At 37.2% G+C, this 140213-nt stretch overlaps 15 protein-coding genes and 9 pseudogenes across 23 annotated transcripts; 8 read left to right on the forward strand and 16 right to left on the reverse strand.

The window, feature by feature from the left end:
• Positions 1 to 8210: 8210 nt before the first annotated feature.
• LOC104780377 (zinc finger protein BALDIBIS) lies at positions 8211 to 11023 on the reverse strand. Its single transcript, XM_010504871.3, has 4 exons — positions 10320 to 11023; positions 9717 to 10116; positions 8689 to 9500; positions 8211 to 8592 (listed from the first exon to the last, which is right to left on the reverse strand). The coding sequence occupies exons 1-3, from the start codon at positions 10465 to 10467 to the stop codon at positions 8693 to 8695; spliced, it is 1356 nt and encodes a 451-aa protein (XP_010503173.2). The 5' UTR covers positions 10468 to 11023; the 3' UTR covers positions 8211 to 8592; positions 8689 to 8692.
• A 14582-nt stretch (positions 11024 to 25605) lies between these two features.
• On the reverse strand, positions 25606 to 26265 carry LOC147945868 (uncharacterized). The gene has a single exon (XM_087509394.1). The coding sequence runs from the start codon at positions 26263 to 26265 to the stop codon at positions 25606 to 25608; it is 660 nt and encodes a 219-aa protein (XP_087365520.1).
• Positions 26266 to 32990: 6725 nt separating this feature from the next.
• Positions 32991 to 39721, forward strand: LOC147945869 (uncharacterized; annotated as a pseudogene).
• Positions 39722 to 40675: 954 nt separating this feature from the next.
• Positions 40676 to 41625, forward strand: LOC147945870 (uncharacterized; annotated as a pseudogene).
• A 396-nt stretch (positions 41626 to 42021) lies between these two features.
• On the forward strand, positions 42022 to 43785 carry LOC147945871 (uncharacterized; annotated as a pseudogene).
• A 1774-nt stretch (positions 43786 to 45559) lies between these two features.
• Positions 45560 to 48079, reverse strand: LOC147945872 (uncharacterized). The gene is made up of 6 exons (XM_087509395.1): positions 47702 to 48079; positions 47487 to 47596; positions 46900 to 47029; positions 46524 to 46814; positions 46175 to 46411; positions 45560 to 45976 (listed from the first exon to the last, which is right to left on the reverse strand). Exons 1-6 carry the CDS (start codon positions 48077 to 48079, stop codon positions 45560 to 45562), a joined length of 1563 nt encoding a protein of 520 aa, XP_087365521.1.
• Positions 48080 to 52706: 4627 nt separating this feature from the next.
• On the reverse strand, positions 52707 to 54842 carry LOC104790782 (syntaxin-72). The gene is made up of 9 exons (XM_010516566.3): positions 54631 to 54842; positions 54281 to 54406; positions 54022 to 54190; positions 53829 to 53914; positions 53675 to 53743; positions 53555 to 53599; positions 53147 to 53209; positions 52980 to 53056; positions 52707 to 52904 (listed from the first exon to the last, which is right to left on the reverse strand). Exons 1-9 carry the CDS (start codon positions 54784 to 54786, stop codon positions 52892 to 52894), a joined length of 804 nt encoding a protein of 267 aa, XP_010514868.2. The 5' UTR covers positions 54787 to 54842; the 3' UTR covers positions 52707 to 52891.
• A 1944-nt stretch (positions 54843 to 56786) lies between these two features.
• On the forward strand, positions 56787 to 62204 carry LOC147945873 (MLO-like protein 3). Of its 3 annotated transcripts, none has more exons than XM_087510248.1 (15): positions 56787 to 57043; positions 57296 to 57353; positions 57533 to 57726; positions 59565 to 59681; positions 59928 to 59988; positions 60130 to 60218; positions 60316 to 60390; positions 60476 to 60564; positions 60660 to 60709; positions 60810 to 60850; positions 60935 to 61108; positions 61219 to 61254; positions 61345 to 61412; positions 61534 to 61596; positions 61725 to 62204. In XM_087510248.1, exons 1-15 carry the CDS (start codon positions 56894 to 56896, stop codon positions 61972 to 61974), a joined length of 1515 nt encoding a protein of 504 aa, XP_087366374.1. In that variant the 5' UTR covers positions 56787 to 56893; the 3' UTR covers positions 61975 to 62204. The 3 variants fall into 3 exon arrangements, with proteins under 3 accessions (XP_087366374.1, XP_087366372.1, XP_087366373.1); XM_087510246.1 differs by having other exon boundaries at positions 61534 to 61594; positions 61722 to 62204; XM_087510247.1 differs by lacking the exons at positions 56787 to 57043; positions 57296 to 57353; positions 57533 to 57726 and adding an exon at positions 58334 to 59344 and having other exon boundaries at positions 61534 to 61594; positions 61722 to 62204.
• Positions 62205 to 62285: 81 nt separating this feature from the next.
• Positions 62286 to 65856, reverse strand: LOC104790784 (isovaleryl-CoA dehydrogenase, mitochondrial). The gene is made up of 15 exons (XM_010516568.3): positions 65528 to 65856; positions 65162 to 65245; positions 65011 to 65068; positions 64790 to 64914; positions 64659 to 64703; positions 64382 to 64430; positions 64148 to 64257; positions 63965 to 64041; positions 63802 to 63852; positions 63656 to 63720; positions 63296 to 63450; positions 63175 to 63215; positions 63027 to 63081; positions 62789 to 62845; positions 62286 to 62537 (listed from the first exon to the last, which is right to left on the reverse strand). Exons 1-15 carry the CDS (start codon positions 65636 to 65638, stop codon positions 62391 to 62393), a joined length of 1230 nt encoding a protein of 409 aa, XP_010514870.2. The 5' UTR covers positions 65639 to 65856; the 3' UTR covers positions 62286 to 62390.
• A 356-nt stretch (positions 65857 to 66212) lies between these two features.
• On the reverse strand, positions 66213 to 72444 carry LOC104790786 (E3 SUMO-protein ligase SIZ1). 2 transcript variants are annotated; one of them, XM_087510252.1, is made up of 18 exons: positions 72145 to 72444; positions 71945 to 72041; positions 71502 to 71582; positions 71319 to 71361; positions 71145 to 71217; positions 70914 to 71076; positions 70657 to 70787; positions 70483 to 70551; positions 69965 to 70052; positions 69806 to 69881; positions 69578 to 69651; positions 69349 to 69456; positions 68555 to 68716; positions 68309 to 68413; positions 68144 to 68224; positions 66987 to 68055; positions 66605 to 66781; positions 66213 to 66513 (listed from the first exon to the last, which is right to left on the reverse strand). In XM_087510252.1, exons 2-17 carry the CDS (start codon positions 71966 to 71968, stop codon positions 66639 to 66641), a joined length of 2490 nt encoding a protein of 829 aa, XP_087366378.1. In that variant the 5' UTR covers positions 71969 to 72041; positions 72145 to 72444; the 3' UTR covers positions 66213 to 66513; positions 66605 to 66638. The 2 variants fall into 2 exon arrangements, with proteins under 2 accessions (XP_087366378.1, XP_087366377.1); XM_087510251.1 differs by having other exon boundaries at positions 69965 to 70058; positions 72145 to 72302.
• Positions 72445 to 74959: 2515 nt separating this feature from the next.
• Positions 74960 to 75675, reverse strand: LOC147945874 (uncharacterized). Its single transcript, XM_087509396.1, has 2 exons — positions 75449 to 75675; positions 74960 to 75284 (listed from the first exon to the last, which is right to left on the reverse strand). Exons 1-2 carry the CDS (start codon positions 75673 to 75675, stop codon positions 74960 to 74962), a joined length of 552 nt encoding a protein of 183 aa, XP_087365522.1.
• A 4694-nt stretch (positions 75676 to 80369) lies between these two features.
• LOC147945875 (thiol protease aleurain-like) lies at positions 80370 to 81601 on the reverse strand. 2 transcript variants are annotated; one of them, XM_087510254.1, is made up of 5 exons: positions 81326 to 81597; positions 81096 to 81217; positions 80825 to 80940; positions 80666 to 80739; positions 80370 to 80590 (listed from the first exon to the last, which is right to left on the reverse strand). In XM_087510254.1, exons 2-5 carry the CDS (start codon positions 81193 to 81195, stop codon positions 80512 to 80514), a joined length of 369 nt encoding a protein of 122 aa, XP_087366380.1. In that variant the 5' UTR covers positions 81196 to 81217; positions 81326 to 81597; the 3' UTR covers positions 80370 to 80511. The 2 variants fall into 2 exon arrangements, with proteins under 2 accessions (XP_087366380.1, XP_087366379.1); XM_087510253.1 differs by having other exon boundaries at positions 81096 to 81601.
• A 4280-nt stretch (positions 81602 to 85881) lies between these two features.
• Positions 85882 to 86494, forward strand: LOC147945876 (uncharacterized). Its single transcript, XM_087510255.1, has one exon. The coding sequence runs from the start codon at positions 85902 to 85904 to the stop codon at positions 86406 to 86408; it is 507 nt and encodes a 168-aa protein (XP_087366381.1). The 5' UTR covers positions 85882 to 85901; the 3' UTR covers positions 86409 to 86494.
• A 67-nt stretch (positions 86495 to 86561) lies between these two features.
• LOC104710998 (putative L-type lectin-domain containing receptor kinase I.1) lies at positions 86562 to 88881 on the reverse strand. Its single transcript, XM_010427663.3, has one exon. The coding sequence runs from the start codon at positions 88853 to 88855 to the stop codon at positions 86747 to 86749; it is 2109 nt and encodes a 702-aa protein (XP_010425965.2). The 5' UTR covers positions 88856 to 88881; the 3' UTR covers positions 86562 to 86746.
• A 5898-nt stretch (positions 88882 to 94779) lies between these two features.
• Positions 94780 to 97136, reverse strand: LOC104790790 (putative L-type lectin-domain containing receptor kinase I.1 pseudogene; annotated as a pseudogene). Its single transcript, XR_015596791.1, has one exon. The product of XR_015596791.1 is annotated as a putative L-type lectin-domain containing receptor kinase I.1 pseudogene (transcript).
• A 2109-nt stretch (positions 97137 to 99245) lies between these two features.
• Positions 99246 to 101378, forward strand: LOC104790793 (putative arabinosyltransferase ARAD1). Of its 2 annotated transcripts, XM_087510256.1 has the most exons (3): positions 99246 to 99545; positions 99634 to 100487; positions 100606 to 101378. In XM_087510256.1, the coding sequence occupies exons 1-3, from the start codon at positions 99542 to 99544 to the stop codon at positions 101161 to 101163; spliced, it is 1416 nt and encodes a 471-aa protein (XP_087366382.1). In that variant the 5' UTR covers positions 99246 to 99541; the 3' UTR covers positions 101164 to 101378. The 2 variants fall into 2 exon arrangements, with proteins under 2 accessions (XP_087366382.1, XP_010514879.2); XM_010516577.3 differs by having other exon boundaries at positions 99456 to 100487.
• A 193-nt stretch (positions 101379 to 101571) lies between these two features.
• On the reverse strand, positions 101572 to 103850 carry LOC104711000 (L-type lectin-domain containing receptor kinase I.3 pseudogene; annotated as a pseudogene). The gene has a single exon (XR_015596792.1). The product of XR_015596792.1 is annotated as an L-type lectin-domain containing receptor kinase I.3 pseudogene (transcript).
• A 4866-nt stretch (positions 103851 to 108716) lies between these two features.
• Positions 108717 to 109774, reverse strand: LOC147945877 (putative L-type lectin-domain containing receptor kinase I.5 pseudogene; annotated as a pseudogene).
• Positions 109775 to 111317: 1543 nt separating this feature from the next.
• On the forward strand, positions 111318 to 111856 carry LOC147945878 (putative F-box protein At1g58090 pseudogene; annotated as a pseudogene).
• A 1938-nt stretch (positions 111857 to 113794) lies between these two features.
• Positions 113795 to 116983, reverse strand: LOC104790796 (putative L-type lectin-domain containing receptor kinase I.6). Its single transcript, XM_087510249.1, has 2 exons — positions 116637 to 116983; positions 113795 to 116140 (listed from the first exon to the last, which is right to left on the reverse strand). Exon 2 carries the CDS (start codon positions 116061 to 116063, stop codon positions 114048 to 114050), a length of 2016 nt encoding a protein of 671 aa, XP_087366375.1. The 5' UTR covers positions 116064 to 116140; positions 116637 to 116983; the 3' UTR covers positions 113795 to 114047.
• A 3144-nt stretch (positions 116984 to 120127) lies between these two features.
• LOC147945879 (uncharacterized) lies at positions 120128 to 121845 on the reverse strand (annotated as a pseudogene). Its single transcript, XR_015596790.1, has 2 exons — positions 121005 to 121845; positions 120128 to 120603 (listed from the first exon to the last, which is right to left on the reverse strand). The product of XR_015596790.1 is annotated as an uncharacterized LOC147945879 (transcript).
• Positions 121846 to 122492: 647 nt separating this feature from the next.
• Positions 122493 to 132272, reverse strand: LOC147945880 (E3 ubiquitin-protein ligase RSL1-like). Its single transcript, XM_087509397.1, has 5 exons — positions 131948 to 132272; positions 129346 to 129670; positions 128798 to 129246; positions 122738 to 122986; positions 122493 to 122643 (listed from the first exon to the last, which is right to left on the reverse strand). Exons 1-5 carry the CDS (start codon positions 132034 to 132036, stop codon positions 122493 to 122495), a joined length of 1263 nt encoding a protein of 420 aa, XP_087365523.1. The 5' UTR covers positions 132037 to 132272.
• Positions 132273 to 136442: 4170 nt separating this feature from the next.
• LOC104780378 (uncharacterized) lies at positions 136443 to 139292 on the forward strand. The gene has a single exon (XM_087510250.1). It carries the CDS (start codon positions 136499 to 136501, stop codon positions 138932 to 138934), a length of 2436 nt encoding a protein of 811 aa, XP_087366376.1. The 5' UTR covers positions 136443 to 136498; the 3' UTR covers positions 138935 to 139292.
• Positions 139293 to 139841: 549 nt separating this feature from the next.
• LOC104783794 (E3 ubiquitin-protein ligase RSL1 pseudogene) overlaps positions 139842 to 140213 on the reverse strand; it is a 1067-nt pseudogene continuing 695 nt past the window's right edge.

The following is a 140213-nucleotide window of genomic DNA, read 5'->3' on the forward strand; positions in this document are numbered from 1 at the left end:
CTAATGGTTATCTGTAGAAGCGTAACTGAATTTTATTTTTGTTATGGAATTGTTTTCAATAATCCATTAAATATTTTTTATAGAATATACGTATAATGCTCATCTTTGATTTGGTTAAGATTTTGAAAATATTAATTTGAAATTCAAATTTATTTAAATTAGAAAATAAATAAGAACAATTAAAATTAACTTCGATATAATTAGTTTAATCCATTGACATAAAATATAGATTACTTAAACTAGATCTTAACAATAACTATACAAATAAATGAATATTGGATAATCTCATAAATTTCGTTAGGAATTTATCTTTTAAAGATTTTCTTAGACAATATAAAAACATTATTAAACAAATTTCTAAACAAGGTAAATAATAGAAACAAATTTAAAGGCAAAAAATAATTTTTTTTTGTCTTAAAAGGTCAATATCCTCACTCGCTCAATAAATTACCACTAGGTAACAACCCGCACTATATGCGGGATAAATCGATCTAAAAAAAGTTATTATAAGTAAAATTATTATCCTATAACCAATATTTGTTTGTGTCAAACATAATATGTAACTAAAGTTTTTTATTTATTTATTTAAATCTGTGTTGTTTCGTGTAAAAAATACGTTTAACCCGTGAAATCTTTGAATGTGTAAGAGGTTTTATGATAGAGAAAATATCGATAAAATGTTACTATTTATTGCAACATGCCTTTTGTGTGGTTTAAAAATCAAATTCATATCTCTTATTCTTTATTTTGTAATCATAACAATTTTGCATATTTCTTATGTAACCATAACAACATATACTAAATTACTCGGTAGTTTAATTATTTTATTTTATTATATGTTAGTAATAATCAGATTCTAAACTAAATTTTCTGAAGATAATCTAATTTATTGATTCAATATTTGTGATTAGGCTATTTAAATCTTTTGAATTGTCGGTTTGTTAATATTTTCTACAAATGACGGATTATTACCAAAAAAACCATTATGAAAAAAATTAATAAAATTCCAAAATCAATGTATCCGTGTAAGTATACATTTCACCCGTAAAATATGTGAAAGTGGTAAAGAAAATATTTATAAAATGTGACAATTTATGGCAATATATATTTTTTTGTGCTTTAAAAATTAAATTTATATTTATGGTTAATCGAGTAACTATAACAATTTTGCATAATCTAATAATCACTCATTTTAAATATATTATGATTTTTTTAGTACTAAGTTTATTTATAATGATAAGGGTTATTGTCTTGTTCCTTTTTAATATCACATAGATCATTGTACAATTAGAATGTATATTCCTATTCGGTTATCAATATTTCCATTTTTAATGAATAATCACACTAAATGTTGAGATTAATTAGTTTACATACTTAGATATATATAAATAATCACACATGATATCCCCTAATTTGTTGTCAATTTTATATTTATTTATGAATATATATAAATCTATATTTATTGGGAATTAAGTTTCTTTTAATGAGTTGCAGATAATTCAGGGATGATATATTTCTTTTTATAATCAATTATAATAACTATTGAAAGCTTGTTATTTAAATTATTATGGTAATAATCCTAACATAAAAAATAACATTTTGTTTTTATATGATTTTGTTAATAAGTTATATGTTCTTTATTTTTATTAACTTTATATTAATAATAAAAATGTATGTTAGATAGTTTTGTTTTCTGTTTTTTTTTCTTTCTCATCAATATATAGTTTGTTCCATTATTTTGTTTCATAAATAAAAATAGTTATTTTGGCCTTTAAAGTTTATATAGCCTTCCTTATACAGTAGTAAGTATTGGGGTGGTGGATGGCTTCGTCTAACTTTTTCGTTTGGCTGAAATAAACCTCTCTAACGACTATCGCCGAAGTCAACATGTATGTTGAACACGTCAAATCGATCGACGAAAAACCTAAGATCTGGTTTACGTGATATGATCAATTCAGTTTCCTAAACCTTATTTGGGTTTTGGAGAATTAACCAAGGTATACAATTCCTTTAGAAGACCCTACCTTTAAAAGATCATGCTTTAAAGAAAGTTTATATTTTAAAAATTAATTCAAGTCATACTTTATATTAATTTCCAAAAATTAATGACAATAAATCTAAAAAAGTTAGTATTACATAAATAAGAAAATGTTATTATATAAAGTTGGATTTTGAAAGTTAGCCATTAACAAAATTTTGACATGTGTCAAGTTATCAATCTCAGATTTTGACATATGTAAAAATTAATATTTAATAGGAATTAAAAAAAATAATTCAAAAACACTGCTTTCAACTTTTTTTAATTGGAAATTTTTTTATAATGGGAAGGTATTTTTTTATTTTTTAAACCAAAATTTTCTCCTACTTTCTCCTTTTTCAGTTGGGAATAGATAAGATTAATATGTTGACTAAAAAAAAAGATTAATATATGCGTCTTCTTTTCCTAATACTGTATTTTAAAATTTATTGTAGTATTTTTAGATTGTTTTATTTAGTTTATATTTTCATATTTGAATTATTTGGGACTCATATATTACCATGCTTATAATTTTCTATTGTTTCTTTAATTATGTCAAATTAATTTTCTTCTAATTTATCAACCTTGATTGGTTGGTCATAAAACCTTCTTTTTTTTGCAAACATAATTGTTACCATTATTCATTCAATCTGAAAGGAAGATAACGAGTAAAAGCTCATCAATCTAATGAATAGATAAAATAGGCTAATCAAACACAAGTCTACAACAAACATAGATAGATAGATTGGAAAAAAATAAATTGTTGTTGATAGATCCATAGAAGCTCAAAGACTCTGACACCCTGGTTTGCGGAAAGGTTTAAAAGAATTGATTTGACCGCATACGTCACCAAAATGCACTTACTTTTTTGTTCAAGGGTCCAGAGAGAACTTCATGATGAGTGAACTTCCTGGAAGTGATCGTCGAAACTGTGTGAGTGAGGACAAAACACAGGAAAATATTATTTGTTGATTTGTAATGTTGGTAAACAAGTTTTTAAAGCCTTCCAGACGTAACAAACCGGCCATCAAATATGGATGGATCCACGAGCCGGAAATAGATGTAGGGCCCACTTAGGAAGTTGGGCCCATGGATTGAGAGTGGACATGGGCTCACTAAGCAAGGTGGTGGTTGAGGCGTTATAGAGACAGAGGTTGCATCAAGGTGTGTCAAAGACACTTCCACAAATACATTGGGAAATTTAACATTAGTTACTATCAAAAAATTTTGTGACATTAGAAAAGGTTAATACTTTTATTAGTTGTGGGAGCAAGCCATTTTGAGATAGCAAAAAGACGTGAACATTTTCTCTCCATACAGGAGGAGGGCAGAGCCGAGGTTCTCTCTATGGTGGAGAAGACTGGACACAACGTTATCTACCTAAGGGAGAAAGGTGGAGGAAGTTGGACGCAAGGTTATCTTTCCAAAGGAGGAAGGCGGAGCCAAAGTTTTCTCCATTGTGGAGGAGGTTGGACGCAAGGTTCTCTCCATAAGGCATAAGGGCGGAGCTGAGGTTTTTTCCATGGCGGTCATACATTATTGTGATGATGCATCATTGAGTAGTATATTATGTAATATATACACACATTAAGCCAACTATTTTACTTTCACTTTGGCATAGTTACTATCACAAGTACATTGAGAAATTTAACATTAGTTACTATAAAAAGATTTTGTGACGTTAGAAAAAGGTTTTTACTTTCATTTGTTGTCGGAGCAAGCTATTTTGAGGTAGAAAATAGACGTTCTCTCTATGGTAAAGCCGAGGTTCTCTCTATGGTAAAGCCGAGGTTCTCTCTATGGTGGAGAAGGTTAGACAAAAGGTTATCTCCTCAAGGGAGGAAGGTTGAGGAGGTTGGACGCAAGGTTCTCTCCATAAGGGATTAGCGTAGAGCCTAGGTTTTCTCCGTGGTGGTCATACATTATTGTGATGATACATCATTGATTAGTATATTATGTAATATATTTTTTATTCAAAATATTTTTCGAGCCAACAATTTTAGTAATTAAAAAACTGTGCAGAAGTGAAAGTACAATAGTTGGCTTAATGTGTTTATATAGACATTTTCTATGTGGTGATAAAGAATATAATTGTAACATAGAGTATGTTTAGGTGTAAAAAATACACTTTTAATAGTAACATACATAAAAGATTTGTAAATGGATATAATCAGTGTATTATAACAAAAATAAAAATTTATAAATAACATACAACAAATTTTAATATATTTTTGTTAAATTTAATTTAATTTATAAAACTCTAAACCCGCACATCGGACGGGTCCTCATATAGTGGTCTTTTATAGTTGCAAAGATAGAAATTCCAGAGTGAGTTTTGAGATTTTTGATTTTATAAAAATTATAATTTATTGTTAAGATACCATCATTATTTAGTTTATAATTATTTGATTTTAAATAAATGTTCTAAAAATTGTAAATGATATTTATTTTGTAAAGATTCATTGCCATAATAAAATTTGTAATTACAATTGTTAAGATTGTGATCTTAATATAAGGAAATCAATTAAAGATTGTGGATTAAATTTTGGAGTAAATAACAAATTTATAAGATTACAGTTTGAACTAAAGTAACTAATTAAAAGTATAAGATCATAATCTTGGCGAATGTTACTAAGCGAAAGTTGCAATATTATTTGGCTTGATCAGAAAGTTTAGCAATAAATTTGCATTCTTATTTTTGGAAACAAAGAATTCTAGAAATGAATTCTAATATTTATGTGATTAATATTACCGCATATCAATTTTTTATTTTTTATTTATAAATTCAATTTTGTCACAAATATAAATATGGTTATCTAAATTTTTCGTATAACCACATAAATTAAATTATTACATAACTATCTAATGATTATAACACATGATTTTAGTTTGGATTTCTAAATCCATTAAAACCATAGAACCAATAACCCTGTGTGTGGGTGTATAAATTTCTTATTAAGAATTTTCAATCTCAAGTTTTGAAACTTTGAAGAGGTTACAATATAAGGCATCAGAAAATAGAGGGGCTCAAAACAAAATACAAAATTTCTCGAATTGATTCGGTTTTTGAAGTTTGAACTTTCGAGTTCCTTCCTCTCCGTTTTTCGTACATTAACTGAAAAAAAAAAAACTCAAATTCCTTTCTACACTTGTCTTCCTCTGCTATGGCGAACGAAGACGAGTTTCAATCCTCCGTTTTGGGAAGAGAAAGATGGAGAATTCTTAAATGTGTTGACTAATTACCGCAGTGAGAAGCGGCCTGAATCTTTGCGTGGAGGTGTGTTTGCTGATGATATGGGCTTAGGTAAGACCCTTACTTTGCTTTCACTCATAGCTTTTGATAGATATGGTAATGATGCCACCACCAGTACGCAGACTGAAGAACCTGTGGAAGTAGTAGAAGGAGACAAGAAGGGTAAAAAGAGGGGAAGAGGTAAGAGCAGTGAAAGCGGAACGAAGAAGAAGCAGCGTAAATCTGATGATGTTAATGTAGTCTCAGAAGAAGACAACGTTGATTGTTTGTCCACCTTCTGTGTTTTCAGCATGGATTACACAGCTAGAGGAGCATACTGTACAGGGAAGCTTGAGAGTGTATATGTATCACGGTGGGGAAAGAACAGACGATGTTAACGAGCTTATGAAGTGCGATATAGTGCTGACCACTTACGGTACTTTGGCTGTTGAAGAATCGTGGGAAGACTCTCTTGTCAAGAAGATGGAATGGCTGAGGATCATTCTTGACGAGGCACATACCATTAAGAATGCAAATGCTCAACAGAGCCGAGCGGTTAGTAATTTGAAAGCTTCCCGCAGATGGGCTGTGACAGGAACTCCCATTCAGAACGGTTCTTTCGATCTGTACTCTCTGATGGCGTTTCTTCGGTTTGAGCCTACCAAATATAAGTTATCTTACAAATGTGTTATCTTACAAATTTTTCTACAATGAATTTGATAGGTTATATTTCCTACCAAATAACTACCATTTTTTTACGAAAACAGCTAGCATAGGAAATGGGAAAAAAATATTCCTACAAAAACGGATCGTGAGTTACTGGTATAATATATCTTATGAAACTCCTACTAACATTAAAGTCATAGGAAACTTTGTAGGATATAGGATTTCTTTAGAACTATAATATAATATATTCCTATGTGAAAATTAAAGTATATTTGGATGAGAAATTAATATTAAAAATTGGACAAATAGAAAAATATCTCACATTGGAACTGTGAAACATGGAGAAAAATTATTACGTATGTGAGAGGAAATATATGTGTTGACACAAGTGTTCATGAAAGCGGTCTAGGCGGCCGTCTAGGTACCGTTTAGGTGTTAAGCGCTCAACAAATGCGTAAACGACCATCTAAACCGCCTAAAATCACATAAATATTATTTTATTAAATATTTAATTTTTGACTACATATATTTAAAATTTGAAAATTTATATTCATATACATAATTATAAACGTTCATATGTTATTATTCTAAATTAATAGGGGTGGGCAATTCGATTTAAGTTCGGGTTCAGTTTGGGTTCGGTTCAGTCCGGTTTGTTCGGTTTTGTTAAAACTCTAACCAAACTCAACCGAAGTTAGTTTGGTTTGGTTTGTGTTCGGTTCGGTTTGGTTTGGTTTCAGTTGGTTCAGTTTTAATTCGGTTTAAGAATCAATTAATATAACATAATAAAATTGATTATGGTTTTATAATAGTTAATTAATCAAATAAATTAGAAAAGATAGAAAATTAAAATGAAAACCTAATATTAAATATAATATAATTTATATTTATATTTAGTTGATTTTATTAGTAAAGTTAAAATAATGTAAAATAGAAATAAAATGCAAGTTATAATAGATAAGATCACATATTTATAATTTTAATAATATTATTAATTAATTTAAGAAACACATTAAAACTGAACCGAACCATTTGGGTTAAGAATAAACATAACCGAATGGTTGGTGTGTAGGATTGGGTTTGGTTTGGGTCGGTTTGAGTTCGGTTGGTTCGGTTCAGTTTGGTTCGATTCGGTTTAAATGCCCACCCCTATAAATTAAATAAATACATTTTTCTAATTTTTGTTTATGATTTATTATTTAGTATATTGTCTAACATCTATTTTTAGATAAATTCATATATAATATCATATATATAATGTTTTATGTTGTAAATACTTAAATCGTCTTAAAACGACTAAACTCCGATTAGGCGTTCTAGGGGCTAGACGCTGAGTCACTCAAAGTATTAAGACCAAATTATGGTGTAACAATTTCTCTGGTGGCAAAGAGCTTCCTGAGGCCATGAAAGAACAACATGAAATTTTTGTTTCTTATTGCCAGAAATTTACACTAATTTCACTAAAAAAAGTGTGCCCATACTAATTTCACTAAGAAAGCATGCCTATACTAATTAATAAGGGAATGATAGTTAACAAAAAAAAAAAGGGAATTATAGTCATAAGCAGGTTCAGCTAGCTTTGACATAAAGCTCTGCGAGTTGGTGCTTTAGGCAGCATAAATATGTTACCAATTTCAGGGAAGGAATTTTGATATTAAGTCTAGTGGTCGACACTCGAGTGGTTCATGTTACAAGTGTTGGGTTTCAATCTTAGAAAACTGATATCTTTAACATTTTTTTTCTTTGTTTTTGTAAACAGATTTCAGCCTTTTAGGCATTAAATGATCTTGGGCCGGCCATACTTACAAAAATCTCATGTCATTGGCTTGCCAAGCTAGGCCGACAAGAGTAACCACTTATTCAATAATTTCCACACAACTCTGCAAACTTGTTATTTAAGATAAACTACGCCATAATATGTAAAAGTGCGATTAAATAAGAACAAGCATCTGGATGGAGCTTGCTTCTTTTTTTTTACCATATGAAAACTAGCGGTTACAAAAGACTTAATGAGAAGATCGAGGTGCATACAGGATAGAGAAAGACAATAGAGTTAATTATGCATCATTCCAGGCAACATCCCACCCTAGATGGGTTCTCTTCGACAAAATCACAACCTTTTACCTTCACCTAGATGCAAAATTCTTACGAGTGGTTTGATAGTTTGATAAGCTCACTTTTAGCTGGTTGATGATTTGGTTCAATTATTAGCTTTCCACTCAATTGTTGGCTACCTAGCAAATTGTGCGAAATGGACTTCCGTAATTTTATTTCTCATTTTAAATCGAAAACACATTCTAGAAATTGAAGTTTTTCAATAACAAGAATTAAAAAGGTTCACCTTTTACAAGGAAAAAAACAAAAAGTAACAACTACTTAAAGTTTACATAACCTACGTACAAACATTTTCCTTGTTTCTTTTAGGTTCTTTCCAACTTAAAGCATGAAAATAATTACAAGGAAAAAACAAAATGAAGAATAAGAAAAGACATAGCGTATGCTTTGCTCTGCTGTGCATGCATGCAGAAGTGGACCCGAATAGCTTCCCATCTCCGTCAACCTAGTGGACCCACTACGCAGCACCGAATTGACTCAGAGATTCTCTCCGAGTCAAAAACTCATCTTTCACGGTGTTAATTCGCCGTGCTTAAACTGTCCTCTCGTCACTTGGGTTTACCTAGTTTACGTTGAAAAAAAAAATCATAAACAGAGGAATCCTACCTTTTCTTCAAATTCATTCACACAAATATACTTAAACGACGACGTGCGTTACCAAACTACTGGTTCCTGTCGGAGGTTGGTGTACCGTCGGTAGTGGCCGGAGGGGACGAGTCGAGAAGATTACGGTTTACCATTAATAATGGCCAAGTACGGTGTTGACTTCCCACACCAAGAAAGTCTCTCGTGAAGCCTCCTTCATCAACTTCCGTAGTTTTCATATTCTCCGTTTGCTTGTTGTTGAAGATGGAGGTGTTCCTCATTAGACCAAAAGCCTTGCTATTGTTTAAGCTTGATGATGATCTCTTTGATCCCATTTGAGCCGCCTTTTGTAACAATGCCGTGGCTGACATGGATGCTATTTGTCCACCGTTTTGGCTGTAATTATTAGCGTTGTTGTGTGCTTCCGAAGAGAACAAAGAACCATTAGTTGCAACCTTTTTGATCTCATGTTCCTCTTCATTCTTGGAGATTCCCCTTTGGAGAATGTTGTTATTGTTGTTTTCGTTGAGAAGCCATTGATGAGATGATTGTCCTTGTAAATGCCATAGATTTTGAAGCGAGTCAGATGCGCTACGAGTTGATGGGGAGACAAAAACATTGGGTTGTATGGGGAGATGGTTGGTGAAGGTTTGTCCCAAAAAGGTTTGGCGCTGGTTATTGAAACCCGGTTGATCCAATTGGGAAGATGTAGTATGTCCATGTTGATGATTTTGATTGATGTTTCCAAGGTTTACTTCAGCGTCCGGGGCATTGTGTAGATATGCGGGTGTGGCTGAAGCTGCAGCTGGTGGAACTGAGACGAATCTTGCACTCTCTTCAGCTAAGGCGTCACAGAATGCTCTATGTGTGATGAAACTATCTTTCCTGTTCCATTTCAATCATCCAATATACTAATTTAATAACGTTTACATATATATATATATATATATATATATAATCTGTTAAATGACGATGATAGTTAAAAGCAGCATATGTTTTTAATCTGATGTTTGTATAAACATTGTCGTTCATTAATTTAATTTTGCTCTTTAACAAATATAAAATAAATAAATAAACTTACAAAATGGTGTTGTAATATACCTGGAAAAGAGGGTACCACAGTCACATCTGTATTCCCTAGTACCACAAATCTTGCTATGAGCTTTCCAATCGGACATGACAGCATACTTCTTGGAACACTTGTCACATTTCCACTTCTTCTCACCGTGTTTCCTGCTGAAATGCTTCTTGATTCCAGTTAAGTCGCCGAGAGCTCGGCCCGGGTCGTGGTGTACGCAAGTCTTCTCAGGACAGATGTACACTTTTTTCTTAATTTGGTCCTTGTTCGTCCTTTGCTTTAGCTTCCATGGAAGGTTATGGCCTCTCCGGTGAAGCTGAAGGTTCTGGTCTCTCTTAAACCCTTTGTTGCAAATCTCGCAGATGAACCGGTTAGTCGCCATGAGGGAGTTTGGCGATAGAGCGATAACTTCTGCATCTGGATCTGGTTTATAAATTTAATTTACCAAATTAAAACCAGTGAATTAATATATACGGAAACATGACAAGAGGAAAGAAAAAAAGAGATCCAAAGTTGGAAAAATATTGTTCTTGATCGAAACATGACGAAAAAAAAAAGTTATCAAGAAATATAACTATCCTATAATCAAAACTCTTTAGATTTAGATTAAGTGTTTATAGACATGCCTGGATTTCCCGGTAGATTTCGCTTCCTCTTGGCTGAGTTTGAGGAGGAAGGATTAGGGTTAGGGTTAGGATTTGGGGTGATGTGTTCTTGGTGAAGGACATAGCTGGGAAATGAGAGTTGATGATGATGATCATCTGGCATCATCATGTTAATGTGGGTTTAGTTGAGAGAGAGAGAGAGAGAGAGAGAGAGAGAGAGAGAGAGAGAGAGAGAGAGAGAGAGAGAGAGAGAGAGAGTTTCAAAGTAAGAAGACAAAACAGGTGGACAAAGAGATATACAGGAACACTCTTTAATTTGTCATACAGTTCTCTACTAAATCAAGTAAAATTCTGAGAGCAAGAAGACAGAGAGGGTTATGAAGAAGAAAACAAGTAAGAATGTAACTAATTTTATATTTCCATTATATTATATATAGAGAGTATATTAAAAAGAATACACCTAATTTACAGAAATATATACTACAAGAAATATTTATGTTTCTTTTCTTTTATTGTGAACCTCAAAAAGTTAAATATTTAATTATGTAAGCTGACTGGATTGTTTGCTTACGGCTATTAGCGTACAAGAAGTTCAACTATTGCTTTGAAAATTAAGCATATGAGAATTTTGACTTTAGATAGATAATAGTCATCGGTTTATAATTATATATACATATCATGTACTTTTATTTCAATTAAGTTGATGAATGTTTTTACACTAGTATTCTTAATATAAATCCCACAAGACTTAGAGAAGTAAGCGCTAGATATTTCTAGGTTCGATGACTTGAAAAAATGGGATATGTCCTATTTTTTCCAAGAAAGCTTCAATTTTTTTTTTGGGGGTCGTCGGTACAAATTTAATATAATAAATAAATTTGTTTTATTATTTGTGATAGTAAGCTTTTGGACACTTGCAAAGAGTCCTGTAGCATAAAACCAAAAAGAAAGCTGGCGAAGAGGGAATCTCTCTCTCTTCACACACGACTGTTCCTCTTACAAGTCGGTCAGCGATAGACTCAAACTGGACCACTGTCTATATACTCTCACCTACGTAAGTAACGTAACGTAAGTATATATACGTACGTACTCAAGTCAAATATACGAACAATCTAGAAATGTAGAAATGCATATACAGTTCTGTGGATCTTTAAACTTCATGTCAGTTCTAACCGTATGTTTTATCCCATATACAGTGAATTCATTCACATAAATTACAAATTATAATAATCCTAATTATGCCTTACAAAAAAACTAATAGCTAAGTTGAACCAAGGTTAGGTACCACTACAAAACAAGATAATGAGTTTCTTCACACCTTTTGCAAAACAATATGGCTCGTAAAATCAAATAAGAAAAAAAAAATCTTTGTCGTAACTAAAAGTTAAATAAAAATTAAGTTGGATGGTTTACTTTCTTATACGTTTGTATTGTAAATTAAAATTACTACTCAGGAGAACCATTTTAGTTACAAGTTTAAGATCCTAACTGATGATTAATTACGAGGAGATTATGATATTCAATTTAGATCCATTACTTCTTGATTAATCAAATAGAAAAATTCTTATAAATTATATGTTGACTTCTTTTTAAGTAAATTATATGAGATCAATTTCATGATTCTTTATTTTATCTGGAATCTCTAAGAAGTAAGAACCTAGGTAAGTTGCTGATCTTAAATCCTAACAACTTCTTGGGTAAGAAAGAATAAAATCCAAAGAAGTGATGTAGAGTTCTAAAATAGACACAAGGGTCGACAAGGTATGGATGGGGTCCCCATAGATAAAGGAGATAGATATCATCTGATTGTTTAGACAAAGAATTGACTGTTCCCTCTTTGCTTCTCCCTATCCAAAAATTTCTCTGAATTTTTCTTTACTGTAGTTTTTTTTTCCTTTATGGAATCAGAAATGATTTGAGCATTTTGAATAGAGGTAATCTTGTGCTAGCAAGAAAAACAAAAATGAATTCGTATATGTAAACATGTTAGTGATCATGCAAGTATTCTCAGTCTGCAAGTTGATTATAATATTTAAGACACAGTCCATTGATTCTGCCAACCAAAATAATTTTTAGATTTTGTTTGTCTTATTGGGGGAAAAAATAAGACAGATCTTTAAACTTATGTCTACTTTATTTATGTAAATGTTTTTCCCGTGTTTTTTTTATTGATTTTGGCGATAAATAAAATTGTTACTTCACTAATAAGTAAGTTTTACTGTTTTTTTTTGAGTAAATATTTGTTGGGTCTACAACATACCGTAATCGGGTAATGTGATTGAAGTCGAACTCCAGTATAAAAACCACAAAACTAAACATTAAACAATTTAACTAAAAAAATATATGATCTAATCGGTAACGTACCTAAAACTGTACAAAAAAACTGTAAAATAGAATTATAAACCAGGCTGAGTAAAGTTATTAGTAAAGCTTTGTAAAGCTTTTTGATTGATAAATTTTAAAGTTGTATATTTGTACAATTCTATAAAGTGATTACCATTCGATACCATATACTTTCCTTATCATGTTCATGGTACTGTATTTCTTTGTAATATATGTTTTAATTTAATTTATATGGCTATCAATGTTGGAAATATTATTTGGATGGCATTCACTGTAGTGGGCTTAATATGATTGGTATGTGGCCCATTAGAAGGTTGAATATGAATTCGAGATATGTAGGAATCTGGATCTTTGGGGTTTTTGAAAGTATTTAGATCGTGATCTGTTATATCAAATTTAGATCTGAATCTCAGATATCCGTGAAAACATCTGGATATCCGTGAAAACATCTGTTTTTATACGTATGTAAACTTTAATTATCTTATTTGTAAATTCAAACCAACATATAATTTTGTTTTAACTGTAAAATCTAAATTTGAACCACTTTATTTGTAAATCCAAATCGATATATAATTTTGTTGTAGTTGTGTAACATTCGCGAACAAAACTTTGAGTTTTGGGGATGGGTGTCGATCAACACCAGCAATTTTTGATTTGATGAAATTGTTTTAAATCGTCGTTTTGGCACAGTTTGGTTTAAGTGGGATCCCAAATCGAGGTTGAGAAATCGATATCAGGGTTTTGAGAATAACACTTTTAGCCGTTCCAGAGAAAAATTAGAGAGAAAAGAGAGAAGAGAGAGTGTTCTTGGGAGATTTGGGAGATTCAAGGCTGTTCTTGAGAGATCTGAAGCTTGTTAGGAGGGTTGGATTCATCGTGGTGGGTCAGAAACTTCCTGCAAAGAGGTGAGGTCATGACCATGGCTGATCTATGCCTGAGATTTCCTTTTGTCTTGCTTGTTTTGTGATGTTGTTGTGTTTTCCTTGCTTGTTATAGGTTTCCTACGGATCCATATGGCTTTGGGAATGAGTTTTGGATGGTTTGGAGGTGATGAGAAGCGAGATTCGACTCTCGGCTTCGAGCAGATTGCGTCCGTTGAGTCAGTGTCAATCGATACCAGGTGGATGTCAGTCGACATCATGGGGCAGCATCGAACGACACTGTGGGGTAGTGTCGGTCGATACCAATGCCAGTGTCGGTCGACATTTGGCTTGTGTCGGTCGACGCCTCCTTTCCAGTGAAGACGATTTGTTTCCTGGTTTGTATGTCTTGTTTGTTGATTGTGTTTGACATTGATATCTCAATTGCTTGTGTGTATAGCCCAGTAGATAGGAGGATTGCCTCACTGAGTGTTTATCAAATACTCATGCATCTCAATTTGTGTTTGTGGTGCAGGTAAATGCATAGTGTGATCGTGGAATCAAGGCAATGAAGAGGAAGATATTCTAGTGACTCGATTGGTTGTTGTCTGGCTTCTGTTAGGTTGCTAGAGTTGAGTCCTAGAATGTTGTTTAGGATTGCTGGTTATTTGATTCCTGATGTTTGGAGTATTGGTTAATTGTTATGAATTAATTTGGTTATTGGATTATTGGTTAATTGGTATTGTTATGTTATCCGCTATTGTGTGATTGTGGTTAGGTGGTTAGTGGGTATGAGACCACTAGCTTAGATTATTATTATTATTATTATTTTTATTATTATTATTTATTATTTATTAAAAAAAAAACAGGTCGGGTCGTTTCAAATTGTAAAATCTAAACCCTAATAATCTCATTTGTAAACCCAAACTGACATATAATTTTGTTCTAATTATAAAATATAAATCCGAACCACCTCATTTGTAAATCCAAACAGACATAATTTTGTTTTAATTGTAAAATCTAAACCCTAATCACTTTATTTGTAATCCCAAGCCGCCAAATATTTTTGTTCTAATTGTAAAATCTAAACCCTAATTCTCATTTATAAACCCAAATCGATCTATAACCTCGTTTAATTGTAAAATCTAAACCAAACTAATATTTAATTTTCTTTAATTTAACTTTCTTTAATTAAACCCTAATGCTTTTTAATTTAATATTGGCTTGGTTTAGATTTTATAATTAAATGAGGTTATATATCGTTTGAATTTATAAATGAGAATTAGGGTTTAGATTTTACAATTAGAACAAAAATATTTGTTGGTTTGGGTTTACAAATAAGGTGATTAGGGTCTGGATTTTACAATTAAAACAAAATTATGTTGGTTTGGGTTTATAAATGAGGTGGTTAGAATTTATATTTTAAAATTAAAACGAAATTATATGTCAGTTTGGGTTACAAATGAGGTTATTAGGGTTTAGATTTTACAATTTAAACGAAATTATATATCGGTCTGGGTTTACAAATAAAGTGGTTAGGATCTCATCCTCCAAATCCCTAGATGCATCGACCGATAAAATTCCTCGCATCTCCGTCAAATCTTCATTGCATCGACCGATGCACATCTTGCATCGATCGATACGTACAATCGTGTGAAGCATCGCCGAACACGATCTCATCTGACTCCTCTTGTCTCCGTGGAGCCGAAAACGACCACAAAACTCACGATAAATACTCATACACAAGCACATAATCATTCATCACCCAAAATCACATTAAATAAACATCTAATTGCTTCGCTCACCATTGTCATGCACTCACCTTTGAGAATGACGAATCTGATTCTACAACCCACAAAAATAGCCTCCTAGCAAGCTCCTCTCACGTCCTCAGTCTCAGATCTCCACTCCCAAGGATAGATCTCATAGAAAAAGGTAAGGAACTTCAGCGGAATTCACAGGAAAACTCTTTAGAAATTTTAAGGCTGTAGGGACGACAAGTTGTTAAAACCCTACAAGGACGTCAACTTTCCACTTAGATACGCGAGCCCTAAGGTTCCCAAAACCCAAAATGCATCAACCCGTGCGTTTCACTTACGTTGTCCCGTAAAAGTATACCTTGCGTCACATCCCAAAACCGGGATTCTGGTTCAAGAGCATTACAATTCTCCCCCACAAACATAGATTCATCCTCGAATCTCGAGTAACCATCAGCCAAGGAGTCCCATGCAACCGTCTCCATAGCCCGCACTTTCTTCGACCAATCTATGGATGTTACCTCCAGGAGATAGACTCACATTTCATGCATTATTTCCTCTCGATTTATGGACTTTCCTTACTCATAGGTCTCAACCTTGAATTTTTATTGGCTCTTCATCAGGCCTTAGCCTGCATGCCTTAATGTTTGGCTCATCATCGGGCCTAAGCCCGCATGCCATAATATATAAAAGAAGTTCAATATTCGTCTCTCGGGTTGCCACCCTACAACGCGCCGTCGGATCGTCATCTGACGGTACTAGGAAAACTAAAACTTTTCAAAGAGTCGTTCAGGACTAACTGTCTTTAGAGCAAACAATTCTGAACACGTCTGAGTCCTATCCCTAACCAGGTCTCCCTCTCGTGGCTAGCATAAAACATCACATGTCCTAACAACCACATATTCCCTCACTGGAAAACCTCAAGATCACACAGGATCATCCAAGTGCCACAAGGACTGCCACTAAGCCCAACAATTTTCCTACACAGGACCACCACCAAGGCCAAACCATTTTCTGAAGAGACCGCCACCAAGGCCAAAAAAATGTCCTAAAGAGGACCGCCACCAAGGTCAAACAATTTTCCTATCAAGGACCACCACCAAGACCAAACAATTGTCCTAACAAGGACCACCGCCAAGGCCACACATCACGAAGGACCATCACAAATACCACATATCTCGAAGGATGGTCACAAAGACTACAAATCCCGAATAATCGTCATAAAGACCACACTTCCCGAAGGACCGCCTGAACAGGCAACACTGGCTAAACAGCCTGCCACAAAGACCATACAATGTGCTAAAATGCATGCCACAAAGGCCACATAATGTCTCAAAAGACTGCCCCAAGGGCAACACTCTGACTCTAAGGTCCGCTACAAATACCATGCACTCGCCACCAAGGCCCACAACCACTAAAAATGGACAAATTATAGCTCACATAAAACTTTCCATTTTTAGAACTTATACTTTTTGAAACTTTTCACTTTTAGAAACTTTTCACTTCTAGGAAAACAAGATTCACGGAATCATGTATCCCCAACGCCACCTCATCTTGATACTTAGTCTCACAACCAACCACCCTAAGCGACGTGGTATCAAGAGAAATGGGTTGGAATACTCCATTCCGCTCCAACCACAGACTTCACCGCACCAACATCCACAACAACAATTAAGACCAAGCTCAAGCCTCGACTTGCTTCTCGAACCAATTCTGGAACCTTGCCTTCATCTTTTCCTCTAGCTTCCAAGTATGCTCCTCAACACCATCACGTATCCTCAAGACTCTCATCAAAGTTCCTTGACTCTCCCCTCGAGCACTCTCACTGGTCTCACCTCCAAAGTCATGTTGGGCTTAAGATCCTCAGGAATCTTAACCCACAACTAATCATCCTTCTGATGACACTTCCGCAGCATCAACACATGGAAGACCTTGTAGAATGCACGCATAACATCAGGCAACTCCAGCCTATATGCAATCGGTCCCACCCGTTCAACCACTCTGAACAGAACCATGTACCTCAGACTCAGCTTAGTCTTTGATAATGAACTGTTCGGACCCTGCAACATGGCTATCTTTAGGTACACTCTATCTCTAACCTGAAACTCAAGATCCTTCCTCCTCTTATCAGCGTAACTCTTCTGCCGATCTTGTGCCTCCTACATGTTCAGTTTCGGAAGCCGAATCTTCTCTGAGGTCTCCTGAACAAAACTTGCACCAAATATGCTCCTCTCGCCTATCTAAGTCCAACATAACGGTGTACGACATGGCCTCCCATACAACGCCTCATAAGTAGCCATCCCAATCCTAGCCTGGTAACTGTTGTTGTAAGCACCCTCAACCAAGTTCAGATGATCCGCCCAGCGACCACCCCAATCCAGCAAACACATCCTCTGCAAATCCTCCAACGTTTGAATCGTCCTCTCTGACTGTTTATCTGACTGAGGATTGTAGTATGTACTCATATGCACCTTATTGCCCATCTCTTCCTGAAATGCCCTCCAAAACTCTGAAGTGAACTTGGAATCTCTATCGGACACGATGCTCGTCGGCACCCTGTGCAATCTGACTATCTTCTTCACATACTTTTTAGCCAAGGACACTTGGGCTTGATGTGCCCAGGCTCTCTGCAGTGGTACAACACTCGAGCTGTCGTCTGAGGTGCCATCGGGCCACTCCTCTATGGCCTCTACGTAGCCTCCCAGTTCATCTTGGTTCCTTGCACAGGCTTGCCGCCCTTGCCATAACCTCCATGATGTTGAGCCCAGCTCGGCTGAACCACTGGACTAACCGTCACGACAAGCTCCTTGATCTCGGATATCTTCCTTGATCTCAGCTGCGATCTCATCCAACTCCACCCTCTATAATGGACCCTTAAGTCATCACGAAATGTCCTCATAAACCTACTGACCTAAGAATCCTTAGACTCCATCACACGACCCCTATATACCAAAAGGCAACTTAACTCCACATCGAGCTCACGAACTGAACGAGTCCCCTGAAAAAATTGCAGAAACTGTAAATCCTCCACGAAATTAACCCAAGTCATCTCACTCTGCACCCTTGTGGTAGCCACCGACCTCCACCACAAGTGAGCATCACCTGCAAGGTGGTAATCCCCTATTTCCACCTAATACTCCTCAGGATACCTGAGAAATTAGAAGTTGTGTTCCAGCCTCGTCCTCCACGCATCAACCACAGTAGGGTCGGTACCACCCGAGAAACGTCCAACCCAATCCTACCCATCTCCTTCAGCATGCTGACATACTGAGAATAAGCTCATGCACCTACATCCACTGGTTGCTGCATCTCTACCGCAATAGGCGGCACCACCTGTAACAACCCGTCCCGTGGATCCCACTAGCCTCACTGCAAGCCGCCCAAATGGACCCCAAGTTGGCCCTACAGGGCATCAATCATAACCCCTCACCGTGGCAAATGGAACTATTCATCCAAATCCACAGTTGGTTATTTGTGCGTCAGGCGTTCCTCGAACCCTGGTCCCCACCCTTTAACAACCTTCCCACAGGACAAGCTGTCACCAATTGATCTGCAGGTCAATTGGTGACAACTTGTCTTGTGGGAAGGTTGTTAAAGGGTGGGGACCAGGGTTCGAGGAACGCCTGACGCACAAATAACCAACTGTGGATTTGGATGAATAGTTCCATTTGCCACGGTGAGGGGTTATGATTGATGCCCTGTAGGGCCAACTTGGGGTCCATTTAGGCGGCTTGCAGTGAGGCTAGTGGGATCCACGAGACGGGTTGTCACACCACCAGAGCCTGCGCCGGTACAATCCCGGCAACCGTTCCAACAACTGCGTCAACAAGCCCGCTAGGTTAACATCTCCACTAGGGGTTCCACCTTCTGCCTGCCCTGCACCCGGAAGCCCAGCACCACCGGCCACCCGACACCAACACCACCCACACCAACTCCATTAGTGCCTACGGCTCCATCGGCACCACCATCGGCTACACTTACGGACCCTTCCTGGAATGCCTGCGACTCACCGACGCCCTCTGCCGTCACACTCTCATCCAAAGTGTCACTAAAATTTGGACGTCTGCCCCTACCACGACCATGTCCGTGTCCATAACCAGCAACAACACCACCTCTAACCATCTGGACTATCACAAACAGAAGGCTAAACAAACAAATATTAGCACATACCACAAAGAACACAACATACCATGAAATATCATTGAAGGTTCGAAGAGGATTTTCTAGGACTCCATGCCACACACAATTGACTAACTCACACAATCAACAAGGCATGCAATCCAAACATTAAACAACGAAAACACAATGAACCCATACCTAGAACCGGAAGGGGTCTGATACCAAACTAAAACGATCCGACCCATTTTTTTAATATCTTATTAAACTAGTGATCCCATACTCACTAACAATCTAACCCCAAGCAAACAACAGTGGATAACATAAAACAATACCATTAATCTAATAACCAATAATAGATTTATCATAAGCAGTAATATACCATCCAACAAAGTCATTTAACATTAAACCAGCAACCTAGCAACTTTCTAACGACCCTACTCTAGCAACCTAACAGAAGCCAGACAACAAATCAATGACCCACTAGAACATCCTCCTCTTCGTCGCCTTGATTCCACGATTACACTTTGCTTTTATATGTATCACAAACACAAATGAGATGCGTGAGTATAATCAGAAATACTATGTGAGGCTATCCTCCCATCTACTAATATATATACACAAGCAAAAAGACAAACACACAATACACAAGGAAACAAGCAAACCAGACAACTTTGATCCCATGCATCGACCGATACAACGTCCTTGCATCGACCGAAGCAATTCATCGCATCTCCGTCAAATCCCTAACCGCGTCGACCAATACACACCTTGCATCGATCACTGCATTCGTGCGAAGCATAGCCGAACATGTTCTACTTCGACTCCTCTTGGTTCCGTGGAGCCAAAAACTCACGACAAACACTCACACATGAGCACATAATCATTCATCACCCAAAATCACATATACAAATATCTAATCGCTTAGATCAGCCATGGTCACTCACTCACCTTTGAAATGACGAATCTGATTGTAAAACCCACAAAAATAGCCTCATAACAGGCTCCTCTCACGTCTTCAGCCTCAGATCTTCACTCCCATGGACATATCTCACAGAAACAGGCAAGGAACTTCAGCGAAACTCACAAGAAAACTCTCATAAAATTTTAAGGCTATAGGGACAAAAAGTGGCTGAAACCCTATAAGGACGTCGAGTTTCCACTAAATACCCGAGCCCTCAGGTTCCCAAAACCCAAAATGCATCAACCCGTGTGTTTCACTAATTTTCCCGCAAAAGTATAACTTGCGTCGACCGATGCACATTCCAAAACTGGAATTCTAGTTGATATGCGTTACAGAAACACACAAACATCCAAAGAAATCAATCAAACAACTCACAAAATTATAGGAAAAAAAGATCTTAGCTAAGATAAGCATGGTAATGCAGTCACCTTTCAAACAGGAAGATTCTGACCAATGACGAAGACAAGCATCCTAGCAAGCTCCTACCACTTCCTCAGCCTCTCCACTCATGGGGAAATATCTCTCCAAAGATGGCTTAGAAATATTCAGCAACACTCACATGGACTTTCCACAAAGATTTCTCTTTCTATTTACCTTCAGAAACGACAAACGGCTTTAACAACATTCTAGGGCGTTGAGCTTCTGTTTTATATGTGAGCCCTAGGTTTCTCCCATCAAACTGTATCGAACCAAATAAATATAAATAAGTCGGGCACAAACCGATAAGTGATGTCGACTGACACCTTTCCTCGGTCGAACAACATCCAAACCAATAAATGGGTTTGCGGGCATTACAACCTTCACCTTCTCCTTCTCTTTCATTTTCTTCATCTCTACCAAATTAATATAAGCCAAAACACATCAATTAAGAGCCATCACAGGAAGAATCAAGCAGCATCAAAGATCGCAGCTATTACTATGGCTTTGAATTCACGATCGTTGAGCCGCCGTCGAAGAAAATTAAGTTAAAGAAGGATAGTTGGCCAATTGTTTTCTTGGTTTGTAACGCCTACAATAGTTTCGTTCCAAGTTAAAGAAGGATAGTTTGCCAATTTAATTAAAATAGTAATCAAACTCTACAAACTGGAATAACTGAGTTCAAACCGAACTGAACCAAAATCTTATTCGGTTAATTTTTGTAGAATTTTCAGTTTCCATTTAAACCAAATAACCAAAAAACTGAAATTGAATTATACGAACAAATCGAAATCGGAGGCCTAGACTTTAACAGTGCTGTAAACTATTAATGTGCTGTGAGAGCTAGATTTGATAAGAGATTAAATTTTAGAAACTACGATAAAATGTCATCTAATCGAAAATATTGAGTAGGAACTTAAGAGAAATGAGGAATATATATTCACCAACAACGATCCAACAGCTTTCTTCCAAATGTGGTTATTGGATATCAAAACAATAAAAAGTTTTAATGTGTGTCAGTCTATGTATATGCATTAACACAAATCATTGTCTTTATGTGCATGGAACTTATAATTGGTAGACGAGAGTACTAGACTTTGTTTGTTCTTTAATCTAGGTTTTGTTATAAACGAATCTCCTTGTAGCTTAATGAAGCTGATATATATTCTCATTTACTATAAAAGCAACCCTTTAATTACATCTTTTAGGCAAACTGTGTCACTTTTAAATATTCCAGGACAAACTAAAATATTAGAATGTATAAGAAAAGAATAACTTTGAAACATTATAAGAACAAGGCCATTGATATATTAGAATGAGTGTCTTTTTAATAAAGAATAAGAAAAAAATTAAAAAGCTGAGGAGAGAGGGAGATTTCGTGTGTTGGAGTAGACAAAGTAAGACACTCATAAACCCTTTCTTGTTTCTCTCTTACTTATTTATCAATATTTCATTGCTCAATTTTAAAACAAAAATAATTGATTAATTGAAATAATAGTATTATATTAAAATATTAATAAAATTAATATAGTATCTCAATTTTGAAAGGGTCACCGATGGTGATGCCCTAAGTCAACTAGTTTAGTCTAAAATATAATATGGAAAAGACATTGTTAATAATATACGGTAATTAATCTATTTAATATATAATTATATCTAAATTTAATACATACATACAGATTAGGAATGATTAATATATTAAAATTGATTCGGACCAAATCCAAATTTTTCAAACATTTAAAATAAAAATGCTTGAATCTGAATAAAAATAAAGATATTTTATATTTTATATTTAAAATGGATCTTGAATAATGATTATTTAAACACTTTATGGAGTAGGTATTGTGAGGGTGCATTTCGGTTTCGTCAAATTTGCGTCGGCGTGGTATTGCTTATGATTTGGGTTGTGTTCGTTGCAGTGTCGATGAGAAAACAGTCAATCATGCCTTGTTTCTTTGTCCACCGACTCGTCATATTTGGGCGTTATCACAGGTACCGGTGGGACCACACTCCTTTCCGATAGAGTCCGTGTATGCCATTGTAGATCATTTTTTGGACACTAAGAGTCCGGCTTCCCACATGTCGGTCTTTCCGTGGATTTTGTGGTATATATGGAAAGCGAGAAATGCACTAGTTTTCGAAAATGAAGATGAGCGGCCAAAGGAGGTGATTTGGGTAGCGGAAGGCAAGGCGTTGATATGGCAGCAGGCTCAGGAGGAGGGTGAGGATGAGGCTTCCACAACCCACCCAATTGACCCCAACTCTCGGATGAGGGTGGCTGCAGCTTCACTTCCCACTTGTTTTTTAGGCTACTGCTGTTTCGTTGATGGATCTTGGAAAGCTGGTGATTCGTTTGAAGGCGCAGGATAGTTCTATACCTAGTTTCATGATCTGACGCCGCGCCTTTTCCCTTTACATGCCGAAGTTGAAGCTTTCATTGGGGCTATGCGGTGTATGATCGGACATGACTACCGTGACGTGGCGTTCTACTTAGACTGCTCAGACTTGGTGAAGATGGTGTCTTCGCCACATGACTGGATAGCGTTCTTGACATACCTCGAGGATATCAAAATGGACAGAGAGAAATTTTCTTCTTTGCTTTTGTTTTTTATTCCTAAAAATGCAAATGTAAAAGCAGATTGTTTGGCACATCATGCGCACATCTCCGCATAATGTTATGTATGTAAAGAATTTTCTCTCTCATTGACTCGTTTGAACTAATTTTGTGTAGACAAAATATATATATATATATATATATATATATATTTAACCACAATATATTTTACAATTTACTTGTGGTAATTAATGAAATCTTAAGTATGGTACATTTTAAAACAAATACTCAACGGATAATTAGTCGTGCTTATGACGTAATCATTAAATTACTGGCTAACAAACCACAAAAATAACAATAGTCTTTTTATAATTACAAATATAAATAGTATGAGTTACGGTTAATATAAAACAGTAATTAAATGACGCTTGTTCATCTGTATGTATAATAAGAAAAGTGAAACACATATAGAAAATTAAATGTCAATCATGAATTTCTGGTAAAATAATGTAACTTTTTCTTTGATATTTTCAAATGAAATTACTTCAAAAATATTTTACACTTATATCCAGTAAGACCGTAATTGGCATCAACCATTTCTCCAACATTAGACCAAGTGTTTTTCTTTTTTTTGTTGTTAAAGAAAGTGCACCAATCATTATTAGTTTCTTTCGTATTTTGGGAAATTGATGCACACAGGGTGCATCGAAACGGAAACAGATACGCAGAAGCGAATGTTTAGAAAATAGGATTTTTTTTTTCTAAAATTAGGATATGTAAACGTTTTGGAAACATATAAATATATATACACATATATATACATACATTGTATATATATATGATAAAACACCATACATAGAAACAATATCAAATAGAATATTTGAAACAACAAATATTCAAACATAAATATTAAATAGTTGAATTAAAACACCAATAATATTATATATTTCTATGTACAATAAATTTTTATATTTTTAAAACTATTTAATTATTGATTTTTCTGTTACATCCCGGTTTGCAGAGAGGTTTAAAAGATTTGATTTGGCCACCTATATCACTAAAGTACACTTATCTTTTCGATCAAGGGTCTTGAGAGAACTCCAGAGTGAATTTAATTATTAATTTTTCTGTTACATCTCGGTTTGCAGAGAGGTTTAAAAGATTTAATTTGGCCACCTATACACTAAAGTGCACTTATTTTTTCGATCAAGGGTCTTGAAAGAACTCTAGATGAAGCGTTTTTATGCTGGAGTAGTTTCACGATGAGTGATCTTCCACTAATTGATTGTCGAAACCGTGTGAATGAGGACAAAACACATGAAAATATCATGAGGTGATTTGTAGGATCGGTAAACAAGTATTTAAAGCCTCTCGGACGTAACAAACCGGCCGTGGGATATGGGTGGGCCCACAAATCGAGAGGGGACGTGAGGTCTATTTAGGAAAGTGGTCATATGTACTAGGAGTGGACATTGGGCTCACTAAGAGATGACAGTCAGGGCGTTATATTTCCAAACTAAAAAAGAAGTTTCCGTCGTGATTCCAAAATAGAAATAGAGTTTCCATCGTGTTTCCAAACATAAATTTCTAGAAATCATGTTACCTATTTTGTTTCCATGTTTCCACGAATTCCGAAACGCTTCTAAAACGAGAAACAAATCTCAAAAAGAGTTTTCATGCAACATAGGATACACACTTTTTTTCTTGTTCTCACTCATTGTTTAGGGTATGCACAATTTTTTTTTTGTTTTGTGGTCATTACTATTACTATGATATTGTTTCTAATATTTAAAAATTGTACAAAGTTATTTGGTAGACAATCTATATTGTTTTTTTTCATTGATTGTATATATATATATATATATATATATATATATATATATATATCTTATTATATAAAGCTTGGTTCTTAAAGTTAGTAACTCACCAGATCGTGACAAGTGTTAGTTTTAACGATCATAGATCAAAGTTAAAAACTCACCAGATCGTGACATGTGTCAGTTTTAACGATTAAATATCCAAGTTAGTAACTTATCAGATAGTAATACGTATCCATTTTAACGATCAGAAATCACATATCAAAGTTAGTAACTCATCAGATTGTGACAAGGGGTCAATTTTAACAATTAGAAATCATAGCTTTCAAGCTTGATGAAACGATGCATAAGATAATTGTAATCTTATTATATTAAAAAAAAACTTTGTTTCACCAAACAAAATAATTTCGACTAGCTTTGTTTTTCTTGGTAAAATTTTCTCCTTTGTTTTTTTTTTTGTTCACCAAAGATTTCATTCACTAAATAATGGTAACCGCGTACAAGCTTAGGCATCGTTTTGCGAGAGTGTCAGCTAAACCATTTGCTGCTCTCGGAATAAATTTACACGAGAAAGTAGTAAACATTGCCGCACCAATAAAGATATCGGACAAAATACCATGTAACTCCAAAAGAATCGATCGAGAGTTGATTACTCCAACCAATTGTAGACAATCTGATTCCAAGTAGAAGTGCTCCACTCCGATTCTGATTGCATCCTGAATTGCAGCTCTACACGCCAGTCCTTCTGCAATTAGAGCTGAAGAAACATTTTCGCAAATAGCCGAATGCTGAGTAAGAATCCCAGACGAAGAGACATAACAAGTCCAGCCAAGCCCCGCGACCCGTAAATCCGCACGCCAAGCAGCATCCGATGTACAAGACATCATCCTCCCAACAACTCTACTTACTCTATCCCCACTCTTTAAACTTTGGAGAGGTGGGGCATAGGAAGGAGCTCTTTGTGCTGCCACCCATTCTTTCGCATCCACTATTGATTTCAGCATAATCTCCCGTGCACTGAAATTGCAGTCGTCATATACCCATTTTTTTCTTGCTTTCCAGAGGTTCCAGCAGACCCAAGGACCAAGAGGGCTCGTGGCTAAACCAATAGGTGGGAGACGAGGTAAGTTGTTGACCATGATCAAGCCCACTCTTACCTATCCCACTAAGTTACAGGGAAGTACCTGTTTGAGTGGAGCATGAATCCAGACCTCCTGTGCATACGGGTAGAGAAACGGTAGGTGGAGGATAGACTCCACTGCCCCACACTTGTTACAAGAAACATCGACATCTATATGTCTTTCAGCAAGGCGTTGTTTGACTGCCAAAGCCCCATGTAGCACTCTCCAGAGGAACAGTTTAATCTTAGGGGCTGTACGCACGGACCACACCTCTGCATTCCAGTCAACTGAATCCAAGTGGTTTCCTAGTAATACCACTTCCGCTTCCCTTGCCACAAAATAACCTGATTTGGTTGAATAGCTGCCTGATGGAGTCCCCAATCAAACTCGTTTATCCTTTGCTCCTAGTTGACTCGGTTTGATACAGAGGATCAGATCTTTCCAAGCAGGGAGAAGTATCCCAATTTTTGAACTATCCCACTCCCACGAATCTTGTTCAAACAAATATTTGACCAATAAATCCTTTGATTCCAGTGTGGCGGGTCCAACAAGCCTGGTGTGTCGTGAATTCGAGAGCCATGACTCATCCCAAACTCTAATAGAGGCACCATCACCAACTACCCATCCCAGATTTTTCTTCAAGAGATCTCTACCCACCAACACACTCCTCCAACCATGCGAGGTTGATGCTTGGCAAGTAACATCTAAGAAATTTTGCTCAATGCAATACTTACCTAGCAATGTTCTGGCCAAAAGACTTGATGGGTTCTCGAAGATCCACCAACTCAGTTTGCCCAAGAGGGCTGCCTTGAAGCTCTGCATATGACGGAACCCTAGACCACCCTCTTTCTTATTACAGGTCATCTTCTCCCAGGATATCCACGACATCCCTTTTTTCTCAGCTTTACTATCCCACCAGAACCGTGTCAAAACTGACTGAATTCGATTACACAGGGACACCGGGAGTTGGAAACATGATATTGAATAGGTTGGCATCGCAACTAACACACTCTTCAGCATTGTGAGCTTTCCGGCTTCAGAGAGTAGTTTTGACGACCAAGAGATAGCTCTTTGATGAATTCTATCCACAATTGAGGAGAAAATGTCTTTCTTTTTCCTTCCAAAATGCTCGGGTAGTCCCAGATACTTACCGACTCCTCCCTCTTTTGTTATCCCCAAGATACTCATCGCCTTTTGATTTTGCTCCTCAGAGGTTCGTTTGGAGAACGAGATAGAAGACTTGGCTTCATTTATCTTTTGACCAGAGGCAGTTTCATACGTCTTGAGTAACCTCTTCAAGTTGTTGCAGGATTTCTCACTAGCCTTGCAGAAAAACATGGTATCATCCGCGAAAAGGAGATGATTAATTCTGGGACATCCTTTGGCCACACAGATTCCTTTCATCTGACCGTTCGCTTGAGCTTTTCTACATAACCCTGATAGCACCTCACTGCACAATATGAAAATATACGGTGATAAAGGATCGCCTTGTCTAATCCCTCTGACTGGAAGTACACAACCTTTGGGAGAATCATTAACGAGAAAAACATAGGATACAGTGGAAATACACTGCATAATCCAGCCCACCCACTTTGGATGGATGCCTAACCTCTGGAAAACTGCTTCTACGAAACTCCACTCAACCCTATCGTAGGCCTTGCTCATATCAGTCTTCACCGCCATAGAAACATACTTCCTTGCCTCCGAGTTCTTCAGGAAATGGAGGATCTCATGGGTTATTAGAACATTATCAGAGATCGCTCTTCCTGGTACAAAAGCTGACTGATTCTCAGAAATAAGAATATCCAGCAGGGGTTGTAGTCACTTTGCCAGTACTTTGGAGATGACCTTGTAATACACATTACACAATGCGATTGGTCTATAATCTGCAACAGTTCTTGGACCTTGTCTTTTCGGTATGAGTCGGATGTGAGTTTCGTTTCACTTTCTTGGCATAACTCCTGACCGGAAGAAACCTTGAATCTCCTTGACAATGGCAGAACCTATAGCTTGCCATTTAGACTGGAATAAACAAGCCGAGAACCCATCAAGGCCTGGGACTTTATCGGATGTATGTCAAACACTGCTGCCTTTATTTCCTTCGGAGTTGGCTCTACAATCAGTTTTTGATTTACATCCTCAGATATACAGGGAGATAAGGCTTCATCAACTATCTCCTTCATCCCCAACCTATCTTCACCCAAATTCCCAAACAGATTGTTAAAATAGGAGGAGATAACTTCCACAATCTGATCTTCCTCAAAGAAGACTTCTCCTGCATCATTTTCGATAACCGAGAACTTGTTAATGGCTTTATTTCCTTTTGTTACCGCATGAAAATACCCTGAGTTTCGATCTCCAAGGCAAATCCAAAGCTGTCTACTTCGCTGCTTCCAGAAACTCTCCTCCGCCCTATATGCTTCATCCAGCTCAGTGTTAATCTTTGCTAAGCGAACTGCATCATTAACAGGGCTTACCATAGCCTGCTCGAGACCCTTTTGAAGCTGCTCGATAGCCAGTTGACTATTCCGATAATTCTCTTTATTCCATCGTACCAGGGCCTGTCTAACTTTTGAGATCCGGGTCTGGACCGAACAAGCTTCATCTTCTAACCAGACCTTTGCAATCAGTGTCTTGACATCCTCATTAGTCTTCAACCTCCTGTCATATCAGAACTAGCATGTGTTTCTCTTCTTTTCCAGCTCAAAATAGATAACCAATGGTCTATGATCAGAAACTTCAAAAGGCAAGTATTTGTAGCTTCCTTTTGGGAAGCATTCAGCCAATTCACTATTCCCCAGCGCTCAATCTAATCGGCATCTTACTACATGGTCTCCTCTTACACCTCTCCAAGAGAGAGGATCACCAAAATGGCGAATATCATACAGGTCACATTCCGATAGAAAAGACCTAAACTCCATAAAAGACCATTCAGACCTGGGTGGTCCACCCTCCTTCTCTGAATTATCCACCACATCATTAAAATCTCCCGAGAGGAACCATGGTCCAACCCTCGTCGTCACAACCTCCTTTAAACTTGACCATACCCGCCAACGAAAAACACCTTACCCGCCAACGTCACCTTGGTGTCGATAAAATTATTACAAGAACCTAAAATTTCCACCTTCTGCTCTTGATTCCAGAAGAGTGCCAAACCCCCTCCACCTTGACCATGGGGGGGGGGGGGGGGGTGTAATGACCCTCACCAAGGGGTAAAATTCAAAATAAAAACCCCTGGCCAAAGGACTGGAAAGGACATAAAGGGAAGGCAAGGAAGGAAGGTAGAAGAATTACAGATCGAGAGATGGCCGATGGTACCATGTACCATGTACCGTACCGGACGTACGTGCACCGGACGTACCAGACGAACGCCGAAGGGAATTCGAGAAAATTTGAGCGGACCGAGAGATGGCCGTGTTGTCCGAGACGTACTGCCCTAGTCGACCGAGACGTATTAAGCGGATAGTACCCGAGGAGCCGAGAGAAATTGCCGAAAGGACCGATAGTACCCGAGGAGCCGAGAGAACTGTCCGAGTATTGCCGAGAGAGCCGATGGTGTCCGAGCGAGACCGAGAAATATCGAGAACTGTCGAGAGCGTCGGACGAAGGGACAAGTTTTGCCAGAGAAAGCAAGAAATCGTGTGCCTTTGTAAAACTGACCAATCAGATTACATGCACACATGCAAAAAGAATTTTGGTGTTTTAAATGGAATGTCGCGAGGGGATTGGGCGGTGTAATCCACGCGCCACATGCAAAAGAACTTTTGCCAAGTGTTGAATCGCACTAGGGAGGAAGAAGAGGGGGAGCTCGCCTATAAATACCCCTTTGAGACATTTTTCTCTCATTTTCGCAAAACCTAAACACTCAAAGAATTCGATTTTCTCTCTAAGTAAAGAAAAGAGAGAGTGGTGCGAGAGGGTTGTTGTTGAGCCAAGGAGGAGGCTTTGTTGCGGTCGAAGGGAGTCGACGAAGTGTAGCTGTGAAGAGGCGTTGTGGTCGCAAGAAGAAAAGTGTCTAATCCGCGGTGCAGTGAAGTCTATCCATCATCCGTTGCCCCAAGGTGAGTTCTGCGGTAATTGTGTGCGGTGCTGCATAGATCTTTAGATCCTTGCGGTCACCATTTGCGTGTTGCATGTAGACTAGATTCATGTTAGAATCGGTTTAATTTGATGCATGCGAAATATGGTAGGATTCATGCTAGATTCATGTTTAAATGCACATAGAATTTGAGCTAGGAATCACCATAAGAAAATGAACTTGGGTGCATGTTAAGTAATTGGAGTACATAAAATTTGGATAAAAAGGTTGCATGCATGGTTAAATTGTGAAGATTTTACTTGCAATAGCATAAAATCGATTGCATGCATGAAGTAAATTGGTAAAATTTACTTGCAATTTTTTTATTGCATAATTTGGTTGAGGTTAGTTGCATGCTTAATTGTACTTAAAGGATTTAAATAGGTTAAATCGCTTAAAATGGATTGCATGCGTAAAAGAACTTGTTGCATTAATTTGCTTAAATTGGATAAATCGGTTGCATGCATGTAGAATGATCATAAGTTGCTTGACTTATCATCCTCGTTGCTTGTTGATTGTTGCATGTTATCTTGCTTGAAATTTCTTGCTTGTTTTGCTTGATTTCTTGCTTGAGTTGTTGTAAGTATTTTAACGAAGTCTCTTGAATTTGTTTCTCGAGTCCTAGCTAGAATAGAGTGTCGATCTTCTGTTCCAAATATGGTTCTGTCTCGCGAGAGTTCCCGATGACCACTCGCGCGGGAAAATGTCACGGCTAGCTAGCTACTAGCGTGAACGTTACATGACGATGTAACCTTTGGGGGCTCATGCTGGTTACCTTTGTGGTTTCAGCATGGGGAGTGTTGTGGAATGGTACAGATTATCGAGGGCCCATAGGTGAAGGAGTCTAGGGTATTTCAAGCGCCTATAAGCAGTCCTTGTACCTCTAGTCGTCTTTCTCTGTGTTTAGCGAGTATAGTTCGTCCGAGTAGAGTCGTGTCGTTCTAATTTCTCTCGCCTGTTTGTGTTGCTTCCGCTTTGTTTCTGTTGCGTTGTTTTGATTACTTGCTTGCTAGTTTGCCTTGCTTGTTTTATTTGCTTGCTGGGGTAGTCGGGTTGGGAAGTAGAATCCTGTTTAGGAAAGGGGTGCCCAGGCTCACTGAGTAATATTAGATTACTCATGATATTTTTTTCTTTTGCAGGAAGCCTAAGTGAGTCTAGAGCTGGAGCAAACATTAGGGTACCGGATAGGGTTTTCTTGTGTTCTTTGTAAAACCCTATATTTTCATAAGCGATTTATGACAAGTTATCCGACTATCTTTATATATTGCTGTAATGATTTATTTTCAATGTTATAAACTATTGAAGTAATATATTCGGTTTTCGGGAAAAGCATGGCAAGTTTGCAAATGGTACTCGGCCTTGTCCGGGTCAACACAACGCACCAGGCCGCAAGGGTTGCAAAGCCTAAGTAGTCTCGGTTGCGGGTGGAATTGTGCTAGGGAGGACCGGTCGGGAAGTCTGCAGCTTCCATCCCTCGACTGGATCACCTTGGTACAGTTCCCATACTGGCGTTCCGTGGCTGTCCGATGGCCTGCGTGATCATAGAACGGTTCAGGGGCATTACAATGGTGGTATCAGAGCGGTGTTTTCGAACCCGCGAGCACTTGTGCATTTCAAAATTTTATCGAGTAAATGTGTCACAAAAACACAAAATTTTATCCGGTTGTTTGCTTGTCTAGTTTTAAGTTGAACCTTAGAATGGACTAAGCATCTCACCTTGTTTCTTGTGGGTTTAAATGTCTTCAGGTGATTCAGGTTGCGGGGATGGTTCAGGAGATTAGGGGCCAAGACATGAGGGTTGTAATCATCACAATGGATATTTGTCGACGGAGTCAGAGAGTAGTCATGAACCAATAGATCGAAACACTTGGAGTGTGGATTGGCGATTGATCGGAGAAGGGGACAGTATGTCCATTGAGACCGATCCATCTGAGTGTCTAGACGAAACGGAGGAGGTAGAAGTGGATCAGGATGAGCAGACGGTTGTATTGGAGGTTGGTGAGCCGAGTCGTATCCAAGTTAGGATGGACGCACAAGGAAATTTTTAGACCAATCCAGTTGGAGATCATGGAGAGGCGGAGGTGGAGCTCGCCGATAAGTTACAGAAGTTGCTCTTAGAACTTGTGGAGGATCATTATGAAGAGGTTAATCCAGAGGACTATATGAGAGAGTACCCGGAGGCAGTCGAGAAGATTCTGAACTTCTTGACGGAAATGCATTCACCAGGAGAAGAAGTTGCTGCTAGTGGGAACGGAGTGACACCCGAGATCGGAGGTACCAGAACGGGACAACCAGTGGAGGAAAAAGCAGAGACGATCGCAGAAATTCTTCGAAGGTTGAACGAGTTACACTCACCGGAGAGAGTGGATGGAGTTGAGGGTGAACCTATAGTACCGGAGGCCGAGAGGCAAAGGAATCCAGATGACGGAGACTCTAAGTCGGAGGAGTCGACGATGAGAAGGGAAATGTTTGTGGAGGTCATCAAAATTTTGTCAAGTGATGACGAGGGGATACCAGCTTTGGTGGTGGAATCAAGAAGTGACCAAGACATAATGCCAAGAGATCAAGACCAAGAAGCTGTCGCGAGTGTGGAGCCTAGAGAAGATGTGAGACAAGGGCTAGTTCAAGCCGAGATGTGAGAAACCAAGGTGGACCAGATCGAGTAATGCCAGACCAAGTAGTACCAGACCAAATTGTGCCGAGACACAACAGTCCTATACGAGCCATACCGTTGGAGATGGTGTTAGATGATCAAGAGGAAGAACCAAGAGACTTAGAATGGGAGAGGATGTCTGAGTTAAGAAGATTAAACCGAAGTCATGTAAGGTTTGAGGAAGGAGAGAGCAGTTCAAAGAGGCCAAGGACGTCTTATAAGGAGATGCAGCAGGAAGCACAGTCTGTGACTACGCAACCAAGAGGCAGGATAAGAATAAGAGCCACTGCCCGGAAGAGAATTGTGTATCCGAACCAAGTCCACATGAGGAATCAACCTTATTGTGAGCTGTGCGAGGGATTTGGACACTAGACCAGAAACTGTTGGAGGACGTCACTTAGACACATGCTGTCACCCGAGAATGCAGAATGTGATTCGTGTGGAATGCGAGGGCATTTTACCTATCGCTGTCCGAATCCAGAATATATGAGGCATTGGAGGCCTTGTGATACTTGTGGGATGCCGGGGCACTTAAACAATCATTGTTAGAGAGTGAGACCAGATCGTCCATTGTTTTGAGAACCTAGCCGTTGTACCGAGTGTGGAAGAAGTGCGCATTTCCCTCCTAGCTGTCCGGACCGAGTTGTGCAAGAAGGATTGAACCCATCAAGCCAACTTGTGCATACGGGGAACCCGTTAGACCGAGCTATTCGAGATGAAGAAGACCCGATGAATCAAGCTGGAACCTCATTGTCTGTCGCCTCTACCTCAACCGAGTCTCCCGCTGAACCGTTACCTGATGAACCGGCTAGGGCGTGTGTGTGCACTTGTGAAGAGTGTACTAGGCGCAGGAACCAATAGATGGTTGGGAGTAAGGGAAGTGTTCCTTTTGAATCTGTGTGTAAGGGTTGGATAGTTTTTCCTTGTGTTGTAGGTTTCTAGACCTAACCTTCTGTTGTGTTTGTCTAGGATCCAAACCCTTGAAGTACCGGCCGTGTTGTTGTGTTGTTAAAACTGCTTGCTAACCTTTGCTTGTTTAAAATGCTTGCTTTGATTGTTGCTTGAGTTTTATAGGTTGCATAGTTAATTGCATAATTAGCTTGCATTGCTTCAACACGATTGATGAGGATTCACGTAAGTCACCACAAAGCGCGATCAGACAAAAAGAGAAGAAGATCAAGAAAAGTTCAAGAGAGTTCAACCAGGAAAGGGCAACCAATTCAGTTAAAAAGCAAAAAGAAGGAGAAGAGAAAAATGATGGAGGAGGATGAGGCAGATTCAAAGAAATCAAAAGAGCAAAAGAGCGACGCAAATCGATCGAAATGGCAAAACAACTTGAGAAGGTCAAACCAAGTATAATCAAGGGAGTAATGTGTGATCCAAGAATTAAGTGCAAAAGAGGATGCAAGAAGATAACGCGGAGAAGACGAAACTGTCTATAAATAGACTAGAGGGTGCAAGAAAATAATTAACGGCGGAGAAGAAGCATTATTATGCTAAGCGGCAAGAGATGGGTGAAGTTATTAAACCGAACCTCATAAGTAACAGACTTAGAAGAAGTTGGGCGAGATAAAAAGTTGACCAAGGAAGGATAAGATGCAGACCATGTTTTGAAGCCAGTAAAGTTTTATTAAATCAAGTGTGGCGAGGAGTTGGTGGTAATATGGGAGTTGAAGAAGAAAAATTCGCAAATGGAGACAAACAATGAAGTTGAAGTAGTTGAAATCCTAAGGAGCGCGAAGCTAAAGGAATCGGAGAAGTAAAAAAAAAAAAAAAAAAAAAAAAAAAAAAAAAAAAGAGCAAGTCGTATGATGAGCATATCAAGATGGTGGAGTGAACCAGGCTATAAGTTAAAGGAAAAGAGAAGAGTCAAGAAAAAGCTGAAGAAATAGAAGCATTGAGCTAAGGAGTCTAAAGGAGTAGACATGTCGTAGTACATCAAGGAAGCAACCTTAGTACCAAAAGAAGTTCAAGTGTGGAGAACTAGACGGATGTTGGAGATGATGAAGCTTTTCCAAAAGTATCAGCCGATGGTGTAAGTGGAGCGAGTGTCGAATGGAGTAGACCATGTCACCGAAAAAGCCAAGGAGAAATGTAAGGAGTGTAACCATACAGAAGTATTTCGATAAAAGTGTCAATGTGATGGTAACCACAAGACGAGGACGTAGATGTCATGAAGTATCGACATCACAAGAAGAGACGGAGAAGGCTTGAGAATTCGGGGACGAATTCTTATAAGGGGGGGGAGAATGTAATGACCCTCACCAAGGGGTAAAATTCAAAATAAAAACCCCTAGCCAAAAGACTGGAAAGGACATAAAGGGAAGACAAGGAAGGAAGGTAGAAGAATTACGGAAGGAATGTCCGAGAAATTCTGGACAGATCGAGAGATGGCCGATGGTACCATGTACCATGTACCGTACCGGACGTACATGCACCGGACGTACGTGCACCGAACGTACCAGACGAACGCCGAAGGGAATTCGAGAAAATTTGAGCGGACCGAGAGATGGTCGTGTTGTCCGAGACGTACTGCCCGAGTCGACCGAGACATATTAAGCAGATAGTACCCGAGGAGCCAAGAGAAATTGCCGAAAGGACCGATAGTACCCGAGGAGCCGAGAGAACTGTCCGAGTATTGCCAAGAGAGCCAATGGTGTCCAACCGAGACCGAGAAATATCGAGAACTGTCGAGAGCGTCGGACGAAGGGACGAGTTTTGCCGGAGAAAGCAAAAAATCGTGTTCCTTTGTAAAACTGACCAATCAGATTACATGAACACATGCAGAAAAAATTTTGGTGTTTTAAATGGAATGTCGCGAGGGGATTGGGCGGTGTAATCCAAGCGCCACATGCAAAATAATTTTTGCCAAGTGTTGAATCGCACTAAGGAGGAAGAAGAGGGGGAGCTCGCCTATAAATACCCCTTTGAGACATTTTTCTCTCATTTTCGCAAAACCTAAACACTCAAAGAATTCGATTTTCTCTCTAAGTAAAGAAAAGAGAGAGTGGTACGAGAGGGTTGTTGTTGAGCCAAGGAGGAGGCTTTGTTGTGGTCGAAGGGAGTCGACGAAGTGTAGCTGTGAAGAGGCGCTGTGGTCGCAAGAAGAAAAGTGTCTGATCCGCGGTACAGTGAAGTCCATCCATCATCCGTTGCCCCAAGGTGAGTTCTGCGGTAATTGTGTGCGGTGCTGCATGGATCTTTAGATCCTTGCGGTCACCATTTGTGTGTTGCATGTAGACTAGATTCATGTTAGAATCAGTTTAATTTGATGCATGCGAAATATGGTAGGATTCATGCTAGATTCATGTTTAAATGCACATAGAATTTGAGGTAGGAATCACCATAAGAAAATGAACTTGGGTGCATGTTAAGTAATTGGAATACTTAAAATTTGGATAAAAAGGTTGCATGCATGGTTAAATTGTGAAGATTTTACTTGCAATATTTCTTGCATAAAATCGATTGCATGCATGAAGTAAATTGGTAAAATTTACTTGCAATTTTTTTATTGCATAATTTGGTTGAGGTTAGTTGCATGCTTAATTGGACTTAAAGCATTTAAATGGGTTAATCGCTTAAAATGGATTGCATGCGTAAAAGAACTTGTTGCATTAATTTTCTTAAGTTGGATAAATCGGTTGCATGCATGTAGAATGATCATAAGTTGCTTGACTTATCATCCTCGTTGCTTGTTGATTGTTGCATGTTATCTTTCTTGAAATTTCTTGCTTGTTTTGCTTGATTTTTTGCTTGAGTTGTTGTAAGTATTTTAGCGAAGTCTCTTGAATTTGTTTCTCGAGTCCTAGCTAGAATAGAGTGTCGATCTTCTGTTCCAAATATGGTTCTGTCTCGCGAGAGTTCCCGATGACCACTCGCGCGGGACAATGTCACGACTAGCTAGCTACTATCGTGACCGTTACATGACAATGTAACCTTTGGGGGCTCATGCTGGTTACCTTTGTGGTTTCAGCATGGGAAGTGTTGTGGAATGGAACAGATTATCGAGGGCCCATAGGTGAAGGAGTCTAGGGTATTTCAAGCGTCTCTTGTTTTAATCTAGTCGTCTTTGCGAGTCGTGTAAGAGTTAAGAGTCTATTGTGTCCAAGTGAGCATGCCTATAAGCAGTCCTTGTACCTCTAATCGTCTTTCTCTGTGTTTAGTGAGTATAGTTCGTCCGAGTAGAGTCGTGTCGTTCTAATTTCTCTTGCCTGGTTGTTATTGTTGCTTCCGCTTTGTTTCTGTTGCGTTACTTTGATTACTTGCTTGCTAGTTTGCCTTGCTTGTTTTATTTGCTTGCTGGGGTAGTCGGGTTGGGAAGTAGAATCCTGTTTAGGAAAGGGGTGCCCAGGCTCACTGAGTAATATTAGATTACTCATGATATTTTTTTGTTTTGCAGGAAGCCTAAGTGAGTCTAGAGCTGGAGCAAACATTAGGGTACCGGATAGGGTTTTCTTATGTTCTTTGTAAAACCCTATATTTTCATAAGCGATTTATGACAAGTTATCCGACTATCTTTATATATTGCTGTAATGATTTATTTTCAATGTAATAAACTATTGAAGTAATATATTCGGTTTTCGGGAAAAGCATGGCAAGTTTGCAAATGGTACTCGGCCTTGTCCGGGTCAACACAACGCACCAGGCCGCAAGGGTTGCAAAGCATAAGTAGTCTCGATTGCGGGTGGAATTGTTCTAGGGAGGACCGGTCGGGAAGTCTGCAGCTTTCGTCCCTTGACTGGATCACCTTGGTACAGTTCCCATAGTGGCGTTCCGTGGCTGTCTGATGGCCTGCGTGGTCATAGAACGGTTCAGGGGCGTTACAGGAGGGGCACCACAAAGCTCTTAGTAAAACTTAACCCCTGAACCGCCTTCAAAACAACCGCATCCGCATTCTTAGTCTCCATGAGGAAAAGAAAATCAGGCAATATCTGACGATGAATTGCCTTTACACGACGAACTGTCTTGGGATTCCTGGGGTATTTAATAAATGTTTTGCTTGTCATTCATTTGTAGACTTGATCCTGCTAATGAGAGAGGTGCATGGAATTTTGTTCGGGCTGCGGGTGCAGATAATGATGACAATCAGTTGATAATTTGCCCTTGCAAAGATTGCCGCAATGTAGATCGTCACATAGGGGTTGATGTTGTTGATCATCTAGTAACCAGGGGTATGGATGAGGTCTACAAGTGCCGTAAGGATTGGTACCATCATGGAGAAGTTTACTCAGTTTCTGAATGTGATATCAAAGTAAATCAGTGTAATGAAGAGATTGTTGGGTTGTATAGAGCTGCTGAGTATTTAGATAAGGAGTTGGCTGGATTGGATGAGTTCTCTGAAATTGCAGAGGGAGAGGACAAGAAACAAGATGCGTTCCTGGCAAAGTTAGCAGACGCAGAAACACCTTTATATCAAAATTGTGCAAACCATAGTAAGCTATCAGCGATTGTCTCATTATTTTGACTTAAGACAAAATGGGTGGTCTGACAGGAGCTTCAATGAGCTACTTGAGACACTGCCAGAGATGTTACCTGATGACAACGTGCTACATACTTCATTGTACGATGTGAAGAAATTTTTGAAGTCTTTTGATATGGGTTATCAAAAGATACATGCTCGTATCAATGATTGCTGCCTATTCAGAAAGAAGTTGAAGAAGCTTGATAGGTGTCTACATTGCAATGCTTTAAGGTGGAAGGTTAACAAGGAAACTGGTGAAGTAAAGAAAGGTGTCCCACAGAAAGTTTTAAGATACTTTCCAATAATTCCAAGGTTGAAGAGGATGTTTAGGTCTGAGGAAATGGCCAAAAACTTAAGGTGGCATTCTACTAACAAGAGCAAGGATGGGAAACTCAGACACCCTGTAGACTCTGTCACTTGGGTTCAAATGAGTGACAAATATCCTCTATTTGCTGCTGAGGAAAGGAACCTGCGGCTTAGGTTATCCACAGATGGGTTTAATCCCTTTAACATGAAGAATAGTCAGTATAGTTGTTGGCCTATCTTGTTGGTAAACTACAATCTGCCTCCACACCTAGGTATGAAGAAGGAGAATATTATGCTCACCTTGCTCATTCCTGGTCCACATCAGCTTGGTAACGGTATTGACGTCTATTTAGAACCCCTTATAGAGGATCTAAACTATTTGTGGAACAAAGGAGAGCCAACATATGAAGCATTTAGTAGATCTGTGTTTATGCTAAAAGCAATGCTTCTGTGGACCATTAGTGATTTTCCTACCTATGGGAATCTTGCTGGATGCAAAGTGAAGGGAAAAATGGGTTGTCCCTTGTGCGGTAAACACACAGATAATATGTAGCTTAAGTTTGGTAGGAAGCATGTTTACATGCGTCATAGAAAGGGTCTTCCACCAGCACATAGGTATCAGGTTAAAAAGGCTTGGTTTGATGGACACGCAGAACATGGGAGAAAGTCTAGGATTTTATCTGGTCAAGACATTTCCCATATCTTGAGAAACTACAAAAATAGTTTCGGGAATTTTGAAGAATCTGTGAGAAAGAGAAAAAGAACTCCATGTGTTGAAGAAGAACATGACAGTGAGGGTTTATCTAGTGATTCTGAGGAAGAAGAGGATGTAGACGAAGAAGAGTTGTCCAGATGGAAGAAAATGTCAATATTCTTCAATCTACCGTATTGGGAGGTATGTTATTTGCACCCTATTATATTAAGTACTTTTCATAATCAATTTGAAGTAATTTTCTTAAGTATTGGTTTTGACTGAATTGTTTTTATGATTCAGGAACTGCCTATAAGGCACAATTTGGATGTCATGCATATAGAGCGAAATGTGGCTGCCAGTATTGTCTCAACATTATTGCATTGTGGGAAATAAAAGGATGGTTTACATACTCGTAAAGATCTGGAACATCTTGGTATTAGGAAAGATTTGCACCCTAGTACCAAAGGTAAAAGAACTTATCTTCCAGCAGCTCCATGGTCTTTATCTAAGACAGAGAAAAATATATTCTGCAAACGACTATCTGACTTCAAGGGGCCTGATGGGTATTGTTCAAATATATCAAGGGCTATATCATTAGAAGAGTGTAAGGTAACATGTCTCAAGTCACATGATTATCATGTGTTGATGCAACAGCTCCTCCCAATTGCACTTAGAGGTTTACTACCAAAAGGTTCTAGGATTGCAATCTTTCGTTTGTGTTCATTCTTCAACCACTTGTGTCAGCGAGTTATTGATAGAGAGCAGATTTCAGTAATGGAAACTGAAGTTGTCGAAACTCTGTGTATGTTTGAAAGATATTTTCCACCAAACTTCTTTGATATCATGGTTCATTTGGTCATACATCTCGGAAGGGAGGCTAGACTAGGTGGCCTAGTTCATTTTCGTTGGATGTACCCTTTTGAGAGGTATTGCGTTTTAGTATTCTATATTTTAGACTATGTTTATCTTTTAAACATCTTTATTTTAACTTGGTTGTCACTACATGATGCATGCAGGTATATGAAAGTGCTAAAAGACTTTGTTAGAAACCCATCAAGACCAGAGGGTTGTATCGCTGAGTCCTATCTAGCTGTAGAATGTGTGAGGTTCTATAGTGATTTTCTTAAGAAGACAATAAGTGTAGAAGAAAAACAAGATAGGAATACTGAGTATGAGAGTAACTCTATCCTGGAGGGGCGTCCAATATCAACAGCCACATCATTTACTCTATCTGATATGGAGAAGAAAATAGCACATTTTGCTATCATTCAAAATACGGCTGTCGTGGACAAATATGTCGAGTAAGTTGTGAAATTATAACTGATTTGGTCATTTGTATAACATACTTGTTAAAAATTTCAACTGATTCCTTTACTTATTTTAAAATAGCTTCCACCTACAATATCTACAAAACTCAAATGCAAGATGCAGACGCGATGCAACAATTTTATGGCGTACTCATACTCAGAATTTTGCAACTTGGCTAAAAGAACAGGCAAATATTTCTTAATCTTTCTTAATATTATGTACTGATCATGGGATTTATTAAGAATATATTATTCATTTAATTTATATTATGTAGATACCTGTTGACTCAGAAAACCATGACGAAAGACTCAAATGGTTGGCATATGGTTCCCGGGTAAGTGCTAGGTCATATACAAGTTACATAGTGAATGGACAACGGTTTCACACTGCTTCAGTTTCTAGGCAGTGTCAAAACAGTGGGGTTTTCTATGAAGCAACAGCAATGTGTAGAGCGAGTGCGAAGGATACTTCACAAGGTGTCGATTTCATACTATGGGAGAGTAGTAGACATTATACTGTTGGATTATAATGTCTTCTATGTTCCTTTATTCCGGTGTCAATGGGCAGTGAGAGGTAACGGAGTAAAAGTAGAAGATGGATTCACACTAGCTAACTTGAATCAGAATCAAGTTTCTTTTATGAGGGATCCATACATATTGGCTTCTCAGGCTAAGCAAGTATTTTACTAAAAGGAGAGTGATGAATCTGGTTGGTGTGTTGTCTTAAGAGGTCCTTCACGGAGATACAGTGAGGAAGATGAAGAAGATGGGGACGCGCATATTGGACCATTGCCATCAACTATTCAAATGGATGTTCAGTTAGATGAAGAAGAAGATTCTCAAAATGCTCGGCCTGAATGTGATGGCATATATGTGTGATATGATTTTGTGCTGTGATATGAATCTGGTTGCTTTTTGTCTGATTGGTTTCGTCTTTGTGTGTATTTTTGTCTTGTTCTGTGTATGTATCTTGTCTGATTAGTTTTGTCTTTGTGTGTACTTTTGTCTTGTCCTTAGTGAGATATTAGTAATGTTTATGTTATTTTTTTCAGGTGAATTAAGATGGGTAAGAGAAAGACAAAGAATACGAAGAAGTCGCAGAAGAAAGACCTTGAAGAGCCAGAATATCTGGGTACGGTGCATCCTCAGACAGTTGGAGGTGATGAAGAAAGAGTGGCTGCTGAGGAGAATGTGGTCCAGAATGAGGCTGCAGATCCACCTAACAAGGTCCAGAATGAGGTTACAGATCCACCTAACGAGGGTGTTGAAGAGGAAGAGCCTGTTGGTGAGGTTCAACAGTCACAAGAGAATGAGATTGCAGATCAACCTAAGCGTAAAAAATATAGAGGTCCAACTAAGATGAAGAACATAGCCAAAGATCCAAATGTTCGTGAAAGAGTTGACTTTAATGACATGGGAGAGCCTGTTGGTCCGTGATCAGTAAAGTTGTCATCTTATCTAGGTCCATTAGTACGGGAACATGTTCCTGTCACCGTTGATGACTGGAGGAAAACCAGTGACGAAGTCAAAACTGTTCTGTGGAAATCTGTTCAAGTCACCTTCTTCTTTACACTCTCATATGTCAATATTTTATATATGTTATGTTTTGATTATTAACTCTGACAATTATATGTAATGTAGGCAAGGTTTGAGGTTGATGAAGAGTTTCAGAAGAATGTTGTGATGGGGCAGATGGGATGTCTTTGGAGGGCCTCCAAATCACGACTTCTCTCATTGATAAGGAGTAAATCTACTAATCAAGAGAGGATGAATCTGCGACCAAAGAATGTTTCACCAACATAATGGCGTAAATTTGTTAAGATCAAAACCATCTCAGCCTTTGCAGTTGTTAGTGAATCCTACAAGGAGAGAAGGCGACAACAAATACCTCACACTTGTAGCCGCAGAGGAATGGTCAGGACGGCTGAAGATATGGTATGAAAACCCATCCCGTGGACCCCACTAGCCCCCCTCCCCGCTAGCTGCCCCAACGGACCGTCCGTGGACCCTGCTAGCCCCCCGCTAGCTGCCCAAACGGACCCCAAGCTGGCCCTGGTCCGCGGGACGGGTTGTCATATATGGTAACATCTATTACCTTTATTATGATAAGAACTCTATACAAGTCCACCATGTTAATTCACCTGAGTTATTTATTTACCAGAAACAAGAGAGTTCAGAACCATCACAAGTGACTAGGCTTAAGGCCTGGGTAAAGTCACGTACCAAAAAGGACGGAACCCCAGTGAACACCCAAGCAGATGAGAAATTTGTAAGTTATTGAATTTCCCTCACATGAGTTTTCGTTTAGTATTTGTTCTCAATTACCTTCTCTACATATGTATGTTTCCTAAATGACGCAGAAGAAGGCAGCTCAACTGGTTGATCATGATGCTTCGTCAAATTCAACAAACCCATTAGAAGACAACCTAGCACAACTATTAGGACCTGATAATCCAGGTCGTCTGAGGGCAATGGGTAGAAGCATGAGTAAGACCAAGTTAGCTTGTTTTCAAGTTAAGAAAAAGTTTATGGCTGAGATGGAAGAGAAACAGTATCAGTTAGTTCACAAAGTACATGAATTGGAAGACGAGATTGCTAGAATTAGACAGGTTAGTTAAACTCACATAGTTGTAAATATCTTCATACAATGTTTTATTATATGTTATTCTAACTTTGTTTTATTTGTGACAGAGGCAAGAACCTGAAGTTTGTGAAAACTCAGCTCCTGCAAGAGCCAGAGTAAGCTAATTTGAGATTAGTTATTTGTGTTCATACGAATTCTCACATTTGTCAATAAAATTATTGTAGAGTGTTAACATGCAAGCACGTCATCACTGTGTGTTGGTTGACTGGTCTGGCACTGATGAAAATGTGGCTGAGGGACTTCTTTTATCATCTGATCCGGAGGACTTCGTGAATGACATCCCCTTGGGCCCTCTTGCTGTTAAAGTTTTGGTTGAGAAAGAAATAAACACAGAAGCCTTTCTTTGGAGACCTTCAGTAGAAAGTTTAATGTTGAGCAAGCTGTTGGTGAAATGATTGCATGGCCTGAAAGTAAATGTGTTCTTATAGACCAGATGGGATTTTATGCTGAAGAGATTCCTCTTAGGGTAAAGTTTCTTATACAAAACCATACTTCTTATTCTAAATATGTTGGCGAAATGATTTCTGAATTTATTATTTTCTGCATTTGATAGAGCCCAACAACAGTGTTGGACTCGTCTGGTAGAACTGATGGAGTTGTGGCTGAAGGTCGTTGGCAGTGTAATGAACCAAAAGCGTTGGTTAATGATATCCCTCTTGGACCAAATGCAGTCAAAGTCTTTGTCGATGTGGTACATGGAGGAGATACATTCCTGTGGAGGCCTACGCCACAAATTAGATACCTTGGTGACTCTGTGAAGTCATTCGTAGCATGGCCTGCCAATAAGTGTGTTTTAGAAGATGCATCAGAATCAACTTTCCAAAGGTCTCCTACATCATCTATAAAAGCACCAAGTCCTAAAATTGCATCAAATGGTAAAAATTCTGCATCTCCAGATTCTAACACTCCAAAAGCGCCTGTAAAGATAAATCCACCACTTCCTCAGTCCCCACTCCAAAATTCTCAGGTACTTTTTCATATGGTATAAATTGGCTCTTATTTTTCTGTTATTCGAACTGTAATATAATGGTTTTTTTGTAAATATTGTAGAATGATGTTTTCAAGGAAAATCAGAAGTGCAAGTTAATAGAGATTAGCAGAAAGAACTAGGTGGTTGCTGAAGGACGTTGGGCTTCAGACAACCCAGACCAGACTGTTCATTTTTTTCCCTTAGGGCCTAATGCAATTAAGGTTTGGGTTGACATAGTGAAGGTGAATGCTGCCGCAGTTTGGAGGCAGTCGGCTGAAATTGAATGTATGGGAGATGCAATTGGGACATCCATTGCATGGCCAAAGGATAAAGTAATATTGTGTTAAAACTTATCAGGTTTACTCTATTACTGTTTCTGTTTGATCTAAGACTTGATTGATGAATTTGAATTCTGTAATGAATTGTTGGGTTGGTAATGTAGTGTTGGTTTGAGACATGTTTGCTAAATCAGGTTTCAGGGTCGTATTCATACAATTGAAAGCTACTAACAAGCCATATATCATAGCATTAATGAAATATATTGTAAAATACTACAACAAAAGAAAATGCTGCAACAAACCAATTAGTAACACTTTCCCAACGCTATAATGAAACAAATATAGCATATACACTACAAGAAAACAAGCGTTTAGCGACTCCAACAATCGTCGCAAAAACCTACTTTGCGACTACTATGCGACTACTTCAGATAGTCGCTAAAAAGTGGTCGCAAAATTTAGGTGTCTCAAAATGGTCGCAATTTTACGACGGAATTATGACTGCTCTTATATAGTCGCTAATAAGTGACTCTTTACAGACTCTTTATTTTAGGAAGCTTCGGTCGTAAAGGTAGTTACAAGTCAGTCGCAAGTTAGTGATTAAATTGTTTGACCATTTTCAGACTCCTTTCTTTCGTCGCAAAATAGTCCTCGTTCATTAGTAACCATTTTGCCACTAGTCTGATAATTTCATAGAAATAATTTTGGTCGCAATTTGGTGACATTTTAGCATATAATAAACCTGTTTTATCTATCAAATTTGGAATGAATCACAATAAATTAAAATTGAAAACCAAATTACCACAAAAGATATCATAATCATTCATTAAACATAAAGATTAGCATAATCATTGTATTAACCAAAAAGATCATCCTAAAGCAAAAACAAGTAAAAAGTCTCAAACAAGCAATTCATGTTTTTTAGCAAAGACAATGTTTAGAACTTAGTAAGTGGATAAAGGGGATGTGGTGGCTGGTGTTGTGTCTAACTTGGTGGCTGGTGAGTACCTGACACGGTGGCTGTGGTATGTTGTCTTCAGGTGTGGTTGCTGGTGTTGTTGCTGGTGTTGTTGCTGGTACTCTTGGTCGCAAGGAAGCAATAATAGTATCATATGTTGGATCTTTCTCTTTCACGTAGATGAGAAGCTCTTGATGCTCCTGCTCACGTCGGGCATTCTCAGCATCCAGATGAGCTATCTTCTTGCGAAGTTGTTCATGAAGCTCGTGAAGTGATGGTGGAGAAGATTCTGCATAGCTCTCCTTCCTTTTCCCTTTCCTTAGTGTCTCAACAAGAGATCCAAGACCAAAAAGGTTTCCCTTCTCATCTGTTTGAGTACACTAAAACAAAGAAAAACATCAAGGTTAGAAACAAGTCTTAAGAAATCAAAATGCTCAGCAAATAAAGAAACCATGCGGATTAAGAAAACTAAAATATGGATTAAGAAAGGAAAATACTCATTCCTTTCATCAAAATAAAGAAAGTTGCCATTAAGAATAATCATACACACTCATCAAAATAAAGAAACTAAGAGTTACCTTAAGAAAGATATCATTCTTTTCATCAATGCTGAGATTACGATGAGTTGAACGTTCAGAAGAATTCCCTGAATTTTCTGGACCATCATCGTCCACTTCACACAGTCTCTCCTCTAATGTTTTCTCATAAGTCTCAGCTACTTGTTTAGCTTTTTGATCAACAAACGATCCGTCAGCTCGAGTATGTGTCTTCATGAACACTTCAGCAAATGATACCGGACGGCCCAATTCTTCTTCCTACAAAGAAATTGTGAAATGTTAAAATCATGGAAACAAGGTGTTTAGAGTGTTATAATCATGGAAGCAAGGTGTTTAGGGTGTTAAAATCATGGAAGCAATGTTAAATTACCATTTCTTGATGAACTTGCACATATGATTTCTGACCGGCAAGGTGTTTGTGGACTCCAAGACCACCACGATCGGAGTTTCTGCACTGCAAGGCATTTGAGCTCCTCTCCATTACATCAGGTTCGTTCCAATGATCACACATCTCAGCCCACAGTTCTGCACTGGTGATCCAAACAGGTTGTTTACCACTGCTTTTAGCTTGACTAACAATGCCTTTCATTCGCTTCTTGGCTATCTTTAAGAACCCCTCTCTAACAAGCTCAGTAATCCCAGTATCCCAATAGAACTTCCGCTACATATTACAATTGAGTTAAGTTAGTGATGATACTAAGTCAGTTATGAGAGATAATAAAACTTTGAAAGCTATAAGACATTACCGCAAATGTCCTGAAATATCTCTCTTGAATGGGTCTAGGAGTAACCTTCCAGCTGTAGTAAGGACCATCAAATTTCCTTCTAAATATTCCAGAGATCACCCGAGAAATTTTTCCTTTGTGTCTGTTAAACCTGTCACAAAACAAACACAATCAGTCTTAACCAATACAAAGTAACACAATCAGTCTTATCGAAACAATCAAACACAACCTCTAACTTAATCAACAAAACAATCAATCTCAACCTTCCACTAAGAGCAAAGAGAACAATCTCAATCTCAATCTCAAAACAAAACAAACAATCTCAATCTCAATCTTAACTTAATCAACAAAACAAACAATCTCAAAACAAAACAATCAATCGCAACCTACCAAACAATAAAACACAACCTCTAACTTAATCAAACGAAACAATCAATCTCAACTTAATCAACAAAACAAACAATCTCAATCTCAAAACAAACAGTCAATCGCAACCTACCAAACAATAAAACACAACCTCTAACTTAATCAAACAAAGCAGTCTTTCATTAAACCTAATCAAACAAAAACAAAGTCTCAACCTAACTCTAAGAGCAAAAAGAAATTACCATAGAGTCTCAACGCCGGGGATGGGATCGACAGACAGGACTGGGAGATGTTGTCGGCCTGGAAGAGCTAGCAGAACATCTAACAAAGCTTGGTAGTCTTGTTCGGCCGGCTTAGGAATAGGGTTTTCTTCTTCGGCAGGATTGGGATTAGGGTTTTCTTCTTCGTAATCCTCTTCCATGTTTAGGTCTGGTTGTTCTTGTATGATTGGAGGAACAGGAGGCGGTGGTTGAGGAGCAAGAACTGGTACTTGAGAACCAACCCGCGGTGGTTGAGAAGCAGGAGGCGATTGTTGTGTCCTCGGCGGAAACTGGGACGGCATAGTTCTATATGAATTAGTCACGGACTGAGAGCCTGATGGATTCGAGGAGTGAGACGACGTTCCGACACCACTTCGACCTCCGCGTGAAGTCGCACCATTCGAGGCGTGATTAACCGCGGCAGAACTGGGTTCCCTCGCACCATTGGAGGCCTGATTAACTGCGGCAGAACTGGGTTCCCTCGCACCATTGTAAACCCTAACACCTCCAGCGGATCTGCCTCCGCGACCCCTAACACCTCCAGCGGATTTGCCTCCGCGACCCCTACCAGCCATTAGAGAGAGTTGAGAAAGAGGAGAGATTTGAGAGAAGAAGAGGAGAGATTTGATCGATTGAGAGGACAAGAGGAGAGATTCGAGAGGAGAAAGAAGAGAGAGTTGAAAGGTTTTCGACACTTAGTGAAAATAGAAAGAGAGAAAGAAGAGAGCTTGTTGTGTTCTTTGCCTAGTAATTAACAAAGAGGAGTCGCAAAGTGGTCGCAAAAGAGACACATACTAAAAAAAAGGGGGGAATATTACGCGCCTAAAACTTGGCAAAAAATAATAAAGTGGTCAAATAGAGTAACACAATGGTCACAGAAGGGTAGCGACATCGTCGCAAAATTAGTAGCAAGATAGTCGCAAAAAACAAGAGTCGCAAATAGAGTAACAAGTTAGTCGCAACTTGTTACTCTATTGTGACTCTCCGACTTTAGTCACAATACAAATTTTTGGAATCTATCATTTTTGCACAATTCTATTGATATCAATCAACAATATGGACTCATGATTGTCTTATAGAGTATATGGAATAGTTTATGACCTTTAAATATTGTTTTCATATCTTTGTTTTGCAATTTTCATAAAATTAAACCTTCTTATGAAATAACATGTATACTCTTTACAATGATTTAGATATTATGAATTTTTTGTGTCTAAATACTAAAATGGAAAGCTTTGACAAAGTTTATATGACTGATATTGATCAATTCAAAGTGGAAATGTGTATAGAAACATGTTAACATTTCTCTAATGTGAAATTTCAAATTCAACAAATCGAGAGTTGCTAAGGAGTCGCAAACCAGTATCTAATTCAGGTGTTAGACGCTAAACAGTCGCAAAAGAGTATCTAGTTCAGGTGTTAGACGCTAAACAGTCGCAAAAGTAGTTGCGAAATCGTCGCAAATTTAGTAGCAAGGTAGTCGCAAAAACCAAGAGTCGCAAATTGAGTAACAAGTTAGTCGCAACTTGTTACTCTACTGTGACTCTCCGACTTTAGTCACAATACAAATTTTTGGAATCTATCATTTTTGCACAATTCTATTGATATCAATCAACAATATGGACTCATAATTGTCTTATAGAGTATATGGAATAGTTTATGACCTTTAAATATTGTTTTCATATCTTTGTTTTGCAATTTTCATAAAATTACAAACCTTCTTATGAAATAACATGTATACTCTTTACAATGATTTAGATATTATGAAATTTTTGTGTCTAAATACTAAAATGGAAAGCTTTGACAAAGTTTATATGACTGATATTGATCAATTCAAAGTGGAAATGTGTATAGAAACATGTTAACATTTCTCTAATGTGAAATTTCAAATTCAACAAATCGAGAGTTGCTAAGGAGTCGCAAACCAGTATCTAATTCAGGTGTTAGACGCTAAACAGTCGCAAAAGAGTATCTAGTTCAGGTGTTAGACGCTAAACAGTCGCAAAAGTAGTGACGACATCGTCGCAAATTTAGTAGCAAGGTAGTCACAAAAAACAAGAGTCGCAAATTGAGTAACAAGTTAGTCGCAACTTGTTACTCTACTGTGACTCTCCGACTTTAGTCACAACACAAATTTTTGGAATCTATCATTTTTGCACAATTCTATTGATATCAATCAACAATATGGACTCATAACTGTCTTATAGAGTATATGGAATAGTTTATGACCTTTAAATATTGTTTTCATATCTTTGTTTTGCAATTTTCATAAAATTACAAACCTTCTTATGAAAGAACATGTATACTCTTTACAATGATTTAGATATTATGAAATTTTTGTGTCTAAATACTAAAATGGAAAGCTTTGACAAAGTTTATATGACTGATATTGATCAATTCAAAGTGGAAATGTGTATAGAAATATGTTAACATTTCTCTAATGTGAAATTTCAAATTCAACAAATCGAGAGTTGCTAAGGAGTCGCAAACCCGTATCTAATTCAGGTGTTAGACGCTAAACAGTCGCAAAAGAGTATCTAGTTCAGGTGTTAGACGCTAAACAGTCGCAAAAGTAGTTGCGAAATCGTCGCAAATTTAGTAGCAAGGTAGTCGCAAAAACCAAGAGTCGCAAATTGAGTAACAAGTTAGTCGCAACTTGTTACTCTACTGTGACTCTCCGACTTTAGTCACAATACAAATTTTTGGAATCTATCATTTTTGCACAATTCTATTGATATCAATCAACAATATGGACTCATAATTGTTTTATAGAGTATATGGAATAGTTTATGACCTTTAAATATTGTTTTCATATCTTTGTTTTGCAATTTTCATAAAATTACAAACCTTCTTATGAAAGAACATGTATACTCTTTACAATGATTTAGATATTATGAAATTTTTGTGTCTAAATACTAAAATGGAAAGCTTTGACAAAGTTTATATGACTGATATTGATCAATTCAAAGTGTAAATGTGTATAGAAACATGTTAACATTTCTCTAATGTGAAATTTCAAATTCAACAAATCGAGAGTTGCTAAGGAGTCGCAAACCAGTATCTAATTCAGGTGTTAGACGCTAAACAGTCGCAAAAGAGTATCTAGTTCAGGTGTTAGACGCTAAACAGTCGCAAAAGTAGTTGCGACATCGTCGCAAATTTAGTAGCAAGGTAGTCGCAAAAAACAAGAGTCGCAAATTGAGTAACAAGTTAGTCGCAACTTGTTACTCTATTGTGACTCTCCGACTTTAGTCACAATACAAATTTTTGGAATCTATCATTTTTGCACAATTCTATTGATATCAATCAACAATATGGACTCATGATTGTCTTATAGAGTATATGGAATAGTTTATGACCTTTAAATATTGTTTTCATATATTTGTTTTGCAATTTTCATAAAATTAAACCTTCTTATGAAATAACATGTATACTCTTTACAATGATTTAGATATTATGAATTTTTTGTGTCTAAATACTAAAATGGAAAGCTTTGACAAAGTTTATATGACTGATATTGATCAATTCAAAGTGGAAATGTGTATAGAAACATGTTAACATTTCTCTAATGTGAAATTTCAAATTCAACAAATCGAGAGTTGCTAAGGAGTCGCAAACCAGTATCTAATTCAGGTGTTAGACGCTAAACAGTCGCAAAAGTGGTTGCAAATAAGTCGCACATGTCGTAGCACCTTCGTCGCAAAAAATAGGAGTTAGCAACTTATCGATAAATAAACTTGTGACCGGAGTATAAGTTGCAAAATCGATGCTAATTTGTGACTCTTTGTTTTTTATAAATTACTGTCACTGAACAGTCTCAAATTGCGATTGTGTTGCGACTATAATGTTTCCGTCGTAAAAGTGCGACTGTTTTGCTTCTTCTGTAAAGTTCGTCGGGAAACAGTCGTAAATGAATCGCTAAGTGGTCATTATTTTTTACGACTGAATTAAGAGTCACAATTGGTAGTCGCTAAACGCAGGTTTTCTTGTAGTGATATACCGAAAGCTATCACAAGATAGCATAATCAATAGCAAATACAAACCGCTATTATATAACAAATATCGCGTCAAAACGAAAAGCTATCATAAGATAGGCCATCCATAGCAAATTGAAAAAACGTTATTGTATAGAACTTACAATGTTAATAAAAGAAGCTATCATAAGGAAGACTAATTAATAGCAAGTCAAAATCAACGCTATCATATATTTGAAATACGATAGCAAACCCAAAAACGCTATAATATGTGTGCGACCTATTATAGCTGCCGCTGACATAGCGTTTGATAATTCACTATTAATGACATATAATAGCATTTCTCTATTGCTAACAAAACCTATATTTCTTGTAGTGTTAGTTTCAATGGTTGCTGGAGTAAGCTACTTTGAGATAGCTAAAAGCCGTGAACATGTCCTCTCCACACAGGAAGAGGGCATTGCCGATGTTCTCTCTATGGTGGAGGAGGTTGGACGCAAGGTTATCTCCCCAAGGGAGGAAGGTGAGAGAGGTTGGACGCAAGGTTATCTCCCCAAGGGAAGAAGGTGAAGCGAAGATTCTCTCTATGGTGAAGGAGGTTAGACGCAAGGTTCTCTCCATAATGGAGGAGGGCAGAACCGAGGTTCTTTCCATATGTGTATTGTGATGTAATTTATTTTTTATTTAAAATATTTTTTGAGCCAACAATTTTATTGATTAAAGAAGCTATGCAAAAATGAATATAAAAATACATATAATAGTTGACTTAATTTATTCATATAGACATTTCCTAAATGATGGTAAATAATTTATTTGTAATATACAGTATACTTAGGTGTAAAAAATACACTTTTAATGATAACATAAAAAAAAAAAAAAATATAAATAAAAGATTTGTATATGGATATAAATCAGTGTATTATAGCAAAAAATATATATAAATAATATACGATAAATTTTATTAAATTTTATTTTATTTATAAAACTTTAAACCTGCAGTGCGGGTCGTTATCTAATATATATATAACATTGTACTTCCCGGAGAAAAATTATTTGCATTATCCATTTTTTGTTGGGTCAAAATATTATATTACCATTTTTACATTTATAATAAGCTTTTATATTAAAAGAAACTAATCGATCAACTTCTTTTCTTTCAGACGTAAGTTTTCATTTTACTATAATTATTTGAGTGGCAGTAAATCTCAGTTACAACAGGGCCGGTCAGTTGTGCAATTATATTCTCTTTATTATTTTTTTTTACCAAGAATAATCGTTAAAAAATCTGTATACATATTGCCATATTGGTCAAAGATGAAGGAACTATCTTGCTTACTTGGAGAGCTTTAGTAGAGAACTTACCATAATGTTTCACAACAGCGAGAGAGAATATAAGGGTCGTCATCTCCAACTTTACTTTAGAGCACTGCAATTGAGAAACAAACACAAGTTAGAGCTCTATTGAACGAGATATAGAGTGACACCGAGAGATCAGGCTTACTTGTAGATGTAAGAAACGATTCCAAGGATCACACAGAGAAGAACAATGTCGATGCAGAAGTTGCGGCTGGATCTCATCTGAAATCCCCACCCGATTTTAGCACATAGAGTTGAAATGAGACAATAATAATAATTGATCAAGAGACCGGTCTCTCTTTTAATTTTTACCTGCACAAGCTGTTTCTTAAGTCGAACATTGGTGTTCTTCAAATCAGAAGTTGCTCCATCGACCTAGAACAATCATGCAGATCTATTATATGTCTAGTGTTTTGATAGAGCAACAACGTAACATAAACGGCCAATAGATTGATTTCGAGTCCTGTACTCTATTCAAATCAATAAATCCCATAAGTTTATAACACCACCTAACGATAAAATCAAATCTAAAACTCTTTTTATCCCATGCTAATCCTTTCAGAAGAAATAAACAACAACAATTAAAAACAAAATAAGCTAATAACCAAAACGGATCAAAGTTCAAAAACACCAACGTTAAAGCCCAAGATAAGCTGCATTACGGTTTTTTTTTTAATACTGACTAAGGAGGAAGAATCATCAAAGGAGAAAGAATCTCACCTTTGTTTCCATTTCTTCCATTAATGGGACTTGCTTGTCAAGTTCCTAAAAATCCAAAAATCGTAAATCTCCATGGGTTAGTAAACTCTGCTACATGGGGCATATGAGTAAACAACATACCTCGTTCATGTCACGCGCTAAGTTCTTGAGTGCATCCAAACCTTCTGATATGACATCAAGACCCTCGTCCTAAAGAAAAGCATAAGCTAATTCAGAATTCTCACCATGAAAAGAAAAATGAAAAAAGCTGATCCATATATGAAAATTCACGTACTTGTTTCTTTTTTCTCATCTCATATTCTTGTCGAAACTGGCTAGATTCTTCACTTTCCTGGAAAAAACCATCATCCATGTCTTCCTCTAATAGTAACCACAGAAAAATAGAAAAAAAAAACTCATAATTATATTTATAGTCTTGTGATGAGACAAAAAAAAAACAAGAAAACGAAAGAAACATTATACACTACCAGACATATCAAACTTGATGTTCTTGTTAGGTGCAGAAGCACCTCCCCAGTCATTATTAGCTTGCTTTGCTGCATGCTCATTTCCATCAGGTACATCTTGAATCCTATCGGCTAATGCGATAACTAGATCACAACGGGATTCTCGTTCCTCTCTCGTAAGCCCTTTGACCTTCAAAAGTTTGAACACAACCATTTATATATTCCTTATCTTGACTCATTATTTTAAATAATAAATCAACCATAAGTAATTAAGTTAAACCTTCTTAACAGCGAGTTTCTGTAGTTTAACAACATCTTCAGCTAGACGAGCTTTTGTCCTTCGAACCTCAGCATTCATAGCCACCGCTGCAGCTCTATTCGTCTCCGTTGACGCCAACTCCGCTTTCTACATATATTTGATACAAATTTATACTATAAGAGCACTCACTGAAAATGTAAGCAAATTAATATATATAGATTCTATTAGTTACAAGTTGTAAACAATTGCAACAAGAAATATCTCATATTCTACCAATCCTGATCACTTTTTTTGCTTGGATCTCAAACAAATAATACAAAACATATCAAAATAGGAATCTATGGTTTTAAAAGAGAGAGAGAGAGACGAACACGAAGAACAGCTTCAATATCGGAATCAATGGAGGTGAAAAGACGAGAGAAGGCATCGTCCCCGGAAGCTCCGAGCTCACGGTGCTTGTCAACGTCGTACTTGTCGTATTTTTTACAAATCTCGTCGACTCTGAAGATAATATCAATGACCGGCATTTTCACGTTCACGTGCTTTCTTCTTCTTTTTCTTTTCTCCAATGTCTCCGATTTGGTTCCCTGCTTCTTCGTGCACCATCGCTCTCCATTTTTGGAATTTCTCGCTCTTCGCAAACGAGGCGCGGAGCGTAAACGTCGGAGTTGAAAAGTATTAATAATACAAGTTGGAATTGTGTTTTTTTTTTCTTAAACATTTTTAATTAGTAAATCGAAATTTAAATGTAGTTATATTCAGCGTAAACTTTTAAGGCCCAATTATTAATTAGCTTATGTGTTTAGGGTTTTCATTAAGATACAATTAGTAATTATACAACTCGATGTGAGTTTCCTATTTGTACGTACAAGTGTACAACTCGATCTCTTCCCCATCGTATATGAAATTAAATTAAGAATCCATTGAGCTCTCGGTGACAAAACATAAATTTATTTTCCTCTTTATGTTTCTTGCAAATATAGCTCTAATAAGCTATACCATTTTCAGTTTTAGATTTCTGTGTCAATATATTAAGCTGATTTGAACATGAATATATCTCTGTCTTGAAACTAGTCCCAAGTCACATAGCCAATATTGTTAATGGTTCATATGGGCTTAGGTTAGCTTATAATATAATTGAGTAATTCTTCTCAATTAAATACTGTACGTATTATATAATAATTGAATTGTATCCAGAATAATTTACGATGTTTGAATAGATAGATTCATGCTCAAATCTACTTCATTAACTTTTGTATTCAAAAAAAAAAAAATTTAATAGGTTAATGAAGTGGTTGTCAAACCGAAAAAGAAGGTGAATTTAGGAGATCGCAATATTGTTGATGAAATTAAGATACAGCAATGATGTGATTAATTGTCATTAAATTGTATATTATTAATTAATTTTGTTTTTAATAATTTTCAGCCTATTTGAATTTGGAAACATATACTATTATTTTTGTAACATACAAGTTTGTTGGGTGAATATCTAATTTTATCAAAATGAACCTCTAACAAAACTATGTTCTAATATGAACTTTGGTTAGTTCGGTTTTGTGAAAGTTCTAGCCAAATTTAAACCAAAGTTAGTCTATTTGGTTTAATTTCACTTTGTGTACTTCGGTTTGGTTTCAATTCGGGTTAGTTTAGTTTGGTTTAATTTATCATTAATTAATTATATTTAGATGTCCACTTCTAAGTAAAAAACCGATAAAATTCTCTACAATACTTTCGTTTATATTTTTTTTTAAACGAAAAAAACTATCTTTTCGATCGTTAGTTTTTTTTTTATGATCTCATTTCATTATCTTAAACCAGAAAATACATTGTTATTCATAAACATACATATACAACCAATAGTTAGGTAAAGCAAAATAATCGAAAAAGTAAAATTAAACGCTACTTCCTTTACTAGATTAGACTTATACGCTAATAGAGTAATAAATCTGTTATATTTCTTCTTCGTCTTCGTCTTCGTCTTCGATTTTTTTTTCGTGATTATCTCTGTCATTTTATAAGTAAATATTTTAAAAAATAAACCTGTTTTTTCATATATTCTTTTTTCCGCTTCTTTATATATTGTCGAAAGGAAAGATGAAAACTCATATTAAAAACAGTTTTTTCCCCTCCAACTAATGGTTACTTCTTTCATTTTTAATTAGTTGTCGTTTTACTTTTATGTTTCCAATATAGTTTTTTTTACATTTTTTTAAATTTTATTCCTATTTTCTTTAACTTATTAATTGATGATATGAAATAAAACAATATATTAATTAGGGATAAACCAGAAAAATTAAATATTTTCTTAATAATATGAAGAAACCTTAAACGTTACTTGAAGCAGAGGGTGTAATTTACAATAACACGTAAATTTGTAATGATACTAAGAATCTTTCAAGTTTTAACCATTATAGTATACGAAGTAAGACTAATATTATGTCTTACTAAGTCAAACTGGGCGGACAAAGTGGGATTTGGGATTCAATGTCACATTTAAAGCTTCACGTCAGTGGTTACCAGAAACTTTGAAAAGTTCTTTACTGCAACAATGATTGCAAAACACTATTAATATAAACTTAACAACATATCTTCATCTTCTCAACTGCACACATCAGTCACCAGAAAATATAAGAGATGACGGAAAAAGAAGAAAGCAACCACTCTGCGGAGGTTGGCACCGTCCGATCCCTCCAAGAAACTCCCACTTGGGCTCTGGCCACCGTTTGTTTCTTCTTCGTCGCTGTTTCCATGTTCCTTGAGCGTCTCATCAATCTTCTCTCAATTGTAAGTACAAAAATGTATATATGTGTATACAATTCTGAATTATAAAACTTCTTGCTTCTTTTTATAAAATTCTGTTTTAATTTTCTCTAAGTTTTTGGAATTTTTTTGTCATTTTTTCTTGCAAGAGTAAACTTCAATATTCAAATATCTATACAAAACAGATATATAAGTTGAAAGGAGTAAACTCTGGCCAATTATACAATTAATAGTTTATTATATTATTGTCACTTTTTTCTTATTTATTGCTTGCAGAGACTTCAGAAAAATAGAAAAACATCTTTACTTGAAGCATTAGAGAAGCTCAAATCAGGTAAAACTCTGCCCCGTTAATTCGTAGTAAAATCATTTCATTAATAAAAGCTCACACATAGTTGTTTTCTGTTTCGTTTTTTTTCTTTGAAAATACAACCTATTTTGTTTATGACACTTAATTGTAATATCTTTACCAGTTTTGTTAATCTCTGAACTTATAATGTTCTGTAAGGGCAGTTCTAATGGTGCTAGGATTCATGTCACTAATGCTAAATGTGACTGAAGGTGAAGTTTCGAATATATGCATTCCCATAAAGTATGCCAATCGAATGTTGCCTTGCCGTAAAACCATTTCATTACATGATAATGACAATGATGAAGATGATGAGGATGATGATCATCATGACAACTTTTTTCATCATTGTTCCAAGGTTCTTCTTGATCTTTTGATCCTTGCCAACATTTTTCAATGTTTGAAGTTTTATTTGTATTTTTAATCCGAAGTGGAGATTATATATAACGTATATAAGGGTATATACAAAGATTTTAAGCTCGATCGACAAACTAAAATTTAAATCAAACAATTTATTTTTTGGAATAAAAAAATGGAGATACTCCGAGATAGGAAAGAAAGATCCTAAATGTCAGACAATTTACTTTGACGTTGACTTTGAGTCTTTGGAGTTTGGACACACATACATATCGTCGTTAGCGAGAGTCAACGAAATAAAATGCTAATTTATATTAATATTACATTATTACTGTACTAATAAAATGCTAATTTATATTAATATTACTACTAATAATCAGTTTATTTAACTCCAAATTATATTATGGATATATTCACGTAATAAAAATTAGTCTTTTTTTTTTTTTTTGACAGCAGAGTACAGGATTGGCTCAAATGAGCCAATACGAAGGAACATTGTTTACATAGGTAATTAGGTGCGGAACTGTACGAATACGTCGCGCTAGATTATCCGTTTTACCATTCTGAGAGCGGGGGACATAGACTAGGGGGAAGGAGACAAACTCCTCTCTATCCGACTGAATGTCCTCCAAGTAAGGTGTAAAAGCTGGCCACTCGGAAGGCGAAGACACCATCTTCACTAAGTCAGAGCAGTCGGTGAGGAAGACGACGGATTGATTATCCGCCCCAATCATGCATCGCATAGTCCAGATAAGGGCTTCAACCTCGGCACGAAGAGGAGAGAGACTGCGGCGAAGGTTGGCAGCACCCATAGTGGGGACATCGCCCCAAGGCGACGTGCAAAACCATCCTCTACCCGCAAAAATATTCGTTGCTTTCCACGAACCATCAACATAACAAGCATAACTTGAGAAAGACCTAGAAACCCCAAAACTCACCCTCCCACAGGGGGAGCCGTACCGGCAATAGATGGTGTTAAGACCACATCATCCGTCTGAGCCAGAGCCCATGCTTTTGCCTCATCCTCCGCTAACCGCAAGATGGCTAGGGGATTGGAGTCCAGGTTACTAAAAAGTTTATCATTTCGGGCCTTCCAGATATACCATAAAATCCAAGGAAAATATTCCTGATTCTGAACATTTGGGAATCTCCAAAAAAGAAAATCCATATTTGTGAAAATCGATTCCGAGGGGAAGACACCCTGAGCCGTCAGAAACTGCGACAAGGCCCAAACCTGGCAAGCTTGCGGACATTCAAAGAGGGTATGATTAATCGTCTCCTTCCCAATACCACAAAGCCCACATGTAGCATCACAACTCAAACCACGTTTCCGTAGATTAGCTGTAACTGCCACACAACCCGAAAGTACTTGCCACATGAAGTGCCGAAGTTTTGGAGGACACCGAATTTTCCACACAAAAGCTTGAAGGGGCACCAAGGTCGGTCCAAAAAACGCCGGACCGGCAGGAGCTATCATGTTAGAGCGAAGAGTGTGGTACCCTGATTTAACCGAGTATTTACCAGACTTAGTAAAATGCCATCCCAGCAAATCCAGTTTATCTGGTTGTCGTATTGATAAAGCAGAAATTATAGCCACATATTCCAGCACAAACGCAGCCGTAAGCTGGACCATATCCCAGGAATTGAAACTCCTGTCAATAAGATTTGTAACGCGGAGCATAGGATCAAAATTAGTCTCGTCACTCAAATGTTTATAATTTTTTTTTTTTTAATTAAGTCATAATGAAAAAGAAATGTGGACTCTTTCTAGTAAGCGTAAAGAAGCATTTACTGATTGCGAGCTAAACTAATCCGACTTGGTCATATTGAAATTTGCAGGGGAAAACGTCACTAATATCACAAGAGGGTTTGACTCAGTTGAGTTTCTTCATCTTTGTGTTGGCATGTATGCATATTCTCTACAATCTTGCCGTTCTTCTCCTTGGAATGGCCAAGGTACGTACTTATATATATTGAATGATGCAATCAAATATTATAACATCATATCTATATTAAAAAAAAAACATAAAATGTTTTACTTCATTTATAAATGTTGTGAGACTGCCTTCGCTAAAACAACTGTAAAATTCATATATATATATAGCAAATAAAACATGTATTATAACATATTTTTTTTATATATTCTTTATCATATTGAGTCTATCGTTTACATATAAACTTTTATATATGTAATACATATAGATGAGAAAATGGAAATCGTGGGAGAAAGAGACTCAAACAGTGGAGTATCTAACATCAAACGGTGAGATTTTGTATTTTCTATTACTATATTACATACCTTTTTTTTTGGGTGGACAAATACTACCATATTACAAACAATATCACTAATTTTTTTTTCCAAGAAAGTTCATGTAAACTAAATAATTTTCTATGTAATTTAAAGATCCGAATAGGTTTAGAATGACAAGAGATACAACATTTGCTCGACGACACTTGAGTTCTTGGACTGAAACATCAATACAACTTTGGATTGTAAGTTAGTACACGTTCTTCATCTTCTAATCACTTTATTAATTAGCATATGTCTCAAATACAAAGATGAGTAATTACAATTATTTTTCTTTCTTAGAAATGTTTCTTCAGGCAATTTTTTAACTTGGTGGCAAAAATAGATTACCTCACACTCCGTCATGGTTTTATCTTTGTTAGTATCTCATTTGTTTATCAATGAATAATTATTCTAGAAAATAAAATTTTATATTAATATGTTCTTTTGAATATTGATGCAGGCTCATTTATCATCAAATAATGCTTTTAACTTCCAAAAGTATATACAAAGATCTTTACATGAAGATTTTAAAACTATAGTTGGTATCAGGTATTTAAAAATGGATTTGTACAATGTTTTATATTCTCATTTGAATGTCACTTAAAGTGAAAATATCAAATTAATTTTTCTATAAATTATTACAGTCCTTTGATGTGGCTAACTGTGGTGATCTTTATGCTTCTCGACGTTTACGGTAACTTCACTTAAATTTCTATTAGCTTAAAGTAAAATATAAAGTAGTGATTATTAATTTTCATCTTACCTTTTTGCTTTTTCCCTATAATCATCATCAGGTTGGAGAGTATATTTTTATATGTCATTTGTGCCACTAATTGTAAGATTTTACTTAAATATGACCAATACTTAGTATTAGTTTTTGTGTAACTAGAAAAATTGATGGATTAATATTGTGATGTAGGTAGTTCTAGTGATCGGGACAAAACTAGAGATGATAGTAGCGAAAATGGCGGTCACGATTAAGGAGCATAACAATGTGATTAGAGGAAGCCCTCTCGTTGAGCCAAACGACAAGCATTTTTGGTTCTCCAATCCTCGTTTCCTCTTAAGCATTCTTCACTACACGCTTTTTCTGGTAATCTTGTCTAAACTACATGTCGTCTTTTATAATGCTTCATCATATGATTTTGCAACATTTTTGGCACATATTAATAAAAATGGAATTTTGGTTTGACAATGATACAGAACACCTTCGAGATGGCCTTTTTTGTGTGGATCACTGTAAGTTTAATTATTGAGTTTCCACTGAAAAAAAAAGGAAAAAAAAATTGATATATCTTATGTAATTTTGAATTTTAATTATGAAATTAGTGGCAATTTGGGATTAACTCTTGCTACCATGATAACCGAGAGATCATCATCACACGAATTGTATTAGCGTAAGCACTACAATTTATTTATCTTATTCCAACAGTTACATTACATTTTCTTTCAAGCTCTAAGAAACGAAATTATGTTTTTGTACTATAAATTATATCGTTAATTGTATATGATTTATAGGGTGACAGTCCAAGTCTTGAGCAGCTACATTACCTTGCCTCTTTACGCACTTGTAACTCAGGTAATTAACTCCCTAAATATAACTCTTACTGCTTTTAATGAATGGTGTTGCATTTATATACAAATTATTATTCTTAGTGTAACATAGTGCTCTGAATTTCATTTGGATGCATGTCATGTATGTATAGATGGGGTCAACGCTACAAGAGAGTAATCTTGGAAGAACAAATAGCAAATGTGTTCAGGCAGTGGCATGGTAGGTTTAGAGTCAAGAGGAAGACAGAAAAAACTCCGGAAACAAACAACGATAACGATAATAATGGTGATATCGATTTAGGTGAGAGTCCAACTCAGCCAGAAGTTGCTAATGATTTGGGATCTTTGGGTAGACAACCACAGATTTTACAAGAGATACCGGTACACAACCAAACTGAAAGGTGATAAAGATTAATACAGTATAGAGTTTATCTTTACTATGACGTATCAAATGACTAAACACTAGGTTAGCCATATGTTTTAGTTATAGACTTACATAATAAAAATAAGGGTGGTGTTGGTGCTATGTGAAGTATGATGGATTGATGATGGTATCTTGATAACTTATCACACATAATGTGACTATGGATGCTGAATTTTCACTTAAATAGTATATTGGTATAGGTATTTGGATACTTAAAGTCCCTAACATCAAATTTTAGTCGGTTTGATATGGTTTCTGGTGAAAATAACAAAAGTTCTGAAACATAAAAGTATGGTTGGAAGTTATATTTTTTATTGCGAGGTTACTGTGGACATTGTAAACTATATATACTTGTACAGAGTGAAAATGTCGCATTGGCAAGAAAACATACTTTTCTCTATTGTTCTTTGAAAAGCCCGCGACCGATGACAATCCTTCTTATCTCGCTTGTTCCCGCACCGATTTCATATAGCTTTGCATCTCTCAGAAGGCGTCCTGTTGCATATTCGTTTATATATCCATTTCCGCCTAAGCATTGTATCGCCTGAAACATCAAACCAAAACCTCTTAGTCTCAAAGGACAGGTAAGCAATATACCCAATATGTGTAGTTATGTGCCCTTCCAAGTTTTGTTTTGCTGGTAATTATTAGAAAGACAGAATACAACTCTTAAAACTGGTTTTCCGGTTCAATTTAGTTTTACTCGCTTGTGTGACAGAAATTTTAAGGTAATGACTACATATAGAAATGGACTAAGATATTTGAGATATATGTAGGAGAGTAAGGATAATTGACCTGTAAAGCGACTTGAGTTGCTCTTTCGGCTGCACAGAGAATAGTTCCGGCGCAGTCCTAGAAGGTAAGCATATACACAAGAAGGCTGGTGTTATTAGGTTACGGTGGCAGTGTTATTGGTACAGACAATGGGAACAATGGGACGTGTGACCTCTTCCTATACCTGATCATTTTCTGTACCAATACCTATTGTCCATAACAGAAAATGAGAAGGAGGGATTATTTATTATCAAATTACCTTTGGGTCAATGTCCCCATTGTCACAGTCCCTAGCAACAGAGTAGACGTATGACCTGAGATGCCAAAGAAACATTTTTTTTGCTTGAGCTACATTTCTGCTGTATGGGAAAAATAAATTCCACACTACTGAGAGAAGTTTTCTTTACCTTGAAGACTGTAATGCAGTGTACATGTCAGCAACTTTGCCCTGAAATTATTCAACCAACTTTTTATGATCAAAGTTGAGATATAATGGAGAAGTTTAGGTGAAGGATGATCGAGATCAACCTGTATAAACTGTAATTCTCCAATTGGACGACCAAACTGTTCTCTCTGACGAATATAAGGAAGTACAGTGTCAAGGCATGCCTGCATGATCCCTAATGGCCCAGCTGCCAAAACAAGTCTCTCCAAATCCAGACCAGACATCAGAACATACACTCCTGCACGTGCAAACCCTATGGTCATCAGACAAGTATAGAGAGGGGACTTGTAGCCTCGACTCAAAAAATGTACAAGTAGCAAAACATGTGTTGGTGATTACTAGATCATCATATACTAGAAAAAACAGACCATACAATGTAAATTATCCATTAACCTAGAGAATAAGAGTTATAAACAAACCAATGAAGTTGCGTTAGTAACAACCTTTTCCTTCCTTGTCAAGAATGTTTTCTTCAGGAACAAAGCAATTCTCAAAAACAAGCTCGCACCTGCTCAGAAGAGACAGATGTCAGAGGAAAAGAGCGATTCAGTTTACACAGATATTGTCATCTTGAGAGAATTGGGATTACGTATCGCTTCCCCGCATTCCCAGTTTGTCCAACTTCTGAGCAGTACTGAATCTGCAAAGCCACCACAATCATAATCTGATTTAAGGAACTCACTCTCTAAATTTTGTTCCATTTACTAAAGATTATAGAAAGTCAGTTCCATCAAGTTTGAGAATATACATACCCAGCCATACCCTTCTCTATAATGAAAGCCGTGATTCCTTTAGAACCTGCTTTTGTATCAGTTTTCGCGTAAACAATCTGATCCAACCAAAACAAGATGGTTAAAAAAATGTTAAAACTAAACCAAAAAATGTATCAAACAAAATCAATCTGAGAAGGTAACATATAAGCTAATCTATATTACCAGTGTTTCAGCAGACGGACCATTAGTGCACCACATCTTGTTGCCATTTATTATATAACCACCATCTACCTTATCAGCCTTGCATTTCATGCTGACAACATCTGAACCAGCTGTGAAGAATTCAAAAAACTAGAATCAGTATCCATCAGACTAAAGCGGTCACTATATGTATGTATGAGTGTGTGTCCTCAGTCCACACACTCTCAAACTTCATCCAAACGGTATGTATCTTACCATTGGGTTCACTCATTGCTAGAGCACCAACATGCTCCCCACTGATCAGCTTCATAACAGTAAGTCATTAGTTAGCTAAACTCTAACGAGATTTCAAAAACAAAAGTCAGGGGAAACATAAAAAAGTTCACAAATGAAGAAAACTAAACTAATCAAAATGAAATAATGGTCTTTCTTCCATTCATAATAAGATGAGATTTCTAATACTGGTTTTATTTGCTGATAAAACCATTAGCATAGCAGTGACAATACTAAAAAAGCTCAGATGAAACAATACCTTTGGCAAATATTTCTGCTTTTGGGCTGTAGTTCCATTCCTCACCTGTAAAGTAGTAATAAATCTTCTATCTTGGCTTTAAAAAACTCAGATATTGCAAAAGAGAACTAGTGAGCCATACATATGTTTACCAATTGATTGATGCAAAGGTTGGAATGGGCACCATAAGACAGAGCAACTGACCCTGAGGCCCGACTGATTTCCTCCATTGCTATACAATGATACAAGTAACCAAGACCTAAACCTCCATATTCCTCTGCAGGTAAAGGATTATACGATTAAGTTCCCGTTCTAAACATTAAACATAAAAAAGGATTGAAACGTATTAATCTATGCTAGGACAAAGATCTACCAGGTGCAGTGATTCCATGGAGATTGAACTCACCCATCTGCTTCCATAAGTTAACATCCTAGTTTAAAAAAAAAAAAAAGTATGAAAGATTAGATTTTGGTGAGATACATAAAGCAACAAAGACATAAGCAACAAAAGTCTCAAGACAGACCTTTGGAAATGAATTAGTTTTATCGATTCTTTCGGCATGAGGAGCGATAACATCTTGCGCAAACTTGGATACACTTTCTTTAAACTTCAGTTGCAATGCAGCCAAGGGGAACAACAACAACAACGGCAAAACAATGTCACAAAAACCATCAATTTCACAACACACATAAACCATCAATCAAATTCACTGAATTAAACACAAACTCTTCTTCTCTTATATGTCTTTAAACTACTACTTCACAAGGGGCACATGCCACAACGATATGATTCTTATGTAAAAACGACACCATTTTGTCATCACCACCAACCAAAAAAAAAAGTTCTGACTCCTAGAAATCAAGAATAATAGAAAGAAGATATAAAGAACCTGTAACTGAGTATCGTCGAAGAGGAGGGAAGAGGAAAGAGAAGAGAAGGACCTCCTCCGAGACTTGACGGCGTTGCCCAGAATCGATCTCGCTGCGAAAAACCTCTGCATCTTTCGATGATATACACGCGGAACAAGAATGTGTTGGTATAAATTGCCAAAATCGGCTTTTTAATTTAACAAAGTGGTAATTTGAGTTTTTAATAATAATTGTGACAAACTGACAATAAGTGATGAGGATGGGATATGAGCAATGAGTCATGATGATGGTCTAATCTTAGTTCCGTATACCACTTTGTTATTATTTACTTCTACTACTACTCTCCCATACCATCTTTGTCATCTTTAACAGCCATACTATACATTATGGATTCGAATTCAGGTCGGGGTTTTTCAGGCCAGGTCATCTTTCCTCGGATCCGAGTATTATGGCCTATATGATATCTATGAATAACATTGAGGTGGCCATGCCTAGTATTATGAATAAACATTAAGGTACCACTACATCACATTTGCATTTCTTACTGCAATATATCACTGTCACTGTTCTATGAAAAACATTTTCAACTTCGGGTCGATTTTGGTTACTATTTCCGAATTCAGGAAGTTTAAAAAAATGGTAATAAATACCTCAATGGCTATGCTAAATATACTTCCTATATAAAGTTGTCCCAAAAAAAAAAAATTAAAAAAAACTTCATATATTATATAATGTTGTTTCCTAAAAATAAGTTTGTAAACAAAAAGAAGAAGAAGAAAAGAGCTGATTTTTTTTACTATTCAACAAAACAAAGAAAAAAGTAAAACCCACATTTACAAAATGCTTGTTTCCTCTCCTTGCCCATATCTGTAGTAACCAACTTTGAAGTTTCCTCTTCAACAACCAAAAAAAAGTCCTATCGAAAATAACAATTACTGACCAAAAGCTTTCCAGTCCTTCATTAACTTTGTATAATAAACCTATTTACTCCTTTGCAAATAGCATCCTGCAATGAGACAGAGAAACTTCAGATTCACAGTGATGCTATTAGCTTCAGAGTTGTTGATCAAGAATTAGATTAGCTTTTTTTTTTTTACCTTCCATGAATAAACAAACAAGTTGAGGTACATGTCATTCTGAATCTGAGTCAGTGGTGAGAAACAGTCGGGGTCTAACGGAACGCTTCTTCCTAGGAAATGAAAACGGGCTATCTGATCTCTGTCTTCTTGCCTTCTCTTCTTTACTACTGTCATTCATGCCAAGAAGCAACGACGCTGCAAACAAGTTAGATAATAGTCAGTAACACATACTTGTTAATTCAGACCGCTCCTATTCGTCTGTACACCACCAAACAACCCAGACAAGTAAGGACATCTTAATGCGAATTAGTCATAAGTATAGACAGTCGGTATTCAATATCCCTTGATGTTTCAGGAAATTTAGAAAAGCAAAAATCATTTTCGGTCAGGAGAAACTAACCTGTTTCTGACAAAGTATCCAAAGCACCCTCTCTTGTCGACGCATTGACTTTGTTTACACCTTTTGTCTCTCCCTGATTACCAAGCCTTAGAGAGATCCAATCATCACTAGGGTTTCCGTTTGACATCTCCGCCTGATTTCCTAAATCAGACTGAGCTGAGGTATCTGGTCTTGTTGGCAGAAGTATTTGAAGTGATCCATTGTTTGCATTTGCTTCGCGTCGTCCAACCGATTCTGAAAACATAGGAATAGATGGCATTGATGTCTCTGGAGCTTTTGTGTAACCACTACTTACTGCAGGAGCACAGTTCGATGGACCACGCTCCAAACTAACGAAACCCTCTGATACATCAGCGTCAATGTTGGTAAAAAGACCCAAGCCCGAACTGCCCCCAGCCATGGCGTGAGGGTTTTCACTATATGAGTTAATACCAGGTAGATGCAATGAAAAATTTACCCCGCCATCAGTTTGATTCTCATTGAAGGCAGAACACCCAGTGATTGCAACATCATTTTCTTCATCAGAATCACTCAAAACGATGGGTTCATTATTACTTGCTACTGCTGGTTGATGATTCCTGTCACTAAAGTTGTAGCTTGGATTTACATTCATGGATAGAGAACCAAGCTTCATCCCATTGTTTCCAAACTCAAAGGTCCCAAGAGCGTCCTGGTTTACGCTCTGGTCATCGCTATCCCTACCACTTCCAGTTGAGCTACTACTCATTGGTATAACATTTTGCTCCTGATACTCAACCTTATCTTCCCTATTACTGGAAGACAAACCATTAGTATTAGGTTTGCTAACTTCGCAATTGCCATTGCAACTCTTCCTTATTCCATCTTTCAAAGGGGTTGGACCATCTGAGCAACCTTCTTGTTTAACTGATGTTAATATTTCCATCTTGGGTTTCATCTCATCAACCGTGGGGATGATACTACCATTAGGTAGTCGCCAGGGTGGGAGTTCCCCCATTTTTCTGCGCTTGCTGTCACTTTCGAGCTTCACACGCCAAGAACCATCAGGCTTAATTTCAATCTCCGCCAACTCGTCATCACAATGTCTCATCTACATGCAGCAAGACAATCATTATAAACGTACTTAATTGAATAAAACATTGAAATCATCAAGAATTACAACATCTACAAAAGTTTACCATTGATGTAATACGGTTAAAATAAGGATCTACAATTATATGCTCCAGAGAGTAGTTCTTCAGACAAATAGGACACTGCCACTGTAGTTAAACAAACCACAGAACATATAAATTAGTCAAACAATAGGAACAACCCAATTAACCAGACTATAATAGGATACCTGCCTTTCTAGAACGTTGATTCAACTCTACAAACACCTCAAGGTCAAAACATCCCATGTGCACACAGGGTTTAAATCTCCCAGCAACTTTCATCCTAGAGCCGCTCATCTAGTGACACCAACAGAAAGGTAACACTAATCAGTCTTGAAACGTACACATAAAGAGCATCAGATAGCCATGAGATAAACAGAACTATCGGATTGCAAACAACCTATTAAAAACGAGATGTAATCTACTAAAGGAACTTACAGGACACCGGAGATTGACATCAAAGAAATCTGCGACAACCTCAATATCACTGTCACCGTCGGCATCATCATTTCCAGTTGCACCTCCGATGCATCGGCCTACACGCGAAAGAGCATTTTCAAAAGGTTCACCTTTATCCTCATCCGGAATCATGTTTAAGACCTACAATAAAAAAATAAAAAAAGGTGAGTTTATTGGAAAATCACAAGAGTAAAATAGATAATGTTATGAGCCTTTAAGAACACTAGAAATAGCTATGAAAAATATATTGAAAAAGAATATGAAATCTGATTCTACAACATAATAAACAATACTTAACAAAACTATATATAGCCAACAAATTGTAGTCAATTTTTTTTTTTTTTTGAACAAAAATTGTAGTCAATTATGCCATTGCACCATGGATTTAAAAAGACCAGATCTAACTCAGCTCAGGATCAAAGAGAACAGAACTTAACACTATTTAGCCAACAAATTGTAGCGAATTATTCCATTTCACCATGGATTCAAATACCAGATTTGATTCAGCTCAGGATCAAAGACAACATATCTCAACATTATATAGCCTACAAATTATAGTCAAAATAGAACTGGGAAAACCTAGAACTTTGATTGCAACAATAGTGTAACCCTCACACATATTAACTTCCTTCGCATGCACATGCTATTTCTTCTCACACAACAATGCCATAAACACTAATTCATATTATTTTTCCAACGCACTGACTCTAGTTTTACTGTTAACTGTTTTTTAATTGTTTCTCATGCAACATCTTATCAGTAAATACAAGTACCTGTTGCAGAGTCCGTCGTTTCACAAGCCTTACACCCAAACAAAAAATGCGGGAGTCACATCTACTCAAGGATATCTTGTTAATTCCTTCCCTAACACAATGTGTGATCTGCCAAAAAAAAATGTGATGGGTTTATACTAGATTACGAACAACTTGATATTAATTTTAGAGAGAGCAAACTATTCCATGAGAACAAAGAACTGTTACTGAACAGAGATGAAAAACATACAATAGGTCCATCATCGCGGCCATTGGCCCCCAGAAGCTGTGACCTTGTCCGGTCAATAGCACGAACATGTACACCTATAAAATCGTAACAACTTAATCATGAATCCATATTAGATAGCAGAGAGCACATTTACTGAGATCTGCAAACCATGATCCTCATATTCCTACGAACACGCTAATAACACTAACTTAGTTAGCATATCATCCCATATGAACTGGACTCACATACCATTGACTTGCAGATCAGCATATTGAGGCCACTGCATCCTAAATATAACTTTGTCATTCAAGAGCATACACCAAGCCTGAAAACAAAACAAATTGAACTGCAAATTAGAAAACACACATATGTATGTAGTGTACATAACCTACTTATTAAACTAACAACCTGAACATCGTACTCATGCTTCACCATCAAGTCTTTGTCTGCCCTTGTTATTTGAAATATTCTGTCCACACTCGGCATGGGGATTAAACTGAAACTTGTGTCGCAGTATTAGAAGAACACACATCAGTTATCATTATAAAGTTGAAGTAGGTGTTGTGAATCTATCTAGGAAATAGCCATGGTTTTTTTTTTCTCTAAAAACTAAAACGAAACAGAAGTCCAGCTAAGAAAGCTAAGTGACTACAGTTCACCTTATTCATCAACTGAAATTAATCCCACATCCACAAAAAAGTACGCAGACTATAAGACTAAACTCTAATGCTTCTTCCCTCCCCAGAAAAACACAGACGACACAAAGCAGATGAGTAATTAGGGACTGCTTGCATTGAAACTAATCTAACTAACTGGAGGATGGAAGTAATGAATTTGAATTTCCACTGGAAGTCCTCCAGCTTTCCAAACTAATAAGTACACAAAGCTAAATATGATAGTTACAACAAAAGACTTGGTGTACATACCCATCAGTTGGGATTATCGTTGACGTCAACCTCAGAGGATACAATGGATGCGCCATTGTGACCCAAAATCTGCACATAAAAGACCATGTAAAACGCAAAAAAATCATGCATCAAGGGGAAATATAAAAAACATTTAGTCATTTCCCAACCAAGAGAAGTTTATGAGGATCTTACGGGTCAGCACGGGTAAGTCGGCATATTTCACAGTAAAATGGTTCAGGAAGAGGTTGATTTACTTCCATAGGCTTCTCCGGGATAATGACACAGACAACATGCTCCCAGACATGGCATCTCGGATCCTCGCACTTAAATTTAAAATAACGTTTATTGAAAACCAGAAGGTATCACCAAAATTTTAGTAAGCCAATATACACCAAGAGATACCGCCAACTCAAACAGGAGTGGAGACAAATACTTTGTCACAGACTTACTTGTATCATTGACTCTGTAACTAGTGAGCTTCCACAAATACACCGAACTTTGATATCTGGTTGAAAGGAACCTTCAGGTTCTCCCTTAACTTTAACATTACTGATATCCGAACTAACTTGTCCTTTAGACGTTACTTCACTTGCCCAAGATGCTTGCATTTTCCTGTGGAAACACACAAAATTATTGCAGTAAACCAAAAAAGTAAATCCATGGCTACAACATACACTCACTTATATCCATCCTCCACTAGTTTTTCAACCCTGTCCCTTGCCATGGGATCCCTTTTAGACCACAACCTTCCCGCTTCATTAGATAATGGAGACAAACGCTTATCAGAACACTCAAAAAAAAAAATTAATTACACAGTTCACGCATGAATAAATAAACATGAGTGCGCAACATACCAGGCTCATCAGAAAGAATAGTCAAAATCCGCTGAACAAGGTCCTGCACAAGCAAATGGGCAAACAAAGAAAAAAAAAAAAAAAAAAAAAAATCACATTAACATCACCCAACACTATCTTCTATTCGATGATAATAAACATAACAAATAGCAAGTGGAAAGATTAGCAACAAAAATTTCAAACCTGCTTTCTTCCTTGTCTAGAAAGTCCCATCTGAGCAAGCACATCTTTGAGCTCTTTCATCCGGAAATTTGCAAGTTTCTCCTGAAATATATCATTTAACAAATTTGACCAAATGTAAAAGTAACAAAAACCTTCATGAGACCCATCATTGAAAATAAAATAAAAATCAAATTCTTCAGACCCATCGTGAACAAGTTACTCCTGAAATATACATATCATTTAACAAATTTGAGCTCTTGTAAAAGTAACAAAACCCTAAACAAAACCTTCATAAGATCATCATTTTTATATTTAAAAAAAAAAAAAACAAAATTTTCAGACCCATCATGAGCTCTTTTGGAAATTTCCTTCTCAATATAATGTTTCCCTAATCTTTATCAACCAGTCACAATCATTTTTTAATAACCAGTATATAAACAAAACTATCAAAGTCAATAATATACCTTGCAACTAGTAACCAAATCCATCTCTTAAACTCACACAAACGATGACGTCTCAGTTCAAATCGCCGAAGTATATAGTCTTCGTACAGCAACCGATCTATAAAAAAAAAAGACAAAACAAAGAGATGAATCATTCAAAATTAGTAAACAACTTGAGTTCCAAAATCAAATCCAAGAACAAAGCAAAATTGAAGAATTACCCAAAGATCGGATATTGCATATCAAATCATTAAACAAACTCATTAGAATTAGTGCGCTACGGATTCAAACAACGCCGACACATTTTGCTTCTTTTTATTTTAGACCCAAGGAAGGAAGGAGGGACACGAAAGTAAACGATTTTACAGAGATAACCGGAACAAAATCCGATTTTTATCAAATCCGGTTTAGATTACTACAATACACGTCCGGTTTAAGTTCCGGTGTGCTAACATGTACACATAAAAAAAAAACACCAAACTCTACACCCAAAAAAATAACTCACCTAACTTTTTGTGCCTTCTTCTTCTCACAGAATCGTATCGTATTGTAATCGTATGTTTTGTAACTTTACTATCAATCAGGTTTATTACGATTTCGCCACGTCAAAAAAGACAAGCCGTTGGATCAATTGAGAGATCTATTTGTGTGAAATATACAAAAGTAAGCTATGAAGGCCATATATACAGTATATACGTGACATGCATGTTGAAGATATCATAGTAATTAGATAAAAAAAAAAAAAAAAAAATCAAATTAAGACAAAATTGGTAACGATAAGATAAATACCGCGCCAAAAAAATTATAGTGTTTGAAAATTTATCACACAAAAATTTTGTAGTTAATAACTCTATTTTGGCGCGTTATTTTTAAAAAATTATTTATATTTAATTGAGAGGAATCCGATTTGGTGAAAAATAAATATCAACAAATTATTTTTCTTGAACATAAATTAAAAAAAAAACATTGAAACTTTGGCTAACAAATTTTAAAAGAGATGTAGTAAGGATACCTTGGCTTGAATAATTGAGACAATCAAAAGCTAGAGTTGAATACCAACATTTTATATCTCTTGAAATATTCACAACCTTTTATTTTATTTTGTTTTATAAGAACTGATCGTGAACATTTTGGATCCATTGTATTTATATCCAAAAATTTCAATGTTTTGGTAAAAAAATAATATCATTTTGAGGTCAAGAAAACTAAATCTAATCATGTTTAGGTAATAAAATTGTAAAACTATATTAAGAGTCCACATATTTTTAAATTAAGTCAATAGCAACATTTGGCGGGTCATTTACTTCTATTAAAAAGTTACTTTCGCGGGTTATTTAAGTTTGTTAATGAGTTAGTTATTTTTAGTATTAAGTCTTTAAATCTGAGATTACAAGTATACATTATTTCCAAAATTTTATATGACCAATGTTGAATATATGACAGTGTTAAAATTTGTCATTTCTACCATATTTAATCAAACTCATTAAAGTATGACCATCAAAAATTAAAATATATTAAGTATCTGCATATATTTTTTTATTAGTTCTCCCTCTTTTAGCTACTGGAAATTGGACAAAAATGTTTCTGTGTGAATAACAAATATTATGACGATATAATGACATAGATATCTACAAATTATATAACATGACATAGATATCCACAGTTTGCCAAAAAAAAAAAAAAAAAAAAAAAAAGACATAGATATCCACAAATTATATAACAAAAGTTTATAAAAAGTGAATAATCTGTTTGTTTTCCTTTTAAATTTATAGTGTGCGTACATATTGCAAATGTCTCTGTTTGTTTTCCTTCGATACAACAAACTGACAAAGTACTCAGGAGTTCGACGCTATTTGCAATTTTTTTTTCCTGTCGTATTATTTGGAAACACATAAGCACCACACCTATTATACAGTATTTAGAGAATATGCAATAGCACTGAAACCGAAAATAATTAAGTAAATAGCACTAGAGAACAGTATCTGGTCGGGAAGACAAAGTAAATTACTAGAGTATTCTTTATGTCATTTTCTTCTATAGTTTAATTCTCTCGTACAAAAACACTATCTCTCTCATTCAATGGCTTTATCTCCTTCACAACGACCCCCTCTTCCCAAATTGAGATCCTTATTTTCTTTTGTTATGTCTTTTGTATCCCACGATTCACACAACTGTCATCTCTGTATCCACAATCATCACCACCATAACCATATATCTAACGCTGACCACCAGCACCACCAGATCTGTAATTTCTATTGTGTCTTTAATAACTCACCACTACTAGTTACGTATCCATAATCGCTACCACCGAACTAAACCTTTTTCACGGTGGTGGTTGGACATGGTTTTTTAAAAAAAATCATGGTTTTGTTCTAATCTCATGTTTTCATTACAAATACCATGTTGGCATGTTGTTGTTATGGTTGACATGTATTTATTTTGTAAAACATTGTATTTTTAAAATAATATTGTATTTCTTACAGACAATGTGCTTTTTTAAAACATAATTCATGTTTTTTTATAAATCACATAAACTTCTCTCTCATTATCTCTTGATATATGTTTTCGTTACATATACTATATATTGTTGTTATGGTTGACATGTATTTTCTTATAAAACATTGTATTTTTAAAAATAACATTGTATGTTTTTTAAGATGATGTGTTTTCAAACATAATTCATGTTTTTTTCCAAAATCACATAAACTTTCTCTCTCATTATTTTCGGATATTTGCTTTCTCCATTTATGTATCTACACTCACCGCCGTTGTACCCATATTTCTTCCGACAACCACCATCTCCATTATGCTTTTTGTGCATCCCACGAACGCCATATTTGTATTCAGAATCAACACATTTATTTCTTCCACTCTTGCCAAACCTCTTCTCTTTTTCACTCTCTCTCCTTACTTCTTTTTTTTTTTGAATAAAATGTTAAATTTGATTCAAAAAAAAGATAGCGTTTGTACAACTAGTGCAACATGTAAGCTAAAAAGAAGAAACAATTAAACTACAAGCTTAGTTAGTGTTGAGAGCTAATATCGTGATGCTAGCCAAAACTGCAACGTAGTATCATAGTGTCGGTCTTCACTCTTGGCTATCGAGAGTAGTCGGTCCCTCACTTGTCTATCAATGTATTTGATCAACTGGTCTGCAGTGGTCGTGGGTTCTCCATGGCGCCGCCGATTTCGCTCATACCAGAGAGCATGCACCGTGGTTTGGAAGACATAGCGGACAGTAAAACTTTCCACTCGATCTTTCCAAGAGCCCGATATTGTCGTTATCAAAGCTTGCCAATCCAAAGAGAACCTCGTTGCAAAGATCTTCTTGGCAACATTAGCCCATATACCTGATGTAAAACTACAAGTAAAGAAAAGGTGTTCCCGAGTTTCAAGAGTATTAGTGCAGAAAACACAAGTCGTGGGCAGGCCATGTTCCAAAGAAGCATTATGTCCCCTGTTGAAAGTCTGCTCCTTGTCGCCAACCAGACACAAAAGGAAAATTTTGGCGTTGCTTGGGCAAACCAGACACCTTTGTGCCAAGGAACTGGAGGCGATATGGATCGAACGTGGTTCCAAGTATCCTTGGTAGAGAAGCTTGAGTGATAGACATCATTTTTCCCTTTCCATAATGTCGTATCCTCTGCACTCGTACGAGACCACTGCTTAGAAGCCAAATCTTCTTTAATGGAGTTTAAGTTTACAGATCTATGCCGTCGAGGCCTACGGTCCCACACCTCTGCAACCGACATATTCTTACTGATCCTCAGGTCAATGTATCCTCGTTCCCCCGTAATCTCAAGCAATCTCCCCAGTGAAGACCACTAGTCATACCAGAAGGATGTGGAAGTACCAGTTTGATTTTGGAAATGACTTTGTAAATTACATTACAACACGAGATCAGTTTGTAGTCTTTCATCTCCACAGCCTCCAACTTCTTTGGGATAAGTTTCAAGATTGTGGAGTTTACTCCTTTTGGCAAAAAACCTTTAATATAAAAGGATTGAACCGCTATAACAAACTATGCACCAATGAACTCCCAAGCAGCTCTATAAAACTCTGCATTGTGACCATCCGGGCTCGGGGATTTATCACGAGGCATGGAGAACAAGTCTTTCCTGATTTCCTCCGCAGAAACATGACGAATTAGCCGTTCCTTGTCAGCCACAGAACAAAGAAAAGAGAATAGAACTTGGAGCTCCTCAACTGAAGCTCCTTCATAGTCAGTAGGGATATGCTGCATGAATTCCCAAAAAAAATGCTCCGCCTCTGCTTTGATCTCCTCACTATGTGACGTTACCGTCCCATCATGCTTTTGTATCTCTCGAATGGAGTTTTGAGCCATCCTAGACAATACTGCTCGGTGAAAAGTTTTGTTATTTTGATCCCCCAACTGCAACCAGTGGAGTTTGGACTTTTGCTTCAAGAACTTCTCCTCTAAAGATGCAATCCGCTCCCATGAGTTATAAGCCTTGGTTTCCTCATGCGGAGCTTGGGGCGAAGGGTTTGTTTGGTTAATCTCTTGCTTTTGACAAAGCGTAGCATATGCTTCCTTTACTCTCCGGACTAGATTGCCCAACCTTTCCTTTGCTAAGCCTCGAATTAAAGGCTTAAGAGCCTTTTTTGTAAAACGAAACATGGAGGAAGTAGACATAAAAATAGGCTCGGTTTGCTTCCAGAAACCTTCTACCAGCGGTTTGAATTCCTCCATATCAGCTATAGCATGAACAAACTTAAACGGTTTGCAAGCTGTATTGGTTACCCCAGTAGCAGTATTTAGATTTATCCTACAACGCAAATGATCGGAGCACCCACCATCTTCAAAAACATTATATGATTGCGGAAAAACCTGATACCAATTATCATTCACAAGCACTCTATCCAGTTTTTTCAGAATTAAATCATCCTCTCTGTTGTTACACCAAGTATAGAGCGGGCCATAGGAATTTAAATACAAGAGAGTACAATAGTTGACCACTCGCTGGAAATCCTGCATCCCCGAAGTGAGGACGGGAGTATCAACCACTCTGGAATGCTCCTCAATATCCAAAGTCTCGTTAAAATCACCACAGAATAGCCAAGGCTTACTGCAAATTATAGGTGAATCAGAATGATCACGCAACTCGGCCAATAGTTCTGTACGCACCTGAGCAGAGTTCGACGCATAGACAAAAGAGCAGAAGAACTCATCCTCCAACTCTTCTATTTTCACCGAACAGGTTATGAGTTGACCACTTTTATAGAAAGGCGTAAGCCGCACTTTACTACTCCACACAACCCAAAGCCGACCCCTCCGATTATATTCATAATTGGTCAAGACAGACCAGTCTTTAAACAACTTAGTACACAACCTCTGTACTTTTCTCTCCTTAACCCTTGTCTCTAGGAGACAACCAAAGTGAAATCTCTGATCTTCAATCAATTTCTGGATAATGGAATGTTTTGTTGATTTGTTTAAGCCACGAACATTCCAAAAGAACCCTGACATTAATGATGTTTAGTTGTATTTCTCTTACTCTGATCTCTAGGGGGAAACCTAGATGATTGAGTAGAAGAAGCTGATAACACTTTGTGAGCTGTCTTTGATTCACGTGGCAAAGATTTTCTCGGCGGAATGACCTGCTGAGTCGCAACCTCTGCTTTCGTTTTCTGGGATGCCATCTCTGAACCAGAGATCACACATATCTTCCTAGCCTCACTCGGATCAAGATCTTTCTCAATAGTAGAATCATCCCCTGCGTCGTCATGACCGCTAAGTGTAGAAAATGCGTTCGAGAGAAGAGAAGTTTCCCCATACTGCAGCTGTTCCTGTCGCTTCCCCGGACTACGAGAGGATTTTGGTGGTGTAACCCAACCATGATCGTCACCATTTTTTTCCTCACTGCCAACGCTAGAGATAGGTGCCCCTATACTGAGATGCGTCTGATCTTTTTCCCTGAGCGCAGGTGCCTTTGCAACCTCCTTGGTAACTACCCCATCAGAAATCTCTTCTGGTAGTATTGGCGAACGGTTCTCCATCAGAGTTTCCCTAGATTGATCTTTAACCGGCGAGCTAGGTTTGTCTGCAGGTGACCCCACTTCAAACAACCACTACACCTTGGTGGCAACCAAGGATGTGTATACTTAACAACATCAAGCTCACCTTCCTCCTCACCAATGATAATATATTCAGATGGAAGCGTTTTGGTTAAATTCTCCTCAACCAATATGTGCGCCTCATCAAAACTCTCACAAGCCTCTGTTTTTGGGTGGAGCCGGATTGGTCTCCCCACTGCACTAGCCAAGAACTCCAGACCTTGCTCTGAAAACATTGACGAAGGAACATCCTTTAGTGTTATCCACATTTGTATAGACTTCATTGCAGGTTGGGCTTCCTCTACAAAAGGAGTCCACTTCGACACTACTATTGGGACATCCATGATATTCCACATGCCTCTATTCAGAACTCTTCATCTCACTCCCTCACTTTGATACGAAATTTGATTGTTGTTGCATTGACTTCATAAACATCAATCAACATTGTCTTATCACCTAAACGCCAGATCTTATTCACAATCATGTGAATTTTCCCCACATGTGGTGCCTTGTCGTTTAAAAATTTACCAATCACCTCCTTTGGAACCGTGACTCGCTCCTTCCAATCAAATACATCAACTACAAACTTTTGCTGAGTGAAAACATGTTTCTTTGCAACTTGAACCCAAGATTTTTTAACAACGGGAGCAGCCTGAGTCGAACCAACATCAGTCGAACCACCCTGCAGATTCACACGACCCTTGTCCTGCACGCAAACAGAATCCTGCACCCGAAGATTACCAGAACCCTGCTCCGTCTCACCAAAAAACCCGCAGAAACCTGCAACTGACTCTCCGCAACCTTCCCCAGTAAAAGGGGGCCTCCCTCCCACACCGGAACCTCTCCAGTTTGATCCGGAGATGTCGGCGGCGGTAGCATACTTGTGAAAACCGGAAACAAACCCTAATCGCCTTTCGAATCGCCCTCCACGTCAGCTTTCCTTAAAAAAACTCCCCTTTCCTTATTTCTAGATGACTTCTCTCTCTCTATCCCTCTCATTATTGCCAAACACTGATATCTTTTCATTTTTCCAGCGGATTTTACGCTGAAATTTTAGTTGGAATAATCTCGCCGATCATATCATATGAAACCTCAACTATTTTTAAAGATGGTTCATCTTGTAAAAATATTTTAAGGGAAGGATATTTTGGTATTAATCCTACTCCATAAAATTCTATTTACCCACAAAATCTGATAAAGTGGTATTCCTTTTAATTCTTTTTTGGTCAAATGCTATATAGCAATATTACCCTAGTATTTATATCTTACAGAATGTCTCTGTTTGTTTTCCTTTGAAGCTTTGATACAACAAAACTCAGGAGTGTCGACGCTATTTGCAAAATATTAAAAAAAATTATGTCGTATTATTTGGAAGGGAATTTTATGAGAAATGCCATTTTTGAAATTAAACTTTTTAGAAATGCCACTTTACAATTTTTCTTTCTAGAAATGCCACTTTCAATTTTGTGTTATATAGAAAAAGACAAAAATACCCATAAGTTAAATGATGGGAGAAAAAACAAATTTTACGCGAACAGATAAAAATAATGATGATGAGAGTTTTTGTGATGGACAAGTATCGTCACTTAGATAGATCTGGTTCACTAAGGAGAGCAAATGATAGAGTTGTGGTAGACAAAAATCAGGAGTTGAATCTGGTCCACCAGTGGTATAACACATTCAATATAAGCGTTAGCAGCAGAACTGCAGGGTGGACATATTATTTTGGTAATGATGGACAAGTTAAGTAAAACCAAGCAGATCTGGTCCACTTAAGAGATTAATGAACAAAATTTAGGTGGACAAAAACCTGTCCGGACGTTGAATCTGGTCCACCGGAAACACCACACATTCATTACATGCGTCAACAGACCTTTATGATGAACAAGTTATGTTGGTTAAGGTAGACAAGATAAGTACAACCAAGCGGATCTAGTCCACTTAAGAGATCGATGGACAAAATCGGGGTGGACAAACCTGACTGGGTGTTAGATCTGGTCCACCAGAGGTACATCATGTATATGTGTTTTGTGCCTTATAATTCGCCTCCAGATTGATGTAAAATTGGATTTTTGGGGGAAAAAGAAGATAAGTGGACAAACTCACAGGTATAGGAACTCCATAATTAGATCTGACGCTTTGGTCGAACTACGTCAAAGGCAGGCGGATCCGCCGGACTAGAAAATATGGAGTTTTGGTACACAGAGATTTAGTTTGGTTGCAACGTCACTGGACTGAGAGAGGTTGAGAGAGATTGAGATAGAAGAAGATGAAGAATCGTGGGTTAGAAAGAGAGAGATTTGTGTTTTGAAAAAAAAAAAAAATTTATGTTTAATAGAAATCAGGATATAGTGGTTTTTTAGCATTAGTATTGTGGCAGGCGGGAAAATGAATCATGGCACTAGGTAAAAAATTTGCTACTGTACATGACACAATCCATAGTGATTTTTTAGCATTACTGTTGTGACAGGCGGGAAAATGAATGAAGAAAGTGGCACTAGGTAAAAAGTTTGCTAGTGGAGCTGTTGCTCGGACAGAGATATTTTTTTTCCAAATGCTTGATGGTAAGCTGCTTCAAGAGCTCCGGTTGTGCTGAAGTTAAAGATTGATCACACATATCAGACTCCATCGAGAAATCACTAAAAAAATTCTCATAATAGACTTTACCTGAATGTCCAGCAAGATCCACAATGTCCTTGGTTCTTAACAGGACTTACAATACCATCATCTCGCCAATCTTTCTGCAGTTTACACAATCTAAAGACTCAGACCAATTTCTTCAGAAGAGTTAACCAACTATAAAAGAAGAGGAAAAAAATGGTTAACCGTGTCTGGAACTGCAGCTTCAGTGACCTTGTGGCTACCCTTCAAAGTAGCAGAACAGTTTTGAGCAGCTCCAAGCCTGTGTCTTTGAAACTCTTGCCATGTCAAATCAGCATATTCTGTAAAACAGAACAGATTCATTTATTAAACATAAACAATACTAACGTTTCTCAACCATCAAGCGAATCCAAGAATAAGTAAATCAAACAAAACGTTCTTGAACTATGTGAAATTGAGACGAGAAGGATCAGATCTCTTAGGAGATAAGACTTACGATTAACAGAGAGTTTATAAGGTAAGCTTTTCTTATTAGTGGATCTGATTAAATCAAGATTCTCTTTAAAAACTGAGAATCTTAACTTCATCTCCTCCATGCTCTCATACTTCTTCCCAAACCTTTCACAAAAAAAAACCCAAAAACAAAATGTCAGTTCAAAAACAAGTCAACGATGAGAATTTACCGGTGTGCGAATCGAGAAAAGGAGAGAACGTGACGAGACTGGCCTAAGATCTGAACGACGGTGTCTTCAAGCTCCCGGAGATTGTTGTCGGAGACCATTATGATCGGATTTGATTCATCGAATCCGATCTCTTTATCCGCCGTTGTTGCAGCTATGAGAATCAATAGGATCGAGGAAGATAAGAATAGTTTTGCAGACATGGCTTTGCTCTCTGGTTCTTACAAAAGCTTCGAAGTCAAGAAGAAGAAGAAGAACTGAAGAAGATTGGAGGGAGATTGGGTTTCTCTTTCTATGTTTTGTCGCGTTGGGTGTTATGTCTGGTCCGGTTTACACGTGACGAGTTTTTATTGGTTTTAGTTTTGGCTTCAATAATTGTATTGCTGATGTGTAAGGTGACGTGTAACGTGTAACGTATAACGGAACATTGTTTACTCTTCCACTATCTTGTTGGAAATAGGAATATGTGACAAGATAATTTAAAATAAGACTCAAATGATACTATAATTACTTTTTTTATTGTTAAAATAAACACAAATAAAAAAATATAATTACGGATTTTCATTTTTGCATTTTTCTGATTTATTTTTGTGGATTTTTAATTGTGAGGTTCATTCAAAATTAAGGATCATAGAACTATTATCTGTTCCAGAATTTATTCTGGTTTAATCTGAAAAATACGATTATTTGGAATGATTGTATTTGAAAATTAAAATCAAATCTTCATTGAAACAAAAATAAAATGTTATGGTTAACCATTTGATTAATCCACTGACTAAAGAATGACATTTACTTATTCTCCAGGAATTTGCGGATTTAGAAGGATATCCAAATTATAAAGGCTTCAACTGGTGACCAGTTTTTAGAAAAAGAATGGACAGGAATGTGTTGTTCCTCTTTGTTCCTCATTTTTGTTACCATTTATAAGTAACATATCTTCCAAATTCTGAAACATTCACCCCACACTATTCTTATACGTTCTTTTTTTTTTAGAAATTACAGAATAAATTTGTTCTTCTTCAATTTGTTAGTAGAACAAACAGGAAAACAAATTAATTATTATTTAAAAAAAAAATTCATGCAAAATCTAATAAATTGTAAAAAAAATTGATGATAACGTTCAAAAGAAGACCTCACGATAAAAGAAGGTACATGATAACGTCAAACTCTTCTAAACTTATATCTTTTGATTCAACTAGTTCCACAACTTATATTTTAAACAATTTGTACATATCCAATATCAAATTCAAACTCATCTTGATCTATCTCATAATTATCTAATGAACTGTTTAATAATTTAAGTCTTATAAAATACAACTATAAATAGTCTTCAGCACAAAAAACCATCGTATAGAAAAAAAACCCTATGATCGAGAGACGTAAAGGTGAAAAAAATAATCATACAATATTTTTTAGCATGACTTCTTTTGTTTTTTTTTTCTGTTTTGCTTACATTCTTGTGTTTGGTTTTATTAATTTATGTATTTGATTTTGATCTTTAGAAAAAACTTGGATTATGGCAAGTTCCCAAGAGACTAGTGGATCATCACGGCGTGGAGGTCTTTCAAGAAACAAAGGCAAATCAACCACTGCATCAGGGATCGATACCGAAGAAAAGGTATATATGTTTTGCATATAATTATTTATTAAATTTCAATGCATATAGGATGAATGTATTTAAACGAAACATGATTACTGAGTATGTATATATTATAGTATGTGTGGAAGGAAAGACATTGTCAAATTATGCTTGAACTCGTTATTACGGAGCTAAAATCAAATGACCACTCGAGTAAAATGCCGAATGTTGCTGGTAGAAAAAGAGTTGAAAACAAATTATTTGAGTTGACCGCAGAGAAGCTTGTTTGGGATAGTGAGATAAAGAGCAAAATTGAGTACTTGCATAAGCTTTGGCAAATTAATAGGCAACTGATGGAACGCACGGGTGTTGTTGTTGATCCGTCCACTGGACAAATAATTATGTCAACATCTTGGTGGAATGATTGAGTTGCTATAAGTCTCTTTGTTATCATTTATAATATTTTTATATGAATAGAAAATTTTATTCTAATATGTTTTGAATCATTGACAGGAATTTGGAAATAAAGATAAATTTGTTCGGGTTTTGAAGAACAAGCCTTTGCCCTTCAAAGATTTGTTGGACCAGATATATGGTCAACATGATGTCGATCAAGATGAACGTTACTCTCCGTTTACTTTTGGGGCACATCTCCAGGAGACACAATCTGCTTTGCCAAACACGGATGATGTAGTAATACCAGAAACACAAGAGGATGCATCAAAATCAAAAAATTGATGAAGATGATGAAGTGGATGATGAACCAGCAGCTGAAGAAACGAGATTAAATTGCTGAGCAAATATGATATGTAAAAAGACGTGGTTCTCAACGTCTATAGTTGATTATTTTTTATAATTATCATATTAGTATCACGGGTTACCAAAAGTTCCAGCAATTCATGTTTATGTGCGTGTCTCATGTTCGTACGTGGGTCTGATGCTTGTTTTTGATTAAATTTTTTTATTTTTATTTTTTTGTTTGTTCTGTTTTTTTGGTTACCATTTACCATACCATTTGTTCTGCTTTTTCTCTGCACCCATTCCTCTTCGTTCCTTTTTTTTAAATAATTTTTTTCTTATTTGTTCTCTTTTTTTCCTGTTCCTTCTCATTCTTTTTATTCCTCGATGGGTTACCAGTAGGAGCCAAAGAGTTTAAGGATTTAGGAGGATATCCAAATTATAAAGAGTTTGCTTGTTAGCAAATCTTTTAAGCCAGATCGGTTGGTTTGACATTATACGAAATATGTAGCTTACTTAGTTAAGTCGAGATATAAGTTAGTTCAAACCATGACGGCTGAAATTGGATATGGTCCGAGTTGTACTGCCCTGAAGGCTCAGGCTTGGAACCTCCGAATCCCAACAAAAATTAAATATTTTTTTTGGCAAATAGTGTCTGGTTCTCTCCCAATGACGGTGCGTTTAGCTTCTCAGGGAATTCAGTGTGACACGTTGCGTAAAAGATGTGATTATGCAGCAGAAAATATTTATCGCACATTCTTTGACTGTCCTCATTCTCGATGGGATTTGGTCTTCGTTAGTTGCCCTCAGGCATTTTCCCATATGAGTCGGTGTACTTAAATTTGGATTTTATTTTTTGGCAAAGGGACAGTCCCTATGGCTTTAGGAGCCACTCATCATTCGATAACCTGGCTTGTTTAGTTCTTATGGAAAGATAGGAATAAGAAGACCTTTCAAGGGATACAATCAGAGTCAATAGATGTTATTAATCAGGCTTTAGGTGAACAGTTAATGTGGGAGGAGGCCCAATTAGTCTCAAGGGTTATCCCAGATTCTCTGGAACCCTTGCATACCCTAGAACCGATTATTCGCTGTCAAGTTGATGGTTCTTGGAAATCATCAGAACCTAATTCAAGCATGAGCTAGTGGTGTGGTAATTGTGAGGATCAGACTTTAGTGTTGAGTGCAAGTTTTTCCCCTCTGCATTCGGAGTTAAAAGCTTTGTTATGGGCTATGGAGTGTTCTTTCCAAAGGAGGTGATTGTCGGAGGTATGAGACGGATTCTGCAGAGCTAGTTGCGATGGTGCAAGCCCCAGAGGAGTGGCCGGCCTTCTCTACGCTCCTTGATGAGTTTCAGGCTTTTTGTGTCTCCTTGCTTCCTTTCACTCTCTCCAAGATTCCTTGGACGTCCAATGTGAAGGCTGATTGTTTAGCTCATTTTTCTAGATCATTAGTGTCAGAATTTACTTTTATATACAACTTTCTTGCAATCAATCCTTATTTTAATTATTGTTAGGTTGAAAAAAAAAAATCTGCATTTTATACTAATATAGAAATATTGTATCACATGACATTTGTTAGTTAAGAAAATATTGTAAATATAGTTAACAAAATAGAATCAGCTCCATTTCAAGTAAATGACGGACCATATTATGGTTTCATCGACTGACGACTGTAATATTTAAATTTTGTAATCACTAGAAAACGCATACATTGTATAAGACTCTAACAAAGCTCAAATTCATTTTTTCTTTAGATTACTAAATAATTACAAGAAAATACTAAACAGTTATAATAATTTCAAAAAACTTTAGTTAATATTTTGAAAGCAAATTTGACATATATGCTTTAAAAAAAACATTTACATATAGTTTTATATGATGGGTATATTTAATGGTCATGATTCTAGTTAAGAAATCTACTTTTGTAAAAAAAAAAAAAAAAAAAAAGGCCGTGAATGGTTAGTTTGCAGAATCATAACACAAAATAGTTACAAAATATGGTGCCATTCAAGACCTAAAAAAACTAAAACTAAAACCAGTTAAAAACCACAAAAACATTCATAATTTAAAATTAGGTTTGTTTTTAAAAAACTTTGTTGGAAATTGGAAAAAGTAAATAGTTTATACAAAAAAATCGCTAAGTCAAACGAGGAAAGAAAAAATCCACAAGATAACTAACAAACAAAATCAAACTCACCATTGATCTCTCCAACAATATATCTCCTAACCTTTTTACTTCAAATGACCTCATATCTTTCTCAACGTTAGACTAACAAAAACAAACACAGACACCAAAAGTGGAAATGGAGAGTAGTACTAGTAGAACCTCTGGTTCTCGAGGCATCTCTTTCTGGTCAATCCTACTCCACTCTCTTTGGACAACTCTTATGGGAATCCTCTTCTTCCGTCTAGCCACCACAAATGGCCACAAGTTACCTTGCATCAACTTCTTCTCCATATCCGGAACATTACTCATTACCCTACCTTGGATCATCCAACTCCTCATCTCCTCGACTGTTATATTCCTCCATAAGTCCAAAGGTTACAACAACCTCATGTGGATTGTTCAGTCACCAACAATATCCAAAGAGGTTGGAGATCACAAGAAAGGTGGCACTTGTTCTGTTTCACCTTCTCCTTCTTCTACTCGCCAGGTTTTCAAGGAAAGTGATGCTGAAGAGATTGCGATAAGGATCGTGATTGGTGCTGCTGATGATAAAAGAGATTGTTGCTCTGTAGCTCCATTAGGCATGTTCATGGAGATTGAAGGAAGAAATAAGACCAAACTGCTCACAAATGGATCCACTTGATCCTTATAGTCTCTTTGCTTTTAGTGTTTCCCCTTTCATTTCTGTACTACTCTTAGATAATAATATCTCAGAACTTTGTTCATTGCTTTTTTGGTTCAGTTTTCATAAGAGCCCTGATTTGTTATTACAACATGATCAAAGACACAACCTCAATCACAAAAACAATGTATAAGCAATAGTTAATTAGACAAATTTGCCACATCTTAGTGTTACAGAAAAAACAAAAAAAAAACATCTCTACAACATAACTAAAACAAAGTTTAAGCATTAGGGACAATGAGACAGATGTGGTCTCTATGATGTACATTAAAGAAATGTGAATAAAAGTGGTTAAAATTTCATCTTCCATCACCATATATGATTGTGTGAGAAATGAACATTGAGTTGTTGGCAGAGGAAGGAGAGGCTGATCGTGCTGATACTGATGAGGCCACTGAACTGGAAGTGATTACCAACGATGGTATTCCCATTAAAACCGGAGTGGAAACACCAATTCCGGGAGTGTCTGGAGAGAACTCAGGCAATCTTTGGTGTCTGTTTATGTATTGGCCCACTTGCTCCATGTTAGGTCTTGCTTCTGGTACGATGCTTGTACAGAGCAACCCGAGTTTCAGAACGATTTCGACTTCCCCGGGTACAAACTTACCTCTCAATCTTGTATCTATAGCATTAAGTATAGAACCTTTCCTCCAGCATTCACAAACCCACTTTACCAAATGACGTTTCTCAACCGGCATCTCGGGATCAAATGGTCTCCTACCACATGTTACTTCAAGCATAAATGCACCAAATGCATACACATCGGTTCTTGTTGAAGTTCCTGTTGATGTTAGCTCAAGCGCCATGTAACCTATGGTTCCTACAGCTGCTGTTGCTGAGAGGTTAGCTCCATGATCATCAAACCTAGCCATCCCAAAATCTCCTAAGAACCCATGGAGATTTCCATTTAACATGACATTAGAAGCTTTGATATCTCGGTGTAAAACAACTTGACTAGCTCCTGTATGCAAGTAACATAGCGCAGATGCGATATCTCTCAATATCGCGAGTCTTTGAGACCAAGAAAGAGGAGGTTTATCGCCGTGGAACAAGTACTGATCAACACTACCTCCTTCCATGTACTTAGAGACCAGCAGTAACTCGCCTTTTCTTCTGCAATACCCGAGTAGAGGAACAAGATTCTTGTGCTGTAAAGTTCCCATTGTCACAACTTCAGCTACAAACTGTTTCATCCCTTGCCCTGCACCGTGTGATAGTCTCTTCACAGCTATATCTCCTAAAACAGGAAGAGTTCCTTTATAGACTTCTCCAAAACCGCCTTTACCAAGACGACCATCTTTGTTAAACCCTCTTGTTGCTTTGTACAAAGATTCGTAGGAATAACGAAGTGGACCGTATTCTTTTTCCCATGGCTCTTTAACTTCTGCATACTTCTTTCTCCTGTAGATATAAAACCCTCCAAGAACCGCGATTACTACGATAGCGAGTAGAACCAGTAGAGCAATAAGCAGATGAGATGTTTCATCCGGTTTATTGGGACGAGGAACCGTGGGAAGGTTAGAGGTGTCAAGACTCTGTAGCACTACTCTGCTTCTGCTGAAACTCCATCCTAAGATGTATTGATAACTAATCAATGATCCAGTCGCAGCCGAAAACCCTATAAACGCTTTTCGATCAGGGAAGATTGCTGTGAGATTGATAGTTCTTGACAAGAGAGGCTTACTCGGCTTCTGATATTTGAGTGGACCTAAAGTAACATTGAGTAGCGTATCTTCATAATCAATCCATACCTGAATACGATCTCCACTCAAGAGTTTCAAGCTTTTGTTCTTCCCTTCTCTGTCTGAATAATAAGAAGCTGAAGCAGAAACTACAGACCGGAGGCTGTTCTCGTCTATACCGACATGGTTTTTGTCGATATCATCAAACTCAGCGCTCAGAACCGTATCAAGCTCGATAGCTAAAACATGAGAAGAAGGAGATCCATTAGTTGAGATGTTGAAGAGTCCTAAGTATTGAGTTGGAACTGCTTGTGTAAGATCCATTGAAGATGATAGAACAAAGGCAATCCCATGACCACCGTCACTTCCTGGCTTAGGAACAAGAGCGCAAACGAAATGAGTCGAGAAAGAGATAGACTGAGATGAAGCTGAACTGAAATCGAATGGTCGGTTATAAAAAGCATGACCCTTTTGTTGAGTCGTGGCGTTGGTTAGCTGCAAAAGTCCATCTTGGAATTTCGCAGAGCCGTCAAGGTGAAGATTGGTTCGGTCTATGTTAAAGCCATTGTAGACGAAACTTAAGTCTTGTTGACTTGAAAAGCAAATCAGATTAACAAATAAGATTAAGAAGAGACAAGGATGAAATCGTTGTGCCATTAGTAATGAGAAAAAAAACCGAAAGACCAAGACAAGTTTGGGTTTGTGTATATGAGTTTTGTAAATCATTAGTTCTGGTTATAAGGGACGGCTTCAAACACAATTGTCTACGTTCCAAGTTCAAGAATAATATTCCCTCTAGGAAACAAAAGAGTTGACTTGAGACTTTTTATTATATATAATCGTGATAATTACTCTAAAAAATAATAGTTTTCTCCGTTTAAAAATCTACTAATTGAGAAAATGTATATGGTCGACTATCGTTTTAACAATGTCAAGTCGGATTAAATTAAAGCGAAATAAACCTCAAAGTAAACCATTATTGGTGAAGTGATCCATAGTAAGACTAAGATTCTGAAGTTCTATGACTTTGAAGACGAAGTTGTGGTGAGTTCCGAGTCAACTGGAGAAGAAGATGGGGTAACGTGTTTAAGAAGCATTCGGTAAAAGCCTTACTTTGTCAAAACCACACGAACCGGTCAACTTAAAAAGATAAGATATCGTCTTGCTTCCATAATAGTAATGATTTCAATTTTTTTTTAAAGAAGCAAATAGATGATAGATACTTTGTGGCTCTCTCCTTTGTGATTTTCTTGGATCCCTTCCTTTTTGAGATAGTTGTATAACTAAAATTGATACTTGACTAATAATCTACCTTCAAATTGAGCTAAATTGATAGGATGATTGATACTTGAGGGTTAAATTAGAAAGGAGAGAGAAAAATGTCTATTCTCCAAATTCCTAAAAAGTGTGTAGTTTCCTAATTTTTTTTCATTTTCTTTGTTTCATCACTATTCACTAGCACAAGATTTAATATTCAGAACTTGTTTATTACTTCTTTGATTCAATTTTCATAAGAACCCTGATCAAGGCGGATCCACGTTAGAGTAGGGAGGGGCAGTTGCAACTGTCAAATTTTTTTAGACTAATGCTGTTTTATAACAGTTTTGAATTATGCCCCTGGTAATAAATTCTTTTTTGCCCCTATTATTCAGGTTTTTCTATATTCACACGTTTTTTTACATCAAATGCGTCTTCCAATCTATACAAAACCAAGTTAAAAGTCCAACTTGCCTATTTATTTTACCAATATTTCAACCCGTATACTTTTAATAGCATTGTGTTACTTAAAAACTTAACCAATTTTTTTAAATGGGTTGTCTTTCTTAAATAAAATTTGAGTTATATTTTTCACCAAAAAACTTGAATTCTTATAGAAACTTTTTTCCGTTTCAGTTAAAATTTGCCCCGGCTAAATTTTTTTTCTAGATCCGCCACTGACCCTGATTGTTTATTACAACATGATCCATAAATTATAGGAGAGTTATATATGTAAAGGATAAATGTGTAACTAGTAATGGTGAAAACCCTATGGATCTTATGTATATATATTGTACAAACATCTCAATAATATAAAAGTCTTTCCTTACATGGTATCAGAGCATTAGGATTCAAAGACCTAGTTTTTTTTTTCTTCTCGCCGCCTCCTTCTTCTTTCTTCGACTTTTCTTCCTCCTTGCTCCTCTTTCCATGGCGTCCTCTTCTGATGTCATTGACTCATCTGCTACCACAAACCTCCACACGATCAATATGTCGAACGTCACCAAGCTCACTGCCTCCAACTTCTTGATGTGGAATCGTCAAGTGCGTGCTCTGCTTGCCAGCTATGGTCATGCCGGTTACCTCGACAGATCTGTGGCTGCACCGGCTTTTACTGTTACGACGAATGGTGCTACTACGGTCAATCCTGATTACACGTTCTGGGAGCGCCAAGATCAACTCATTTACTCTTCTCTGTTGGGTGAAATTTCGGTGGAGGTTCAACCGGTCTTGTCTAAAACCACCACCTCTGCTCAGACTGGAGTCTTCTCTCCTCTACCTATGCTCGTCCAAGTTGGGGCCACATTAAGCAGATCCGTGAACAGATCCGCACGTGGAAGAAGGGCTCTCGTCGGTCGATGAATACGTTCAAGGCTTCATTACTCGTTTTGATCAGCTTGCTCTGCTTGGGAAACCTTATGAACCTGAAAAGCAAATTGATTATATTCTCGCCGGACTTCCAGAGGATTACAAACCGGTGATTGATCAAGTTGATGGACGTGACACACCCCCGTCTTTAACAACGTTGCATGAAAAATTGATCAACTATGAGTTGAAGCTTCTCTCCCAAGGTTCAGTTTCGTCGCTTGTTCCTGTCACTGCTAATGCTGCGTCTTACAAGAGTTATGGCAATAACAAAAATCCTCGTTCCTCCAACCGCTATGCCCCTCGCGGTCAACACCATCACCCTCGAGGATCTCAAGGCCGTGGCTACCAAGGTCGTTGCCAACTCTGTGGTGTCTTTGGCCATAGTGCGCGAAGGTGTTCTCAGTTCCAGGCGTCTGGCTCCGCTTCTACCTCCTCCGGTGGTAGTTATACACCGAGCATGCCATGGCAACCTCGTGCCAATGTTGCAACCATTCCCCCATATAATCCGGCCAATTGGATCATGGATAATGGTGCTACGCATCACTTGACCTCTGATTTATCCAATCTTTCGCTTCATCAGCCTTACACCGGGGGCGAGGAGGTTGCCTTAGCTGACGGCTCTGGTCTTAAGATCGCTAATACGGGTTACGGTTTACTTCCTACACCTTCTCGACATCTTGTTTTAACTGATCTTTTATATGTTCCGGATATTAGCAAGAACTTAATCTCTGTGTATAGATTATGTAATGCTAATAACGTTGCGGTTGCCTTCTTCCCTGCTCATTTTCAGGTGATGGATCTGAACACGGGGGTCAAGTTACTCCAAGGCAGAACTAAGAATGGGTTGTATGAGTGGCCGGTACATCAAAACTCCATCAACGTTTTTGCGACATCACTCTCACCAAAAATCGATTTCTCCACTTGGCATCTTAGACTTGGTCATCCCTCTCTTTCCGTTTTAAAATCAATTGTCTCCATATTCTCCTTACCTCTTTCTTCTTCCACACAAAAAACTTTGTCTTGCTCAGATTGTTTTATCAATAAAAGTCACAAGATTCCATTTGCTTTAAACACAATTACCTCTTCTCAACCTCTTAAATACATATATACTGATGTGTGGTCTTCTCCTATAATATCCTCTGAAAAATTCAAATCTTATCTTGTTTTGGTTAATCACTTTACAAGATACACTTGGCTTTATCCCCTCAAACAAAAACCTCAAGTTAAAGATGTTTTTGTTGCCTTTAAGGCTCTAGTGGAGAATCGATTTCAAACCAAAATTCGCACTTTGTATTCGGATAATGGTGGTGAGTTTATTGCCTTACGTTCGTTTTTGGCTCAACACGGCATCTCGCATTTCACTACACCGCCGCATACACAGGAACATAACGGTATCTCCGAGAGGAAGCATCGACATATAGTTGAAACGGGCCTCACGATGCTTAATCATGCTTCTGTACCGTGTTCTTATTGGCCTTATTTCTTTGCGACGGCGATCTATTTGATCAATCGGATGAACACCGATGTGCTTCAAGGCGACTCTCCCTACATGCGTCTTTTCAAGACAACACCAAACTATCTCAAGCTACAAGTATTTTGATGTGTCTGCTACCCTTGGTTGCGTCCATATCGCCACAATAAGCTTGAGCTGCATTCCACACCGTGTGTGTTTGTAGGGTATTCACTCACACAAAGTGCGTACTTATGCTTGGACGTCAAGCAATACCGGGTTTACGTATCTCGGCATGTTCAGTTCGAAGAAACACAATATCCCTTTGCTACCACTCACTCGTTCAGTGTATCACCTGTGCTTGTGCCGTCGACCACCGTTGATTCACACAGTTGGAATTCGGCCACTCCGTTGCCACTTGCATCACCTTCACCAGCCCCTTCTTCTGCGCCTCCGTGTTCAGATCGTCACTCTCCAGCACCACCGACATCACCGGCAATAGTAACGTCATCTGGTTCTCCGGTGTCGTCCCGTACACCGGACATACCCTCGTCGTTGTCCCCGTCATCGTCGTCCGCCTCGCCTGATATCGATCATGAGACTCGCACCAAACGGGCACATGATCCTTCTCCATTTCGGCCCAACAAGGTCCAACACAACCTCTGAGCCCAGTATCACCAAGCCCAATTTCACCAAGTCCATCAAGCGATCCATCTCCACATTCATTGTCTTCTCGATCCGATACGACATCCCCATCCACTTTGTCTCCGACGCCTGATATTAACTCTCCGACTAGTGTGCCGTCTCCACCACCACAAAATCTACACCCAATGCAAACACGGTCAAAGAATTACATTAGCAAGCCAAAGACGAAGTTTAGTCTCGACGCTTCCCTTTCACCGGTCATTCCGACAACGGTTGCTCAAGCACTCAAGGATCCCAACTAGAGAAATGCGATGGCTGAAGAGATTAATGCACAAATTAGGGAACACTCGTGGGATCTCGAGGAACCGACGACTGCTCAGAATGTCATAAGCTGTAAGTGGATCTTTACCTTGAAATATAAACTTGATGGATCGATCGACAGGTACAAAGTCAGGCTAGTTGCTCGTGGATTCAATCAGCAATATGGCATTGATTATTATGATACATTCAGTCCAGTTATCAAATCCACGACTATACGTCTGGTTCTCGAGGTTTCTGTGAAATGTGATTGGGCGATTCAACAAGTAGACATCAACAATGCTTTTCTTCAAGGAACTCTTCAAGAGGAGGTTTATGTATCACAGCCTCCAGGCTTTGTGGATCGTGACAGACTTCATCATGGTTTAAAACAGGTTCCTAGAGCGTGGTATCAGGAACTGCGGCAATTTCTTTTACAATCGGGGTTCAAGACGTCTTTGGCGGATAATTCACTGTTTATCTACAAACATGGTCGAGATTATATCTATGTTCTTGTTTATGTGGATGACATTATCATCACTGGTCCAACGCATTTGGTGAAGGCGTTTCATGCTTCCTTGGCTCATCGGTTCTCACTTAAAGACCTTGGTCCTTTGAGTTATTTCTTAGGCATTGAGGTGACTAGAACATCAAAGGGGCTTCATTTGATGCAGCGCAAGTACATCACTGATCTCTTAGCAAAGACGAATATGCTTGACTCTAAACCTGTTCCCACGCCTATGTCGTCCTCCTCCACACTTACGGCTTTGTCTGGGACACCACTTGCGGATGCCAAGGACTATCGAATGGTGGTTGGCAGCCTTCAATACTTGGCGTTCACGAGACCTGATATTGCTTTCTCGGTAAATCGTTTATCCTAATTTATGCATAAACGGACTAATGCACATTGGCAGGCGGTTAAGCGTGTATTGCGTTATCTTAATGGTACTCGCTCTCTTGGTATTTTCCTACGCTGAGATGCTCCGCTCACGGTCCATGCGTTTTTGATGCTGATTGGGGTCGTGATCGTGCCAACTACGTCTCCACCAATGCTTACATTATCTACTTTGGTGGTAGTCCCATCTCCTGGTCCTCCAAGAAACAGCGCAGTGTGTCTCGTTCCTCCACAGAATCCGAGTATCGCTCGGTTGGGAATACAGCCTCTGAACTGCGGTGGGTTTGCTCAGCTTCAAGAAATGGGTATTACATTACCATTAGCTCCTGTTATCTACTGTGATAACATTGATGCTACTTACCTGTGTGGAAACCCGGTGTTCCATACCAAGATGAAACACGTTGCTATTGATTATCACTTTGTCCGAGAGCACGTTCAATCGGGTGTCTTGCGTGTTGCTCACATATCTGGGGATGATAAGCTCGCGGATGCATTGACTAAACCTCTATCGGGTCCTCGCTTTCATACCCTTAATGTCAAGATTGGAGTGCAGAAACTCCCTCCATCTTGAGGGGGCGTATAGGAGAGTTATATATGTAAAGGATAAATGTGTAACTAGTAGTGGTGAAACCCTACGGATCTTATGTATATATATTGTACAAACATCTCAATAATACAGAAGTCTTTCCTTACATAAATCATAATTCCATATGCTCCTTCAATCAAAGACACTACCTCGCTCAGAAAAACCACATATATAAACATACATTGGAGTGTTACAGAAATATATGTAACCAAAATAAAAACATCTTCACAACAGAAATGATACAAAGTCTAAACATTATATATTGACAATAAGACAGATAAAATCTGCATCCTGTACACCAAAGCAATGTGAAGAAGGTTGTTAAATTTCATCTTCCATCACCATATATGATTGTGTGAGAAATGAACATTGAGTTGTTGGCAGAGAAAGGAGGAACTAATGGTACTGATAATGATGAGGTCACTGAACTGGAAGTGATTCCTAAGCCAGGTATTCCCATTAACACCGGAGTGGAAACTCCGATCCCGGGAGTATCTGGAGAAAAATCCGGTAATATTTGGTGTATGTTTATGTATTGCACCACTTTGTCCATGCAAGGTCTTGATTTTGGCACGATGCTTGTACAAAGCAACCCAAGTTTCAGAACCATTTCGACTTCCCCGAGTGTGAATTTACCTCTCAGTCTTGTATCTATAGCGTCAATTAGAGAATCTTTCCTCCAGCACTCACAAACCCACTTGACCAAATGACGTTTCTCAACCGGCATCTCAGGATCAAATGGTCTCCTCCCACATGTTACTTCAAGCATGAATGCACCAAATGCATACACATCGGTTTTAGTGGAAGTTCCTGTTGATATTAGCTCTGGCGCCATGTAACCTATGGTTCCTACAGCTGCTGTTGCTGAGAGGTTAGCTCCATGATCATCAAACCTAGCCATCCCAAAATCTCCTAAAAAAGCTTGAAAATGTTCGTTTAACATGACATTAGAAGCTTTGATATCTCGGTGTAAAACAACTTGACTAGCTCCTGTATGCAAGTAACAGAGCGCATATGCAATATCTCTCAGTATAACGAGTCTTTGAGACCACGAAAGAGGCAGTTTTTCGCCGTGGAACAAGTATTGATCAACACTACCTCCTCCCATGTACTTAGATACCAGCAACAACTCTCCTTTTCTCCTGCAATATCCGAGAAGAGGTACTAAATTCTTGTGCTGTAAAGTTCCCATTGTCACAACTTCAGCTACAAACTGTTTCATCCCTTGCTCTGCATCGTGTGATAGTCTTTTCACCGCTATATCTCCTAAAAGAGGCAGAGTTCCTTTATACACTTCTCCAAAACCGCCTCTTCCAAGACGACCATCTTTGTTAAACCCTCTTGTTGCTTTGTACAGAGATTTATAGGAATAACGAAGCGGGCCGTATTGTTTTTCCCATGGCTCTCTAAGTTCTGCATACTTCTTTCTTCTGTACCAATAATATCCCCCTAGAACCACGATTACTACGAGGGAGAGTATAACAAAAAGAACAATAAGTAGAGGAGATCTTGTTTTCCTCGGTTCTGTGAAAATAGGAACCGGGGAAAGTTTAGAGATGTCAAGGCTCTTTAGTAAAACTCTGCTTCTGCTGAAACTCCACCCTAAGATGTATTGGTTACTTATCAATGATCCAGTCGATCCAGAAAACCCTAGAAATGCTTTTCGATCAGGGAAAATTTCAGTGAGATTAATGGTTCTTGACAAAAGAGGCTTACTTGGCTTCTGATCTCTTAGAGGTGCTAAAGTAACGATAAGTAGAGTATCTTCATAATCAATCCATACCTGAATAGGATCTCCACTCAAGAGTATTAAACTTTTGTTCTTCCCTTCTCTGTCCGAATAATAAGAAGCTGAAGCAGAATCAATGGAGTGGAGGCTTTTAACGTCTATACCGACATGGTTATCGTCAATGTCGTCAAACTCAGCGCTTTGGACAGTATCAAGCTCAATAGCTAAAAGATGAGAAGAAGGAGATCCATTACTTGAGGTGTTAAAGATTCCTAAGTACTGAGTTGGATCTGCTTTTCTGAGATCCATTGAAGATGATAGAACAAAGGCAATCCCGTGACCACCAGGAACTCCAGGCTTAGGGACAAGAGCGCATACGAAATGAGTCGAGAAAGAGATAGATGGAAATGAGGCTGAACCGAAATCGAATGGACGGTTGAAGAAAGCATGACCCATTTGCTGAGTTTCGGCGTCTGTTAGCTGCAAAAGTCCTGGTGGATATTGGATTCTTGCAGGACCGTCAAGCTGAATATCAGCTTGGTCTTGGTAATCAAAGCCATTGTAGATGAAACTGAAGTCTTGTTGTTGACTCGAAAAGCAAATCAGATTAACAAAGAAGATGAAGGAGAGAAGAAGAAGAAGATGAAATATTTGAGCCATCATCGGTAATGAAAAAGCAGAGGCAAGCCTCGTTTGGTTTCTGAAATCACAAGTTCATGTCATAACTCATAAAGGATGAAGCACTTCAAACTCAATTTTGAACGTTCCAAGTCGACGAAATATAACAATTATTCAACTTTCCAAGTTCAAGAATTATATTATTCCCCCTCAAGGGTACAAAAAGAGTTGACTTGAGACTTCTTAATCTCTATAATGTGACCGTAACAACTAATAATTACTCAAAATATAATTGTTTTATTCGTTTAGAAAAGTATATGGTCTACTCTCTCGTTTTGACAATGTACTTTTTTTTTTTTTGGATACGAATACTAGAATAATTCAAAATTTCAAATAAAAGGTTTAAATACTAGAGTACTTCACAAAATTTAAGGGTTATTTGAGATATTTTTATGTGAAATATTGATATATTGAGCCGGCGGAAAACAAAGTTATACCCGAAATCTAAAGCTCAAAAAAGAGAAACCAAACAGGCGAACAACAAAAAATTCTCGAAAACATAATACGAAACTAAGAAAAAAAATTACAAAATTGAGAATTTAAACACGAGAAAATAAGACAAACCCTTAAACTAAAGACATATGCAACAAGGTTTAACCCTTATACAATACACTAGTTTTAAGATGCAAGAAAAACTTTTCTCTCCAATCAGAGCAGGCGAAAGACACAAGCAGATGAAGCAAGTGCTTGCGGCTGTTAAAAAGATAGGCACAAAATCGGCCTTTATTTTCGAAATATTAGTGTACCCTAGTGGTTAAGCCGTGTAATGTAGGTAACTTAGAAGTCATGAGCTCAAACCTAGCACAAACTACTTAGCTTCTTCATGTTAAAAAAATTTGGGCGGCTCTGTCTCGAACCACCTGTAGGTAACTGTGTAATGTAGGTAACTTAGAAGTCATGAGCTCAAACCTAGCACAAACTACTTAGCTTCTTCATGTTAAAAATTTTTGGGCGGCTCTGTCTCCAACCACCTGTTAAATATATAGGCAAAAAATCGGCCTTTATTTTCGAAATATTAGTGTACCCTAGTGGTTAAGTTGTGTAATGTAGGTAACTTAGAAGTCATGAGCTCAAACCTAGCACAAACTACTTAGCTTCTTCATGTTAAAAAATTTTGGGCGGCTCTGTCTCCAACAACCTGTAGATGAGATTTAGTAAGGATGCCTACGAACAATCCAAAGCTAACATCAACCATCTCCTATTTGTAACTAAGCAATGATTGAATTAAAATATTTCAGGTTAGAAGAAAAAAAAAAAAAAAAAAAAAGTTACAAGAAAAGGAAAAAGACATTTCATTCAATTAAAGTTGATCAGACATTCTAGATATTTCAGATTACAAACTATAAAGAATAAAAAACATAGAGATATTTACTGATTTGGGGCTTTATTGGGCCAAATATTTGAAATTAGGTATTATTGTCCATACTCTCAATTTTTGGTATTTTTAGTTTATAGAGAAATACTGTTATGTCCTTGCATTCTTCTTCTTCCTTCTCCACCCGACAACCACCATTGTTTTTTTTTTTTTTATTGTCGAATCGACCACAAATTCTTCTCTAAATCAAAACCATCAATGAATTCAATATATTTATGTTGAATGAAGAAATCTAAACCCTAAGGAGATAATATCTTGTGAACCCAAGGGCTCTAAACATTAATCGAATCTCGGATATTAATTGGAAAAGATGAAACACAATTTGTCGATTCAATCAAAGAAGATGATGTAATATTAACCAATTAACACATACCCAAAACAAAAGCATGAAATTCTTCTTTTATTCTTGGCAATTGAAATCTTAATTTCCTTCTAAAACCTTCAAAATCATAGATTAAATAAAAACTAAACTGTTGAAAGGAAGATAAGAAACATTCCTTGACTACACCTCGGCCAGATGCAAAACAGAAAACGGGGAGCAGCCACTGGCATCGGCAAGTCTTCTTGAAGCCATGGTGGAGATCTAAGAATCGTAAAAAAATTTGGTTGACGACGAAAGAATACATTTTCTATGTGAGAGGGTTAATTTGGTCTTTTTGATTGACAACAAATGCCTATTTCGACAAGTCCGGACTATAAGTCCCAATTCTATAAGAAACTGAGAAAAAAATGCCTAATTCTATAATTTATCCAAAAAACATACAAAATGAGGAAAAAAAAAGATGAATAAATTACAAAAAGCTCTATATTAATACAAAAAAAGATAAAATAAAATTAAAGAGTTTAATTATAGAAAACTTTACGATCGCTGAAGCTTCAACACCGTTTGTTCTTTCCTTGTTCTCCGCCGCATTGTCTCGTCTCCATGAGAGATCATCAAACTCACCACCCCAAAGAAGAACCTTCTCCTTCTTCTTCTTCTTCCTCTTCTTCTACATTCCCCTCACCACCAATCTCTCTCTCGCTTCCCAATTCGAAACGTGACTTTTTTCCATTCCCTCGAATCGAGCAAAATAGCCTCGCATCAACAACAACAACACTTAACCCTAGATTGATGTAATCAACCTGATTCATGGGTATGTGTTTGATCGATTCTCTTTTCTAATTAGATCCCCTTTATAATAACAATGGTTGATAAGAATGGTTCTGCAATTGGGTATGTAGCTCGGAACCTCTTACTATCCTTATTCGTCGTCACCACCATCTTATTCGCTCTCTCTTGTTACTTCGTATTGCGTTCCACTGCTCACAATCGTTTCCTCAGCTCCACATTCTCATCTAAATCGTTCGTTGATGATGTGAATCTGAAAAAGCTAGTAAAGAGAGAGAGAGATGAGCATTGTAGTAGTAGTAGTAGTAGTAGTAGATGTGTTAAGGATGGTCCTCTTAAGGTTTATATGTATAACATGGATCCTGAGTTTCATTTCGGATTGTTAGATTGGAAACCTGATGGTAAGGGTAGTGATAGTAATGTATGGCCTGATGTTCAGAAGTTTATACCACCTTACCCTGGAGGGTTGAATCTGCAGCATAGTATTGAGTATTGGCTTACATTAGATTTACTTGCGTCCGAGTATGAGAATGCTCCCAGGGAATTTGCTGCGAAACGGGTTTATAACTCGACTGAAGCTGATGTGATCTTTGTGCCGTTTTTTTCTTCGTTGAGTTATAATCGGTTTTCTAAAGTGAATCCTCATCAGAAGATTAGTAGGAACAAGGATTTGCAGAGGAAGGTGGTTAGTTTCTTGACTGCTCAAGAGGAGTGGAAGAGATCGGGTGGGAGAGATCATGTGGTTCTTGCTCATCACCCTAATAGTATGTTGGATGCTAGAAACAAGCTGTTTCCTGCGATTTTTATACTCTCTGACTTTGGTAGGTATCCTCCTACTGTGGCTAACGTTGAGAAAGATGTCATTGCGCCTTATAAGCATGTTATCAAAGCTTATGAGAACGATTCGTCTGGTTTTGATAGCAGACCGATTCTGCTTTATTTTCAGGGTGCTATCTACAGAAAAGATGTGAGTCTATTTTTGTTGTTACCTTGCTTTAGCGCTTGAATTTGAGATATGTTTGAGTCCTTCTGATCAAATACTAAATAAAGTTTTGCTTCCAATGTGTCATATATATATATTTCAGGGCGGGTTTGTGCGTCAGGAGTTATTCTACCTCTTGCAAGATGAGAAAGATGTGCATTTCTCGTTTGGGAGTGTGAGAAATGGAGGCATAAACAAAGCAAGCCAGGGGATGCACAACTCCAAGTTCTGCCTCAACATTGCTGGGGATACTCCTTCATCGAACCGTCTCTTTGACGCTATTGCCAGTCACTGCGTGCCTGTCATTATTAGTGACGACATTGAGCTTCCTTTCGAGGATGTTATTGATTACTCTGAGTTCTCGGTGTTTGTTCGCACATCTGATGCATTGAAAGAGAACTTTCTAGTTAAGTTGATTAGGGGAATAAGCAAAGAGGAATGGACACGAATGTGGAATAGATTACAGGAAGTGGAGAAACATTATGAGTTCCATTTCCCATCGAAGCCAGATGATGCAGTCCAGATGATATGGCAAGCGATTGCACGTAAAATCCCGAGTGTTAAAATGAGGATTCATAAGTCTAGAAGGTATTCTGGATCTGCTTCTGAGACAGGGAAAGAATCAAGATGGTCGTCATTGATACCTCGGAGTTTCTGGTGAATAAAGATGAGATATTTTTGGACTTCAAATTGTTTTTTTTTGTTTTTCTTTTGTGTAGAGAGAAGTTTATGTTGGATCAGATGATTTGTGAACTTTTTCTCCAAATCATAGGTTATAGAGAGATAGTCTTTCTTCTAATTAGGTTTCTGCTTTTCACCAAAGAAACAATAATAATGTTGTAACTTGATTTGTTAATTTTGATCTCTTTTTTGTTAGATCTTCTACTCAGACTTCTCATCTTCATGTCTTATTTCAAATTCTGACATCTGAGGGTCCTAAACACCAACCTGTAGTGGCAAACTTGGATTATTGTTCAAATTCACAGGTAAGCCTGTCCAGTGCTGAAACTTACAGATTCTTGGGTTAAATGGTGAGTTTCTCATCTGCATTTTCCAAACTGTTTTGTAGTTACAGAACGGCCCTTTTGATTCAAAGAACAGTATGAAAAAAATTTCAGTTTACAAAGAAATGAAGTTAACACTGTTTTATTTGTCAACTGAGACCTACAGAAGTTTGAGTACAACATCAACCGACAACATTATCAACACTTAAGTTAAAACATATAAGCAGCCAGACAGATTTAGATGCAGAGAATACACAGTTTGTTAGAACTTTCATCTTCCATGCCCGTCCAAGATCGTGTGAGTAACAAACATAGAAACTGATGAGTTCCTTAAACTGGGAACCCCAATGGCAGATAATGCTTCGACTGAAACCGGCATAAAAGCCCCAATACCTGGAGTAGACGGCAAGAAATCCGGCAAGGGTAAGTCCCGGTTAAGATATTGCACAACTTGTCCCATGGAAGGCCTTGCTTCTGGCATAGCATTTGTGCAGAGCAGCCCAAGTTTCAGAACCATCTCAACTTCTGCAGATATAAATTCTGCTCCCAATCTTGAATCCCTTGTCTCGAGTAAACAAGCCTGTTTCCAGCATTCAAAGACCCACTTGACCAAATACTGCTTTTTGACTGGTAGCTCAGGCTCCACAGGTCGCCTTCCACAAGTTACTTCAAGAAGGAACGCACCAAAGGCATACACATCGGTTTTCATAGACGTCCCTGTTGTTATTAGCTCTGGTGCCATGTAACCTATGGTTCCCACAGCGGCTGTTGCAGATAAGTTAGCTCCATGGTCGTGAAACTTGGCCATGCCAAAATCACCTAACCTCCCGTTGAACTCAGAATCTAACATGACGTTACAAGCTTTTATATCCCGGTGCAAAACAACTCGCTTGGTTCCTGTATGCAAGTAACTGAGAGCCGAGGCAATGTCCTTAATAATAGAAATCCTTTGAAACCATGAAGGAGATGTGTTCTCGTCATGAAACAAGTACTGATCAAGACTACCGATGGGCATGTACTCAGAGACCAGAAGTAACTCACCTTTTCTCCTGCAATACCCAAGAAGAGGAACCAAGTTCCGATGTTGTAAATTTCCCATGGTTACAACTTCTGCAACAAACTGTTTCATCCCTTGCTCTGCATCATGAGATAGTCTTTTCACAGCTATAACCCTGCCTCGGGGTAGAGTTCCTTTGTAGACTTCTCCAAACCCACCTTTCCCAACACGACAATCTCTAAGAAACCCATTTGTTGCTTTGTATAATGCCTTATAAGAGAACCGGTGTGGGCCGTATTCCTTTTCCCACCATTCTTTAACTTCTGCATACTTCTTTCTTCTGTACCAATACATTCCTCCAAGAACCATCAACACAGGGATCACTAATAAGACAACCAAACCAATATGCAATGGAGATAGTTTCTTATTTCCCTCTTTAGGAAGAGGAACCTGAGGGAGTTTAGAGAGGTCCAAGGTCTGTAATAGTTCTTTGCTTCTACTAAAACTCCACCCGAGTATGTAATGGTTACTAAGCATGTTCCCTGTTGATGCAGAGAACCCAACATACATCTTTTCTTGAAAAATGTCTGAAAGATTGATGGCTCTTGATATAAGAGGCTGATTTGGCTTCTCGATTTCTATAGGAGCTAGTGTCACATTTAGAAACGAGCCATCGTAGTCCACCCACACCTGTATAGGCTCCCCACTCAAAAGATCTATGCTTATATTCTTCCTTAAGACGTTGTTAAAGTAAGAAGGCAGAGCAGATTCAACAGATATAGGGCTGTTCACATCAATACCAACATGAGGCTTTTCCAACTCATTAAACTCAACTGTCTTAACAGTATCGAGTTCAATAGCTAGCAGATGAGGAGTAGAAGAAGAAGAAGTCCCATTTATAGGGTTGCTGAAGACTCCCAAATACTGAGTTGCGTATGCATGAGAGAGATCCATTGAAGGAGATACAACAAAGACAATCCCATGTCCACCAACACCTCCCAACTTTGGAGGAACCAACGCACACACAAAATGTGTATAGAACGAAAGTGAAGAAGAAGAAGAAGGATCAAAACTAAATGGCTGCTTGAAAAAAGCATGACCCATTTGCAACTCTGTAGTATTTGTCAACTGCAAAAGCCCACCTGGTACGATCCTGGCGTTCCCATCAATATAAAGATTTGCTTGATCGAAGCCATTGTAAACAAATCTGGTTTCTTGTTGAGTTGACAGGCAAATCAGATGAACACAGAGGAAGATCAAAACCAGATGCAGTCTATAATCCATATCTACGTAACAAGAGATTCTGAATTTTTGGTTATAGTACGTTTTTCTCTGATAACAAGGTCAAGTGATAACTTCAGTCTTCAAGACAAAGTCAAACTCAAATTTTTCAATATTCCAATCTTCTCTAAATTTCCTAGCAATTTCTATTGTCAGCCAACGCAATTATATTCCCAAAATAAGCATCATATAGTTGACTTCATGGCAATATAATCACAGATGACCGTGAAATATACCATAGTTATTGCATAATGTAAAAATCCATCTTGTAAATTAAGTACTGCAGGGGAGAAACATCTAATGGTCTACACTGGTTATTCTAAAGATCAACTGTAGCAAACAAATCAACTACTCTGTGATAGTATAATCCATCAAGCAAAACAAACAAAAGCAAGCTATATACTTTGTAGAAAAATTCAATGCTACTCTCAAAGGGGATCTCGAATGCTTGGGTACAAGCTAGTTCTATAGCATTTAGAAAGTCAAGAGTTAGATAACACACATATTCATTTAGATAGTCCACTTTATAATTTCAACAGAGACAATACCAAGCAAATGCACTTTGCTTGGTCAAAACTTTGATGAACTTTTTCTCCAAATCATAGGTTATATAGACAGAGAGAATCTTTTATTCTAATTTGATTTCTGCTTTTCACCAAAGAATCAATAATAATGTTTGTAACTTGATTTGTTGGTTTTTGATCTATTTTTGTTAAATCTTCTACTCAGACTTCTCATTTCCATGTTTTACGGCATATTTATGACTTCTGAAGGTTCTAAACACCAACTTGTAATGGCAAACTTGGATTATTGTTCAATTTCATAGGTAAGCCTGTCTAGTTCTGAAACTTACAGATTCTTGGATTAAATGGTGAGGTTTTCTCAGCTGCAAGCTTGAAAATCAAGAGATGAAAGAAAGAAAAATACATATGTAATGTAATATCCTCAACAAAGTTTCTAGGCTTCAGAAGACATTTGTAACTGCACAAGAATGATAAATATGTTTAATGGTGTTATAACTAGTACATACAATGTTGACATTGTATAGAGACATGAAGATCTGTTTTATTTATCAATTGATACCTAACGAAGTTTGAGTACAACATCAACCAACAACATAGTCAACGCTATAAGTTAAAACGTTTATGTAGCCAGACAGATTTAGGTTCAGAACATACATGGAAGCTGAAAAAATATAAATTCATGACAAAATAGTATTTAACTAGGTACTAACCCACAATAGACGATAGACCACAGGCTGAACTTTTTATTCGATGTAAATTTGTAATAATTTTTATTGTTGTTGTGTTATTTATAAGCATTTTGTGATTATAAATTATGTTTGTTTCTATAATAAATTTGTATATACAGTTTTTTTTTACAGAATTTGTATTATGTTGGTTTAAATTAGTTAAGAACCCTTGTTTACCTGTTGAGTAATTTAGAACACAATTATTAATATAATAATATATAGGAGACAATGAAGATATAATAATGTCTTATTTTAGGGGCAAATACATGTAAATTAGTTTCATTGAGTTTTAGTTTTTTTTTTTTTTTGTCAACTATTGGGCCACAACAAGCCGGCCCATTAGCCAAATCCCTACATTCGTAGGGAGCGGGACTCGATCCATGGTGTGATGATGCATTGTGCATTAAAGACTTACTTTTGGCCACTGCACTAAGGTCACTTCACTTAGTTTTCTTTTTTTGTTAATATAGATTTAGTTTTTTTTTTAGTTAACGAAATTGTTGGAAAATATGACATTTGTCTTTAGTACCCTTAATGATCCTATCCTTATTTGTACTATTTTAAATGGGATTTCATTGTAATTTTTTACCCATTCTAATGTTAGTTTTATAGTTGTACTTCTCGGTTAATACTTAATACAATAGTATTTGACCGTTAAATCTAAGGGTATGAATAGAGACATATGCAAATGGAATTTCAAATATTTTTTTCAAAAACCCCGTTATATCAAAAATCAAGTAACTTTTGTAGTTTTCGTTTTTTGAAGAAAAAAAATTGTTTACGTTTTCAGAACAATCTATTAACTAATGGACCGAAATTTTTACCCAACTACCAATTATCCAGTGGTTCAATAAATTCCACATTGGATAAAGCAAGTTTTTTGGGTGGAAATATAAAGCAAGTTTAATAATCAGCAAATATTTTAATAAATAGTTTTAAATGTCTTTTTCATTTAAACTGTTTATAATTATTATAAATGACATACTTTTTATATGTCTTTTTTTTTTTTAACCTTATTTAATTATTTAAACTAAATTTATAATATAATTTGTTTTTTCTTGTCAACTTAAAGGAAAAACAGATTTATAGATTTTAAATAGTCGTAGGTTTTATTACTGATATGAAACTTACGACTAGACTAGCATCAACTATTTTCAGTGTTCAAGAAAGCGCTAGGCGGAATCTGGGCGGTGATCCAACGCCTAGCGCCTAGAACGCTTAGTCGGGGTCTAGATGGTTTTTAGGCGGTTTAGGCGTTTACAACATAAAACATTATATATATATATATATAATTATATTAAAATATATGTTATAAAAATAAAAATTTTATAAATTATAAACAATGGTAAGAAAAATACATTTATTTAAGTTATATTAACAACATATAAATATTTATAATTACATATATAGATATAAAACATAATAATTTAATTATATGTAATTTAAAAATCAAAAATAAATATTAAAATAAAATGTATGTAATTTTAAGCGGGTTAGGCGGTCATCTAGGCGCCTGCTGAGCGCCTAGCGCCTAGACGGCGCCTAGGCGGCCGCCTAGACCGCTTTCTTGAACACTGACTATTTTACATTTTTGTTTGTGAATAGTACACTTTAACACACATTTTTTTATCTTTTGTTCCATTTGAGACACTTTTTTGAGATATGAGACAGTTTTTATGAGTTTTGGGCAACTTTTGTACTGTTCTTTTCTTTCTTTTTTTTGTCAACCATTGATCCACAACTCGCCGGTCCATTAGCCAAATCTCTACATTCGTAGGGAGCGGAACTCGATCCATGGTGTGATGGTGCCTTCTACAAATGGACTTACCTCCTGCCACTCCATTTAAACTGTTCTTTCTTTTTTACTTGCTCATATAAAATTCCATTCCCCTGCCAACAAAATCAGATACTCGCAGTTATAATCGTATTGTTATTTTTGTTTTTCACATTCGGTTCTAGAATAATATGACACACCAAAATCTCATATTTAAGTTCTTCATTACAAAACATCACTCATCATTTGTCCAACATAAAATACTTCTCATATCATCTTTTTGCTCGATGTCTTTTGCTGCTCCCAACCTGTTCAACATAGGGCATCAATATTTGGGCGATGCGAGCGGAAACTCATGTTGAGCGTTTACACAAGCCGGTTTACACCGCTCACAACAAAACAAAAGTTGCTATCTTTTCTAGTAACACAAACATGATTTGTCTAGTTGTTTATGCGTCGCTGTGTTTGTTTCGTTAACACTGATGGCTCCTCAACCTTACAAAGGTTTACCTACATTGTTTAAGATTGTGAAACTTAAGCTAAACATCAAAATCTTCGACAAGGAAGCCAACAATCTCACTATTGCTAATCATGTAGCTATGACAATGATCATGAAAAAGAAGTGTCGCCTCTCTGACCGCCTTGACTCGACGATAATATAACAATGACAACTACCATAATCATTGCAATAATCTAATCCATCATGATAATTAAATACTGCTGGAACTACCCTCTTGTAGAACTACTTCATGCTACTCTCAATTGAATCTCAAATGTTGTGGGAGTACAGATGGTTTCTACTAGCACATTCAGAAAGTAATGAGTTAAATAAGCATTCTCTAGTCTTAGGACATCTCCATTGGGGGGATTTAGGGGGATTCAGTGAAGACTCTTATGATAAATAAGATCAAAAATAAATCAAAATTGAATTAAAAATTAAGAGGCAACTCTTATTCTTATTTTATAAACAGTACATTATATATTGTTTAAAAAGTCTAAACAGTACATAAGAGACTCAAATTTAAAACCCACCATTAGACTTGTCCTTAGTATATTCATATGTGCCACAAACTTTAGAGTATAAATTTTTCAATCCAAATTTTTTGTTAGCTGACCAAGTCTTCTCTGAAGGATTCCAAAACGTTTATGGACACATCCACTTCGAAACAGTCAATATAATGGTTGTGGAAGCCCAAACGCACGAACCGGGTAAACCAATTTAAACCGAATTTGATTTTAACTAAATCCAAAGAAAATGGATTTGAACCGTTTCTAATTTGTTCAAGAGTCAACAAATTAACAAATGTTTTAATACACGACACGAATTAACAAAATACTTAACTGTTATACCACTCAAAATTTATATAAATTCATCCGATTAAACGCGATTTTTAAACAGTATAATTAAACAGACAGTTAAAGAGTAATCGAACAGTAAATAAAGACATGAAGAAACATTCACAAATTAGGATGATTGTTCTAGAGAAAACTTCATTATCTGCCACTGTTTGTCCTGGAGAGACTCGACTCGATGTCTTCCGGTTCAGAAACCACGTTTAGAGAGTTCTTAGATTCCAATGGATGTTCAACCTCCTTTGAGTTGTTAGCTGAGGAAGAAGAGGCGGAAGGAGCTGACCAGTTTCTTGAAGTAAATGAGACGTTAAGCGAGGCTGCATCAACCACCACAGGAGTAAACGAACCGATTCCAATCGTGTACGGTGAAAACTCTGGCAATGGTAAATTCCCGGCCAAGCAAAGAACCACTTGTCCCATTGCTGGTCTAGATTCCGGCACGATGTTTGTACACAACAACCCCAGTTTCATAACCAACTCGACTTCCTCTGGTATGCACTCTTCTCCCAATCTTGGATCTTTAGCATCAAGCAAAGAATCTTTCTTCCAGCATTCACAATCTTGGATCTTTAGCATCAAGCAAAGAATACTTCTTCTTCCTGTGGTAATAAACTCCCGCAAGAACAACCATTACTATGATAGCAACTCCAACGGGCAGAGAAATAATCAGAACATATGGTGTCTTATGCTTAACTCTAGGCGAAGGAACTCGAGGAAGTTTTGAGATGTCAAGTAGCTTCAATGATTCCATGCTTGTGCTGAAGCTCCACCCAAGAAGATAATGGTAACTAACTGCCGTCCCTGTTGCTGCAGAGAAGCCAACAAACAATCTTCTACTCTGGAAAAGTTCTAAAAGATTGATGGATCGTGTCAAAAGAGGCAAACTTGGCTTCTCAGCTTCAAGAGGTGCTACAGAAACATTAAGTAGAGTTCCTTGGTAATCAATCCAGACCTGTATAGGGCTCCCACTCGAGAGGTTTATGCTCACATTCTTCTGTTCTGTCTTGGAAAAATAAGAAGCAGGTGCTAACTCGACTGAAATGGGGTTGTTGACATCAATCCCAACGTGGTTATTGTTCGTCTCAAGAAAATCTGTGTTTCTAACGGTGTCGAGCTCAACAGCAAAGAGGTGAAAAGAAGGAGATCCATGTGTTGAGGCGTTGAAAACCCCCATGTATCGAGTTGGTTGCGCTCGAGTGAAATCCACAGAAGGAGATATCACAAAGGTAATGCCGTGGCCACCTTCAAATCCCGGTTTAGGCACCAGAGCACACACGAAATGTGTTGAAAACGAGAGTGGTTTAGAAGAGCTGAACACGATTGGCTTCTTGATGAAAGCATGACCCATTTGATGCTGTGAATCTTTTGCAAGCTGGAGTAATCCATTGGGAAGTAATGTAGCAGAACCATCAAGAGAAAGATTCGCTTGACCAAAGCTGTTGAAGACAAAACTGGTAGCTGTTGATGAAGTTGTGAAAGAGATAAGATGAAAAGAGGAGATCAGCAACCAGAACAGAAGCAATCCATTAGACATTACTTCTTATGAAAACAGAGAGCTTCGTCTAGCTGCAGAAGAAATAATGGAAGTAATTATGATTACAACAATTACAGAGTGTACTAGCATCTGCATCTATATCTTTATTGGCATTATACAAACTGAACAGTAACAGCTAGATAAGAGTATATAAATCATCATAACTTCACGTGGTTAATGTTCAAAATCCAAATTTAACAAAACTAATACAAATTTAGTCCAAAGTAACAAATGAAAGTGCTGGAAGAGTACTTAAACAAAGAGAAAATTTTATTATATTAATCATTCATTCATGACATGTGTCTTGGATTTAGTACCCATAATCTTTCACCGGATTTTCCTCATACTGCAGCAGCTACTTATATAATTTCTTATGCTTAGTAAGAAAACAAATACTTAAATATATTCCAGATCAGAAGCAATCCACAAGTTAAGAGAGTTTTATCCTTCTCTGATCAAACTTCGCTGGCTGCAGAAAACAGGACGTGAACTTATTTTAATGGTAATCACTGCCTACCAGCAATCCAGCATCATATGCTGATATGTTTTTACTTTTCATTGGCATTACTCTTAACAATTTTGTAAATTTATATATTCTAATCCCAACATCAGCCAGAAACAAATGAAAATGCTACACGCTGTAGCCACATAGAAAAATTCATTAAATGAATCGCTAGTCCAGTATATGGTTTTTAATTGGTGCCATCAATAAACTAGTACAGTATATGGTTTTTAATTGGTGCCATCAATAAACTAGTACAGTATATGTTTTTTTTTCCTTTTTTTCTTCTGTCAAAAATAAATAAGAGGTTTTGACTCTAGAAAAGATAATTAACAAAATGGCAATTATAGTTTGGAAAATGGCAATTTTGACTAAATTTCCTTTTATTTTCTCAAAGAATTATTTATTTATATGAACTGAAAGGGGAAAGTGCAATAACTTTTTTTACTCTGTTTCCTTCCTTTACAAAAAAAAACCCCTAATAATGGTTGCGCTAATGGCGGTGAGAAAGCTTCCACCAGAACTAGAAGAAGAGATACTCGTTCGAGTCCCACCTCGATCTCTCGTTCGCTTCAGATCCGTTTGCAAAGGATGGAACACTCTTTTCAACAATAAGAGATTCGTCGATAGAAACTTTGCTTGCGGTCGCCCAGAAATCTTGTTAAAGACGCATTCCCATATTTATTCGATAAGCTTCGATCTCAACAACGACGACACATCTATAAAGATTAGTGATTTATGATTTGATTTACGCGGTCCCCGTTATGATCTCAACGGGACCTGCGATGGTTACTTGTTCTTGTACAACTCTGATCATGGAGCCGTGGTTCGAAACCCGTTATTTAATCGGACTGAATGGATTGACCCGGATGATCAGCATCCACGTAGCAGCAGTCCGAGCATAGGTTACGATGGTAGTATCACCGAAAAGAGTTACAAGATTATTGGGAGTTGCGAGTTTCTTGGGACTATGACTAAGATGTTTAATGAAGTTATTGCGAAGTTGGATGTCTTCAAATTTGCAACCAATGCGTGGAACGTTACATATCATACCAGTCAATGTTCTAATACTTATCGCGAAAATATAGTAGATGAATGTAATTCCAGGGTCTTCCTGAATGGAAATTTGTACTGGACAGCTTATAAAAGTCATCAGTATTTCATCCGAATGCTCGATTTTTCGGAAGAGGTAGTAAAGACCTATTGTACTCTACCGTTTAAGGGGACACATAGTAATTCCCATACTCGTGGCCTCGCGATTTACAAGGGAGATCGGCTTTCTGTGTTACAACAATGCGCAGGAGGAAGAGAGGTTAAGATTTGGGTGACAGAGAAGAAAATTGGCGATGGAGAGGACGTGGTGTGGATTAAGTTCATGACTATCTCAATACCTAATTTCCCCATGGTTTGCAACAACACTTCTTCAAGTTTCTTCGTCGATCATAATGTCTATGGAAAGACCTTCGTTGTGTGTTTTCTTGCCAAGAAACCTAAACAAGCTTGGGTCTATATTGTGAGGGGAGATGATCTGTGCAAAAAGATTAAGATAGATCAAGTGGCATATATGCAGTTTAAATCCTGTGTCTATCTTCCTAGTTTGATCACCATGAATTTCTCTGAAGGTACTGAACCAAGAATAAATGTTTTACAAGTTTGATTCACATTGTTGTCGCTATCTTGTTTTATATACATGATTTACCTTCATGTACGTACGTAGTTTGCTTTGTTATGAATCACTTTTTATTCTTCTTTTGGAGCCTCACTTTTTATTCTTCTTTTGGAGCCTTTCTCATTGGTTTGAAAGGATACTATATATATCATTCATACATATAATTACGTCTGTCCTATAAAAGTTGAACTCAAGATATATAGAACCACAATTTGTTTGGCCTAATTCGGTTAATTAATAGAGGATTTTTCTTAAAATCTGGTTGTGAGCCTGGGAAGATATACAAATTCGTTTATATGTCAGTGATTCCTGTTTATATAGTATAGCTAGCTTACAGAGAAGAAGGTTATAAAATCCCTGTTGAAGACAAAACTGGTATCTTTTGATGAAGTTGAGAAAGAGATAAGATGAAAAGAGGAGATCAGCAACCAGAACAGAAGCAACTGCTGATGAAAATAGAGAGCTTCGTCTAGCTGCAGAGATTATGGAAGTAATTATGACTACAACAAGTACAGAGTGTACTAGCATCTGCATCTATATCTTTATTGGCATTACAAACTGGACAGTAACAGCTACATAATATTATATAAAATCATCATAACTTCACGTGGTTAATGTTCAAAATCAGATAGTAGTTTAACAGAACAAATGAAAGTGCTAGAAGAGTACAGAAATTTACTTTATATAAATCATTCATGACATGTGTCTTGGATTTAGTACCCATATAATCTTTCACCGGATTTTCCTCATACTGCAGCAGCTACTTATACAATTTCTTATGGTGTTTAACTGCTTATAGTAAGAAAACAAATACTTCAAAATATACAAGTTAAGAGAGTTTTATCCTACTCGCATCAAACTTCGCTGGCTGCAGATAGCAGGATGTGAAATAATTTTAGTGGTAATCACAGCCTACCAGCGTCATATGCTGATATGCATTTACTTTTCATTTGGCATTACTAACAATTTTGTAAATTTATATATTCTAATCCCTACACCAGAGAGAAACAAATGAAACTGCTACACGATGTACCCACATAGAAAAATTCATTAAATGAAGCGCATCTTTAACATGATATTTTATTATAGTAAGGGAAAGAAGTACTCAAAAAGTCGAAAGTAAAAGAAATCAAAGCTTAGGGAAAGCCAAGCAGAGAATTGCAGTCTTAACGTTAAAGTTTTCTCCTACTATCTTTAACCTTCTTAGGGAAATAGAATAGTCAACTCCATAGAACTCCCAGATTGTTCTCTTGGACAACCTAACATCATAATATTTTATATGATTGCTACATATATTAACACCTTTCTTGGTGTATCTAGGAGAAACAACATCCATGCAAAATGGACTCCAAACAATGTGATAAGGATGATACAAATAAAATAATAGACCACATTTCTCACACAAGTTTATTTAAGTCCATATGTCACGGATATAAGAAGATAAATGCGGTCTTTAACAGTTTCAAGTATAAGCCTCTAAACTTTACCTGTCATGGGATCAATCAACCATCTCTAGTTATTTTATCAGTCAAGTCACGAACTTGATGAAGCTCTCTGGTGATCCCACTCGGCTCCACAGATGAATGGTCTCATTTTCACTATACAAGAACTTAATGTGATTAGTTAGACAATCTAGCAAAAACCGAGAATGAACAACCACGAAATTCATAGTAATGACAATAGCAACAGTACCTGAACCAAAGCTTGAACAAGATGGGATATCTTACTCACTTGAAACAGGATTCAAAGAAGTCGGAGATTACTCAATTACATACCACAAACAAAACCCTCTCAGACTGCGGAATTCAAGCCGAGAACCAAAACATTGGTTTCTGCTAATCTGGGGCTTGTCATACAAAAGATTTTTTTTTTTGGGTACAGAGAAGTAACAGAATGAGACAGAGTGAAGAACAACTTGTAAACATCTGTACAAAAGCCTCTTATTTACTGGAAAATGCAATAAGTTAATGTAAAAAGAGAAATGGAGATATGAAACATTAAAATTTACAAAGCTTAACAGCACTTCTACAAAAGACTCCAAACACTACTTTTCAATGGTGGATGTCTTTGTCAAATATCAAAATAGACTTCACAGGTGGAGCACAATGGTATGCTTGCCAAACTAAAGTACCTTCACACAAGCCTAGCATGGAGCTTTTCCATTCAAAAAAAAAAATATCTACCGTCCATGGCCATGGACAATTGAGTGAGTAACAAATGTAGAGTCATTGGCCGAGGAAGAAGAGTAAAAAGTCTTGGTAGTGGGGGAGACAGGGAAGGGGTTTGATCCGATAATCAATGGGGTAAAGGACCCGATACCAGGAGAGTTCGGAGAGATATCAGGCAGCTTTAGGCTTCCGTTTAAGTATTGCACAATCTCTTCCATAGAAGGTCTTAGTTCTGGCACACCATTTGTGCAAAGCAACCCAAGTTTCAGTACCATTTCAACTTCCTCAGCTGAGATTTCGCCTCTCAATCTTGGATCTCTAGCTCCGAGCAAAGACGCCATTTTCCAACATTCACATACCCACTTAACTATATACCATCTTTCAGCTGGCAACCCAGGTTCCACAGGTCTCCTCCCACATGTTACTTCGAGTAAAAAGGCACCAAATCCGTACACATCAGTGGCAGTGCAAGCTCCCATTGTAGCAAGCTCTGGTGCCATGTAGCCAATGGTTCCTACAGCAGCAGTTGTAGCAGGGTCTCTCCCATGATCATGAAACCTTGCCATACCAAAGTCCCCTAACCTTCCATTAAATTCAGCATCTAACATAATGTTAGAAGCCTTGATATCCCGGTGGAGAACAACTTGGGGAGCTCCTGTGTGCATGTAATTAAGAGCTGAAGCTATATCCTTGATGATTACAAGTCTTTGATGCCACGAAAAGGGTGGTTTTTCGTCATTGAATAAGTATTGGTCAAGACTACCATTGGGCATGTATTCAGATACCAGAAGTAACTCACCTTGTCTTCTACAATACCCAATAAGTGGAACCATATTCTTGTGCTTCAAGTTACCCATACTCACGATTTCAGCAACAAACTGCTTCATCCCTTCCTCTGCATCGTGGGACACTCTTTTCACTGCTATTTGTTCTTTGGAAGGCAGAGTACCTCTGTAAACTTCTCCAAAACCTCCTTTTCCAAGAAGTCCATCCTTATTAAACCCTTTCGTTGCATTGTACAGAGCTTTATAAGAAAAACGGTGTGGACCATATTCCTTTTCCCATTCTTCTCTTACTTCTGCATATTTCCTTCTCCTGTAGATATAAGCTGCTCCAAGAGCCAAAAGCACTATAATAGCTAGTAAAACGACCAGGGTAATAAGCAGCGCTGATGGTCTCTTATTTTTAGCTCTATGACGAGGAACTCGAGGAAGTTTACTGACATCCAAGGGCTGTAATGACACCTTGTTTCTGCTAAAACTCCATCCGAGTATGTATTGGTAGCTGATCAGTGTCCCTGTTGCTCCAGAGAACCCGAGAAAGAACTTTCTATCTGGAAATGTTTCTGAAAGGTTGATGGATCTTGACAAAAGAGGCTGGCTTGGCTTCTGAATTTTAAGAGGAGCCAGAGAAACATTAAGTACACTTCCTCCGTAGTCCACCCAAACTTGAATAGGATCTACACTCAAAAGCTGTATGCTTTTGTTCTCCCCATCTATCTCGGAGAAGTAAGCAGCCGGAGTAGATGCGATGGACATAAGGCTATTAACATCAATTCCAACATGATTGGCATCAATGTCATCAAACTCAGCGCTGAGGGCAGTGTCTAGCTCAACAGCAACTAGGTGAGAAGATGGGGATCCTTGAGTTGAGATGTTAAAAAGTCCCAAGAACTGTGTTGCGTCTGCCTGTGTGAGATCCATGGAAGCAGATAAAACAAAGGCGATACCGTGACCACCAATAAAACCTGGCTTAGGCACCAGTGCACAGACAAAATGAGTTGAGAAAGAGAATGATTCAGGTGAAGTGAACTCAAAAGGCTTCTTGAAGAAAGCATGACCCATTTTTTGTCCGGATCCGTCAGTCAACTGCAACTGTCCTTTGGGAAGAATTTTGGCAACACCGTCAGTATAAAGGTCTGCTTGGCCAAAGCCATTATAAATAAACCCATCCTCCTGTTGACTTGAGATGAAAATCAGGTGAACACAGAAGATGATCATCCAGATCAGATGCAATCCTTGAGCCATTTCTGACAAAACAGAGAATCTTACTACTCTAAACGAATCTTTTCTTCGACACCAATGGTGGATAATAATGTATCCAGCTGCAAAACAAAGTCAGGTCAAAACCTCTCAGTATATAATATAAAGTCCCAATCTTTTTCATTGCCAAGTCCACAATAATTTCTTAACATTTCTACCCATTGAATTTGTCTCTAAGGAGAATTACAGAGTTGACTTGAGATATTTTATGATGATATATCAATGACACTCCTTAGCATATTCTTAGCCTCTCAAAGATTAAACTTAAAGCCGGCTTTAATATTAAAAAAAAAAACTGAGACTTATCAATCATTTCATTTCATGGTTTAAGAATATTCTCCACTACTTCCCAATCATCAAGAACAATGCCCACCATGCTGAAGTCAGAAATCTCTAGCTACAAAAATGTATACTGGCTTTTTCAAATCTTTGACCTTTTCTTAACTCCTAGTTATATAAATAAATTTGTTTCAACTAGAGAAACAATTTCAAAGTCCAAGAAAACAAAACAATTAACAAATTCAAAATGCAACCCAAATTGATAAAATATATTCATACCAAGTTGAATCCAAAGGCAAGTCCATCATCATGTTCAGTTGTTCACGCCAACACTTCGCTTAGATATTAGTGAAAAAAAACCCATTGATAAGCTTCCGGGAATGTAAACTTGGCTTGACGTACTCTTCTTTCTTCTGCATTGAGAAAAAAAGATCTCTTTGATTCACCAGATACGCACACTGATATCGAGCAGATGGGATTCAAGTACAGTGTCGCCACGAGCCGCCGCACCCCCTCTGAATATGGAAGCTGCGACATCATCTCGGTCGAAAGATTCTGCGACAGAGGAGGACAATGCTCTCGTCAAGGAATCAATTGACTTCGGTGCTGAACTAAACGACGCTGTCTAGGCTCAAGTGTAAATTATTCATTTTATGGGGGACTACTATGCAAAATAACCCAACTTTTAGGGGTATATTGTGATAATTTAAATAAATAGGACTGATGACGAAAGTCTCACTTTGGTCTTCTATATATAAACAAAAAAAGGATTTTGGCCACAAGTTGGCCTTCTGGGAGAATCAAGTGGCAAGTATTTTGAATACTATGTATTATATTCAGGTGGCTCAACTCCCACAACACCTGATATTTTTGCTTAAAAACTTGTCAAAAATGTCTGTTTTGGTTAAGTTCGTGAGAAGTGCCATTTTTTTGGGTTTGAGAGAGATAATTAAAGACGAATTTACCCTCAACTTAATATAGGGGAAACGTTGGCGGAGCAATTCAAACGAAAGGCTCCCATTTTTTGGCGGAGGTAGACAAAAACAACAGAAGAAAGACATGTCTATCAGCATTAGAATGTCTATCGCTAGTAGATTGTGTATGGACAAGTTTTATTAAATTAACTATGGTCATATTGTAATAGAGAGATGACAATAAGGTAGACCAAAAAACACTGCATTAGTTGTATAACCATATTAAAGGTAGACACAAACAACATGAATACATGTCCATCGACTAGGATAGTGGTAGAAGAAACGGTAGACAAAACATCAAATATACAATTTCCACCGCATAGAACAAACATTAAGTTTTGTTTGTACAAAAATGGACTAATAATTATTGTGTGACTTGCGAATGGTCCATCAGCGAGTGGACATCTACCTTGTCTGCCTGATCTGGTCCACTATGGCTACATCATTGTCAGTGAGTACCCCAACAACATTACTACAATAACAAGAAATGAATATGTTAGTTAATCGATAGACAAACGGGTTTTGAATAACAATTTTCACAATCAACAATGGATGACCAAACATATATAAATATGTAAATGGAGACATGGTTGTGATGGACATGAATCATGCCTTTCTAGTCCATCGAGAGAGAAAAGAAGTCTTGTCCACCGGACTGTGGATCTGGTCCACCGGAGATGCATCAAATGTATTTTTTGAATCGCAAATTCTGGACAGGTGAATCATATAGAGGTTTGAAAGAGAGATGAAAATTTAGAGAAAGAGAGAATTGAATGTGGAGAGGTGTGGGTTTAGAGATAGACAATGAAGTTTTAGAGGTTTTGAGAAAAAAATGAAGTTTTAGAGGTTTTGAGAAAAACAAAAATGGTGAATTAAAGAGAGATAGAGAGAGATCGAGAGAAATGAGAGAAGTAAGAGAAGAAGAGAGAAACAAATGAAATCGATGGGAAAAGGGCATAAGGGTATTCTTACATTCTCTTTGTGGCAGGCGGGAAAAGACAAACACATAAATGGCATTGGTGAAAAAGATCGACATTGTTCATGACATAATTGGCTAATTTCTCTAAAAAAAATCGCGACGTTTTCTAGCTTAGGAATTACCTAAGTGAAGCTTACTTCGCCCACAAATAGTAATAATGTATTGGATGAGATAGAGATATATATATATATATGTCCCAATGATAAAAACATAAAACTTTACTGAATGAATGTAATCTCTCTATTTGTATAGTATTCTCTCCAATTCCCCATTTAGATGCTTCGATGTGTAGCTGCAAAGTTCTAGACTATGTAGAAAAAAAAAGGTGAATTCAGTTCAAAGATGAAAATTGTGCTCAATCAACATCAAAATGGTTTATATAACTCGGGAGGTCTTGATTCATTTTGAATGATTTGCACATGAAGCCACTTGGGCATAAAGTGATAAAGATTTCCTTTTAACAAAAATAAATAAATGACTTCTTCAGTTACAGCTTCGAATACGTAAACATATCGATGGAACTCAAAACAGATTGTGGATAGATTGAGAAAGAACTCGATAAAATGTTAATTTCCACGTTGTTCTTGGGGAGTTGATTCAGTTTCGATTCTTCTTCTTCTTTCTTCTTCTTTCTCTTCTCGTCTCTATCGGAGTTCCTCTGTTCACTTTTCCGAAACCTGCTTTCGTTGCCATATATAGAGATTTATAGGTAAAACGGCGTGGACCACCGTCTTCTTTTTCCCATTCTTCTCTTACATTTGCGTATTTGCTTCTCACGTATGCATAATAAACTGCTCCAAGAGCCAAATACGTTATGACTGTTGGTACAACGACTACCTGTACAAGCAAGGCCGTACCACGACCGCAAACAAATCCTGCCTTTGAAACCAGTGCACACACAAATTTTGTTGAGAAAGAGAGTGATCGAGTTGAACTGAACTCAGAAGGGTTCTTGAAAAAGGTGTGACCACCCGTTTTCATTCTGGATCCATCGGTCAACTGCAACAATCCTTTGGCAACTCCGTATTCTGTTTCCCCATTACCATTATAGATAAACCCTGTCTCCCGTTGACTTAAGACGCAAATCAGATGAATACAGAAAATGATCAAGATCAGACGCAATTCTCCAGACATTTCTGACGAGACAGAGAGTCTGACTATTCTGTAAGAAACTTTGTTTTTTGCACCCAAATAAAAAACAAATGGTCGATGAAATTTTCTCCTGCTGGTCAGGTCAAAACCCTTTTCACTCTTTTACCAATGACAAATCCACCATAATTTCTTGTATACATTGAATTAGTCTGAGAGCAATGAAAACATCTTATATCTGAGCATTACAGAGTTGACATAGGAAATTTCTTGTATACTATCACCAGAAAACAATGAGATCGCCCATTCACAGATTCTAATAAGCCATCACATATTTTGAACATTAAAGCTATAAAATAAAAAACAACTGAGAATATTCCCTGGTTTAAGAATATTCTTCCGGGAATAACATCCCACTATCATCAAGAACAAGCCCCACCATGCCAAATTCAGAATCTATAGTTAAATATATTTTGCTGCATTTTTCAGATAAATCATATAAAAGTAATGCTCGTGAGGGAATCAGTAACGAGACTGTCGACCTCATTATCATTGTAGGCGACGCCGTTTAGAACTGGTATAAAAGGAGTGGATCCAGTTCCAAACCGAAAATTTGATTCAAAACTTAACCAAATTTTAATTTGATCAAACCAAACCAACACATCTGAGAAACTACAAAGTACAAACTTTAATTAATACCTACAAGAGATATCAACTTCATCCGGAGATGACAAGATTTACTTTAACCTCAGATCTTGAACATTGAAGTTAAAACTGTCATTTCTTTTCCTAGCATTAGACAAACCGAAACAGAAGATCGAAACTAAAACACCGAAGGTCCGAAGCCTGGGATCAGCTCCAAAAACCACAAAAAAAGAGATACCCAAGCCAACCATAACTGGTCTTTTGATTGCAGAACCACACGTTACTCCTATCCTCTTAAGCTACCTCCTTTTTACACGCAACAGATAACTAAGTCACCTCCTGGGGGGTCTTTTCCTTGAAGAAGGTCTTGCCAGTAGTAGCTTCTTCAGGCCATTTGATTTGAGACACAATAGCATCTCTCGCGAGCTTGAAGACAAACTTAACATCGTTTCTTGCCAAAAGTGATGGTTGACAGTATGAGAATTTCTGTTTGGAGAAGAGCCACTTGGTTTACAAGTGTCGCAACAACGCTGTGCCTTGGTTCCACCTTACGTGTCACCTATATTACAACAGAGCCAAAACATGATCATCCATATCAAAGCCTAATAATTTCAATCCTGCAACTTTGAAGTTCAAATAATTTTGTATCCCAAATGTTCAGGTACAAGAATGCAGAGCTTTAGTTGTTGTTATGTATTGTAAACAAGCTACATAATGTAGTAAGGAATTCATAAACGCACTAAGTATCACAAACAAACAAACAACAACAAAAACAGGCCTTAAGTATCACAAACAAACAAACAACAAAGAGGGAACAACACTGTAGAACACAAACTTAGCAACTAAAAGGAGTAAATAAAGCTTTGAATTTCAAGAAACACTACGCTCACAAGTCACAATCAAACACAAAAATTCAATCTTTAGTAAAAAAGTTCAAGTCTTTGAGTAGAGATGACTCACGTATTGGAAGACCTTGAAATCGTCAATGAAAAACGTAACCCTTCCCAATTCAAAGGTCAAAGCTTCATCCAACCCATGAACAAGCGCCTCCAATTCCGCAATTTCAGTGCTTTTAGACTCCTCAGTTCCCAAAACCTTCTTCACCTCCCAAATCAAGTTACCAGTCGAATCACAAAGCGCCACACCAACACCACCAACCGTAACCCTCGTATCTCCAATCATCTCTTCACTCACCAAACCTTTACAATAAACCTTAAAGATCTCACCCCTAATCGCAGAAGAGGAAGAAGAAGAAGCCCCAGCACCGAGAGCGTACGGCTTCGCGTAGTTATCACCATGGTTACTCCAATCTCCTTCAGGGATACTCATAAGCTCTTCAGCAAACCTCTTATCATGAATCCGACGGTCGAGATCAACCTTGAGCCTCTTCATCTCATGTTCACCAAACTCACGGTCCCTCCTCTCCTGCTCGGCTCTTTCAATGTCCTGTAGGATGAGCGCAGTGAAGTCGAATTCTTCATCATCGCCTCCGGTGAAATCGACTTCGTCGGAAGAAGAATAATCCGGGACGGAGGAAGTGTGGGCTGCTCTAGAAACGGCTAGGGCTTCTTGCATTTGGAGATTAAAAGCCAAATCTTGGTCGCGATCTAGGGTTTTAGCCGCCATGATTTCTTCCCTCTGTTCCTCGAGTATCAACGAGACTTCGTCTTCTTCTTCAATCCTCGCCGCCATTAGGGTTTTCAGTAGAGACTAGAGAGACTAGAGAAGAGAAGAAGCAAGTGCGGTTACCTTGGTTAAGAAGGTAATACGAAGCGTTCTGAGAAAGACTTGACCTGTGACTTTGTTCTTCTTTCGTTTATTACTTTTTGTCTTCTTTTTTCTTTGCGTATTATTTTAAAGATTATAACATATAAAATTGGATTTTTTGGTAAAGATTCTTGATTTTGTAAGTCAAATTTTAAGAATATGCTATTTTTGATAATTTTTTTTCTAAATTTACTATTTTGAAGATTTAAAATTGTCCATATTTATGATTTTTGATGTGCTAAAATACATACTTTATAATAAATATTAAACCCTAAAAATAAATGGAACTGACTAAACCCAAACATAACTGTTCAAACAGAGGGTTAACTGTATTTTTTTTAATCTAGGAATGGTATATCTATAATATTTTAGATAAAATGGCAAAGTCCATATAAGCAAAGTGACAAATTCATCATTTTTTATATTTTATTTTAATCTGTGGATTTTTGTGTTTTTGTTGAGTTTACAAAAGAAAGACCGAATATTGATGATACAATATTAATAATGAAAATAAACTAATAATAATTATAAAAAATCCAAAAGAATCTCCTACCAAAAAAAAAAAAAACAATCCAAAAAATTAACAAAGAAAAAACCAAGGAAGGGAAAAGTAGACATTTCAAAACACCTAAATAATCTATGTGTTTGACCAAAAAAAAAAAAAAAAAAAAATTCTATGTGTTAGTGATAAACAGAAGGGTAAATTGCAAAAACAATTACTAGGAAAACGTAACAAAAACAGCCAATCAATATCAAATCCAATTGGCGATGATGAGAGCAACCTCCAGGTTTCCATTGAGCCCCACATGTGAAGCAAAACGAATAGCCACACCTAAACACACATCAACCAAAGAACATTACATTAGTTGAAAAACATAATAGTAGCTATAGAATGTGAATCTGTTAGATGATGTTAGATAATGTACCTGCAAGTTATGTCACGGCGTTTTTCCGATAGTTCGATCGTGTGTTGGCAACTTCTACATTGTCGCAAGACTATTGTACGAGGCTTTGGAACCGATCTCTTGTATTCATCGCAAGACAAGTTACTATGCCATGGGACTTTGCAGTAGATGCAAAAGGCTTTACGGCATTTAAAGCAACATCTCCTAACCCCCTCTTCTTCCGTGGATTCAAAGAGCTTAGTTCTCGACATCCAAGCCGAGCAACTTGTACTTGGGTGTGAAGATGAAGACTTCGAGCACCAAGCTAGTATTTGAATGTCTAAGCAATATGTCCGTTGGAAGCTAACCATGGTGAAGTAAATCAAACCCAGGTTAAGCTTACTTCTTTGGGACCACATTCATGGGGAACCGACGAAAAAGAATTTGCAGTGGTTCAGCCATAAGGACAGTTTGTCTGTATGTGCCCAGAAGTGATTTGGACATCTTGGCTTTGACTTCGACAAAGCGTGTTTCAAGACTGCAACCGACAATACGGATTGCAAGGAAAGCGACTTGTCTTAACACAAGGAAGCCCTAGCTTATATGGTTATAAATAGAGGCTTACATAGAGAGAGAGTTAGAGTGTGTTAGAGAGAACATTCGAGATTGTAAGAAGGAGAGAAAAACGTGTGAACTTTTTTTTTGGTCCTTTTGAGGGAGAGTTCTACAGAGTGAGTCTAAGTACTAGTGAAGGGTATTAGGCGGTCACTTGTAAACTCTATCTTGCAAAACACAATCTCAGACTTTAGTGGATTCCGAGCTGTGACTCGGCCCAGACGTAGCTGCCCTTTTGGGAGTGAACTGGGTTACCAAACACGCTTGTGTTCTCTCGGTTACCTTTTTTTTCTGCAACTCATCCTCTTTCTCTCTCTGTTCTTCCTCTGCATCAAACATTGATTCCTCTGTTCTGAAGTTCCGCTAGAACAGAGCAAGTTTCCTCTTTTGTCTTGGTTTGTTTGGTCTTCTCCCAAGGAAAGTCGACGCCTTTGGGGTTAAGGAGTCTCAACAAATTGGTATCAGAGCCGTGGTTCCCTGTTTTGTGGTTCTGAAGAGTTACTCAACACTGAACCATGTCTGGGGTGAGAATCGAGGTTGAAAAGTTTGATGGTCGTGGAGACTACACGATGTGGAAAGAAAAGCTTTTGGCTCACCTGGATATGCTGGGTTTGAGTGCTGCCCTCAAAGAATCTGAGACAGCTGGTGAGGAGGGTAAAGACTCGAAAGAGTCAACCGAGGATGACAAAGAAGAACGTGAGAAAGGTGAAGCATTCGAAGAGAAGAAAAGAAAAGCTAGAAGCACCATTGTGCTAAGTGTTACGGATAGGGTTTTGAGGAAGATCAAGAAGGAAACATCTGCTGCAGCGATGTTGAACGTGTTGGACAAGCTGTACATGTCCAAAGCTCTCCCAAACCGGATCTATCTGAAGCAGAAGCTCTACGGCTTCAAGATGTCTGAAAATCTGTCTATTGAGGGTAACATAGATGAGTTCCTTCACATAGTTGCAGATCTAGATAACCTTAATGTAGTTATCTCTGATGAGGATCAAGCTATACTATTGCTTATGTCACTACCTAGACCTTTCGACCAGTTAAAAGATACTTTGAAATATAGCTCTGGTAAGTCTATATTGTCTCTAGATGAGGTCACTGCTGCCATTTACTCTAAGGAATTAGAATTTGGGTCGGTAAAGAAAAGTATCAAAGGTCAGGTTGAAGGGTTGTATGTCAAGGATAAGGCTGAGAATAGAGGTAGAAGTGAACAGAAAGAAAAGGGTAAAGGGAACAGGTCTAGGTCCAAGTCCAAGTCTAAACGAGGGTGTTGGATCTGCGGTGAAGATGGCCACTTCAAGGCATCCTGTCCCAACAAGAATAAGACTCAGTTCAAGCAGAATCAGGGAAACAACAAGGGTGAAACATCAGAGGGACAAGGGAACTTTGTTGAAGCAACTGGTCTTTATGTGTCAGAGGCTCTGTCCTCAACTGACATCCATCTAGAGGATGAATGGATAATGGACACTGGTTGCAGCTATCACATGACTCATAAGAGGAAATGGTTTGATGAGCTCGACGAGAATGCTGGAGGTTCTGTCCGGATGGGTAACAAAACAACTTCAAAAGTCAGAGGAGTCGGGACTATCAAGATTAAGAGTGACACTGGTCCCATGGTAACTCTCTCGAACGTGAGATTCATTCCTGACATGGATAGAAATCTCCTATCACTGGGAACTTTCGAGAAAGCTGGTTACAAGTTTGAATCAGAGAATGGGAAACTGAAAATTAAATCTGGCAGTCAAGTCTTACTTGAAGGAAGACGATATGACACGCTGTACCTGCTCCATGGAAAACCTGCAACTGACGAATCACTTGTTGCGGTGAAAGCAGCTGATGATACAATCCTCTGGCATAGAAGGTTGTGTCATATGAGTCAGAAGAACATGAACATTTTGGTGAGAAAAGGTTTTCTAGACAAGAAGAAAGTGTCAGTCCTAGATACATGTGAAGATTGTATCTACGGGAAAGCTAAGAAGGTGGGGTTCAACTTGGCTCAACACGACACAAAGGAGAGACTTGAATACGTTCACTCTGACTTGTGGGGAGCACCGTCAGTACCGTTGTCGTTGGGAAGCTGTCAATATTTTATCTCATTCATTGACGATCACACAAGAAAGGTCTGGGTTTACTTTCTGAAGACCAAAGACGAGGCTTTTGAAAAGTTTGTTAGCTGGGTTAGTCTAGTAGAAAATCAGAGTGGAAACAAGGTGAAGACTCTGAGGACTGACAACGGCTTGGAGTTCTGCAACAGATTGTTTGATGGGTTCTGCGAAGAAAAGGGAATTCAAAGACATCGAACGTGTGCGTATACACCGCAACAAAACGGTGTTGCAGAACGCATGAACAGAACGATCATGGAAAAAGTTAGAAGCATGCTCAGTGATTCAGGATTGCCAAAAAGATTTTGGGCTGAAGCAACACACACTGCAGTGCTTCTCATCAACAAGACTCCTTGTTCAGCACTTAACTTTGAGTTTCCAGACAAGAAGTGGTCAGGGAAAGCTCCTATCTACAGCTACTTGAGAAGGTATGGGTGTGTCACGTTTGTTCATACTGATGATGGCAAGCTAAGTCCTAGAGCTAAGAAGGGAGTTCTTGTTGGTTATCCTAGTGGAGTTAAGGGTTACAAAGTGTGGCTTATGGATGAGGGTAAATGCGTGATAAGCAGAAATGTTATTTTTCAAGAAAACGCAGTTTACAAGGACCTGTTGCAGAAGAAAGAGCAAGAACTCGGTGGGGAAGATCAGCAACCTGAATCTTACCTTGACTTGGATCTCGAAGCAGATAGTGATATCAGCTCAGGTGGAGACCATTTTTCTGTACAGAACACTACTGCATCCAGAAGCCCTGCAACACTTACTCCACTTCAAAGGGCAAGAAATAACATTATCGAGACTGAAGTACATCAATCTCCATTAAGTTATCATCTTGCTCGAGACAGAGAAAGAAGGGTGGTTCGAGCACCAAGAAGGTACGATGACGAAGATTACTTTGCTGAAGCTCTCTACACAACAGAGGATGGAGATGCAGTAGAACCTGCAGGTTACAGCGATGCAAAACGAGATATTAATTGGGATCAGTGGAAGCTAGCTATGACAGAGGAGATTGATTCTCAGGTTAAAAACGATACCTGGACGGTTGTTACCAGACCAAAGGACCAGAGAATCATTGGCAGCCGATGGATATACAAGTATAAGCTAGGTATCCCTGGGGTTGAAGAACCAAGGTTCAAAGCTAGGCTCGTCGCCAAAGGATATGCTCAAAGAGAAGGAGTAGACTACCATGAGATCTTTTCTCCAGTGGTAAAACATGTTTCTATCAGGGTTTTACTCTCGATAGTGGTTCAAGAAGATCTTGAATTGGAGCAGTTGGACGTTAAAACGACATTCCTCCATGGGGAACTAAAAGAAAAGATCTACATGACACCTCCAGAAGGTTTTGAATCTATGTTTAAAGAGGATGAGGTGTGTCTCCTGAATAAATCGCTGTATGGACTGAAACAGTCACCAAGGCAATGGAACGAGAAGTTTGACAACTACATGGGTGAGATTGGCTTTGAAAGAAGCCACTATGACAGTTGTGCTTACATCAAGTCATTGTCCGATGGGTCTATGGTGTATCTACTATTGTATGTCGATGACATGCTTGTAGCGGCAAAGAGCAAGGAAACTATAGCCGCATTAAAAGAGGAGCTTAGCAAGAAGTTCGATATGAAGGATCTGGGAGTTGCTCAAAAGATCTTGGGTATCGATATCATCAGAGATCGCAGTGCAGGTACTCTTTGGATGTCTCAAGAAAGCTATTTAAGCAAGATCCTTAAGACATTCAACATGTCTGAAGCAAAGCCTGCAGAAACTCCACTGGGAGCTCAGTTGAAGTTGCGTTCTGCTACAAAGGAGAAATTGGAACGAGATGAAGAGTATATGAAGTCAGTACCTTACTGCAGTGCCGTTGGTAGTATCATGTATGCTATGATCGGCACTCATCCTGATTTAGCCTATCCAATAGGCATTGTGAGCAGATACATGAGCCAACCTATAAAGGATCATTGGCTTGGAGTCAAGTGGGTTCTAAAGTACATCAAGGGGACTTTGAACACGAAGCTGTGTTACAAGAAGAAGAATTCAGAGTTCATGATTGAAGGATACTGTGATGCTGACTATGGCTCCGATCCTGACAGAAGAAGATCTATCACAGGCTTGGTGTTTACGCTAGGAGGTAACACCATAAGTTGGAAGTCCGGTCAGCAGAGAGTTGTATCTCTCTCCACAACCGAGTCTGAGTACATGGCATTAACAGAAGCTGTAAAGGAAGCTGTTTGGCTAAGAGGGTTACTGAAAGATCTCGGTTACGAACAGAAGAGTGTGGAGATATTCTGTGATTCGCAGAGTGCCATTTCACTCTCGAAGAACAATGTGCATCATGAAAGAACTAAGCACATTGACATAAGGTACCACTACATTCGTGAGATCATTGAAGATGGAGTGGTGGAGGTGACCAAGATATCCACTGAAATCAATCCTGCGGATATCTTCACCAAGATCGTACCTGTGTGCAAGTTTAAAGCTGCTTTGAACTTGCTGCAGGTCAAGTCTGAGTAATAAACTCAGGGAAGCCGAGTCAGGAATCCGGGAAACTAAAGTCAGGTTTTACTAATCTCTCCCTACCGTTGTGTGTTGTTGTTTGATTGGCTTGATCCTCATGTCTTCAGGTGGAGATTTGTGAAGATGAAGACTTCGAGCACCAAGCTAGTATTTGAATGTCTAAGCAATATGTCCGTTGGAAGCTAACCATGGTGAAGTAAATCAAACCCAGGTTAAGCTTACTTCTTTGGGACCACATTCATGGGGAACCGACGAAAAAGAATTTGCAGTGGTTCAGCCATAAGGACAGTTTGTCTGTATGTGCCCAGAAGTGATTTGGACATCTTGGCTTTGACTTCGACAAAGCGTGTTTCAAGACTGCAACCGACAATACGGATTGCAAGGAAAGCGACTTGTCTTAACACAAGGAAGCCCTAGCTTATATGGTTATAAATAGAGGCTTACATAGAGAGAGAGTTAGAGTGTGTTAGAGAGAACATTCGAGATTGTAAGAAAGAGAGAAAAACGTGTGAACTTTTTTTTTGGTCCTTTTGAGGGAGAGTTCTACAGAGTGAGTCTAAGTACTAGTGAAGGGTATTAGGCGGTCACTTGTAAACTCTATCTTGCAAAACACAATCTCAGACTTTAGTGGATTCCGAGCTGTGACTCGGCCCAGACGTAGCTGCCCTTTTGGGAGTGAACTGGGTTACCAAACACGCTTGTGTTCTCTCGGTTACCTTTTTTTTCTGCAACTCATCCTCTTTCTCTCTCTGTTCTTCCTCTGCATCAAACATTGATTCCTCTGTTCTGAAGTTCCGCTAGAACAGAGCAAGTTTCCTCTTTTGTCTTGGTTTGTTTGGTCTTCTCCCAAGGAAAGTCGACGCCTTTGGGGTTAAGGAGTCTCAACATTGGGCAATGAAACCTGTCCCATTCAGGAACCGAGTCCTGTTTGATCCTTCGTTCCCACATCTTTTGTACTTTAGATGTCAAAAGATGAGCACAGCTTGTAAGATCTAGGTTCGATATGCATCCATAACGAGGACATCTCGGTACACTTCTTCCGTCTTGTAGTCTCACTTCTATATGTTCTTTCATGCAATTCACGCAGAACTGATGACGGCATAATCCAGAAGAAAGCATCAGCTCATGTTTGATACCATCATCGTCGAAACAGCTACCGCAAGTCTTCTTATGAGACGGAGGCATACGTAATTTTATTGAGTCCATTGCAAACTTGACTTGATTTTGGTCAGTCACAAGAACAGCGATGCTAGATGGCAATTGTTGTCTGATGCGTTGCACATCATCCATGATCAAGGCGATGTTCTCTTGCTCTGGCGCGGATCTCTCCATGATCTAAAAAAATCAAAAAGGAAATTAAAAAAGGGTAAACGTCAGTTACGAGATTGAAGCAAAAAGAGACATGGTGAACCGTAACAGCAAAGAAAAACTTACCAAGTCAAAAACCCTATAATCATCGCAGTAGATTGTGATATGATTGATCCCCAAACTCGCAGCTTCCGTTAGTCCTCGCTTCAATGCTATAAGCTCAGCCTCCAAAACTGTGATGAAAGAGTCATCAAGTGATCTCTTCATCTGAAACAAGAGACTATCATCCTCTTCTCCCCAAATTGCAACCCCAAACCCCGTTGTCTCCTTCCACATCAAACCCTTGAAGTAAAGGCTGTAGGAGTCATCATCATTGAAGTCGTCCGGTGAGGGTTTTCCGGCGGGTTTCGGGGCATCTTCTCGAGCTATAGTGCCTTCTTTCTTCATGTATCTCTTGTGCATACTTTCAGAATTTTTTTTTCCTTTAGGAATTAGGGTTCTTTAGATTTTATGACGAGTAGTTGACATAATAAACCTAAACGCAAAAGGATATTAACCCTAAATTTTAAGACTAAAAGAAAATTATGTATAAGAATAAGAAAGGAAAAAAAAAATCTAAGAAGATAAAAAATTAAAATAAAAAAAAACGACTCGGAGAGTAGTGAGATGGTTAATTTATTTCCATGTTGTATCCAAAATAAATATGGAGAATTGCGTTCTCAAAATTAGGAATTAAATTTCTCAGGTTTAATTTCTCTTATTTTTCCAATTAATTAAATAAAAATATTTAAAGTACGATAATCTTATAAATATATCATTATCCTAAATAATATAAATCCGAAATTAGGTAGTAGTGTAAAAAGGAAAGCACATGCTAGAACAGTAAAAGGGTATATTGAATCTAATATTTTGAATGATTTGAGTTTGATGATTGCATGATAGTTGTTATATTTATTGTAAAATTCTTTTGTTCCTACTTAGAGATTAAAAATTATGTAGTTTTAAGTAGAAAATCATCTAAAATTCTTAGAAAAAAATTAAATAACATAGGAGGTATATTTTCAAATCACTAATTCAATAAAATTTAATCATATGTTATTCAATCGTAGATTTTAAAAAGTCTATTAAAATTCACTATTATTGAACTGATGATTTAAAAATCTAATTTAAAATCACTGTTATTCAAAACAGTTCGTGGATTTAATATTTTTTCCATTGAGCCTACTTCAAACTCAAACTCAGCATATTTTATCCAATATGTAGGAGAGAGAGGGAAATCAGTAAGAAAAAGATCATAAACTTTCCTTATTTGATATATGTTGCCTCTACTCTCTTTCTCTCTAATGAGACACACCCAAGCATTGGCCAAAAACACCTCACTATGATATGCACCAACAAAAATTACCAAATTCTCTCATTTGAGACGAACTACACTTTACCATTTCCCATAGTCGTTCTTCTTGGGGTGAGAGACGGTAACCTAGTACATCCAGTACACTCTATATGGTGTTCTAGTTCACCATGGTGAAGACGTCAATTGTGGTCACTACACCTTCTTTGTTTGCAGTTCAAGTGCAAAATGGTATTGGCTTAATGACGACAAGGTAAGCATCAGTGGTCTATGTTCTCTGCTCTAATAACACCAACGAATAGTTTATTGGCTTTGATTATGTATATGAAGAAAGCCTTATTATTAGTACTTATCTGATTCAATGACTGAATTTCTTCAAAGCCAAAACCAGAGATTAGCATTTCATAATTACCATAGGCACATTTGTGTACCTACCTATCCTAGATAATAAAATAATCAACAATGAGTATTGATCTTCTCCCATTGGAAAAAGAGTTAGAATATTAAGTGTTCTAAGTGTTTATAGGATATTATACATATATCCACAAACATATATATATATATATATATATATATATATATATAACAATGTTAAATTAGTGATAACAATATAGTTTAAGTAATTTTAAAATTGGAGAAAATGTCAAAATAAAACATCAATTTTCAAATTTGGAACGGAAACAATACGAACTTTCGAAATGTCATTTAAATCTCAAAATACTTGCTGATTTTTCAATAAAATAAATAAGGAGTGTTATTGGTTTATTAAATTGTATATCCAAAAATAAGAACACGTAAATTATGAAATAACATGTTTTCTCATTGGATATGAATCATCATATTTTCACTTTCAAATCCAATGAAAACATATCATAGATTTTGAAATTTAAAAACAAATCACTAAACAAATTAACATAAGATTTTAACTAGTATTTATAAATTATATAACCAATCTATATAGTATTTTGAACTATACATTCATTACACAAGATCCTTTTCTATTGGAGATACAATTACAATAAGTTGGATTATATACATTCATTACACAAATTCATTTTTCATTGTAGATACAATTACGGTAAGTTGGATTCTCCGTTTTTTTTTTTGTTTTTTTTGAATTTCTCACTTGCTCCATCTATATTAACAAATTCACTCATCTTCTTCTCTTCAATCTCATACTAATTCAAGATATTGCAAATAGCAAATAACAAATTCTTGGAAATCTTCTTTTCTTGAATCTAATACTAATATGTGAATTTTTTTCTTTTTAGCGAATGTAGCCAAGACCATGTATAAGTTGCATATGGATAAGGACTATTAAGAATACCATCATCATTTGGTAATATGGCCTGATACACATTATACTTTCCCTCACACAGATTCCTCATGGCAACATCAAAGTCCGAGTCCGTTCTGATTAGCAGAATGTTGGGAGGAAGACTTCCGTCAATGGCTCGACCCAACATCTCTTCAATCAAGAGGGATAACTAAATCTGCTTTACTTCCGAAGATGTCATCAGCATTTGGTCCTTCAAGAAACTATTTGTTTTAAAGATCGCAAACAAACATTTTTTACAACTGCCAATAATGACAACCATGATGTCCACTACATCTTCGATCACCTCCATTGCATATGTGTTGCACATGTGAGGAGGCTCTTTAACAATATTAAAAAAAAATTACAGAAATATTAAGAAGTAGATGTGAGGGTTTTGGAGACATTCATGCCAAAAGTGTTAGACTATATTTTTAAAAATAATAGATGATTTATAGATTTCTTCATTATTTTAGGTAATTTTATTGATTGAGATATGATAAAATCTTTGAATATCTTTCTATTACTCTAATTGTTATTAATTCTCATTAATTGATTAATATTTTCTTTTATATATTAGAAAAATGAGATTTTGAGATTATAATCTTATTATATAAAGTTGGGTTTTGAAAGTTAGTCATTACCATGATTTTGACACGTGTCAAATTACTAATATGAGATTTTGACATGTGTAAAAGTTAATATTTAATATAAGATTTAAGATTACGACAAAAAACAGAAAATTTGTTTTAAACTATATTAATAATTTAAAAAGATAATTATAAAAAATTACCCAAATCAAGCAGTTTTTTAAAATAACTATAAGGAGAATATATATATATATATATAATTCATAAAATTCGAAATTATAAAATTATTTACTTATTTTAATTTGAAGTTATTAATTCTACAAAAAAAACATACAAAAGGGATTAAGGAAAATATACAGAAAATTATTAATTATAAAAAAATATAAATATTCACTTCTATATAAACATAGATCATCTCATATTATTCATCTAACAAAATAATTTATTCAAAAATATTGTTTTCAAATTTGTTCTATTGGTCAAACCTTTTTGATGGGAAGATAAATTTTCCTTATTTTTTTAAACCAAAATATACTTCTACTTACAGTTTGGAATAGGTAATATTAGTATGTTGACCAAAAAAAAATGTAACATTAATATATGAATCTTCTTTTTCTAATACTATATTTTAAAATTTATTGTAGCAGTTTTATATTATTTTGTTTAATTTATATTTTCATCTTTGAATTATTTGAGATTCATATATTAATGTGCTTATAATTTTCTATTATTTTATTAATTATATCAAATTATTTTTTTTCTAATTTTTTCAACCTTGATTGGTTGGTCATAGATTTTTTTTTGTGCAAACATAATTGTTACGATTCGTTCAATTTCAAAAGGAGATAAAAAGGAGAGATAAAATAGGCTAATTAAGCACAAGCCTACAAATAACATAGATATATTGGAAAAACATAAATTATTGTTGATAGATCCATAGGAGCTTGGAGACAGAGGCTAAATCATAATGTTTCAAATAAACTTCCATGAATACATTGGGAATTTTAACATTAGTTACTATCAAAAAAATTTGTGACGAGCCTACCAAAAAAAAAAAAGATTTTGTGACGTTGGAAAAGGGTATTTAGTTTCATTGATTGCTGGAGCAAGCCACTTTGAAATAGCTAAAAGACGTGAACATGTTCTCTCTACACAGGAGGAAGGTAGAGCCGAGGTTCTCTCTATGGTGGACGAGGTTGGATGCAAGGTTATCTACCCAAGAGAGGAAGGAATGAGAGGTTGGATGCAAGGTTATCTTCCCAAGGGAGGAAGGCGGAACGAAGGTTCTCTCCATGGTGGAGGAGGTTGGACGCAAGATTCTCTTCATAAGGGAGGAAGGCAGAACCGAGATTCTCTCTATGGTTAGTCATACACTATTGTGATGTAAGTTATTTTTTATTCAAAATGTTTTGAGCCAACAATTTTAGTGATAAAAGAAACTATACAAAAGTGAAAGTAAAGAGACATATAATAGTTGGCTTAATTTGTTCATATTGACATTTTCTAGGTAGTGGTAAATAATATATTTGTAACATAGAGTATACCTAGGTGTAAAAAATACACTTTTAATGGTAACATACATAAAAATTTTGTATATAGATATAAATCAGTGTATTATAGCAAAAAAATAATAAAAAAATAATGTACAATAAATTTTTTATTAAATTTAATTTTATTTACAAAACTTTAAACTCGCACATCGGACGGGTCCTTATCTAATAATAATAAACCTCGCTAACTCTCATTAATAGTTTTTTTCGTTTTTTTATTGTAGATTATTTTTATATTGTTATATTTATTTAGAATATTAAAGATATTTATATAACAAAAACAAATTTTGGCAAACAATCTTATAATTTTGGCATGTTCTAATTTGTAAAAGCAATCATTGAATGTAATTAGATTCATAATTTTGGCATATTCTAATTTGTAAAAAAAAATGACGTTTTGCGCAAACACTCAATTAATAATACCCACGTTTTTGAGGATATTTCCAACGATGCGTTTTACAGTAATTGAATTGCACCGCGCCGTTTAGAGTAGATGCAAGAACCGGACACTGTCAAATTCGAATTTCCGGTAAAACAGCAATTTTGAAACCAAACCGGATTTGAAAGAGCAAAAAAAAAAAAAAGCTTGATGTCCGGACCGGAGGAGGAAAGAGACCGTTGTAGTCTTTGTAGACGACCGTTCATCGAGGAGATGGTGAAACACAGAAGTTCATCTCGTTCGATAGTCTCATCTTTTTCTTCAACTAGACTTTTCTCTATAAAAGCTATATATTTCTCTCTACTTGATCTTCATCTTTGCTTTTACCATCTGGGTTCTTGTCTTCAGCTCCACAAACATACAAACCGACGATGAACAACATCAATTCAGAATCATTGTCTTTCTCGTGGGCTTTGAATTTGAATGAAGAAATAAAGAGTCTTGATTTGGTTTTTTGAGCTTTCAGAATTTGCAGAAATCGAATGAAAATACTCAACTTTGGGATCCTCCTTTCAGCTTTGGTTTGCATCCATGTGTCAAACCTACTCCTAAATACAAAGGTATACATGAATTGGGAATTTTTTGGTTCGATTTGATTTGATTTCAGATTCCGTTCTTTGTGTTGTTGTTCTTTTGCAGAATTTTCAGAATCAGATCATTATATAACAGTGAGAAGTAATTAATGGTGGACTAAATGAACTGCGCACTGGTGTAAGTAGCAATAAAACCAGAAACTATTTTAAGCTGATGATGTTTTCATGTTTACTTGTGTTAGTAGAAATGAATGATTGTGCCAAATCTCAGCTGATTCTATAAGCATACTATATATATATATTGTACAGATAGCAGATATAGTGGCTGTTGCCCACATCATGAATGCCACTTTAGTCATTCCTGAGCTAGATAAGCGTTTGTTTTGGCAAGATTCAAGGTATTTATTATTTTTTTTCTGTTTCTGTTTCTGGCTCTAAGTTACTAGTTATGAGATTGTACTGTATTGCTAACTTACACCTTCACTATTCCTCAGTGTCTTTTCAGATATTTTTGACGAGGAACATTTCATCAAATCCCTGAGAAGAGATGTGAAGGTTATTAAGAAGCTTCCAAAGGAAGTGGAATCTCTACCTAGAACTCAAGTGAAGAGCATAAATGAAAATGTTTTTGAACCAAAATTTTATATATTATGTGGGGGCTGAGGCTAATGCCTTTTTTTATTACACTATACTATAGGCGCGGCCCTTTTTCGTAACATATTTTATGTTCGATTCTTTTAATAAAAAAAATTTCTTCAGTTGTATCTCTTTACAAAGTTGCCAATGTAAAGCTGTGTTTATTCAAATGCTGAATATATATTTGTGTTTATTTAAATGCTCAAGATCCATCGACCATGCAAAAAAGAACATATATTTTAAAGCTGTAGCATATTCATTTTTTCGTCCAAAAAATATCCGTTTATATCGTATTTTAAAATATAACAGATATATATTTATTTAGAAAATTGCTTTCTAAAATCTAGTATTTTTCTAAATAATTAAATTACATAATATTACAACCCTTGAAATTTTTTTTTAAACCCACCTATAAAAAGCATGTAAATTATCTAGAACAAATGATCTTGTATTAATAGTTTAGGGAAAACAACATCCACTATATAAGATCAATGAAGATTAATAACAAGCTGCGTCAAATACCCAAAAGATGGTATGACGTGAACCTTTAAAATGTAAAAAATAAAAATGAAACTAGCTCGTTGTCCGAAATGATGCAACATGATACATATAATTCTTCTTTAATATGAAAAGAAAAATGGAAAGTTGCTCGTTGACATTCCATAAACGTTCTCGCACGTCTCTCACACTAGTATCGTGTAGACATGCTTCCACGATTTAGTTGGAAAGAGTCCAGAAGGACAGGGAAAAAAGAATAGTTCAGCTGCATTTTGCTATAAAAACCCATGCGCCTATTCATTACAACACAAACCAAAACAAGAGAAACTAACCAACATAGGCGTTGGTAAAGAAAACTATAATCACAATGCGATCTTCTTCTAAGATGGGGCCTTCAGCCCATCTCATTTGCGCTCTAGGAGTTATCATCATGGCAACAATGGTTGCTGCATATGAGCCATACACGTATAGTTCTCCACCACCACCGTATTCTTCCCCATCTCCTAAGGTAGAATACGAGTCTTCCCCACCACCATATGTTTCTCTACCACCACTACCATATATCTCTCCATCGCCTAAAGTTGAATACAAATCGCCTCCTCCACCATATGTCGACAGTTCTCCACCACCACCACCATACTACTCACCATCCCCCAAGGTTGAGTACAAGTCTCCTCCCCCACCATATGTTTATAGCTCTCCACCACCACCATATTATTCACCATCTCCTAAGGTGGACTACAAATCTCCTCCCCCACCATATGTTTACAGTTCTCCACCACCACCATACTACTCACCCTCTCCTAAGGTAGACTATAAGTCTCCCCCACCACCGTATGTTTACAGTTCCCCACCACCACCTTACTACTCGCCTTCCCCTAAAGTTGAGTACAAATCTCCTCCCCCACCATATGTTTACAGTTCCCCACCACCACCATACTACTCACCATCTCCTAAGGTAAACTACAAATCTCCTCCACCACCGTATGTTTATAGTTCTCCACCACCACCATACTATTCACCAGCCCCTAAGGTAGACTACAAGTCTCCACCACCACCATATGTATACAATTCCCCACCACCACCTTACTACTCGCCTTCCCCTAAAGTTGAGTACAAATCTCCTCCCCCACCATATGTTTACAGTTCCCCACCACCACCACACTACTCACCAAGCCCTAAGGTAGTATACAAGTCTCCACCACCACCATATGTCTACAGTTCTCCACCACCACCGTACTACTCCCCATCACCTAAGGTTGTATACAAATCTCCTCCACCACCGTATGTTTACAGTTCTCCACCACCACCATACTACTCACCAAGCCCTAAGGTAGACTACAAGTCTCCACCACCACCATATGTCTACAGTTCTCCACCACCACCATACTACTCCCCATCCCCTAAGGTTGTATACAAATCTCCTCCACCACCGTATGTTTACAGTTCTCCACCACCACCATACTACTCCCCATCCCCTAAAGTAGACTACAAGTCTCCACCACCACCATATGTTTACAGTTCTCCACCACCACCATACTACTCGCCTTCTCCTAAGGTGTACTACAAGTCTCCACCACCACCATATGTCTACAGTTCTCCACCACCACCATACTACTCCCCATCCCCTAAGGTTGTAGACTACAAGTCTCCACCACCACCATATGTTTACAGTTCTCCACCACCACCATACTACTCGCCTTCTCCTAAGGTGTACTACAAGTCTCCACCACCACCATATGTCTACAGTTCTCCACCACCACCATACTACTCCCCATCCCCTAAGGTTGTAGACTACAAGTCTCCACCACCACCATATGTTTACAGTTCTCCACCACCACCATACTACTCGCCTTCTCCTAAGGTGTACTACAAGTCTCCACCACCACCATATGTCTACAGTTCTCCACCACCACCATACTACTCCCCATCCCCTAAGGTTGTATACAAATCTTCTCCACCACCGTATGTTTACAGTTCCCCACCACCACCATACTACTCACCAGCCCCAAAGGTAAACTACAAATCTCCACCACCACCATATGTTTACAGTTCTCCACCACCACCATACTACTCGCCTTCTCCCAAGGTGTACTACAAGTCTCCACCACCACCATACGTCTACAGTTCCCCACCACCACCATACTACTCACCAGCCCCTAAAGTAGAATACAAGTCTCCACCACCACCATACTACTCGCCTTCTCCTAAGGTGTACTACAAGTCTCCACCACATCCTCATGTATGTGTTTGTCCACCACCTCCTCCATGTTATTCTCCATCCCCTAAGGTTGTGTACAAGTCTCCTCCACCACCATATGTCTACAGTTCTCCACCACCACCATACTACTCCCCATCCCCTAAGGTTGTATACAAATCTCCTCCACCACCATATGTTTACAGTTCTCCACCACCACCATACTACTCACCAGCCCCTAAGGTAGTATACAAGTCTCCTCCACCACCATATGTTTACAGTTCTCCACCACCACCATACTACTCCCCATCCCCTAAGGTTGTATACAAATCTCCTCCACCACCATATGTTTACAGCTCCCCACCACCACCATACTATTCTCCATCCCCTAAGGTAGACTACAAGTCTCCACCACCCCCATATGTCTACAGCTCCCCACCACCACCGTACTACTCACCTTCTCCTAAGGTGGACTACAAATCTCCTCCACCACCATATGTCTACAGTTCCCCACCACCGCCACCTTATTACTCCCCCTCACCAAAGGTTGACTATAAATCCCCACCTCCTCCATCGTATTCACCTTCTCCAAAAACTGAGTATTAAACCTCATGATCCTCATCTTCATATTACTATTATTAAAACAATAAATGCCATTCTAAACTAAGCTACTGAATTTTATTTTATTTCTTCTTTCCTTTTGTTCTTGGTGCTACTTGTATCTTTTAAGTTTCTTTGGATTTGGATTAAAATTTGGCTACAAAACCTTCATATGGTTTCATGTTTTTTCTTCAATATGTGTAAAGATTGCTTGAAATCTGTATGAAGAATTCCTTCGCGAATTTGAATTTGTAGTGTGTATTCTTGACTTTATAACTTCGGATAATAATTTATCGATTCGATCCTCTTGTATGGAATGCATACCTCATTTGAATGGATAAAATGGAAAGTTGAATTTCTTTAATGTTGGAAGCGTTACCCCCAAATTATAGAACTCGAGGCATAATACTAATTAGAAAATCTAAAGTCAACTAGATAAATGAGAAATGTAGATATAATCGAAAACATCAAGAATTAAGGAGTGCACCCAAGTCCAACATCATCTTCAATTACCTTTTCAGTTTTATAAATGTGGAGTGCTTATCTTTTTCAATGCCTCATTCTCCAGGTTACAAAATACGTAATCTTAACAGATTCTCTTTAACCATCTGCTTCATACCATTCCGTTGGTACGTATTTAAACCAAAAGGTTTGTTTTTTGCTGTTTAAAAATGTGGTCAAGTTGGTTTTTCAGATATGCATAGGCTCATATATATATATATATATATTTTTATTTGTCTATTCTCATGCTTTTTGATTAGAAAACTAATTGTATTATAGAAAAGTCTCTATTTTCATTTTTTTTTTGTAAAAGATGGTTCTAAACTAAGAATATTGTGATTTAAAAAAATATAATAATTAAAAAAATATTGTGATTATTTTTATAATCATAATAATTAAAAAAATATTGTGATTATAGATAATACCTGCAAGTTACAGTGTTGCGTTCTTCGGATAGTAATAGTATGATCCTGTGTTGGCAACTTCTACATTGTCGCGACCCTGTTGTACTAAGCTTTGAAACCGACCTCTTGAATTCGTCGCACGACAAGTTACTATGCCATGGGACTTTGCAGTTGATGCAAAAGGGTGTACAGCATATAAAGCAACATCTCCTAACTCCCTCTTCTTCGGTGGACTCAAAGAGCTTAGTTTTCGACATCAAAGCCGAGCAGCTTGGATTTGGGCAATGAAATATGTCGCATTCAGGAACCGGGTCATGTCGTTCCCACAGCTTTTGTAATTTAGGTGTCAAAAGATGTGCACAGCTTCTACGATCCAGGTT

The sequence above is a fragment of the Camelina sativa genome, chromosome 4 (assembly GCF_030686135.1).
Source record: "Camelina sativa cultivar CO46 ecotype springtype chromosome 4, ASM3068613v1".
NCBI classification, from domain to species: Eukaryota; Viridiplantae; Streptophyta; class Magnoliopsida; order Brassicales; family Brassicaceae; genus Camelina; species Camelina sativa.

Excerpts from the sequence above, each read along its gene's own strand:
- LOC104780377 (XM_010504871.3), bottom strand. The coding sequence starts at position 10,467 with ATGATGATGCCAGATGATCATCATCATCAACTCTCATTTCCCAGCTAT. Across the intron at positions 10,117-10,319 it reads AAATCTACCGGGAAATCCAG|ATCCAGATGCAGAAGTTATC; the intron begins GCATGTCTATAA and ends TTTATAAACCAG. Across the intron at positions 9,501-9,716 it reads TGTGGTACCCTCTTTTCCAG|GAAAGATAGTTTCATCACAC; the intron begins GTATATTACAAC and ends GAAATGGAACAG.
- LOC147945868 (XM_087509394.1), bottom strand. The coding sequence starts at position 26,265 with ATGGTCAACAACTTACCTCGTCTCCCACCTATTGGTTTAGCCACGAGC.
- LOC147945872 (XM_087509395.1), bottom strand. The coding sequence starts at position 48,079 with ATGGCTGGTAGGGGTCGCGGAGGCAAATCCGCTGGAGGTGTTAGGGGT. Across the intron at positions 46,815-46,899 it reads GATATTTCAGGACATTTGCG|CGGAAGTTCTATTGGGATAC; the intron begins GTAATGTCTTAT and ends TGTAATATGTAG. Across the intron at positions 46,412-46,523 it reads TGCAAGTTCATCAAGAAATG|GAAGAAGAATTGGGCCGTCC; the intron begins GTAATTTAACAT and ends ATTTCTTTGTAG.
- LOC104790782 (XM_010516566.3), bottom strand. The coding sequence starts at position 54,786 with ATGCCGGTCATTGATATTATCTTCAGAGTCGACGAGATTTGTAAAAAA. Across the intron at positions 53,744-53,828 it reads AGATGAGAAAAAAGAAACAA|GACGAGGGTCTTGATGTCAT; the intron begins GTACGTGAATTT and ends GCTTTTCTTTAG. Across the intron at positions 53,057-53,146 it reads TTAAGAAACAGCTTGTGCAG|ATGAGATCCAGCCGCAACTT; the intron begins GTAAAAATTAAA and ends TGGGGATTTCAG.
- LOC147945873 (XM_087510248.1), top strand. The coding sequence starts at position 56,894 with ATGACGGAAAAAGAAGAAAGCAACCACTCTGCGGAGGTTGGCACCGTC. Across the intron at positions 60,219-60,315 it reads CATCAATACAACTTTGGATT|AAATGTTTCTTCAGGCAATT; the intron begins GTAAGTTAGTAC and ends TTTCTTTCTTAG. Across the intron at positions 60,851-60,934 it reads TGTCATTTGTGCCACTAATT|GTAGTTCTAGTGATCGGGAC; the intron begins GTAAGATTTTAC and ends ATTGTGATGTAG.
- LOC104790784 (XM_010516568.3), bottom strand. The coding sequence starts at position 65,638 with ATGCAGAGGTTTTTCGCAGCGAGATCGATTCTGGGCAACGCCGTCAAG. Across the intron at positions 64,258-64,381 it reads AGCAATGAGTGAACCCAATG|CTGGTTCAGATGTTGTCAGC; the intron begins GTAAGATACATA and ends AATTCTTCACAG. Across the intron at positions 63,451-63,655 it reads TCTTGACAAGGAAGGAAAAG|GAGTGTATGTTCTGATGTCT; the intron begins GTTGTTACTAAC and ends TTGCACGTGCAG.
- LOC104790786 (XM_087510251.1), bottom strand. The coding sequence starts at position 71,968 with ATGGATTTGGTTACTAGTTGCAAG. Across the intron at positions 71,218-71,318 it reads TATTCTTTCTGATGAGCCTG|CGGGAAGGTTGTGGTCTAAA; the intron begins GTATGTTGCGCA and ends TATCTAATGAAG. Across the intron at positions 70,788-70,913 it reads TTACAGAGTCAATGATACAA|TGCGAGGATCCGAGATGCCA; the intron begins GTAAGTCTGTGA and ends TTTAAATTTAAG.
- LOC147945874 (XM_087509396.1), bottom strand. The coding sequence starts at position 75,675 with ATGTCGGTTGCAGAGGTGTGGGACCGTAGGCCTCGACGGCATAGATCT. Across the intron at positions 75,285-75,448 it reads CCTTGGCACAAAGGTGTCTG|TTTTACATCAGGTATATGGG; the intron begins GTTTGCCCAAGC and ends CTTTACTTGTAG.
- LOC147945875 (XM_087510253.1), bottom strand. The coding sequence starts at position 81,195 with ATGGAGGAGATGAAGTTAAGATTCTCAGTTTTTAAAGAGAATCTTGAT. Across the intron at positions 80,740-80,824 it reads AAGCTGCAGTTCCAGACACG|AAAGATTGGCGAGATGATGG; the intron begins GTTAACCATTTT and ends TGTAAACTGCAG. Across the intron at positions 80,591-80,665 it reads GGATCTTGCTGGACATTCAG|CACAACCGGAGCTCTTGAAG; the intron begins GTAAAGTCTATT and ends CTTTAACTTCAG.
- LOC147945876 (XM_087510255.1), top strand. The coding sequence starts at position 85,902 with ATGGAGAGTAGTACTAGTAGAACCTCTGGTTCTCGAGGCATCTCTTTC.
- LOC104710998 (XM_010427663.3), bottom strand. The coding sequence starts at position 88,855 with ATGATTTACAAAACTCATATACACAAACCCAAACTTGTCTTGGTCTTT.
- LOC104790793 (XM_010516577.3), top strand. The coding sequence starts at position 99,597 with ATGGTTGATAAGAATGGTTCTGCAATTGGGTATGTAGCTCGGAACCTC. Across the intron at positions 100,488-100,605 it reads GTGCTATCTACAGAAAAGAT|GGCGGGTTTGTGCGTCAGGA; the intron begins GTGAGTCTATTT and ends TATATATTTCAG.
- LOC104790796 (XM_087510249.1), bottom strand. The coding sequence starts at position 116,063 with ATGGCTCAAGGATTGCATCTGATCTGGATGATCATCTTCTGTGTTCAC.
- LOC147945880 (XM_087509397.1), bottom strand. The coding sequence starts at position 132,036 with ATGTTGGGTCGAGCCATTGACGGAAGTCTTCCTCCCAACATTCTGCTA. Across the intron at positions 129,671-131,947 it reads GATGTTGCCATGAGGAATCT|ATACATGAAGAAAGAAGGCA; the intron begins GTGTGAGGGAAA and ends TATGCACAAGAG. Across the intron at positions 122,644-122,737 it reads CGCCGTGACATAACTTGCAG|GTGTGGCTATTCGTTTTGCT; the intron begins GTACATTATCTA and ends ATGTGTGTTTAG.
- LOC104780378 (XM_087510250.1), top strand. The coding sequence starts at position 136,499 with ATGCGATCTTCTTCTAAGATGGGGCCTTCAGCCCATCTCATTTGCGCT.